At 39.7% G+C, this 105553-nt stretch overlaps 3 protein-coding genes across 9 annotated transcripts; 2 read left to right on the top strand and 1 right to left on the bottom strand.

The window, feature by feature from the left end:
• Positions 1-1884: 1884 nt before the first annotated feature.
• On the top strand, positions 1885-48698 carry LOC122847129 (myocyte-specific enhancer factor 2A-like). Of its 4 annotated transcripts, none has more exons than XM_044144525.1 (11): positions 1885-2013; positions 9875-9960; positions 24192-24381; positions 29066-29269; positions 40135-40269; positions 40562-40811; positions 41381-41434; positions 43170-43327; positions 45962-46094; positions 46536-46638; positions 47988-48698. In XM_044144525.1, exons 3-11 carry the CDS (start codon positions 24328-24330, stop codon positions 48340-48342), a joined length of 1446 nt encoding a protein of 481 aa, XP_044000460.1. In that variant the 5' UTR covers positions 1885-2013; positions 9875-9960; positions 24192-24327; the 3' UTR covers positions 48343-48698. The 4 variants fall into 4 exon arrangements, with proteins under 4 accessions (XP_044000460.1, XP_044000445.1, XP_044000452.1 ...); XM_044144510.1 differs by having other exon boundaries at positions 40135-40284; XM_044144517.1 differs by lacking the exon at positions 9875-9960 and having other exon boundaries at positions 1895-2013; positions 40135-40284.
• A 4309-nt stretch (positions 48699-53007) lies between these two features.
• Positions 53008-94850, top strand: LOC122846958 (multiple C2 and transmembrane domain-containing protein 2-like). Of its 4 annotated transcripts, none has more exons than XM_044144250.1 (22): positions 53008-53351; positions 63587-64131; positions 68045-68162; positions 71286-71428; positions 71689-71765; positions 72493-72607; positions 73055-73081; positions 75281-75448; positions 75663-75793; positions 76282-76468; positions 78978-79071; positions 79157-79259; positions 79349-79451; positions 79628-79729; positions 79836-79910; positions 82531-82650; positions 88059-88172; positions 90340-90381; positions 92164-92273; positions 92369-92478; positions 93259-93356; positions 94228-94850. In XM_044144250.1, the coding sequence occupies exons 2-22, from the start codon at positions 63628-63630 to the stop codon at positions 94273-94275; spliced, it is 2589 nt and encodes an 862-aa protein (XP_044000185.1). In that variant the 5' UTR covers positions 53008-53351; positions 63587-63627; the 3' UTR covers positions 94276-94850. The 4 variants fall into 4 exon arrangements, with proteins under 4 accessions (XP_044000185.1, XP_044000194.1, XP_044000212.1 ...); XM_044144259.1 differs by having other exon boundaries at positions 53008-53439; XM_044144277.1 differs by lacking the exon at positions 73055-73081 and having other exon boundaries at positions 53009-53351.
• Positions 94851-95134: 284 nt separating this feature from the next.
• LOC122820644 lies at positions 95135-105226 on the bottom strand. Its single transcript, XM_044098220.1, has 5 exons — positions 102659-105226; positions 102472-102600; positions 99237-99354; positions 97791-97847; positions 95135-95325 (listed from the first exon to the last, which is right to left on the bottom strand). The coding sequence occupies exons 1-5, from the start codon at positions 105203-105205 to the stop codon at positions 95135-95137; spliced, it is 3042 nt and encodes a 1013-aa protein (XP_043954155.1). The 5' UTR covers positions 105206-105226.
• Positions 105227-105553: the final 327 nt, after the last annotated feature.

Below are 105553 nucleotides of genomic sequence, written 5' to 3'. Positions count from 1 at the left end.
TCCCTTTGTTGCAATTGTTCTCATTCTGAAATGAGGGAGGAGAAAAGACAAAACTGGGAAAAGTTTTCCAGAACAATGCCGATGGTGCAGGCCTATCAATCAATGAGGTTTATTTGTATTTCAGCAGCAAGGCGGTTCAAAGTGCTTTACATCATAAAAACAGAAGAATACAAAGTCATAGAACGCACTCAACAAACGGGAAAACCAGTAAACATTGCGTTTTGGCAAGTGCCATTGTTACACATCACAATGTTTCCAAAGCCACTCTGAACAGCTGGGTCTTTAGTCCAGATTTAAAGGCACTCAGTGAAGAAGAAGAGTTGTGACGGCAACGGTTTAGTTCCACGCAGAGAAACGGAGCAGCAAATGCTCTGCTTGTTCAGTGAGTATTAATAGAAATACTCAGAATCAGTGTTTTGGAAACCCAGACAGAGTATGCTGCAGGTACCAAGAGAGGAACTGTGTCGCTGGATGAGGAATTAAGCTGTCCGGCGAAGGCCTCACAGGTTTCTTAGAGAACACTAGAGAACAAAACGCAAAAGAAGACCGAGGAACTGAGCAGGTAGAAGAAGCTGCGAAGGAGTTTCGATTCAAAATGAGCTTTGTAGCAAAAAGCTACCAAGACATGGCCTGGAGAGAAGCTGGGGAAAGCTTTCAGACTGTTGCAGAGGATCAACTTTCAGCAGGATGACCGGAAACGCAGAGGTGACGTCATCAAGATTCAAGCATGTTCATGTTTAGAAATGACCCAGTCAAAGTCCAGATATACATTCTGTTAGGAATATTAAGGCTTGACAATGACTCATCCTCCATGGTGGGCCTGACAGATCATTCTCACTCTTTTTTGTGAGAATTTATTGTTCAGACAATAAATTCTAAATTATGTTTTAAAGCCTATAAAACTCTCTGTACCGTCAGGATTGTTAGTTTTACTACTTTTCTCCACTTTTTGTTCAATAAGGGTGCATAAATAAATATCAATACATTTGAGGATAAGGCTTAAAGCAATCTCTGTGTGCATTACAGTGATACAATAATTTATTACAAATTATTAGTTTTTCAAGGACAGGATTTGTGTTTGTGGAACTATGAGTTTCCTAAAAATAAGTAATAAATAACTTGTATCGTCATTATTAATAGTACCACAAAAATATCGTGATAGAACTTGAAATACATAACCCAAACCTACTTTAGAGTAGCATTGAATAATGTTAGCCTATAGATGTGTGTGAAGGTAATAAGAGACATAACTGCAGCTATACATTAATGTAAACAAACAAAATGCCATCCTTTTCCTTCAACTTCACAATCTTTAAATCATTTCTGTTGCTCTGTCACTTAACCTGACTCATTATTATGACCATTTTTAGCGTAAGAACTTTGGTTTAGTCTGTTGATACATTCCAATTAATAATGAAACAGCATCCATTATTCGCACTCGAAAAAAAATCTGATTAAACGCAGGCGACTTGTTACGTGCTGCTGTTTAGTAATTCAAAATCACACTTTATGTAATGGTTACGTTTACTGAAAGTAATTTTGTACTGAATACCGAAAATACTTAAGTAACTATCGCCCGCCCCTAAAAATAACAATGCAGTACTTCTAAGTTTTTGGCTGAAGCAGCATAACAAACTGTGAAATTGAGTGTCAGGACGTTCGTAAGTGGAGGTGGATGGATGAAGAAAGGTGTCTTCAGATATTTTCATATATGTATATATATTTAAAAAATAGTTCAGTCTTTGTTTTGTCCCTTTTGTCTAATTTTCTCACGTGTAACTTTCAGACCCACTCTCACATCGAGGATAAACCAAACTCATGTTGGACGTCTGTGTGCGGACGTAGCTGCACGCTGGCTGCGGGTGGGCGGAGCTAAGCGCGTAGCAGCTCGGAGTTTGTCAGTTTCCTAAATATAAGCGGACGGACATTGTCTGTGTGTCTGTCTTTCTGCCCGGGACGCTTAGAGATAAAGACGGCATTTATACAAGCTGCTTTTGAGGGGTGGGCAAATCGGTAAGTGGAGCCATTTTTGTTCTTTTTTTCTTTTCTTTCTTCTGTTTTTAATAAGTGAAAGTCCGTTTACAGGGCTGCTTTCTGTGCTGTAGGGAGAGTACAGGGGAGGAGACCGCTACTCTTCATCCAGCGCTCCGATACAAGTCTCGGTTCAAATATGTCACTGTGTGTTTCTAGCACTTGGAAACTCACCTTAACACGCTTTAATGTGTGTATCGCAAGGTATTGGTTGGTGCTGCCGCGTGCCTGAGGATGTGTTTCTGTACATGCTGTGATCAGCCGACGCATCAACATGATCAAACACTGTAACTTATTACTGACACTGTACGCCTCGCGCTAAAGTAGCCAAACACTGTTTCACACCAAGGGAATCACTATGACGACCTGACGAAACGGGTTACAGCACCGAATAGTTCTTCAACTTGTTACTGAGAGAGAGAGAGAAAATAAATATTCCATCCATCCATCCATCCATCGATCGATCGGACCAATCAAATCTAATAATAGATTTAAATTTCCATACATTGCGACTTGAGAGTTAAGATAAAATGCAGCCTAATTGCCTAATTTAGTTTATAATATCAAAAAAAGCATTGCAATAATAGAAATTAAATAAATTATAAAGAAAAAAATAATCATACAATGAATAGAAATCCAATAAGGAATTGCTTTTCTCCCTTCTGGATAAGATCAAGCATGGAAATCCAATGAGGAGATAGTTTTTTTTACCCAATTGTAATATATTGAATCAGTTGTTTCTTAATAGATTTTATACTAGTATGCTAGCATAAAACTAGCATAGTAGTAGTACACTAATATGCCATCTGATAGTAGTATGCTACTACTAGGATACTATTCAAATGTGCTAGTTTCATACTGGTATATTCTGCTCTACAGGGTAAAGGGCAATTACGTGTCACTTTTAGGGTTAAAATTTTCTAGGCAGTGGAAGCAAAAATGTGTGACACTAATTGAAAACCATCCCTAAAGCTTATTTACTGAAATCCGTAATAATATTTATATTTTAGCTTTTATTATGTGACCATGTGTGCTCCTGATCTATAAGGCTGGGTGATGTGACAATGTTTCACCTTGAGGGATTGGAGCAGGATGATTAGTTTCCAGTTTAGAGAGATCGTGTTGACGTCTCCGCGACACGTTCCTGCTCTTCGGTCTGACACAAACCTATTTTTTTTCCTGCTTTTCTTTTTGTAAATACATTTTTACAATAAAGCAAGACCGCAAATAATGTTGTCAGAGTCAGTCTTCTTTTTCTTTTCCACGGCTATGCAAGGTTACGTTTCTTTTTTTGTTTGTTTGTTTGTTTGTTTTTTATTATTAAGGTTCGTCCTACCGGTTCTGTTTTGGGGACGATTCTGTTTTTAATATGTAAAGGAGAAAATGTGCCGACACTCTGGAGTTGTTTTAATGAGATGTAAGTGAATGCACCGTTAAAAGCTCAGCTGTTGAGACAATAGTATCAGTTGCATCTCATGTGCTGCGCAGCGTTTTGGGCTGGTTGACTGCTGCAGGCAGTTGGATTTGGACTTTATCTGATTAATTTTTTTTTTTCCAATGATGTTTACGTTCAGCTTGTTGTTCCAGAGTAGTACTTGAGCTAAGTTCAGAGTGAGCTACGTACCTCACTGCTGGTGAAAAATGTGAGCTCTGACATGACGCTCTGGTTTGGTTTACCTTTCTTTCTCCACTGGAGCTGCTTGAGAAATCCTGATGTTCCCAAATAGCAGAGTTTAGCGACGGCTTTAAATCCTCTCTGTTTTCTTCTGGCGTCACTTTTTAAATTTGCTCTTTTTAAAAGTTACATCGAGCACTTAGTCCCTCACGTAAACAATTTGCATATGTTGTGGTGTAAAACAATCTGTATTTGTTCCTGATTGGAATTAAAATAACATTTTATTAAACTCTGCTCAGAGATGTTCCTTCAACCTCTGTTGTATGTTTTTTTTTCACATTGGGAAATTGAAGTAAAGTACTGCTCATGATTATTCTAAAACAAATGAATATTTCTTTCATATCGCTAAAACCCATTTATAACCATCCAACTACACATAGCGTAGCATATGACAGTATATTCATTTAGCAGAACAAAAACAAGAAAGTCCTTTTGACCAAACACCTTCTGTAAATCATAAGCCATACACAATAATAACTTGTGCTGCATGATAAACCGTCCCAATAAATATTGTGATAAATGATGATATTGTTGTTTTGGGAACATTTTCAAACAAGTTTGCCCTCTCACATGAACTTTAATTCAGTAAAAAACTCTTTGGAACTGGACGATATTTAAAATCTCAACAACCAAAAACCAATAAATGATACGGGCACAAAAATCTTCTTGCAACCGAAAATATTAAATCTGTGCAAACAAAATTTACCTTCAAAAAAATAATAATCGTCAGAGTGGAAATTATTGAGCTCATTTTAATTTATCGTGCGATTAACTAGTTCATTGTTTGTTGCGACAGGCTCACGCCAAATCAATGTGCTTTTAGTTTGCACGAAGAAAATGTTCATTTGGTTTCAGTCGTGATAAAACCAGAAGCGGGTGCTTCTCATTGCACACAGCAGTGTTTTACTTGGAGTGCCGGTCGTTCTCCTCTCCTTACGCTCCGGTCCGTTGCTGCATCACTCACAGTGTTGCATCGGCTCTCCAGCACAGAGTTCCTCTCTCTGTTAAAGCTCATGTTCTTGAAGCAACAGTGGAAAGAGTTTAGGCTAAACTGTCCAGATGTTCCACAGAACATCTGCGCCGTTCATGTGTGAAAACTGCTTAGCCCTGTTTGCCGATCTGTGGTTGGAGCTGACAGACTAATAAAAACAGAGGGAAAACTTTACCATCAAAGGGGAAAATGAGTCAATTATCGTAGTTCAACAGTACACGCCGCTGCCGTTTAAGGGCTTTAATTTAGCCCTTTGTGATGGATTTTATGCACAGAATGGAGCCCATGAATCCCCCATCTGCTATATATTTTACGACCAATTAGAACGAGGCATAATGCTTACTAAGGGCTTTTTTCAAAAGTATAGTTACAATACACGTTTGAGAGATTTGTGTAACTTAAGTTGATCTGAATGTCCTGCCAGCTAACGGTACGTTTTTGGTATTTTAAGATGATCTACCGTTCCCCACCACACTCTTAATTTTATCCCCTTTCCACGACATTCACACACAAAAAAGAAAAAAAGATCATTACACGCTAGCATGACTCCATGTTTTTATGTTGTCGCTTGATGTGGGAATGAGAGCTATATTTTACCATTTTCTTAGAATGAATATCTATAACAACCGATTGTAGTAAATTTAATCAACTCTACGAAAACAATTGATGAAATTACCTTGCTCTGATTTTTTTTATTTATTTATTTATTTATTTTGAAGTTTCTGACAATGTATGAAATTAAAACAAATTATTTTTGAGCTTTGGTTCTAGAGGTGAAGCGGAATTTTGTGGCATAAAACGCCACAATATATTATCTTGGAAAGTTTTATCTTGTTCCTGTCCGAGTGACTTCGCTTGACTTTGACTCTTATCCTAACATTTCCTGAGTTGGAAAGCTAACATTTCGAGGGCGTCTACTTGGTCACATAAACACTGAAGAAGCTACCGTCACTTTTAAATCACAGGTGTGGCTGAGTTTTTATTGCCAGGCAAAGATACAAAGACAAAATACAAACAATTTGTTAAGCTCTGTGAAAAAATATTTCCATACATTTTGCCTTGGTAGCAACACTGAAGGTAGCATCTGAGGTTTCTTTCAGTGATAATCTAAAGGATTATTTCAATGTTTTTTTTGTTTTTTTTTAAAGGGTCCATATAATTTTTTGCAATTTTTTTCTTTTCAACCTGGCTCAGGATTATAGCTAATATTTAAATTCCCTTCCCGGACCTCAAATAAAGAAATACGTAACGAGTAACGATGAGCACAAAGCAGTCCTGAAAGGACGTTAGCAGTGTAACGTTAGCCGTCTGCAGTTACATTTGGATCGCAGAACATGGGCTGTATTGAAATCAGTGGTGCCTTTTCAGGTCATAGTATTGACATTCCTGAAGTCTAAGAAGTCCAGCTGTTTGATAATCCGGTGGGAAAAAGGGGTTTTCATCAGATTTTGTCTTCAGGTTTTGTGGAAATCCACCTATCTTATGTACGTTTGATGTATTTTTGTTTCTTGCATTGAGGTTTATGTCTCTAAAATATTACAGTGTCCCTTTAAATGAATCTGGACTGTTTTTGATCAACTCTTGTACAAAATGTTAAGTGACTGGTCAAACTTGGTTGGCTGGCCCAGACTTTAGAAAGGACTTATATGGGCCGGAGCCCAGGGCCCCATTTTTATTTTTAATTTTTCCGGGTGAGAAAAATAAAAAATAAAGAGGCGGGATTCACCCTGGATAGGTCGCCAGTCTGTCGCAGGACATCCATATAGAACTCAAAGAATTATATTATATCATTTTTGATGAGACATGAACATCCATGTAAAATAAAAATAAAAAAATCCCCATTCTACAACATGATGTGTCTTCCGGTCTATCCAAAAAAACTCTGCAAACTGTAGTAATGGTTAGCATTTATTGTACTCAAGTCAAATTGATTGTGAAAAATTTCTTCTCCTTATCAGAATTTTGAATTATCGTCATAAATTAACATTTTTGAGGGTAAATAAAAGAAAAAAACAAAACTGACAGTATGGTCGGAAGTGTTATTTTTACTATTTTCTCCACTTTTTGTTCCACAAGAGCATCAGTAAATATCAGTAAATTCAAAAATATGATGAAGTGCAGCGTTTTTAAGTGAGTGGTGTTGTAATTGGAAAAGTTTTTCAAGAACAATGTTTGTGTTTGTGGCACTACAAATGCTGTGCCATAGTCACAGCCATACAGGTACCTTCGGTAAAAAAAGAAAAAAAAGGAAATTAATGTGTTTTTTAATCATAATTTTCAATGTTATCACAATAGTACCGCAAAAATATCGCAATAAAATCCTAAGTCCATATTGTCCATCGCTAGTGGGAACACATTTTAAAAAAATGTGTAACTTCGAATGAGGGCTTCCATCTTTATCACTTCTCCTTCTTCTTGTTCTTGTTCTTCTTCTTCTTGTTCTTCTTCTTCACTGCTTTTAGTTTTGATATTTCATCAGCTGGGCTGGCAGCATGTTCCATCAGCTTCAATTATCCACCCTGTCAGCCGACCGCCGTCGCCTGTCTGCTGGCTTTAGTGATTACAGGCTTCAGGGGACAGGTAATCAGGTCATGGTTACGCTGTCACCGTGACGGTCCGCTGAGACAATAAGGAGCATGTGGGATGAAAGAGCGCTTCCGTCTTCAGCCACTAATGTCACGGCAACCGAATACATCTCTGCCACGAGTTGCGCTCCGGTGCAGATGTTAGAGGAGGCTTGTTTTCTGACAGTGTTTGGGCTCTGGCCGGGCTGCTATGTGGCACCGATGCACAACATTTCCTAATGCAAGGGCGGGTGGAAAGTTTCCAGCTTGGTCCGTTTGGCATTGTGTCTCTGCTTTTCGTAAATGATGCAATCCAGTTGGATTCATTCGATGGAAATTCGACGCAGGCAGACAGGCTCTTTGCAGAAGAGTGCGAAGCGGTCACACCTTGAACTTGGTCACCAAGGTTTGAGTCTTTCAAAGTTTTAAACCACTGAGGCTGTGCTGTCATTGTAGGTGGTAAAATGTACTGATGCCCAGTGAACATCACCACATTTTGTAGCATCGCAACAGTGTGATTCTCTGGGAATTTACGTGACAACCAACGAAAAACTCAGGCTCTGTCCACCAAACAAGAGCATGTACAAACAGCTCTCAGTCTTCAGATTTTTGTATATATATGGGAAAATACTTTAACAGGAAGTCTCTCATAAACAGAAAATGTAGGTGTTAATCTGTGACTCATGCCCTTTTGGATAACTGTGTTCTTCATTCAGTAAAGTTACACACGGTGGGTAGATTATCTGGAAAATTTACTCTAGTAACATTAGCAATGCTTCATAATAATAATACTCAAGTGAAAGTAACTATTATGGTGTAGTAAAACTAAGTATTTTTTCCCCTCAATAAAGTTACTCAATTAAATATAAGTGAGTCACTGTAACAGCCTCTGACTGAAGCGTCCTGTGTTGTTTTCTGTGTTCCTTTGCTAACAGGTCTACTGAGGTACTTGTGGTTTTCTTTCAGCAATAGGTTTCTTCTTACCACTCTACCAAGTTGAGTGCTTTTGCAAAAGACCATAGCAGGTTTTGGTGTTAGTTGTTGCTCACACTAACTATTTCTTTCACCATTTTAGATCCACATTTAGAACATGTAAATTAATAAATAAATGTGTTTTTTCTGCCCACATCTAAAATAGTTGGTTAAACCCAATTGATGGAATGGTTTGTCCGACTTCAGCCGCTGTCCGTTCTGTGTACACTCCATTTGTTAGTTTCGACAAGATGTATCTCAATTTTAATGTTTTGTTTTAGATGTGATCCTGTTAAATAGACTAACGGTGCATTCACACCGGGTCTAATCAGGTTTAATCAAACTCCAGTTCGTTTACCTATAAAGTCCGGCACGTTTGTGGAGGTGTGAAAGCGTAATCGGACTTTGATGCGGACCGAAAAATGCAAACACTAGTTCGCTTACAAACCTCGGTCTCGGTTTGGCTAAAGTGAATTCTGCCGCAGTTTAAATCCGTAAAATGCCACGCGGAATGGAGTTCGCTCCAAAAGCAGGAAGTGGACTATGGTGCAGGGCATTCTGGGTAAATACAACCAAAACAAACACATGAGTCTAACACTTACGAGAAAAATGGCTCATGGTCTTTTACCAAAGACAAAAGAGAAATGCTACAACAACTAAAATCCCACACCACTCCATTGTTCTTTCCGTTTTGTCACAAAACGGACTTCAGTCATGCTCTGTGTCGTCTTCTGAGGTTTTTGTGTCGTTTCCTTCAGTGGTTCTTGCTGAAGTGCCGCACCAAATGAAGAGGTGTGGACAGGTTTTTAAAGGGTCTGTTTCGTTCGACACAGTGCAGTGAGAAAGTGAACTGTTCCAGATGAAAATAAAACTAATGTTGCCATTTTGGTCCCCAGTCCAACAGTCTAGTGAACTATCAGGTATGAAAATATCCTGATTCTCCAATAGAAATACCATTTCTCTAACTTGCTGTCTAATATTCTACTTTACCATCATAGCCCATTTTATTGTCTAGAGTTAAAATGAAGTGATATTCTATGGCAACAATATTGTCATAAAACTAGAAGTTGTTTCTTCCCCCCCTCTTTTTCCTCTGATCATAGGCTATTTGGGGCCATGTGGTCAACAGTAAATGGCAACACTTTGGAAGGAAAGGCTTTACTGATTTTAACCAAAGTCAGAGAAAACAGAGGCTCCACTGTAGGTGTCTACTGGTCTTAAGTATTTTCATTGAGGGACTAAATTGACTCTTAAAAAACAGTTTTTCTAGTCAACTATATGGTCTCCTGCTGCAAATTCAAGCTCATTCGGGCTGATTACTGGTGTTGACGACTGAACTATTCCCCATCACTCCCAGCAGAAGTGATTCAAAGGTCTGGTCTGAATGTCTGGACCGGTGCTGAAGTTCGCAAAAGTCTTTGTACATTATTACAGTTGGTTCTCTCTCTCTCTCTTTCTCTCTCTCAAGTTCCTAGTCAAGAGCTGCTTATGAGATTTCTTCTTCACTCCAATTAAGAATTAAGTCTGTTCCTTTCTGGATTTAAACACGTTTGGGGGGCAAAAGCTTATAGTTTCATTTCTTGGCAATCACAAGTTCGAAAGACCTGGACCTAATCTCTTTCTGCCTCTCCTCTCTTTCAGAACCGTTTTGTTCTGAGGAAGTTTCTTTGCAGTTTCTCCACAGTCCTCTTTCTATCTTCACTCCAGTCCAGCTGCCTCTGACCAAGGTAAAAACAAAACGACCTTAATGCGAGTGTTTCACTTTAAACTGTTATCTTTTTCTCTACCACGATTGAAATGCATTTCTAGGTGCTCTGTCCCCCTCTCTGCTCCTAGGCTCATGGATGTTAAACTTCCTACAAATCTTGGAGATGTTTTCAAAACTTTCATGGTGGAACAATAGTAACCTTTTGGGGCCATCCAGTTTGGGGTCATTTGCAGTGAGATTTCAAAATGTCTCGCCAATTGTTCACCAGACAAACTCTTATTTCCCCCTTGAAACTACAGTAATGCACACAATCATAAGCTCAGGAAGGATTTTTTAAAAATATATCTTTGTTCATGGTCCACAGTGTTAACATTTTCCTTATTTGCAGAATAATTTGTAAAGCTTATATAAAATATTTGAAAAAACAAACAAACAAACAATACAGCTTATGAAGTTGAAACACCTAGCAGAATAATACTTCATGTTCTAGACTCAAGTACTGTTTTTTGGGGGGGTTTGTGAATAAATAGTCTCAGAAGGTTTGAGTCTTATCACTTTCTAAGAGGATTTTGATGGTGTCATTGCAAAGTATGATTGTTTTTGGCCAACGTCGATCATGACTGCTTGACTGTTACTGACAAGGGGGATCAGTGATTAGTTTCTCATGTTGGGAGGCAGAAAAAAATACCACAGTGCAGAAAATAAAGCAAAATAGAAATGCAACAAAGAGGTGGTGAAGAAAATCTCCAAGCTGGCAGGCTTTGTTAAACCACTTACTTGGGTTGGAACGGAACCAGCATCCCTCTCGCCTTACCCATATGTTAGTCTTGCTAACGTGTGTGCCGACACAACATGGTGCTGCGAGTAAATCGATGGCTAATAAAAACATCAGCGATGGGGATAGATTGACAGGCTGAGCAACAACATTCTTCTCCAGATCACACTTTAAACACACAAACGGTGTGTACATCCCAAGACTGTGGGTGCTTTACTCTCCATCTACTGGAGCTGCTGTGTTTTGCATGTTGCATGTTGCATTTACAGCTACGCTAAAAGTTAGCTGTGCCTTAAAATGGATTTCAGTGATTATAGAAGCCCACCACAGAATGCATGAAGGAGCATGAAAACTTCAAACATCACAGAAAAACAATGCTGACATCACACTTGCAACATCCTGCGGACAAGGGTACTATGTCAAGAATATCAATTTCATTGCGTTCTACTTTAGAGCAGGGGCTAATCTCTTGTTCTTTGCACTGTGCCCTGCTGGGTACTTCCTTCCTCTTCCTTGTGTTTAATGGAAATGTTCTGGTCTGTTGGAAATGAAGACTCTTCCTGTTCCAGTTGAGATGCTCCTTCCACACTCGGCAGACCGCTGACTGCGTCTGACCGCTGGGCCTCACACCCAGACCTGTGATGCTAAAAATGCAACAGAGCGGCTTAGAAATGACACTCAACAAATACAGAAATCAAACAAGACAATGTCCAAATATTAGCCTTGCCGTCCACCTTGAGGCAGTCGCATAAACCCGCCTTTGTCGATTGCCGTGAATAGGTTGTCGTTCGCTCTGCCAGTTGAAACAGCAGTGCCCGGTCTAGGACTAGATGACTTGGCTCAATAAACTTTCTGCTGATTTGAAAGGCTTATGTCCAGACCAGAGTGTGGTCACTGGCCGCTTTGGGCTTTTGCACTGGACTTCATGATTCAAACCTTCATTACTTCAGGTTCTGCTTCTAGAAACCCTTCTTTGGTACTCTGCTGACGACTGGTTTGTTGCAGCAACGCCCCCTTCTCAATCCAGTTTGAGTGCTTTTGACTTTTAGGAGTTTTCCTCTGATTCCTGCTTTGCCACATTGTGTGAACACAAGATTCTGCACCACTGCATGGCTGCTCCGAACCCCTGCGTCTGTTGTCTTGCTTTGTAGCAACACTCAGGTAGGGTAATCAACCTCAAAACTCACTGTTCTGATATTAAAACCTCTAAACTCTTTCTGCCCTGTGCGTGAACTTTAAGAATCCCTCCACTGTGTGACTCAGTAATCTAGGAGAAAGCAAAGCAAAGCTGTAAAAGATGTGAGGGTGTACGGGGGTGGAGCGGTTGAGACAGAGGGGAATAGCTTGAAGGTCCCTGATGATGACGCTTCAGAACTGCTTAGGATTCGCTTTGCAGCATTAAAAGGAGCTTTTTACTTTGCTGAAAGCACCGAATTTCAATGAGATCAAGAACAAACGTAAAACTTTTTTTATTTTTTATTTTTTAATTTATTTTAATATAATTTAGCAGATCAAAAGCTTGGGTTAGGGCCAAAGACACTTCACTCTCTTTGAGTGTGCAAATCTTACAATAGAAATGTACATGAAGACTTTAGGACACATATGTCAGAGTCAAGGCCCGCGGGCCACATCCGGCCCGCGAGAAGATTTTCTACGGCCCCTGGGATGATCTTGATTTATTATTAGAACCGGCCCGCAGCAAGCCGGCACCCCGTCTGAAAAAATGCGAGATGCGTTCGATCCTCACAACGCGCGCACCCCCCCCCTTCGATCCTCACAACGCAGTCCAAAGAAATTTACGAAGGCTTGGGCCGGTCCGCTGCACTAGACCAAATGCGTCATTTAAAAAAATCTCAATGAACATTCGATCAGTCCGGCCCTCGGCTTGTAGCTAAATTTTTTATTTGGCCCTCCGTCCATTTGACTTTGACACCCCTGCTTTAGGACCTTCTCTGTGTTGGGTGTCTAGAAACCTTCAGTCTTTATTTCTTTGTTGTAATACTTACTGGATAGTCGGACTGAAACTTTGTTTGGGCAGCATGCAGTAGCATGGAAGAGTTTTCCTATTTCTTTGTCACGTTACAGCCACAAGCTTCAATGTATTTTAATGGAATATTATCCTATAGACTGGGAGTTCACAGATAAATCGGCCCCGATTTCCTTAATTTTGGGTGATTGGCGGATACTTACACGAGAAACCGGTCTTTTAGAACCAACTTATCTATTTGCAAAGGTCTGAAAATCAGTCACTATTCCCTTTTTGTTTGGGAGAGAGGACTGAATAATGAATTAACTAATTAATGTTAACAATAGTCACCCCACTGTTGCCACCTTATTGACTTTACCGCTATATTTAGTGACTTTTCAGACAAAAATATTAGTATCAGATTCAGCAGGTCGGTCCTTTTAAAGATCGATGATCGGTCAGAAAACCGCAATTGGTGCTTCCTATGTAGACCAACACAAAGTACCACACAATTGTGACATGGATTTCAAAAAGTTTTGCAAGTGAAAATGTAAAAAGTGTGGGACACCCTACATGTTCAACCCCCTTTTATTCTCAGGCAACTGAATAAAATCCAAAGCCACCAATCGCCTTCAGAAGTCACCAGAAGAGAAACGTGTATTTAAAGTACCTCAAAGTTCGTTGACATGACAACTACTCAGACCTCATAGAAGAATAGCAAGAGGGAAGCCATTGATGAAAGAAAGCCATTAAAAAAAAACCCACATTTATTTACATTTTGTCATCAGGCATAAAGGAGCAGGTGGTGCAGAAAAAGTTTATGGGGTGTGAATACTTTTGCAAGATGCAATAGGAGACAAACAAACCTTAGTTTGAATTCTTTCCATATGATTTTAGTGAAATCATGTCTGTTTGGAAGCAAAACATAGCAATTGAATATAAAACCAAAGGCCTCATCTAGAAAAAGTAAAAAGTTATTCTTCTGAATACCTAGAAATATCATTGTTTCTTTACAACTAGAACAACTGGACTAAAAGCCATGTAATAATTTAAAGTAACTGGCTTTATCCTTTCTTTATGTGTGTTAATCTGAAATGTCTGAAATAGTTTACTCAATGGGCCAAACTCCAGTTCAACAAGTGGAAGCTGGATTTCTTGGTTTGCGTTTGATAAATTAAGAATAACGAAAGCCTCGCCGCATTTAAAACGGCAGCTTGAGTTTTAATCTTTGTTACAGGCATGACATCAGTGTCTCTGTGTTGAGACAGGAAAATCTTAGCACACTGCTGCTGCCATAAAAGCAACACAATAATGAAATGACATCACAGTGGGCCAGTAATTAAATGAGCAGACTGCTGTCTTGGAGGTTTTACTGGGTTGGAAGATTGTGAGTAACACTGTGGTGCACAGGAACACGGTGGAGCCCTGGAGCAACTGGCTGAAATTCGCAGCTGCATTTCCCTCTTTCAATTTTTCCCTAAATTTAAACAGGAAGATTTGTAAATATTTTTTTTGTATCCTTATGAATTAAAGCTAACATCTGAAAAGGGATCTGAAAAAGTGTCGTTTAAGAGTCTAAAGGAGTATCAATGTTAAGTCATGTTATACTTAGTAAATGCTCATAAACCAATCTATAATAATTACTCTGAACAAGGAATTATTTGCTTTTTCACAGAGAGGGATCTTTTATTACATATTGAAAAGAGAACCTGGGGTTTTCTGTCTTCGCCTCAGCTGAAGAATTTATTTTAAATCAAGACTCAAATACATGTGTAAGAAAACGAAGTCTCCAGAAACTTTGAGCAGCACTGATGCAATGTTGGCAAACAGAAATTTTAATGACGCTCTTAATGTTTCACATTAGAAACCTTTCTGATGACTGACTGTGACAGTTCTCTCTTTTCTGGAGTAAACCAATCTGTTGAGAAAGGTTAACCAATCAAATGAACCCTTGATTCTCCCAATGCTAACCCATGGTTGACCTTGCCTCCATTATCTGTTAGGTTCAGTCTAAAAGTCTCCACAAATGCTCATTCTGGCCATAAGTACATCATGACTGACCTGTAATCTCAACCATGTAATCACGTCTTTGTGAACACACGTATGTAAACACATCCTTCACACTATCAGGTTTATTCAATCAATACAATCCAGCTACAACAAATCATAGAATATTTCAAAGCTTTGTCAATTTCTACATGGGAGAAACATGACTATTTATTTAGGAAGAGCTTTAATATGTATTGAAACAAAAAAGACCTGGACCCAATCTAAGATATGGGCATCAGGTGCCGTGGCAGTCAGTGTGACCGGTCAAATACATTCCTGACATACGAACAGTTAAGAAATAGGGTTTTAAACATATTAGACATAAGTAAACATTGAACATAAGTCAAATACACATACATACACTACTGTAATCCATTGTGATGGCTGCATTAGTTATTTACAGTCAACCTACATTGCTAACACAGGAAACAGTGGTAGGAGGCGCCAAGCCACCAATTATCTTCCTGTGTGAAACATCCACTGAGAAGCAGAACATGTACAGTGTTTCTTCTACATACCAGTTAGATAGGTGAGGCAGTATTAAGATGAATGGAATACCACCTGTATGTTTGCTTTTTATACAGTTATCATTTTGTATCAGACTTACCCTGATTCTCAGTACACGTTTCAAGGAGGATGACCACTGATGATGTTGAACTCCCATCATCAGTGATTGATGGATGGCCCTCCAGCTCTCATTTACACATGCACCCTTTGCAACAAGATGGTTTCCATGAACTGCAATGACATTTTTGTGATTCAAGTCTGTTCAGTCCAAAAATACTTTATGTAATCCAAACGGGAAATCGAATGTTGTTGTAACTTATGTCATCCAAGTGTCTTCAAAGAGTCACTGTGGATGGTGATGCTGTGGGCGGCAATGATCTACAGTAACAGTCAGTTTGACAATGAATCTGAGATGAGTGTTTGCTGCATGACTGCCTCATGACAGCTTAACTTCCAGACAGGACAGACGATATTCCACAGCAACAGCTGACGTCATCAGTTCCTGCTAATCCACCTCATTTGCTTTTGCCTCCCCTCTTTTGATTTTTCGTATAGTTAGAAAGTCGGGCAGAGAGACATTGGGAGTCGGGGACATGATCCGTGGGCCAGGGTTGGACCACGGGTCATAGTTCAGGTATTATTTGAACTTTTGAGCTGCTAGTTAGCTGCTCCCAGTTGTTAAAAAAAAAAAAAAAACTTGCCACGGCGTACACTGAAACAACTGTACAGAAAAAAGTAAATGCGAAAAAATCCTTCCAGCTGCAAAGCATCCAAAATAATTGTCCAAACATGCAACAACTCAACCCAAAAAACGATGAATAAAAGTCTTCAAAAATCAGAACAAATCTGAGAGCCACTCCAACATAATGTCACAATGAGGGATGCAATTTAAGAATTCATGAGAGGGATTGGATCTGTTTGAGATCTTAGAAGTCCACTTTGGCTTGTCTTGTACTAGCCATTAGCTTTAGCTTCTAGGACCAACTAATCAGCTCTTATATTAAATGAAGACACCACGAGAGTCGTCTACTGGAATTAAGATTAACCTTTCTAGCTCTCAGAATACAGTGCAGCCGAATGTCTTCAGATCAGTTTTACTAAACGTTCTGCTCTGTCATTGGGTCGATTTATATGAAACCACATTCACCGCTTCAAACTGGTGACACGTGTGCTGCTGTGTTCCCTTTTAGCCTGGCTCATATTGAGAATCATTTGCATAAACAAATGCTAATTTCATTGTTGCGTCCTCTAAGTAGGTCTGTCGCCGTCATATTTAGCATAAATTGTCATTTTCCTTCCTTATATCAAAGGAAACTCAGATTAACAAGTGGGCATGTGGAGAGAGTAGCAACATAAACAGGGACGTGTTAAACACTTCAACCAGTCAACAAGCCGGCTCTCCCTCCTCCTCCCTCAGGGATCTGATCCACCACATAGACTTGCCTGTTTACTATCTAGAAGTTCCTCCAGGAACTTCCACAAGAAACTCCATTTATGGGAACTTCAAAGCTCGTCCAGGCTCAGTGAGTGTGTGTGTGTGTGTGTGGGGGGGGGGGGACTTTTATCAACCCACGTCTTTATGCCCTGAGCTAAAAGCTTTTTTTTTTTTGCCTGCCTCTCTTGGATACAATGCAAATAAGCCGCTGCAAGAAGGAAGTTCAAGCCTGAGCCCAAAGGGAAGTAGAAGAGAGAGCAAGACGATGAGCAAAAGCTGCAGGGAAGGTGAAGCTGCAAATAAAGAATGCAATTTCAGTCAGTATGTACTAGTTCAGCAGTAAAAAGTAAAGGGTAGATGTTTTTTGTATCTTACCAAGGCTTTTTCCACTCTGACAGTCGGGATCACCTCCATAATTTACAGAAACAAAACACTCTACTGTCCCTGACATATTGGAGACAGAGATGTCTTTATTCTGCTGCTAGCAGAGGATTTGAGGTTGGGAGGCGGTGTTTGTGTTAACTAGTGGTGTTTGCTGGATAGCACCCGTTTCAAGCTTCATTGATTCACTGTTGGAGAGACCCGGGCCACAGATCATGTTTGGGTCATCCCAATTAGAGGCGAACTCAAGGTCTTTAATGAGGAGAGGGGATGAAAGGGCTTGCCAATTACACTCTGGCACTTTGTTCTGAAAACAACCTGGTGCTGTCAAGATCCAACTTGATTAACCTTCAACGGCTCTAGCATTGTTTATTCTTTACGTGAAGAAAAACCTGAAAGCGGGTGAAGGGTGGTAATTAGCGCTCATGATGCGTCAACTGCCTTTTCAAATAATGCTATTTTTACGCTTTACTATTGTTACCCTTTTGATTGGGGTTTATTGGGATCAACAGTCCAGTGTCACACGTGTCTTGCTATGTAGGGCCTCTTTGACACTGACTGAATGCTAAATGAAAGCACATGGTGTCCTTGAGTGCAATGCAAGTGCTAACATTGGAGCCCCTCTTGCTTGGAATCCCTCACAACAACAAAAATATCCTAGTTGTAAAAGGTCTGGTCCCTTAGTGTGTGGCGTACAGCCACGTAGCAAAGACAACACATCACACACAGACAGATTTAGCTCACCAACATTCAGATGTCAAAACCTCTGAAAATCAAACATGAGCCAAATATGGCCGGCTTGGCAGAATGGAAGAATGATTATCAGAGAAAATGGAAAATGGCCTGTACTTTAATTTCATGTTATGAAATCCAGAGGACCTCAAAGGACTTCACTCTACATTCAGTGATTCACTCATTCACACACTGAGAGTGGCAAACCTCAGTGTACTGAATTGTAGCCATGGAGAAGTGAGGCTGCCATTAATCGGCACCACTGGGCCCTCTGACCACCACCAGGAGGCAACGCAGGTGAAGTGAGGACACAACAACAGAGGCGGACGGAGTGGGGATCAAACTGGCAGCCCTTGGATTGTGGAGCAAACTTTTATCATCCACGAAAAGATGATGATGGCAACAAATAGAAAATACAGAAAAATGTCTCAAGTGTCGAGCAACACGCTGAAATATCGGGCCAAGACAATCCAACATGTCGGATGTCTCCCGATGTCGTTCCAGGTGGACCAGATCGCTCTTCACTCCCCACAAACAGCAGGAACATCTCATAAGATTATCTTTAGAGCCGTCATGATAATCTTGGCATCTTCAAGATTGCAAAAAAAAAAAAATGGTATTATAATCTTGCCATGTGAACCAGGCAGAACTTCCTTTCTCGTTCAACGAAGTTGTTCAATCTGTGGTCTCTAGAGATGTGGTCCTCTAGACCACACAAGCTTTTTATTTTGTGCCCGGTCCGGCGGTGTTGCACCAGCCCCACATGCAACCACTCCACATCCCTGCTGTCCAACCGTGACATTTGATTTGGCTAAGATCGAGTTAAAAGAGTTAAAAAGCAACAATCGGGTGAAATACATTGATGTACCAGTCGCAAGTTGATTTCATGCCTTATGAATGCAGGATTATGAAGACTTCTACAATGTATTCGAATCTTGATGTGCTAACAGCTTGTAGGAAGCACTATCAGCCCACCAGCATCTCTGTTTTCATCATCCATATTTCTCAGGGAAGGTTTTCAGATAAAATCATCTGGTAACTTTGTGTAAAAAAAAAAAAAAGCAGCATATTTCACACATGCAGGTGCAGTCTGTGTGACCGCAGCAATGATAGAGGAGATACTGCCTGATGTAGAAACTGACTGACTGGATGTTTACTGCGGCCTTAAACAGAAGAATTGCATTAGCATGAAGCTAAAGCCAGCAGAGGGTTTGGCATAACTATGTTAATGAATTATTGCTGTTAATTATTGATGCCGCTGTGAATGTTCAGGATGTCATCTGCTGCTTCTGGCTGGTTTGATGTGCTGCCTCCACGCTCAGTGTCACAATGATGCACAGCTGAGCCAGAAAATGTTCTCTGCGTGGTTTGTGTGTGTGTGTGTGTGTGTGTGTGTGTGTGTGTGTGTGTGTGTGTGGAGAGGGACTGCGGTTGGACAGATGATATCAGTACTCCCCCTCTGAGAGTCATACAGTTCACAGCACAGGAAGTGATGTAGTAGACAGTGTTAACAGGAAGCTGGCTGTTTGGAGGAGTTTACATTGGGTTTGCTCCACGTCTCGTAGATTTGTCATTATTAAATCAACTCTTCCTTCCTTTCGATTATGGCACGGCGAGACTGTGAGTCAGTCATCGTTTGATTTGTTTCTCGTATGTCTTCGTTTCTTCTGCTGGAAACTTATTGAGGAAAGAAGAACACACTGAAGGTTAGAAAACTCATCCAACAGGTTGAATGTGACTGCACTTTGTAATTGGTACTCGTCACCTAACCTGACCTCATGACAAACGGTGTAATAACTAAATTAGCAACAGTGATACACATTGCATGTTGACATTTTTAAATGCCGTTGATTATGGGTGTAATGATACGCTCCGCTCCGAAGACGAGGCAGTGTATGGAAGTGAATTCATAAAAACAAGATATGATGGGGGATATAGCAACGTTTGTGGAGAAATTAAGAATCCCCAGTATTTATCGTTACAAACAGAGTAAACGTCTCACCGATTTTGAATTGTGTTTTGAAGCTTCTGCAGTCGGCGAAGAGTGTTTCAGTCAATGACAAACCTGCTAATTGTGCTAAAGGCGGAGAAGCAGTTCATCATTCCAGGAAAACCGTTTACACGCCGTCATCAGTGGCGATGCTAATTCATGGCAGCCTGCATTGTGGGAAACTAGCTGTTGCGTAGATGAGAGTGTGAGCAGCGCATACATGAGAGTAATTGACAGCAGTAAGACTCTCCTGGCTCTGATTGGTTGTTTCTGACGGAGCAGTGCGTTTCATTTACCGTTTGTGTAGAAGAGCATTGGGAGAATACAAAGAAGCCTTTTTTGTTTTTCACTGATTGTCTCATGTTTTACTGTCACGACATAATTACAGTTTTAACAAATGTGTAAAAAACATATTTTTATATAAAAGTTTTCTACAGCAGTTTTAAATTTAAATGTAAGTCAGATTCAGAAGATGGTGTTGGATGTATAAGGTTATTTCTAGAAACTTTTTACATGTTTAATTATAGGATCTGCAAATTAATTTCACTGGAAGCAATGGGGTTACGGTAATTACATAAACATAATACTGTCAAAATTACCAGCATAAAATAGTGTCTATGAGATTCTTCATTGTAAAAGATGCAACTTTTCTAATGGGTTTAGTTCCATCATAGGTCTTAGTAGAGCTCAGTTGAGCAGATGTTTATGTGAGTGTTGGTTGTCTTCCTTTGTTCTGGATCGATTTTGGCATCAGCTGGATAGAGTTTCTGCCATAGTAACAAATTGCATCCACATTGATCAGGACACGCTGTCTGGGAGGTGAACGTAAAAAGAGTTGTGGGTTCTGTTTGTGTTTAAAATGAGCTAAATATGTCTTTTTATGGACTTAATAATAATGGAGACATACATTAGTTAGACAGACAAGTCACAAAATGGGTGGCTCGTTAAAACATGATGGTGTCTTAAACAATGGAGACACTTTTGTCCCTACGGCTTCCTGTAGTGCATTGTCATAAGAACAGCGTGGTTTTACACAATGCATCACCGATAACATTTATTGGTATTTATTGTCATTGATAAACCGTTGCAGCCCTGCAATGTCTTTGGACTATATGAGTTTGTGCCAGCCCACAAAACGCACCGCATGAACTCCTTAGACAAGAACTGATTTACCTTCAGTGGAACATCATTTAAAAGTTCCACCTAGGGGCGTGCTGTGGTGGAGTAGGGGATAGAGCGACCCACGTTTGGAGGCCTTGAGTCCTCGACGCGGCCGTCCCGGGTTCGATTCCCGGACCCGGCGACATTTGCCGCATGTCTTTCCCCCTTTCCTGTCAGCCTACTGTCATATAAGGGACACTAGAGCCACAAAAACACCCCCTTGAGGGGAAAAAAAAAGTTCCACCTATCCACTGTGTATAGCAATTAATTATTTATTATTCCTGTACTGTGACAGGAAGCTGGAGTACCTGGAGAGAATCATGCAAACTCCATGCAAAACGTTTGCGGCGCACCGATCCCACATTAATATCTGTCGGTCCTGATATTGAAAAGACTTCTGTATCAGTGAGAGTTTCCCCGATCCATACAGGCAAATCTATTCAGTCTAACTCTATGCTTTTTGCTCTGAGTGACGTCAAGCTTTATTATTTATTTGACATTATATTTAGAATTCCTAACTTCACTTTCTGAGCCATTTCAAATAATGTTTGTTGTAGTTTGTTTTCTACATTTTTGTCAGTTTCAGTCTCTTTATTTATTCTACACTAGCTGTTATGCTGCTAATTGCACTGACTGAACAAATTAAAGTTGTTTTTACATGTTTGACCAAATTTGTGATGCTACTGGTGCAAGTAAGTGTGCTGTAATGGCACAGAGTTGTCAACTAAATTTGTAATTCAGTAAATGTATGTCTGTGTTTTAAAATGAGAAACGTTTTAAGTCAATTCAGCACTGATTTTCTGTATCAGATCGGTATCGGTCGATACTTAACCTGAGATATCGGTATTGTAAGTGAAAAAAGTGGATTGTGCGTCCCCTGACAAGATTCAAGGGATACAAATACTTTTGCAAGGCGCTGCGTCACACAATCCATTTACTTACCAAAGATGAACTCGAATATCTAATGTTTAGCAGAGTCCTGCTACAATATCAATACAGTAACTCAGTTGCCACAGCCCTTGAAAGGGCCTTTTGTGTTTCACGGACTATCATACTCGATCAAAGTGATACAAAGTGTTGTTTTTCACAACAGTGACTCTAAGATGTCAACCCATCGAGCAAGTTGAGGTAGAAACGTAGCAGCGTTTGAAGATAAAACAGATTTTTTTTTTTTTATCTTCTCCCTCAAAATATTTTGGTTTTTCTATCCAATCATCCAGATTGTATAAAGGATGAATCTAAATCCCTAATATGTCAGGAGCCTTTGTCTGTTAGGGGAAATAGCAGAGAAAATGGGAGATGCATTAGAAATATTCTCTTCATTTCTGTTTATTTTTCATTTTGTGGCATTAAATGACCGTCACTCTACTATATTGTCTTTCATGGAACATAAACTCCATGTAAATCAGCAAAAAGTGGTCAAACATGTTGATTTGATGAAGGCCCATCACATTAGTCCAATCTCTGGAGGGTCTGCAGACGTCCAGGGAGGGGAGGGTTCGGTTTAAGCCTGGCTTCGTCTCGCTCTCTCCCTCCTCCCAGATCAGATGAGATTAGGGAAAGTGCTTAGGAGCTCTGCAGGGGCAAGGCAGAGCGCAGAAACGCTGAAGCTGAGGAGAGGAAGCAGCGGCAGCAGAGCAGGTGCAGGGAGGGAAGAGAAATCAGCAGAGAGCGTGCTGGTGGAACCTGGATGGTTCCTGCAAACGGAGGAGCGTTTGGAGCCCGCTGTCTGAGGTTTGACACGGAGTGGACAAGCAAATGTTTGGTTATTTTTTTGTCTAGCTGTTTGTTGTGTTTAATGCAACATCCAGCGATTACAGATTCATGGGCAAACAAATGGAGACAGAGAAGTTTTGAATGCAGTATGCTCTGTTTCCTGCTGTTGAAGCAGGATACGCACGCACTCTTAAAAAGTCTTAAATTCACGCATCTAAAACTTAAGGGCTTGAAATGTCCTAAATTAATTGAAAAACAATGTTGGTCTTAAATGTTAATCAGAGGTTTTACTTTTTTTTTTTAGCAGGACTATTTAATCAGGTTGCACAGTGGCGCAGTTGGTAGAGCTGTTGCCTTGCAGCAAGAAGGTCCTGGGTTCAATTCCCGGCCCGGGGACTTTCTGCATGGAGTTTGCATGTTCTCCCTGTGCATGGTGGGTTCTCTCTGGGTTCTCCGGCTTCCTGATAGTCCAAAAACATGACTGTCAGGTTAATTGGTGTGTGTGAATGGTTGTTTGTCCTGTATGTCTTTGTGTTGCCCTGTGACAGACTGGCGACCTGAACCCGCCTCTCGCCCGGGACGTAGCTGGAGAGGAACCAGCAACCCTCCTGACCCCATTAGGGACGAAGGATGGATGGATGGACTATTTAATCATATGTATTTTCATGCAGTTTTCTTTTTTCTTGTGGGACTTTATTGTGACTTTGAGTAACACATGGACATCTTCATTGCGTTCTGTGACTCAAAGTGATTGTGGCAACTGAAATGAAATGAAAAGAAAGCCTTTATTGTCATTGAACTGAAGGAGTAGAAGAAAATTCAGGATTGAACTGAAGATAGTACAAATGATAAGAATCAAAATCAAAGCTAGTAAATAGCTGCTTATATACTCTTGCTAGTTAGCTATCTAGCATTTACCCATAATGGTAAGTGCTTTTTTATGTCAGAGCTAATTAAAGCTAATTAGTTTTACCTTTGCTTGCCGGATAACTAACAAGAGTAAAGCTAGCTAGCTTTATTACGTTACGTTTATTACGTTCATAGTGGGTAAATGCCAATTCATTGCCAACTGGCTGGACGATGTCTGTCCTCTATGCCTCACTTCTGTCGCCAACTCATACTATTTGTTTATTTGTGACTTTCTTTTGGGCATTTCTGTCATAATACAAGTACCAAATTTTATTCTTAATGGTCTTGAAAAGGTCTTAAAAGATTTTAAATGTGAGTTGCTGAAACTCACAGAAACCCTGAAAAGACTCTTTCTCTGTTGACAAGAAGCTGGTAACATTTCCATGAGGATGTAGTTGGGGGGGTAAAAATATCTGAATTTGTTTTGGTAATAATTAGTGTTGACTCAAAGTCGAGAAAATCACAATAATGATCCCATAAATCACAAAGGTAGATGCAGTTGATGATCTTCCAAACTCCCCTCCTTTCTGGTAAAAAAAAAGAAGAAAAAAAAAAGCATCTAAGTTGAAAACGGGTTGCGATGGAGTGAAAGCAGGACTTGTTTGACTCTGCGTGTGTCTCTCTTTCAGCAGGCCGATGGCGAGCTGATGCCGGCGTAACAGCAGCTGACGTCGGGACTATGTGTTAAGGATTGCCTTTTGAATTTTTTATCACCTTGAGCCCGCTGGTGTTCCTCTTCGGCTGTTAGTGGAGTTTGTGTCGGCCATGGGGAGGAAGAAGATTCAGATCAGTCGGATCCTGGATGAGAGGAACAGACAGGTCAGTCCCTCCTTCCCTGTCTGTCTTCTGACGTCGTTTCTTCTGATTACATGTTGTTTTCAGGAATACAGAAAGTAGCAGCGTCATCTGTGCTTCAGAATACCTGTGCAAAACTGTAATTTTACTGAGAAAACCAGGACAGTTTCAAAGATCATGCATCTTAGAAACTGTCTGATGCATGATGTAGTGGAAGGAAAGTTCTCCTGAAAACATACGATTTACATCTGCAGAAGAGCAACTGGAACAGGTGGAGCAGGTTGTTTTAGAAAGAGTCTCAACACTGGAGGAGCTGCAGTTTAGGCTCAATAATCTGTTGACAAGACGATCACAAATTCTGCCTTCTGCAAATCTGGCCGTCATAAAAGAGTAGCGAGAAAAAAAAAATATTGTTGAAAGAAAGTCAAAAGAAAATTTGATTATGGTTTGCCACGAGCCATGTGTAGAAAATGGTCATTTCTTGGTATGGTCAGATGAGACAGAGCTTAAACTCTTTGGTAGCGGGGCACTGATAAATCGACCCAGATTCCCTTAATTTTGGACGATCATGAAAAACTCATCTTATCCACCTCTGCAAAGATCTGAAAATCAGATACTCTACCCTTTTGCTCTGCCGTGAGACAGACTTGCCCTCCAGATCAACATCTTCATGACAGTAGTCACCCCACTGCTGCTATACTTATTCACTTTTAAACAAAATAATCGATATTTATTTAACAAAAATGTTCAGACATTTTAAAGACCGGTGATCAGGCAGAAAACTACAGTCTGATTGGCCCGGGTTTCTGATCTACAAGCCGAGCTAATAACTTTCTGCACATCATCAAGCTGTGCTGGTGCTTTTCTTCTGCTCAGAGACTATAGAGAAAAATAAATGGAGCTCAATGCAGGAGAACTTGGAAGAAAACCCCTGTGTTAGAAGGGCCTAGTCAAAGTCCAGACCTAAATTATTAGAAAATGAGCAGAGAGACTTGACATTTGCAAAACTGAGATATTTCTAAAAATACTCACTGGTGTATTTGCAACTAAAAACAGTTGTGTGAAGAATGGATGAGGAGGACTTGAAAGAAATGCACTCCGCACTTTTCAGCTTTTGCTGACAAAAAATCCCCATTGAAAACATGCTTTATTTTCCTTCTGTTTCACAAATATGATTTGCGTTTTTCCATCACATTAAATCCCAATAAAAGTTGATGAAATGGATGAAATGTGGGGGGAAAAAAGTTAGAGAATTGTGTGTCATTTAGCAAAACAACCGCAGATCGGATCTCCTGTTGCAAAAAGCAGCATTAGGCCTCCGTCCCGAGGAGCTCCTGGACCTTTCTCTGCACCGTTTCTCAGCTGCTGGGCGGTGAGGGCAGTAATTTCTGGTTAGCAGCGTTCGGACAGCACCCTGTCATTAGCAGGGCGGGTCAGCGCCGGGGACACACTGCGGCCCTCTCTCCTCACGTCTCCTTACGTCGCCACATGGCTGGCCGCTGGAATCCCTCGCTGTCTGACTCCTCTAAATATACTTATATATATATTTATATATATATAACCCCCCCTCAACAGCACAACAAATACCAGCCTGTTTGACAGGATTGCACAGGCTCTGGAAATATGGATGTGGCTGGAAAATAAATATCTGGGAAGATTGTTTACATTTGATGTTTGGTTGTCTCGGCCCGAGCGGTTTGAGAACGGACACTGCTGCAGTTGTGTGGCGCGCGAATCACCCCGAGTCTTATATTTAGATCATGGGCTCTATTTTAGGAAGTTGGCTTGCGGTTTTGTTTTATCTTTCAAGTACATCATCTGTTTTTAGCCATTTTTTCTGCTTTCTCATTTTATCTGTCTGGTACATATTTCACTTCATATATATATATATATATATATATATATATATATATATATATATATATATATATATATATATATATATATATATATATATATATATATATATATATAGGGGGTGTAGCAATACAATAATCTCACGATACGATATGTATCACGATATTTGGCGAAAGGTACAATGTGTTTGGATGCACTTTTATGATTTTCTGAAAGATTTTAGAAGGACATAGTGATTGTAGTGACATTTTGTGTTCCATAGACTTGGATTTAATTAAGTGAAAACTGATTAAAAGCACCAACTACTACACGATACCTGACTCTGATTGGTCAGAGTCTAACACGATATTTGCAAGAACGTTTCGTCTCATTTCAAGTTTGCTTTATTTGCATTAGAAGCTAGACCAAAATTACTTGGTAAGATTTTGTGTTTTTGCAGTGAAAAGCACCGTCACTTATCTACCAACAGCAATGAGATGGTTATTTATTTAGTTGTGCTTTCTCACCTGAACATATTGGAGCCTAAACAGAGTCCTTAAGCTCCCCCTCACCTCTGCAGTTGGTGATCATCCTCGGCGCTCCGAGCGCAGGATGTCTGGTCCCACTCAGCAGTCGGACTCTGCAGAGCGCCTCCTGCGCCGGTCGGGCCAGTATGCAAATACGCTCTGATCTGCACCGAGAACTGTCTGCTCAACTGACTGGCTTTCAGGCGGTGGAAAACAACAACACGTTAAGCAAATCCCGGTGCGGTGAGGGGGTGTCGGGTACCAGGGCTCAGTCAAATGCATTTGTTGGATCAGCCTGTCGTCAAAGTGGGAATAATGTGTAATTTCGTGCTGCTACTAACGATTAATCGGCACTTTTTATGATTAAGCAATTAGGCTACATCTCAAATTAAATGATTTTGATCTTTTTTATAGTAAACAAAAAATTTTTTGTATACAAATTACAATATAAACAAAGTATGAATTTTGAAAGCTTTTCCGTTGTGGTGGAGGTCAATTAAAAAATTGTAATCCAGTTATGAAATTAACCTTGAAATTTCGTAATCGCAATCAGTCGCATTTTAGTCAAAAATCAAATGTCGACAAAATCAGCAAAATATTCTATTCAAAACCCCTTTTTGCTGCTAAATAATTGAATAAATAGAGAGGTGAGCTCAGCATGAAAATGTATCTATTGTTTTTAATCTGTTAGGTTATTGAAGCCTCAGATTGGTGTTCTTATACCAATTTGGCTGTCAAGGGTCAAGGGTCGCTGATGATTCATGGGAGTTCTGTAGAAATAAATACTTCTTTAGAAATGTAGGCTGTGGGAAAAATGATGACGTCGAAATTTTTTTTGCATCGAGATGCTATTTTAGGCTCCTTTTAAACTCACTGTAGCACAATTTGAACACAACAGTCTGTTCCAGCGTCCAGTCAGATCAGTTTTGTTTTTTTAGTAAAAAACAAACCTCCGGTTGGCCAGGAGAAGCGACTATGTCATCTGTTGTTGTTGTTTGTCGATGTCGCTTGTGAGTCAGATTTATCGGCACACCACCACCAGAAACTCACAAATAGGAAGGTTGTGTTTATAACTTTCATAACCAGGTTGATTTTGAAACATCAGAATCGGGGACTTCATCAGATACACGTGAGGAACGAAAATAAATAAAAAAAAAGTCTAAATATAATGTATGATCAGACCTTCAGCGTCAGGATCCCAGAAGGTCTGATGATCACAGAAACATTTACCGCCAGAAAAACGCCGTCTGATTCACAGCAGGGAGTGAGACAGGGATGAAAGAGAACGATCACCTGGTGCTCACTGTCAGCATTACAAACAGACACTCCATACATGAAGGCGTTGAGAATATGAATCATCTTTCCATTTGATTCTATACAATTTATCAGCTGAAGGAGAAGTTTTTGCAATAAAGCTGGGATTGATTCAGTCAACACATTATCAAAGGTGACCTAATGAACAGGTTAGGACAGGTCGATGGGCTATTGAAAAATCATGCTCATTAAATGTTTTGGCACAAACTCATTCTTAGAAAATGAGATTCCAGTCTGCTCAGTCCTGCTGACTTTGGGTTCCTGCTTAAGGTCCGCTTGTCACCTTAAATCCAGATAAACTGCTGCTGGCCACGCCCTCCAACTCAACACTTATTCTCACACGTGAAAATGGCTACAAACAGATGCGCCAATATACAACCGCACATCTTTGAAAAGCAGCAGTGGCGCCTCCCTGACAACCAACAAGAATGCAGCAGGTGGTCTCTGGATAGTGAGTCAACAGTAAGTCTTTTCGGGGGTGCTGTGGTGATGCAGGGGTGAAGCACAATCCACATAAAGAGGCCTTATGATTCATCGGGGATCTGTAGAAAAAAATACTTCTTTAGAAATGTGGGCTGTTGCAGATTTGATTCCCGGTCTGGTGACCTTTGATCCCTATCTTTTCTCTTTCTCATTACTTTTCTGTCACAGCACTTTGAAATAAAGGCCACTACAGCCAAAAAAAAGTCTTTTCCAGTGGCCATTGTACAACAAATACAGTGGCAAAACCAGCTGACCAAATATGCTGGAGCTCCACAGTTGTTGCTAAGCTGCGCTCGGCTTGGGGGGTGAGACGAGTATTGATTGTGACACAACAATCGGGAGGTTTTAGAAGAAACAAATTTTTCAGACACCAACAAACCCAACGGACGGATGAAACCCTGCAAAAAGTGGGTTTTACAAAGTAGGTCCCCTTTAAATTCGTCAGAGGACATCACAGGGGCCGGTGGTATTCAGTCATAGATTAGGCCACCGACAGAGCTGCTGACACAAATCCATTTGGTTAGTTTGCGTTTGTTTTGCTCCTCCAGGTGACTTTCATGAAGAGGAAGTTCGGCCTGATGAAGAAGGCCTACGAGCTGAGCGTTCTCTGCGACTGTGAAATAGCCCTCATCATCTTCAACAGCTCCAACAAGCTGTTCCAGTACGCCAGCACGGACATGGACAAAGTCCTGCTGAAGTACACAGAGTACAACGAGCCCCACGAGAGCAGAACCAACACCGACATTTTAGAGGTAAGGAGTCGACGGCGGCGTCTTCAGAGGATTCGCTTTGCCTCCCGTTCGTCTTATTTACTCCGTGTGCATTCTGTTTATAGAGAGAGCATATTAGTTTTGATTAAAAGGCGCGACATGCAAAATACGCCTCACGTACAACACGGCTTGTTTTGCATCAGCCGCCATGAGGCGTGTGCATGTACAGTTAGTGAGAGGGGGAATCTGTCTGACCGACGCTTTCTTCGTCCATGTCAAGAAAAGGGAAGGAAATGACAAAAAAGATGTATTTTCAAAAGGGGAATTTTGTGCTCCAGTGTAGAGCTCAGAATTTCCTCTTGATGTCTCCTTACTTCACTGTTTTTCTTTGAAAATGTGAGGAAGTGAAATGTTCATAATTTAAAAAACAGAGCCTAAGTTTTTGTGTGACAACGAGACGAAAATATGAATAACAGATAGGCAGATCGGTTTCATTTCTCAAATTCTAACTATTTAATCGGATATTGTGATGTGCACTTTGAGGCCGTTAGAGTTGCTCTCAGTATTGTGTAAATACATGCCACCACTTATGCTGGTGAGAAGCAGGTTTAATGTGGCTCTAAATGTGAGGAAAGAAGCAAATTCTGTGAAAGCTCAAGTCCTGTTCGATATTAAAGTATGTATAGTTTTTATTCGCTTTCTGTTTTTTATTATGTGTATACTGGAATGAAAGGTGCTCTGCATGTGGTATATTACAATTTAGATTTTTAGCAATATATTAAAAGTTGCCATATGAAAGTTAAATGCCCATCATGCAGCCTGCTGCGTGAACGACTACGTTCTTGATGCTCAATTCCAATTTTTTTCAGAAAAATGTTTTGTTTTCACGTGGGCAACGTTGCCAAAAGATTTTATCTCGATATATATTTTTAAAATAACAACATCATAGATGATATTCCACATTTTCTGCTTTTCTTATTTTATTTTTTTTTCTTGGGCTAAACAAATATGTAACATCAAAACATAGTTATTGTTTTCTTTTACTTTTCTTTATGAACAGTCACTAGAAGGAAATAATATATTCTTATGTCAATATGTCAAAATCACAGAACATGTTTAGTGCGTCAAAGAAAATATAAAGTGGATAAATATAAATGCAAACTAATTCTGGTCACAAGTAACAAAACTTAAAAACTCAAATGAAACAAAAAGAACATTTGTTTTTCTAGTTGTTAAAAACTGTTTGTCTCTCGTGTTTTTTTTAAGAAGTGAAAAAAGTATGTGCACAAGTAAAAATCTGTTCAATATGAAAGGAAATCTGGTGGGGTTGTGAGTAATTGTGGAGCATTGTCACATCAACAACGTAAAACAACTACAGACTGGTCAAATACTCACCAGCTAAATTAATCAAAAAGTAGGTCGAGCTGCCATCAGTTGGAGCCGCTCCACACATTCGGTGTCAAATTCTCCTGCACAAGACGTGTGCAGACTTTTAGATGTCTTGAACGCGGCGTCTAGAAGTCGTGTTCAAATTACAGATGTTGCCATAAAACGAGCGGCAGTCTGACTCGGCTTAGGATGAAGTCTCAGCAGCATCAAAGTTTTTTCCCGCCGTTTTCGTTGCACACGCCAGCAAACACCCACTTTCCTGAAACACCGGTGTTTCAGTGAGATGCTTGTCCTGTTTCTTAGTCTCTACTCATTGGCTCTGCTGTTAGACACGAATGGCCAACATGACCCATGTTCTGTCTATTTAAACTTCCACTGTGTGTTTGCCTTTCTTGGAGCCTGACCCTCACACTTGCACTAAGTTTGTGATTTTACTCCTTCAGAGGAAATTAGATACATTTACTTCCTGAAAATGTACATTTAAGGCTCCACTTTGTGGCAGCCTTCAATGTGGAAAAGCCTTCAAGCTTCAAAAAAGTTCCTCCTTTGCCAACCTCACATGTCCGAAGCCAGTAACATAATCGGTAAAGCCTCTTCGAGATGATGAACAATTTCTAAATGTTAACCAGTTCCAGTAAAGATTATCAATATGCACAATTCAAATATTGATACTAAAGAGTGTTTGTGTAAACTCTCCAGCTGTGAAACCACAACTGGGCACCTGGGGAAGCTCCGAGAGCCATTAGCCGTGCAGAATTTGCCTTCTCTCCACCTCATTTTATTTATTCCCACAAATGTCATGCAGACAGACGAGCCGGCTAAGGCAGCACCTGACGAATTGGAAGGCTGCTTGTTTACATATTGGTCTGTCCATTTGCAACATTTAAGCATGAAATTTGACTATATTTAAAGGACGGGCCCCTCTCATTACAACAGGCGTCCCGTGTCGGAGAGGTCCCACAAGAAGCTCCTTGGGATCAAATTATTATGATCAGGCAGGAAAATTTAACACTCAAGTTTTTTCTTTTTTTTCCACACAGAACAAATGTACAAATATTTTTTAATGTATGTAAAAATGACCAAAAATGATCATTTCATTTTTATTTAAATGACATCAAACCAGTTGTCAACGACGAGTTTGGAAAGGTAACGTTTTGCCACCATTGTTGCATCATCTACTCCTCAAATGTGGGAGCTGAAGACACCAGTAACTGTTTAACTGGTGGCACTTTTTTTGCGACACTGAGCATCTAATGTACCTTTTGGATCGGCAATGGGAATGACGGGTACGGCCTGCCGTGAAAGAGTTTTTAAAATAATGCCACCACTTTTAAATTGTTCATTTTGGCGTCTTTTTCATGCGTCGGTGCAAAAACAAACTGGCTGACTGTTAAAGGAGGCACAAGTAATTATTAAGTCCGGTTGAAATTAAGATTGTTGACTGACGCTGGCAAATGATCCCAATTTATTTGCGGTTAGAACCACAATAGATTGAGAATAAGAAAAACCAGGCTATTTGAAGAAAAGACTAATATTAAACTTAGATGAGCCTATTGAAGATATTAACATTTATTAATTTGAGCAAATTTAACAAATGTTTCTGAAGCACTCTTACAATAGAATACCAAATAAGACGTGTGCAACAACCAAAAAGAAAGAAGAAAACCCATATTTGTACTTGTCTGTCATGGTTCGTCATTGTTTATGGTTTTCTATCGGCTCATCTTATCTCTGCGTTTTTAAAATAGTTTTGTTTAGAGCTTAATCACGATTAGAAATCACTGGTAACGGCAACTGTGGTGACAGAGCAGCTTTTAATCTTTAGTCATTTTTCTGAGAAGGGCCTGTTCAGTTTGGGGTCATATTTTTGGAAACGGCAACCTAATTGTGACATCTCATTTGCTCAACTAGCTGTGAACAGTGCTGTATTGTTGTAAGATAAATGAGAAATAACTAGTGCTGTTGTCACTGTTTGTTTAGTATGATCCCTCCAAAAGAGCCTCCAGACCTTTTATAAATTAGTGTGTCTTATTGTTGGACTCCAGCACTCAGCGTAGGATAAAACTTGCACTATGCCCAAAGGTCGCTGGTGTTGTATCGACTGGCTCTGTTTATTGGGGTGCTACATTAAGCCGACTCCCTTTTCAGTCTGGCATTCTGGTCAGGCTTCTAACAAATAATACACAGGAAGACATTGGGATGCAGCCTTAAGAAAGCTGGTGTGTGTGTGCAGGAGTTTGTTTGTAATACCAGATGGGGAGCATTTTACTGAAACATACTACGTTGTGGGGACTGAAGCCTGGACCCCACAAGGGGAAACACTGTTTTTAGGTCAGAGGTTAGATTTAGGACTAAGGTGTGAATTGAGTTTTGGGTAGGGTTGGTATGCAATGGTTAGGATTAGGATAAGGTTTAGGCTGTAGAAATGAAGGGAAGTCAATGGAAAGTCCCCACAAAGATAGCCACGCAAACATGCAATGTGTGTGTGTGTGTGTGCATGAACCTCAATGAAGGCTGATCCAACATAGGTTCCGAAGCGTAGGTCAAAGGTTATCTCTACCACACCATCAACAACTGAACGTTACTACAAGTTACTGCAATCACATGTGTCTCCGCAGCCTGTTGAGTCATTGAGTTTTTCACACAAAAACTTCTGCTTTTGGGTGCGTTTGGCTTCACGTTTGATCAAATCAGTGCTGATGGAGTTTAATGTGCCGAACCTTGCTTTTCTTCCTTTCTTTCCTCACTGTTTGACAATAAAAAAAGACTAAATTTCTCCTGCTTTAGGTCATCTAGGATTTTAAAAACATTTCTACTTATTAGACGCCAGAATGATTTAGCCTGGCAAATGAACAAGCTAATATCAGCTCGTTCTCTTTGTGTTCCTCTATTGCTGCCAACATAGCAACTTTGTTATATTTCGCACTTTTTCAGACAAAAAAAAAAAAAGATCTCAACCTTAATCAGAATTGCCTCGTCGGGGTTTTTAAAGATTGGTGATCAGCCAAGAGACTGTAATCGGTGCACTCCTAGTTAGCAGCATTATAATTGTTCTAAATGTTGTCCTAACAGCAGAATAATTGTTGCTTATTCTGTTACACAACAAAAACACAAGTTCTTACCAAGTGTTTTTAATCTATTTTCCAGTGCAAATATCGCAATACACTTTAAATAAGACACAACTAACTCATGAGTAACTTTTCTGCAAGATACAGGAGCTTGTTTTGATTCAATAATCCCTTAATATTGATGAAAAATTTCTAGTTCCACTGGCAGATTATTTAATTTATTGGAGGCATTTTTCCCATGTTATAAGTGAAATAATCTGCCAGTGGAACTAGAACTTTTTCATTGATATTAAGGAATTATTAACTTAAAATAATTGCGTTTTTCTTGCTGAAAGTCAATTGTGAGTTAGTTTAGTCTTATTTCAAGTGTGCTGCGATGTTTGCACTAAAAACTAGACTAAAAATACTGGGTAGGCTTTAGCGGTGTAAAACGTGCAGACATGCACACCACAAGGCCATGAAACTGTGGCGCGTTTTACCAAAGGTAACCGTTCCGTGACAAAGTCACGCAGGCCCATTCCCACTGCAGCGCTGTAAATGTTTCAAAGCTCGCTTTCTTATTGATCCCAACAGTAAAACCAGTCAAATGCTTCACAGATGAAGCTCCAAGCAGAAACAGAGAAGACTCCTGGCCATGTAAAACAGCCCGAAAGCCCTCGCTGGTCACTTCATTTTTCTGACAGTTTGCTTTTGTCACTATAATTGACCCAGGCTCGCGTCCAGCACAGTGAAGTTTCAACAACAACAGAGACTCTGTAGGTATGCAGTTCAGTCATGTCAGCCTGCGGAGGTGAATGAGAAGTTCAGCAGAAAGAGAAGAACTACGACAGAGTGGAAGCTGAAAGCTCGGCGTGCGGCTCAGCCGTTATTTGGTTCACCGCACATTTCCTATGGGACGCGTTCTCCTGGAGTCTGCTTTTTACTTTTTTTTTTTAATACTGCTAGCGATTTGTCGGATCAAATCTCAAGTATTGTGCCCTATTTTTAGCCCCGCGGGGCAGTAGTCACTCGCCTGAAAGAGGCTCACTGGGGGGGCAACGCGGGGCTTTATTTTATCTTTGATGCAGCCCCAACAGCTACAAGACATCACCCTCACCATGCTGTGATTCTTAACAGTGCAGCTCATGCCTCTTGGTGGCGACCAGCCAGATGCCTTTGGAGATCCGCTAAAGCCCGCTTTGACATTTGAGATGATAAGAAGGCACACACCCTCAGATCCTGTAACAGACACTTAGAGATAGTCCTCAGAGGCCAGACATGATGCAGTGCTTTAAACCCCCCTACACACCCACACACACACGCGCACACACACACATATCTATGGAGACTTATCTCACTGTGTGAGTCTCGGGACTAAATCCTGCTCGACCCACATGCCCTTGTTCTGCTCTGCTCCTCTCTCTCCTGGTGTCATCCAGTATTAGCCTCTTAGTGCATTTTTCAGGAAAAGACATGCATTATAAAGATGGACACAGATGCTATGGACTCGTGGCGTCCAATTTGGTCTCCATCAGGCTAGCAGGAGAGCTGTAAGAAGAGTAGAGTATTTAATACAAGAAGCTAAGAAAGCACCAATCTACTTTTTGTCACTCCCAATATCGATACTGATATCGATACTGATACTGATATCTGAGGTCCGGCATCAATCCCATACAGAAAAACGGTGCTGACTAAAAAAGTTTCCTTTTTTTTTTCAAACACAGACATAAATGTACTGAATTAAACATTTATTAGATAACTGCACTGGTGCAGCACACTAAATACATCAGTAACTTCAGAAGCTTGAAAACAAATAAAAACACCTTCAGTCAGGGCAATTAGGACTATAACAACCAGTGTAAAATAAATAATAAAGAAGCTGACAGAAACAATAGGTTGACTACATTGGTAAAACATAGAAAAGATAAACTACAACAAACTTTCTCTCAAATGGTTCAGAAGGTGTAATTAGGAATTTGAAATGTAAAGTAAAATAAACAATAAAACATAGTGTCACCAAGAGCACAGAGCATAGAATTAGCCTGAATAGATCTGCTTTTATGAATGGGGCACATTGCCACCAGATCTAGAATCTTTTTCAATTTTGGAACCGATACTGGTATTAATATCGGATCACTGCATTTAGGAAATAAAGTCGGTTAGTAGATTCAGTAAAGTTCAGTCTGCTTTGTTTTCCTACTATAGTTAATATTTACGTTCCCTTATTTTGTTCCCTGTTTTTAATTGTAGTGTTAACTTTCTGAGTGGACCCTTTGCCATGGCAACAGCCCTCATTATGTAACGGTAAGCGCTGAGCCGGAGCTTGAGCTGCTGTCCTCCCACCTCGGCCGCTGGGTGAGCCGACCCCCTCATCAGAGCGTGTCCAGCCTGCTGGAGGCATTCAGCTTGTGTTGTGAAATGATAAATAGGATATAGAATATGTGATCAGCTCATCTTCAAATCAACCAGTTTCAATAATTACAGTCCTTGACATTTATTATTAGATGTACCTTTGAAAACCGTCAATTACTGTAGCTCCACCAGCTAACGCTACGCCTTTATTCTAAAAGTAAAGCTTTTGAGAATATCATGAAATAGTTTATCATTATAAACTCTATGACTTTTGTTTTTAAGATTTTTACAGTTCTCTGTCCTGGTCTCTGCGGGAAGTGATGAAAACATTAGCTTAAGTAAGTAAACATTAGCTTGCAATGGCTCTAAATGTTATACACAAACTCTGGAGGAAGTTCAGGATTATTAGAGCTGCAGCTGCAACTTTTATGGAAAAAAAATCTGGAGTTTTTCTGTTTTTTTTTTTTTTTACATATCTGGTACTGTCATGGCAGTATGAGACAGATATTTTCATACTGTCTCATGATATTACAAATATGTAAAATAAAAACTAAGGTTAGGGTGTGTTTCAGCTGTCAGATCATGAATACTAATGTCACTATTCCATCCAGATGAGCTGCAATATTGAGTCAGTTTACTTTAAACCATTAAAAACAGCTAATTAACCCTTAGTTGTTCAACTTGTTGTCTCCTCTGCATACGTAGGATATAGACTGACTAAACAGTTTAGCTTAAATATGTTTAGGTTGTGTATCAACCTGCTGTTGGAGGGGAGAAGTAAAGTTTGCTGTTTTGTTTCTTTCCGTTGAAATACTAAACAGAATTGATGGACAGGCTGATTGATGGACATCCAGTTCCTTGCAACAGTAGTCACAGCTCTTCAAGTTTTCCACTTCGTTTTAAACTACAACCACAAACCTTTATGTATTTCTTGGAGGTTTTTCACAGCACATAACAGCACAAATTGTGAAGTGGAAGGAAAATGATGTATGTTTTTAATTTCATTTATTTATTCATATAGTATACATAAAAAAAACTGAAAAGGGGATTCTTACTCACAACAGGAAGAGTTACAACAAGTCTCCCGTTTTACCGTTCCTGTCCACACGTGCAGCTGGGGGAGAAAGACTCAGGTCCTGTGGCTCAGTCTTCACCGTCCAGCGCAGTCCATCATCGTCTAAAAACAGAAGAACCTGGGACAACTGCAAGCTTACCGAGATGATGGTTGTGGTAGAAGAACATAATTTAATTTAGTTGACTTGATTAGGACAGTGCACATTAATCAATATGGCCACAAATCATGGCGGTGTAAATATGCAGGAATTAGAACAGTGGCTAAATTTGTCCTCTGAGAAGAAACTAAACACTTTACCACACAATCCCCAGGACAGGACACATAGTTCTGTTAAGAAAGTACAAAATAATAACAGTAATAAAAACATCATCAACAGAAAACAATTACATAACAAATAACAACCAACAGACAGGGACAGCACAAGATCTGGACAGCTGCTGTATTTTATTGTGCACTCAAGAAATATTGGACGTGCTGATCCAAATTTTTTTCCCTCTTCCAATAAAATACCGGTACCTGAGGTTAAGTATCGACTGATACAAAAAACACCTGACTAAAAATGTTTCTTTTTCTTAAACACAGACATAAATGAACTGAATTACAAATTTATTTGCTAACTCAGCAGGAGTACTTCACATTTTTTATTTTTAAATACACCAATAGCGTCACAGGTTTGGTCAAACATGTAAAAACAACTTTAATTAGTTCAGTCAGTGCAATTAGGAGCGAAACAGCCAACGTGAAATAAATAATAAAGAAACTGAAACTGACAGAAACAGCAGGTTGATTGCTTTCGTCAAATGTAAAATAAACTTCAACAAATCTTCTTTCAAAAATGTTCTTAAGTGTAATTAGGAATTCTAGATGCGATGTAAAATAATAATAATAAAGCATGACGTCGCTCAGTGTACAAAGCAGAGAGTTACACCGAATAGATCTGACCTCATAGATTGTGCACATGGTCACTGATTCCTGTTCTAGGATTTTCTTCAACATCGGGACCGATACAGATATGTACATCATGTCGCTGCATCTCTACCAGCTGGCTGCGAGGGGGAAAAAAAGAAAACAGAAAGAAAACATTGTCGAAAGAAAACTATGGGAAGTCCCAGCTGCTATTTGCCACAACCCATATAGGGGTCGCGTCAATTATCTGGGAGAAAGTGCTCTGGGGAGCTGACAGCACAGCTTTCGAAGTGCGGAGCTCTTAAAAAGTTCTGCAGTTCCTCTCGGACTCGCGTCGCTGTCAGAGGATTCCTCTGACCGGATCAGAGAAGACGCAGCACATGTGCGCTCGTTTCACGAGTTTACGAGAGCGTTGAAGCGCTCTGCTGCTTTACGAGAGCTCGAGTGTGTGACCCCTCGAGAGGTCGCCCGGCTGAGAAAGTGGCGTTCAAGGTCTGTGGTGAAAAATAGACGTGTCAGAGTGTTTTTAAAGCTTTGGGGTAACTACCAGTGTCTGGGAATGCAGCGGCTGTGTGCCGGTCGGCCAGTCCGTCCCGTTCACGCTGTGACCTTATAATGAGAGGAGCAGAGAGGAGGGAGACCGCAGAGCTCCAGGCTCGTCTGCTAGTGCAGGTGCCGTTAAATCCACTCAAACACTCCGCCGTGCTGCTGTTATGCTGCTGTTGTTTTCATGGTCCGTCGTCTTTCCCAGTGTTTCGCTAACAGCGCTGTGGAAACAAAGGTTCAACACTGAGCCAGCTCTGTTTGAGGAAGGGGAATTATGTAAACTTTAAGATGCATATCTTGCTCCGGTAAGGTGGAGCCAAGGATGTTTTCTGTGTGAAATCATCTACAACTGATAAAGTCAAGCTGAGCTCTAAAAACAGCGATATGTGTTTTGTTTGTTTCTTTGTTTGTTTTGTAAATCTGAATGCTTTTTACCACAGACTTTTTAAATTAATGGTAGCTACTGGCTTTGATAGAATATTTTTATATATATGTTTACAAGCTGCGTTTCCATTACAGATATGTGTAGAACTTTGTTGATATTCCATTAATGTTGAAAAAAATTCTAATTTTGCAAACAAGATTTTTCCATTAAATCAGGAATTAGAACAAACTTAGAATACAGAGGAACTCTCTTTTACTTCCTTAGATTAACATTTTCAGAGCAAGAATCTGATATAAATTACAAACTACTTAGTCTTAAACATGGGGAACTAATATCTAGATTTTTAAAAACTTTTTTTTCTTTTTCTCTTTGGTTTGTTATTTTGTTTACATTTCCTTCTAATTCAAGTAAAGCACTTCGAATTGCCTTGTTGCTGAAGATATGCTATATAAATAGAGTTACATTAATTACCTTAAATAAGAAAGGCAATTAAAAATCACACGTGAACGCGTTTGATCACACAAAAAGTCATTAAAAACACACCGCATCATCGTTCTCCAATTACCGTACTTCCTGTGGTCGTCTTCGTGGTGGTTTGCGTCAGTAGCGATGTCGTTGATCATGTGACTCGTATGACTGGGGAACAAGTGCTTCCATTGCAGTTTTGCGAAATAAGTCGATTTGTGTCCTAATAAAACACACTTGTGGTTCTGCTGTGACGTTGCAGGTTCTGTTCATGAACTTGTTGCCACTCAAATGTGAAACAACTGAGAAGATCGCAGAATGTCTTACTGGGAATATACTGTGCAATAATTAAAATAACTGTGAAATATGGACAGAGTGAAGGAAGTTTTTTTTTGTAACATTTAGTGGTGAAATATTTAGTAAATATACATTTTATTCCTTTTTTAAATTGTTTGTTTTTACATGAAAAGTGTTTTTGATTGTATTGTATTATTTTTTTAAATTTTCCACCTAAAGGGAATACAACTAGTCATGTTGTTCTGTAACAATGATGCTATTCTATTCAGAGATCTCACCTCTGACATTTAAAAAACACCAAAAATAAGTTTCCTAAAACTTCTTTAGCATGTCTGATCCATCCCCTCCATCTACCGCCTCGCTTGCATTGTCAAAAAAAAAAAAAGTTGTTTTCCGCCGATCTTTAATTGACTTTGTTCTTTTGCGTGCTGCTTTTTACCCAAAGGCGCTGCATAAGAAGGAGCACAGAGGCTGCGACAGCCCAGACAACGAGTCGTCCTACGTCCTCACTCCCAGCACCGAGGAGAAATACAAAAAGATCAACGAAGAGTTCGACAACATGATGAAAAGTCATAAAATAGTAGGCAACGTTTTGGTAGGCTTTTTTATTATTATTGTCACATTGAAACAGAAGAATAAATTATGAAATGTTGGGTTTGATCGAGGAGATGCATTTTTCACATCTGAAAGACAAATGAGAAAATGTCAAAGACTCTGGTACATGTTCAACTTAATTATTACAGACGTTACGTTCATGCAGTGTTTGTTGCCTGTTTCATAATAGGTGACTGAATGGTGTAAAGCACTTTGAACAACCTTGTTGCTGAAACGTGCCATACAAATAAACTTATCTGGACTTTCGTTCCCACCAGTCCACAGGTCAGCCGCAGCAGCATTTCATGCATCCAGCATCAGGCAGCACCACCTATTGCCATGAAGGAGGAGGAGGAGGAAGAGGAGGAAGAGCAGGAGGAGCAGCAGCAGGAGGAGGAGGAGTGACTTCCCAGGCTCTAGCTGCAGCCACAGCAGTGCTGTCTGACAGCGGGATCCTCTGCTCGCCTCACACACACACCCACAGACACACAAACTCCTCACAAAGACCTCCCAGCACCGGAAACACAGGTTAGTGTCACGGCATTGTTAACACTTTTAAGGAAAGAGCCACAGAGTGACGCTAAAGTGATGGGAGGCCCAGGTGGCCAAATGTGCTCCAAATGGCTATATAATTAAATAAAGAAGATACCTGCAATGTCTGACAACAATACTTAGCATGCTTGGTGTGTTTGTACGTGTCTGTGAATATATTTTCATGAATAATCGTTTGTGAATGGCAGTTTGGTAATAGCCCAGTTTTATTGAAGGGAAACATATGACTGAACTTGAAATTTCTCTAAAGAAATTAAACATTTCAAGGAAGCACGAAGGTTTGTGAAAAAGATTATATGCACCTTGTGAACAAAAATCACCGAAAAGGTCTCTAAAGACGCATTTCTCTCTCTCTGTGTGTGTGTGTGTGTGTGTGTGTGTGTGTGTGTGTGTGTGTGTGTGTGTGTGTGTGTGTGTGTGTGTGCGTGCGTGCGTGCGTGCGTGCGTGCGTGCGTGCGTGCGTGCGTGCGTGCGTGCGTGCGGGTGCGGGTGCGGGTGCGGGTGCGTGCGCGTGCGCGTGCGCGTGCGTGTGTGCTCACCATTAGGTGGCCTGCAGGGCAGCTCAGATCTGGCTCTGCACAATGGCTCTGGAGCAGCTGGTATGTATCTTATAAACATGCTCTGACACACACACAGCGCTTTCACACACTTTGTTTTCCTGTGATCCGTTGAAGTCGAAGCGTGTAGGATTGAGGCCTGTTGTCTTTGGGTTGTGTCCTGTCGATGACGTCATGAGGCCTCCGGTTTATCACATCTCAGCTTCAGGGTGGGACCACTGAGTCAGTGTGTGTTGGCTTCCTAAATGCTTTCTGCTTCACTCTGTCGCTCTGATTCTGGCTGCACCGCGCTCTCCAGAAGAACTTAATAGCCTCCATTTTGTGAAATCAACAATAGCCTTTACTTGGTGCAACTCTGTGATCACATCAGGATTTAGCTATGAGGTACAAGATTAAGCTACCATGGGCTACTGCCTTAAATCTGGTGTCAGGCTGCAGAGCTGTACTAAATGTAAGGAGTACCAAACCCTTCAACAGTTTCAACCTTGTTGAGAAAAAGAAACATTTCCCTTTTTTCTCATTTTTATGGGATTATTAGCACCTTTAAAGAATACAAGAGAATGTATTGGGTTTTTTTTGGCCTATCGCAATAAGCAATGACTCAACACGTCACATGACAAATTAAAACAACTTCAATGATTTTCAGTTGCATGATTTATTTGCTTTTCTTTCTTCCTCTCTCTCTTTCTGCCAAAAGCTGTGTTATAAAAGTCTTCAGTGTGGTTCACTGGTCTCAACTAGAACATTCTTTGAAGGACAATTTTGATTCGTAATTTATTTTATTTCTTGTTTCTGTTGTTTTGTTTATTTATGTTGAATATTTAAAACGTCTCCCGGTGTTAAATGATCGTTAGTATTTAAAGTGTATTAATCTTTGAGAAGGTGTTCTTACATTACTGTTATACTACTTGAAAATGGTCTCAAAGCAACAATGTTATCGTTTATCGCAATAACTTCTGAGGAAAATTCTACGTAACAAACCCGGTCACGTGGTTATGGTTCAGATAGCACAACTAAACATGGATTACAAGGACATTTTCTATGAGCCTTTCTCATAAACAAGCCCTGATTCTCACTGCAGTAAGACTCTCTACAGAGCAACCGTGCAATTTGTGCAATTTGGAGGTGTGCGCTCTCCTCACTACTCATATATAGATTCCTGTGTGCCAGTGGCCTGAGAAGCCCGACTGATTTTTGGATGCTGCACTGCCAAAAGAATCGCATTGATATTTATCCAGAGTGCTGCTGGAGTGTGACAAGATGTTACGAGGTCCAGGGTGTTTATGATCTACTCTTCTTCACATGCATAAATATTGTTTGTTCAGACCTTACAACAATTTTCCCAGAGCTAAATCCTGGAAATGTTGCCATTACATAATGTTAGGAGAAACAGAGAGAGAACAAATGAATTATTAATTATTATCTCTTGTATAATGTATAGCCTGCGACAGACTGGCGACCTGTCCAGGGTGATCCCGCCTCTCGATCGGAACGTTAGCTGGAGATAAACACCAGAAACCCTCCTGACCCCACTAAGGACAAGGGTGAACAGAAAATGGATGGAAGGATGGATGGATAACGTATAGCTGTTCTTTCTCCATTCAGGGTTAGCTTTGTTGTGGACAGGATGACACCAATACATATGAATAAATCTGATAGTAAAATATTTTTTTCCCCGATTCCTGAACGAGTCGAGTCTAAGAACCTACAGACGGGATGTTTTAATGAGACCATACGGATTCGGCTTTCCGTCATTCATCAGTCGTCTCTTTCTCAGTGAACGGATTCATGGGCTCCAGCGGTGGAGGCATCCTGGGGAAGACCGGACCGGCCAAATCTCCACCTTCTCTTCCGCACCAGGCCAGCGGCCCGATCCCCGGCGGCCGCAAAGGCGACCTGCGGGTGGTCATCCCTCACTGCAAAGGAATGATGCTGGTATGGACCTCGTTCTCACCCACACGGTGTTCCGGGAAAGCTGTGAAAAACCAAGATAGAAAACCCCACGATTGTGTATATTATGAATAAAAAGAAAATACTGCACATTCACGAGGAAGATTCCAGACTTTAGAGCCGTCCATCAGACGCTCTCCACAGAGCAAACCACAAAAAGTCATAAGCTGGCTGTGTCCAGGCGTATTAATGGAAAGTTGAGTGGGAAGGGGGGGAGTAGTTGAAAAAGACCCAAAGCAACAGGGAAAACTGCAGGCTTGATGGGTTTGTGAAATAAAACCCATTCAAAAGTTTGGGGGGAAAATTCACAAGGCATGGAGGCATTACAGATCCGGGACATGAGTTACGACTGTAGCATTTCTTTTTTTATTTATATTCCTATTTAATCTGTCTCATTGAACATTCCAATTGTCTGCCATTTTTGGTTCCCTCAGTGGATATAATTAATTTCATGTGTCGTGAATCTATGTAGCATCTTGAGTTTTAAACTTTTGGGTTGGTAGCACAATATTTAGTAATATTCAGTTTTATTTGTTTGCCTTTCTCTATCGAAGATAACATAAGAATTGGAATAAACTGAGTTACATAACATTTTAAAAAAATGTTTGCAGTGTCTTACGTGCTTAAATGGCTCTGCTTCCTTGAGGAATGTAACATTTTCTGTTGTTAAACAATCCTAAAGTCTGTTGTTGTGACAGGAAATTGCATATAAGACCCACATTTAGCCTGAAGAGTTTCTCCAGTATTAGTCATTAATGTCAGTGTTTTGTTTTAAAATGAATCGACACCCAGTGACTCTACATTAGCAGCCGTCACTCACAGGGTTAGTTACACTGTTAGCAGGTTTTAAACACGGATCAGAAAATGGCTTCCCAATATTATTAAAAACTCTCCAGCGGCGTGTTGCATTTCATGGAAATAAAGCTATTTCATTGATTAGAAATTTAAGGGTCTGTAATTAATTAGTTACTTTTAATTGTCAATTTCTTCATTTAATTGAAAACTGTACATTAACAAGCAAAGCAACATTTTCATTTCAAAAACCCTTTTTGCTGTGAAATTACTGAGTAAATAGACATTACTGTTGCTTCCAGATGTTGCTTGTGCGTCAGATTTACTGGCGTACCAGAAACGTGCAAATACAATAGTTCTGGGCGGAACCTTTTTAATGTAAAAAAAAAATGCAATTAATTGTGCTAAACTGTTTAACCCATTAAAATCTATGCAATTCATTAATTGTACTTAACACATTAAAGTCCCATTCCTAGTTTGTACTTCATCTCATGGTACTGCAAGAAAAATATACCAGCCCCTGTCCACATAAAGTACTAAATATGTTTCCAATGTGATAGCTTCAGTTTTACAGCCTTCTCCGACAGATGCTTTTCCAAAGTCAGAAGTAACCATTGCAATGATTGGCCAGTATTGTAAATGCGAAAGTAAGACTGCAATAAGTTTGGATTATCTGGAAAACCTGCATCTTCAGACCAAATCCTGGTAACTCCTCCAACACGGCTCTCCTCGACACAGCCGTAATTCACGCAGCATTGTTGTGCAGGAGTGTTAACCACCGAGCTTTATTGGTTTTACTGTGGTGTGAAGCAGCAACTATAAACAAAATGGACCAGGCCAGTCTTTGCAGTTTTAAGAAGCAGCCCTCTTGATTAGATCATTTCCAAAGGCGCCTTTCACTTCCCCCCTTCATGCATGCTCGCTCTTCTGTTCTGCACGGACCAGTACCGGCTCGGATTCAGCAAAGCGATTCACAGGAGGAACTGAGCATGTCCGCCTGTGTCAGATTCATTACAGCAATAGCTAAACTGAAGATTCTCCGACAGTAGAGTCGGACGCACCGCTGAGAAAAGCAGGGAGATCCATTTTAGAATGGTGTAGCTTCCTATTTTTATTTTTGTTGTTTTCAACCCTCTACACACGCGTGTGTGTGTGTGTTTATTCAGCAGTGACATCGTTTGCAATGATGTCATCGCTCACTTTATCAGGCCAGAACGGCAACAACAGCTCCGGGAGGAACAGCACAAAACTTTTAGTGCTCTGTAACAGTTAGCTTTGCTATGCGTAGCAAAAGCTTTTCTTCATAAATTTCTGCTGTAAAGTAAATCATTACCTGGTTCTAAGAATAAAGTACAACAAAAATGTATATATTTTTTCCTTCCTAAATTTTTTTTTTCTTTTTTTACAAATCTCATCAGTCTGCATTTAGTAATTGCTCAGTAAGCATAATGAGGTCCTTGCGTTAAAAAGGGAAAACGTAGCTACAGCTGCAGCAAATGGTTCAGAAAGTTTCTCTGAACTTCATCAACTTATTTTCAACAAGCAGGAACTTTACAGGCTTTCCTGAACATCCGTCGCATCATGAAAAACATGAAGGCAAAACTAATTAAACTATAAATATATTTTCGGTTCAATAACAGATACACCAAAGTCCAAGCCTGTTTCTTTTTTAAATTAGGTTTATACTGACATCATGTGGTTGAAACAGGGCATTGCATCCTCTGTGACTATATCGCGAACGGTTACAGAAAAAGATCTGAAATCTCATCATAAACATATTCTTCTTCTATTTAATAATGTCACTATTATTGTTATTGTTATTTTCAGAGTAGCGAGCGGCTGGGCGGCGGTCAGTCCGCTCAGCCTCTCTCCACCCCAGTGGTCTCCATCGCCACACCCAGCCTGACTCACCAGAGTCTGGGTTACTCCAGCATCAGCTCAGCCTACAGCAGCGCTGCAGGTTTGTTTGGGGTTCTTTCTGGTTTAATATGCAAACCAGAATAGTTTGCAATATTAATAATTTCTATACAGTTTATAAGTTAGCTTATAAGTGTGAAGTGGAAGACAAATGATAATGTTCTCTAATAAACCTCTGAGGCTGAGAACAGTTGGATTTATATTAATAATAATAAATCTGAATGTTGCTGACCGCAGTGGGTTTTATTATAACAGTCTTACAGAAACGTCTTTGTTCAGATTTGTATTTGTAAAACATTTTGACAGCATCCCATCACCTTCCTTCCACTTAACATCTTTCACATAAATTACCAACACAAGACATTGAGGTTTGTGGTTGTAACGTGAGAAAAGTGAGGATTCCAGACAGTAGGAATGCTTCTGTTTTCACTCCGACTCTCATTGAGAGCTGTCGCTGAACGCGTCCCGTCTCTCTGTTGCCCAGATTACTCCCTGAACAGCGCCGACATGACGGGCTTCGGCTCGGCCGCGGACCACTCTCTGGGCTCCATGACGCCCTGGGAGCAGCACCAGCTCAGCTCCCTGGGGTGAGCGCCTGGAGGCTTCCGATACCGGAATGGGTCTTGGTTCTAACGGATCTGTGTTAATGGAGAAGCAAGGTTCACTTTTTGCGCTCAGCTAATCTGGAACAAAATCCCAGAAAAATGCAAGACTGCAGAAACACTGAATTCCATTAAACTAAGGCTAATCAGTTTAGAGCTGGCTTTGATTAGTAATAACATATCAATATATTTGATGTGTATTTGTTTGATGATTTTGATGACGGCACTTGACAAAATGTTTATTGCTTGTTCCAGAATTGGTGACTTTTTGATGTTTTTATGATGTAAAGCAGTGTTTTACGTCATGGGCCACCAGGGGGCGCTACGGAGACCTAAAAAAAACTTGCAGGAAGATGAGAAACGAATGCAAAAATAAAACAATAGAATATATTTTTCAGTACATTGAAAAATATTTTAAAAATTGTAAAATCGTATCTATTTTTCAGTAATAATTATAAAATATAAGTTAAAATAAATGAGTGCGTATTTTTGAAAGGTTTTAAGCAATGACGGCAAAAATACTGCAGATTTTGCAGAGAGCTGTAAAGATCTGCAGCCTCGTGATGCTCTAAATTGTTTGTAAAAAAAATTTTTTTAAATTTGTGACCCCATGTTCTTTCAACTTAACAATTTTGGCCCTTATGGCAAAAAGTTTAGAACATTTAAAAAAAATAACATTTTTAAAACAAGCTCTTTGTGCCTTTTTATTTCCTCTGCTCAGTTACAAATGTAAAAAAATGACAGTTTTATTGAAATTGACAAAATGGTCTTTTCTTTGTAGAAAACAAATCAATAAACTATTGTAGCATGTATCTAGTTTCTAAAGTTATTATTTGGGTTGTGATATTTTCCTCTCTGTAAAAGCAGGTTAATGTTTGTGGTTCTAGTTCCTCCAAAATTAACATGAACACAAAAACTTTGTTTATAAATTAGATTCTATTTGTTTCACTTAATGTTGTTTTGATTGCATTATTTTCCAGTAAAAAAAAAAAAAAAATCACCTCGAGTGAAGAAAAAGGTCCCTGATTCTAGAATTTAGGTCAGAAGGGCCGCAAAAAAATCCACCAAAGAGCTGCAGATCGCCCGTGCACTGCATGTTGGACAACCCCGGTTTAGAGGTTTTGAGAGTCGGATTAAAATTCCATTGATGAGCATTTTTATGCTCATCAATGGATGAGCATAGAAATGCATTCAGGGAATAAAGCAAACAGAAATCGAATGAGTCAGTTGTAGAAAGTTCTACTTTTTTCCCACCAGATGGCGCTTTCACTCAACTCTCCTGGTTGTCTCTGCTTTTTAAAAAAAATTATTATTATTTTAAATTTTTTTTGCAGGTCGGCCAACTCCAACCTCTCCATCAGCACCGGCCACAACATCAGCATCAAAGCGGAGCCCATCTCCCCGCCGCGTGACCACCTATCCCAGCTCGGGTACATGACCCATCACCCCGGCCCGCCTCGCCCCGCTCCTGCCCCTCCTCCTGGCTCACTGTCCTCCCGGGCGGACCTGGGCAGGTCCCCCGCCGGCAGCGTCGGCTCGTCCTGCAGCTCCCACGAGGATGGCAGCGACCGGGAGGAGCAGCAGCAGCATAAGCGACGGCAGGACCTCCGCCTGCTCCCCGCGGCCCGGTCGGACGGCGCCGAGAGCCCGACTGTGAAACAGATGAGAATGGACAGCTGGGTGACGTAGAAAGCCCGGCGTTTACCCGGGAAACGACGTTGGACATCAGGACAAAATGAAGCAGGGACTCTTGCTATGCAAATAAAGTCACGGATCTCATCCACGCTTTCTGTTGATTAACTTTTGTCTTCTCTGTTTGTTTCTCAAGCTTTTTTTTTTTTTTTTTTTTTTTTTTTTTTTTAACTTGGACAATTTGCGGAAAATTAGACCCATAAATCCCCAGCTGCGGTGCAATCACTCGGCTCTTGTCTGACGGCGTCGTGACAAAAGCACCGCCGTCTGAACTGAACAACGTCTGAACTTCTCAGGGCGAGGAGCATTCGAGGCAATACTCCCTCCACGTCCCACATCTTTAATCCTTCATTTAAAAAAAAAAGAAAAAAAAAATGACTTATTTATATCGCTGCCAAAGCACAGTACCATCCACACAGCAACACGTCTCATTCGCGTCATCGCCGTCCGGCTCCATCTGAACCACGTCTTTGTTGTTTTGTACATAACATCTCTATCATGTATCACGTGTATCGTAGCAACACAGTATTGTCTGTTTTGTCTCACACTCCCACCAGGTTTTACAAAAATATACCTTTAAAGGTGGCTCCTGTGTCCGTTTCATGATTGTCACGTAAAGAGTTGTAATGTTTAGTAAAGTTTACATCTTCCCTCTTAATCTGCTCAGTGAAGCACAGCGACAGCCATTTTTATTGGCAGGAAGTAGTCGGGGTGCACTGATAAATCGGCCCACGTGTTCCTCAGTTTTGGACGATAAGCCCAAAACTGGGAACCACTGAAACGTGCAACCGATCTTATCCAACCATCTTATCTACCTCCGCAAAAATTCAGCTACTGTCCCCATTAGCTCTGCTGGCAGAGAGGAGCGAAAAACAGACCCGCCCAAAAAGCTTCGTCTGCAGGTGTGTGGTTAGCAGGACTTATCCTAATGTTGCCGGCTTAGTGACCTTATTGGTTTATTTAATGACTTTTTAGCCAAAAAAAAAAAATCTGTGTTATTTTTAAAGATCGGTCATCGGCCAGAAAAATGCAATCGGTGCACCCCGAACAGAAACTGTGAAACTGAGCCAGACCAGAGGTGAAACAAGTTTAAATGCCGTGTTTGGATCACACATCTCCTGGGGTAGTTTATGTTCTCAGACGGGAACATTCTTGGACTCCCCTAGATGTATCGTACACTTAAGATCTCCCTTCCCCAGTTGGCGAACCTCTCTTCGAAAACTTTCATGCTATTTTATTTGATCTGTTTCTCTTGCTTGTTTGATTGCAGAAGCGTTTACAATACAATTATTGTTACTTCTGCAAACATGAAGCTGGAGTTTACAGAGAGAAAAGTCTTTGATAATTCCTCCAGAGTCTCAGGTCCCGTTTTATCCCCTTCTGTCCTAAATGGTTTTCCTATTTGATTCAGGCCTGAAGAGTTTGAGGATCATGAAAGCAAGTCGATTTTGTATCAGTTTAATCATTCCTGCATAGACATGACCATGTTTGTGCTCATAATCCTTTCAAAAACAAACAAACAAAATCTTTAATGATAAACGGCACCAAAGTGTTATACAACATACAGCCTAATTTTTCAAGCAGTTCATCGTGACATTCAGTCTAACAAGGTTCCACGGCGTCACAGATCGTCCCCTGTGGGTAACAATGAAGAGTTAAAGTCCCAGTAGAAGTTCTGTGCCACTCTTTGCTGCAGTGAGCTTTGGAGATGTTTTCAATTTAAATCTTTTTATCATCCTGCTCATTATATGTGGTGCCAAGATGAATATGGACCGTCCTGGTTGCCTACCTGCCAGCTGCTAAAAGAAATAAGCCTCTATGTCATGTCACTAATGACTAATTATTGACCCATAAAGACTCAGATCCACTTAAATATAATAATAATAAGAAAAAGTAATTCATACCTTTATGTCAGCAAATGTGTTGCCAGTGGTTTAGTTGAAAACAGTCACGTCTTACCATGGGATTTACTCTCTTTACGGAAAAAAATATTTTAAATTAAAATTTGATTTTTAGCGTTTTTGCAGAGTACGGTTATGCAGTTGCATAAATGGTACATTTATTTTAAGGCTTTTTAAAACTTATAATTAGCAATAACACCAACAAATGTGGCTCCACTGTGCATGAAGGTAAAGTCTAAATGAAGTAAAGCAGCTTTTATTTTCTCTGAGGCGTTTGGATTTGCAAAGAGACATTCTGTAGTGGACAGCAGCAGACAAAGCAAAAACACTGATCTGTAATCAGGTTTTATCTGGTAATGTGGTAGGAAGAAACTGAACATGTACTAAAGTGAACCATGAAAATAACTCTCCTAAAATAGACTAACAGTGAAAACAGAGCACAGCTTTTATTTGTAAAACCTGTCCTGGAATTATGCTTTAAAAGTGAGTCCTCCAGTCTACCGGCGGTTCACTTTAAGATTATTTTTATTTTATTTCATCCTGTCTTTTAAAAAGAAAGCCAAAACACAAGAGCATGAGCGGAACAGCGAGAAATTGGGGCAATGTGGGGTGGTGCGCGGTGGCAAATGTGGTAAATGGTGCAAAAGCTGCAAAGGAGTCGACCACAACAGTTCCTCTTGTGATTATACAGCAACTATTTCCCCAACGACAAGGTTTCGCTGTTTGGATGGGCCGAAAAATGTGAGCGCAAAAGCAGCTGAGGAAGCAAAGTATGATGCGCGAAAGAGAGAAGAAAGACAGAGTCGAGGGGGCTGGCTGACTACACACTTTTCAGATTTCCCTTTGTAGAACTGGTCCAAGATTAAATGTGCAAAGGAAATGATGAGAACAGTGTTAAATGCCACAAAACATTTCCACAGATGTAAATAATGTTCTACATTGAAAGTGAACTGCTGCGGTGGGGTTTATGGTCAAAGCTGCTTTTTAAACATCTGAGGAACTGAAAGTCCTCAAACATCTCCTGTGGTAGTTTATGTTCTCAGACAGGAACATTCTTGGACTCTTCTTAAGATCTTCCCTATATTTAGCTTTCAGGATTTTTTTTCTGCCCTCTGTCCACCGCCTCAGATAGACCAAAAGATTGCTCGCTTCACCACAGTTCGTATACCTTGATTTTGATATCATTGAAGTCGGGCCATGAACTTCCAGCAACTGAACTGGAAGTTAAAGTTATAAACACTTAGCTTACGACCAAACTTAGCAACAGCAAGGAGTTCTCATTTGGATTAGATCCACATTTTCCAGTCCAACAAAAATAAAACAAATTCAACCCAAAAAGTTAGAAAACATTTCTCCTTCCTCAGACCTTTTTCAAGACCTTCAGATAAGTTGTTTGTTTTTTACTTTATTTCATGAAAATATTGGATAACACTTTATTTGACAGGTTGTGAATACAAAATGTCTTTGTTATGACAACTTGACATAAACCAAGAAATCATGATCTGTCATAAATTGGTTATTAATATTATCTCTTACCTACATAATCTTTCAACCTTAATTGGTAATTCTTTTATAACACTCTAATGACACTTAATGACATTATCATACCTGGTGCTACTTGTTTCACTTGACTTGAAGCAAGAGTTAATATTAATGACTCTGTTAATATAGCATTTGACACTGTAATAACACTTAATGACATCGTCATACCTGGTGCTACTTGTTCCACTTTATTTCAGGTAGGGAGAAATAATTACTGTTTTGTTAACGTTTTTCACAGTGTAATAACCCTTAATGACATTATTATGACTACCATTATGGTATATGATGAGTATTGGTTAATGCCAAGTTGTCATAACAAAGACATTTTGAATAATGTCAACTTTGTATTAAAAGTGTCATGATTTACCAAATGACACTTCATGACAGCAGTCATAAATATTCATGAAGACTTACTCATGTTCATGACAGGGGTTATGTCATGTTTATGACGGTGTCTTATTCACAACCCGTCAAAAAAAGTGTTACCTGATATTTCATGATTAAATCACAGAAATGAAAGATTTACAAAGTAATTATTTAGTATTTTTAACTGGTGCTTTCAACTTGTCGGGAGGTGAACATTAATGAGGGAAGTAGCTAACTCTGGTAACTCTGGAGGAGCTGCAGAGATCCACAGCACAGGACAACTTCTAGTTTTATCAACTTGGCCATTATAGAAGAATGGCAATAAGAGGTTGCTGAAATAAAACTACATCGCCCTGAGTTCGAAGTATTTAGAGAAGATGAATTGGCTGACTTTTCAGTCTGTAGGTGTACAAAACTGAGTGAGACAGAAGTGACATACTACTTTAAAACTGTTTCACAAAGTATTGACAATCACTGACTAATACATACAATTTTTCACATTTTTTGTTTGTAAAATAAAACTAATAAAAACAATAATAAACTGAACATCATGTACCTCTTCCACCTCAAAATGATGCATCGCTTTTTCTTTGTCACATAAATCCCACCAAAATACATCAGAGGTATTAAAAGGTTAAATACGTGATGACGCTTTTCAAGGCACCATATTGATGTTAAAGTCAAACTGAAAATGCTTCTTATGACTGAGTTGAATTTCTCATGGCGCTGATAAGCTCATTGTGAGAATGAAATTCTTTATTATCACTATGAGCAAAAAAAAAAAAAAAAGGTTAATCGGAGTTTACCAGAAGTCATGGATTTTATTTTGAAATGACAAAAAGCCTGAGAAAGTTCGACCGTAGTCGGAATGTTGAGAGAATTATACATTGATTAAAACCTTTTAAAAATTAGATAAGTCGCTTAAGTCCACACAAATAATTCCTAAGTATTACTCTTGCCGTGAGTGCTCACCAGGAAGTGTTTTTACTTTTTCAGCAGCTCGCGCGCAGTGTTGCTGAGTCGCGTGCTTGACTCCTGCTGCTCCGGGGCAGAGAGGAGGAAGTCTCTGCGTCAGACACTCAGCCTGCCGTCGATGTTCTGACCTGCCGCTGTTCGTCCTGACAGAGAAGCGATGCTCGCCAGGCGCTATGTGAGCCAGGAACTGCTGTCGGAGGCTTCACGGAGCGGCGTCACGAGGTGAACTACTAAAACATTAGGACTTTTCTCCATACTTCCTCTTGAGTAGAAAGTTACCTGTAAGGCTCGTCGAGGTGAGGCTGGCCAGGTGAGCACTTTCCTTCCTTTCCTGAAGTACCTAGGCGGCTGACTCATAAAAGATTAAAGCATTCACCGTGAGAGTATTCATCGTTTTTTTTATACCAAAATAGCCGCGCCTTGTTACATAGTTTCCAGTAGACTGTATGTATTATTTTTCTCTTCTCAAATCACTTATATAGCCTACATTATATATTGCTTCGGTTTTATTTCTGTTGCCCTCCATTCCTTCTCTGAGACTTTACTGAGCTACAATTTTGCATTTTATATGACAAGGTCGATGCCTGTTAGTTAAAACCATTAAGCATAAATACTATAAGAAGTTAGACATGTCTAACTCTTCAATGGCAAACTAGAATATATAAATATTTTATATAAATAATACTCACACACACAAAGAGTGTGTTTGCATGTACGACGCCGTGGCTCTGTTGTTTGGGGTAATTATTTAGTTGCTCAGGCTTCGCTGTGAACATGTCTTGCCTCATGTCAGTCTGAAGGAACCACAGACTTTGAAACAGTTTCAGGAAATCGCTTCAGCTCTTGCTCTGACAACACCGAGCAGTAATGCAGTTTCTCAACCCCACCGGCTGAGAAACAAATAGATGCAAGGTTTTACCTTTTGCATGACAGCTTTGTCAACATCAGGTGGTCAAATCGCAGTTAAGAAATTCAGATCCACTGTCCCTAATTCAATATATGTAAGACTCAGAGGATGTAGTGAACAGAAGTGCTTTAGTGTTTAGCAAGGGATTAACCCAGTACCCATCCTGAAACGCTGCTGTGCATTCTTTTGTGGTCTGGGGCTTTTTTTTTTTTTTTCCTTTTTTTTTTTTATCCAATAACAGTGACCTGATTTGGGAATGAGAGCAGTACATGCTCAGGCGTTGTTGCAGATGCGTGTGTCTGCATGCTCTACAGTTAGTATTAACAAAATGCTCAGGCTTGCTTTGCCAGAGTAGGAAAGCACAACTTGAACATCATTAGGATTATTGTCATCGCATCGATCCCACTGCCAAAGCCGCCTCACGTGGAAATGTCCTGATGGAAGAAAAACACAACCGTAGCTGACGGCTCTTAGATCTGTGTATTCCAAATAAAGTTTCCCAAAGTTGACCAAACGAGGATATTAAAGTTTCATGTTGGGGCACACTGACAACTCAGCTCTCATTTCTTTAAAGGGACAGTGTTATGTCTTCTAGGCACTTTATAGTGCTTGGAAAACATAACATACTTTATAGCACAATCATCACCTTCAGTTGTTATAAAAATCCTCTGTATATCCAATTTGACTTTGCAATGTAACGCCTCTGTCTCTTTAAAAACTCCTGCTCTTTCTGAAACTTCGCCTTCAGGAAGTCATCACAACATGGCTCCTCTATAAACACTTCAGCAAATTTTTTTTTTTTTTTAAACCAGCATTTAACTTATTAGTAGCTCATATGATGAGCTCAGGCTAATGGCTGCTGGCTAGTCTGAAGGAGCTGAGTGAGGGGAATCTAGGGGAGTTTTGGAGAAGCTTTGTCCTTGACGGCTGGACTAGGTTCACCCAGGGGTTTTGCACAGCTGAATGGTTACCAGGGGAGATTAAAATATTTTCCTGGCATGCATGAAAGAATCAAGGCGACACTCCAGGTGTGTTTTTGATGAAGGAATAACATTATAACATTATGTAAAGCTCAAAACCATAAAATTTACATAACACTGCATGTTTAATTTTGGGAGGTCGGTAATCAGCCGATACTTACATGTGCAAACCATTTTTTCCACCTCTGCCAAGGTCTGAAAATCAGCTGCTAAGGTAAAATAGCGTATTTGTCTGGAGGAAATTTTACATATAGGGCACTTGTATCCTTCCACTTCATTATCGTGCTGTATTTAGTGTTGATCAATCAGATAAAATCCCAACAAAATAATCTGACATTTTCTTTTTAACTGTAAACGTTCACTTTCTTACTTTTGATGTGAATACTTTTGAAAGTTTCAACAGTTACATTTAGGACCAAACCTGTTCTGTGTCTGAACTTGTTTTTCCATCACTCTGTAATATTCTAACCTTTCACATCTGTATTTATCATGGTCATATTGACTCAACATTTGTTGTTACTGTTCTTCTTTTACGCAGACCCTCTCTGAATCCTCTGGGTTTTTTTGTAAGAGAATCTGATAAGAGCTGAGAGTTTCAGGGCCAGGCTGACCTCAGGAAGCTCCTTGACCTTTGCTGTCTACAGCCTTCACATGTGAACGAGAACATTTCTCTTTCAGTGCGTCTAACTCTGATTATTGCTGCTGCAGGTCTCAACGTGTGTTTGCTGCAAGTCACACCAATTCAAAACCCTGCAGAAATATCACAGACCTCATATGCTAAGTCAAGGGTATATTTATATAGCAGATTTCAGCAACAATGGTAGTTTAGTTGTTCTTCACTGTAAAGACATGAATAAATATAACAGTGGCAACATAAAGAGAAGTATTGAGTTGTAATCTGGATTAGATTTAATCTGTTTCTCAGTTGTTATTAATCAAAGGCAGCTCTAAAAAAGTGAGTTTTTAGTCTTGATTTAAACAAACTTGATGTTTCAGCAGTTTTACAGTTTTCTGGAAGTTTGTTCCAGGTTAGAAGAGCATAAAAACCGAATGCTGCTTCACCATGTTTGGTTCTGGCTCTGGGTTTGGGGAGCAGACTTTAACCAGAAGACCTGAGAGGTCTGGAAGGTTAATAAAACAACTGCAGATCTTTAATGTATTGAGTTTCTAAGCTGTTCAGTGAATCAGAGGTATTGAAAAGTCTCTGAGCTACAGGGCAAGGACCTGTGAAGACTCTGTTGCAGTAATCAATGCGAAGAAACATAAATGCCCCATTGAACATTTTGATAAGGCAAGTCATCAGTACTGTGGTGATCACAGAAAAGAAAAAAATGTAATCGTTTCAGCCTCTCTCTCTCTTTGTAACCTGCTAAGTCTCAAACACACTCAGTCATGGTTCAGCACAGTGGTTTGAAATCACCAGGAGGAAAAAAAAATGTTGTTTTGCCCAATCAGTAAAAATTAGAATATATGCAAGTCATAAGATTTCATCTGTTGTTGTGTTAGTCCCAAACAAAGATTCAAAAAACTATGTCTGTATTTAAAAAAATAATTTTTTAAATACAGACATCCTTTTCTATCCTTGACATCACCATGTGAGATCAAGGAGAAAAATATGCAACTACTGTAAAAACATTGCATGTTGTTTCATCCCTGATTAATGCATCTGTTGGTGTTTCAGCTGTAGTGGAACCGGTGCTGCTTTCACAGAACTCGTATCATTTGTTACATCTGGAGTATTTGAATATTCTTGCAGCCTTCGCCGCCACGAGAACAGCAGCAGGTTTATCTGTGTTTCATGGGTAAACAGGAGCAGTAACTTATCTGCACCGGACTGTTACTGGAGGTTTTCAGAGGAACACTTGATCGCCAAAACGCTTCAATCTGTACCTCATGGCTGTGGTGGTGGTTAGCGACCGAGCTGATAGCATCATCAGGATGGACAGAGTTAATCATTGACCTCTGTGGTCTCTGTTTAAAGAGAGCAGGTGACTGTTTGCGTGAAGTGGGAGGGACAGGCTAGAAATGATCGCAGGAACGATCAGCTACTAATCGGCGGCACTTAGATACCGTCAAATGTTTATACGTCGAGGATGTTTACCTTTGACTCCTACACCTGCTGATTGGTTGTGGCTTTAGACGGACATAAAAAAAAACCCTTATAAGGTTTATTTTGTAGGTAGTAAAACACAATGAAGTGAAAGGAATACATGCTGTCTGCCGTCCTCCATTGTATACATCCTTCACAGGGTAATTAAACGGGCGTCATCCAACCATGAATCTATTGCTTCTAGGTCAGCTAACCTCCTTTCTGTGGCTTATTGTTGGCCACCTGAAATGTGGACTTAAGTCAGATTAGGATCAAGACTGCTATGCAGTTATGTCACTCCATAAGGAACACGCTTTGATGCTTTGTTTGGTGATTACTCGATGTCTTTTTGCAGCTATTTTTGCTACTAAGGCTAACCTCAAATGCGTCCATCAGATGCCTTTTCCCACAAAGTAAGTCCGTCAAAATCCTTAAAAGAATGAAACGACTTGCCTCTCTTCTCTGTTCACAAATCAGAATGCATGTGAGATTCAAAAAATCAATCCAGCATCGCAGAGCAACAGGAGGCATGAAGTGGAGTTATAAGTGTTAGCTAAAGGTTAAATACGTCTGCAACACATTTTGGTTTTGTTCTATTTTTTAAGTGTAATCGACACTGAATGAACTTTTCTTGGCTCAAGCTCACATTGGCAGGTTGACGTGAGCAAAAGCATTGGTGGTAGAAATGTGTGTCAGCCGTCTCCTCCTGTGGCTTCATAGCAAATTAATACCACAGGAGTTTAAGTATGTTTTGTTCTACAATGTGGTTTCAGTCTGATTCAAACATTTCTAAACATCCAACACTTTTCAAGCAACTATATATATTTTATAATCTGTCTATCCACACTTTATTCTTTCAAAATTGTAACTAAATCTCCAGTCAGTTTTTTAAAGCATTATTCAAACATAATAAAAAATAAGTTTGTTTTAGAAACCAAACAGGAATCTATATGTACTACCAGCCAAATAATAATAATAGTAAAAAAATCTGGTTTGTTTTTTTACATCTCTAACTATTTCAGTTTTTATTCTTTTACATTTTATTTTTTACTCCCACATTCAAAATCAGAGTTGTATCTTTTTTTTTTAGTTTGTTTAGTTTAGTCATATATTTGTTCTACTTATCCTCCATTTTTAAGTGTTGAAGTTGGCTTTGTGAGGTTGAGTCCAAATGTTATGTAAAATTTGCTTCCTTTGGGAATCAATAAGGATAAAATAATAATAATAAAAAATGTTGAAAATCTGTAAATTAAAATAGAAGTGTTTCTTAAAATCGACAGCAGCACTTGTTGAGCACAAGAAGAGGTTTATGTCAGACGGTGGTGCAAAATGACTTTATTCACTCATATGGCTCAGATTGGTGCTGAATGTTTTTGCTTTGAACCTGAAAGGTTTAGTTAGTAACTGCATACATTAGTGCTGCAAACATAGTTTTAAATCAGTTTTCCATATGCACCAACCAAACTACAGAACCTACTTTACCTTCCAGGTATTTTGTAGATACCAGCAGGTCACAGACTGAAAGGTGTTTATTTCCATGCTGTCAGACTTAATGATTGCCGTCTTTCCAACATTGTTGCGCTTTCGATACCAAAGTGTTTGAAGCTAGTGTTAGAGTATCACCTTCTGTTGTTTAGTAAGCAGGATATAGCACTTTATTTTAGAGTATGAGGAAACTTATAACTTAAATATGCTTGGCGGAAAGATATTTCCTTAAATGTTCCCCCCTGCCCCAGGCCTTTTCTTTTCGTTTACTACTCTATGATTGTACTTAGCCAGAGATGCAACTAATGATTATCTTATTGATCAATCCGTTGATTTATTCTGATGATTAATCAAGTAAAAAAATTGCCACGTTTTGCAGATTTTTTATTTAAGCCTTTTTTTTTAAACACAATATTAGAAAGTACATTAATATAAACAAATGGTGCAGTTGTTTCAGTGCACACATGATTATTTATAGCATAAGAAGCATCTGCAGCTAAAAACAACAACTTCTGGCATCATCATGTAAGAAGCTCAGCCCTTTCTGCTCCACTTAGCATCAATACAGTGCATGTTTTGATTTTTTTTTTTGTTTATCTGATTGCTAATTGGATAGCAAAATGTGCCTAGTAGATTTTTATCTTTATATTTTGCAGAATTTGAACCAGGTGAAGCTAAAATTATACCACTTGTGGCGTTTTGGGTAGAACATATTTATAAATATATATATATTTTTTTATCTTTAATGCAAAATGTACGTATTTATTGTACAATTTTGGCTCAATTATCTCAAAAATAAGGGGCCCACATTTTTCCAGACAGTGGTCTCAACAGAGGCTAATATCTGCTGTGTGAGTTGTCAGGAGTGATGCTTGTCATGTTCCTCGACCCACCTTCACACCCAGCTGCAGACTGATGACTTTGCAGTTCATTGGCTGCCTCAGGAGATAATACATAGTGCTGATCGACGGTTGCGCTCTGTGACGCTTGATCACTCCAAGCCGACGGACACAGAGAGATCTCAGCTCTTAAAGCTGACTCCTCTAGGCAGGCGTTGCCTGTTTTGATCTGTTTGATTTCTTTTCAAAAAGCAGGAAGTTTGTTTTGAGAAGCCTTTGAGTTGCACGAGCTGTGACTGGCATGAAAGAATGAAGTTGAACATAAATCTCATTGTTTACTACGAGCTACTGAGACATTCAGAACCTGGGCAAAAGAATGCAAAGCACTTTATAAAATGCTTCCTTTTCAATTGTTTTAGTTTCACTTTTTTAGGTCTTGGAGTTCAGTTAGGCAGGTTTCCTCAGGCTTTTAGTCAGCAAGCAGTGAGATGCGCGACTCAGTGTCTGTGCACACACTGTAAAGGCAGGACGAAGACTCTGAGCCACAGTGAAACATAATAACAAACATCTGGACATCTTCACATCTGTTTGAGAAGACATCGGAGATCAGAATTGCAGGAAAGGTAGAAACACGTGTTCACTCTTATTATCTAATGCTAACGTTTAATACATGTCTTAGTTATGCAAAAACATGTAGGAATGAAAACTGTTGCAACATGCAGTTGTGTACTGTAGGACAAATTCATGGGAAGTAGGGCTGAAGCAATCAATTGTGACGAATCGATTATTGAAATATTCGTCAATTAATTTAGTAATCGATTGTTAACTGGAGTGTACGGACACAAAAAAGGCCATTTGCTGAAAAGCCCCCCGACATATCCAGAGTTGTAGCTAAGAGAAAACTGTACAAAGTGTGTGTACAATTTGCATTTAAGATAAAACATCTGTGTCTGTAAATATCTTCTACCCAGAACTCCACAACTGGCATTTTTAGCTGCACCTGGTTCAAATTTTGTAAAGAAAGAAAGGAAAAAAAAAAACAACTATCAAAAAAATTACAGTTATTGTTTTAGCTGCAGATTCATCCTTTGCTACAAATGATCAAGCATCAATACTGTTATTGTCTTATTTAATAAAATTATTTAAATTATTTTCTCCTTTGCATCTTTAATATATTTCTAATTTTGTGTTAAACAAAAAAAAAAACAGACGTAATCCTGCAGAATGTGCCATTTAAAAAAAAATCTGATTAAGCGTCAGGATAATCAATAATTAAAACAGTGGTTGCAGCTCTGCCTGACATGGTTGTATTTTTGTTATTTTTTTAGAAATTGTTGAAGTAGGAATATTTTTTTTGTTTTTGGTAATATTTGGTATTTTTCAAGCTGTTTACAAGATGCACATATATAAAAAGTGACAATTTCTTATAGATTTTAGAGTTTGCCTCTTAACTTTTGGGTAAGTAATCTCCAAGAGGAGAACTGTATTTATTTCATGCATCTTGAGTGGAATACAGACCTTAATTGATGCTGAAGATCTTCTTGTAGATTGCAGAGTTTTTCCTTTCCTTCCTGCCTCTGGGCTCCTTCGCATTGTTTAGTTTTCGACCTTCTTCCTTGTAAATAAAACCAGATTTTGCAGATCATAATCACACGTCACATTCCAGCTGCTTTCCTTACATCCTCACTCTGGAAATGGCAACTCTGACATTCAGCCTAATGATTGTGCTAAATATTAACCTTTTTATTAATGTTTTTATTTTTGACTCCAGTATGTTTTATGTGATGTGTTGGTGGGCTGCAGTGTAAACCAAAAAAAAAATCCCCTAAAAAACAAGAGACATGCCAAAGGACGGTAGAAGTCTTTTATTTGAACAAGTATTAAATTCCTCTTTCAGCAAATCACACAAGCAATTGTTTATAAATGAATAAGAAATAGTGTTTGTGCAGACGTGTGCACTGGAATGAGGACGCAAATATTTGCTTTAGACCACTAATAGTTTGTTGAATCTTTTTCTTTCCGTCCTTCTTCCTCCTTTTCCACACCTTTGTTTTTGTTTCCTGCCAGTCAACATTGTGAAAGTCGATGCAGAATGAAAGCTGTCAGCTATTGTCAGATAAGAGTTATCTTATCTGACAATAGCTTGGCCTTTTTGTAAAATCTCATTGTTGTCAGAAGTAAGAGTTGATCTTCTGGTTTAGATGGATGTCTGTCACTAACGTCTTAATTGAAAGAAAGCGATTTACAACACTGGGTAGGAGGTTTGATCGGCGCATACTTCAGTATAGATTTTCAAAACATCTGAAATGCAAATTAAAGGGATTCATGTTGTTCGTAAACTAAATGCTTTATGAGAAAATAATCAGCACCTGCTTGCTAATCCGCGGTGGGTTCAACACAAAAGATTTCATCTTAAAGAGACAAAGTTGAGAAAGCACACTGTTGATTTATGTTTTAACATGCATCATGTTGCACCTTCACTCTGATCAGACGATGGAGAAAGGCTTTCTCTGTGAAATGGCCCTTCATCCTGCAGGTGATGCTGCTCAGACTGTTGAATGCTGTCCAAGTGTGAGATTTATGATCCTGCATCTGGAGTGCTGGCTTATTTAGATGGCTGTCAGTATAATGCTGCTTAATAGGAGGGTCTATGATGCTGATTGAGAACTCACTCACCAAAGTGAGGAATGCATTCTTGGAGTATTGTCGGTACTCTAGTTCATTATTTCAGAGCTTAAGTTGGACTTCTGCTTTGAGCTGGAAAGATGCTAGATAGTGTTTTGGAACCATGAGAAAACTTAAACAATAGGGGTTTATTAAAATAAAACATCAGTTCCTATTTTGGTCTTGATGTCGTGATGGCTCATGAAAACACGGAGTGGTTAAAATAACACTATTGTGATTGTGAAATATAACTTTCATATTTATTTCCTCTGATTTCAGGAAAATAGTTCCCCGAATGATAATAAACTGATTGGTTTTATTTCCTGAGACTGATAAGGATACATTAATGAATAATTTGGTGAATAAATCAAATGTAATATTTTTATCAACTGCTAATAACATGAAGTCTCCGTCGTCTCTGTCATGTCAAACAGGTGAATATCCCATATTTAAGTAAGTATTTGAATGCTTCCAGTGTTATTCTGAAAATGACTGGTTTCAAATGTTGTGCATGTCTGTGTGGGGTTACTTTTTCAATTGATTTATGTTTATTTTACAAAATTAACAAATAACAGTAAATGAACAAAAAATAAAACTTGTTTCCAAATCTGTGTATTTTTAATGCAGATTGCCTGTTTTAAGCAATAGAATGAGTATTTTCTGTCACATTTAAAAACCATGCTGCAATGTCTTTATTTTTAAAGCTCCTATGATCGTATTGGTAATAAATGTTTATGCTCTCTTACATGCAGTGAGGAAATGGGTTTTTGAGAGTACAAATCTTTGTTACTACCTTCAAAAGAGATTAGGTTGATTCAAGAAGTCCCACCTCACAAGCAGAGACTTTTTCAGACAGATAAATTTCTTCTTTTGTTAGAGATGTGAATATTTCAGTGTTTTTTAGGGGCACAATTCAATTCAAAGGTGATTTTTGATTCAGAAACCAATTTTTTTTTCTATTCAAACGGTCCAGAGTTTCTGTGTAATTGTGTGATTGATAGAAGGGAAAAATAGATTTGTACATACAATTCTGTAAATGAAGTTACAGGGATTAGGTTTGGCCAGCTGCCTGGCTTTTTCTTTAATAAAAAATACCAAAGTATTATTCCAAACACATGCAGTAAGAGAGCCGGCCTCCTGCGATGGCAGAAGAAGCGTAATGCAAGATGAAGCATACTCGCAAATATTAGCGTAGAAGACAAACATTAACGCATTTTAAAATAGATTTTTGAGAGACTTGGACCTGTGCTTTTCTACAGAATCTGTTTTCCATCTTCCATATGGTTTTGTTTCCTTAAGTGGAATCACAAAAATGACCCAAGTTCCTGCAGTGGAAACTTACCTTCTGTTGCCTGTTTGTGTGGCAGCTGGGTTTGTTGCACCTCCCATCTCTGATTAAGTGTGAAACAGCTTGAGCATCACGTTGAAACTTAAGTCGTTTTGCCCGTTGGCTTCAACCTAATGCTCCTCTGTGTTTCTGTTTCTCACTCCAGCTGTTATTGATGCCCAGACGCTGGCCGCACCTCTGCCCACGATGGAATCCAAGAAGCGGAGCAAGCTGGACATTTTCCGGAAGAAGGTCCTGCCTCGTCTGCACAAGAGCAAGAAGAGTTCCACCAAGCATGTCCTCCAACCCAACCACATCATGGACAACCGGATGAGCACGTCCGTCCCGGACGTAAGAGACATGAGGCAGGAGTACGAGCGCGTCGCCGCCAGCACGCAGCCACACCTCCACAACTCTCAGAACCACGGCAGCGTCTCGTCACTGCTGGACAGGCAGACGGGTGGGAGTGGCCTGCAGGTGCCCAGCGCTGCTAATAAGAGCGTACACAGGCGGAGCATGCCTGCAGACTGCATAGACTGGGATTTCTCCCAGGAGGCAGTGAATGGTTTCCGTGGAGAAGAGATGAGCTCGATGGAGACGCAGCAGAGAGCCGTTTCAGGCATGGAGCCCGAGGAGCTGGTCCTGCCAGAGATAATGACTGTATACACACCAGACGGGCCTGCAGAGGACGTTTCACCGGACAGCACACAGGTATGCTAACTGCTTTTTAATTAAAATACACTGATATGAATCGGATCTTCAGAGAAAAGTGAGAGTTTGTGGTAATGGTTTAAACTTCTTTGTTTTCATAAAGGAGCAAATTAAAAACTGCTAGCTTGTTTATTTAAGAGTAAACTAGTAATAAATATATGAAAAGACTCATCATTACATATTCTATAGAGACCAGGCCTGTCATGGTAACAGGTTTTGTTGGACAACAAAGTGTCCCAGAAGTTATTGCAATAATATTGTTGTCTTGAGACCATTTTCTAGTAACGTATAATAATTCAAGAACACATTCTCAAAGACCAATAAACTTTATATTCTAATGAACATTTTAAATATCCAAAGTAAATAAACAAAACAACAGAAACAACAAAAAAAGTGAATGATGAAGTTTCAGTATTTTATAGAAACAGAAAAAACATAAATTACGCAAATGGAAATTATTAAATTTTTTGACGTTATTATGCGATTAATTGATGTTTTGCTTATTGCGACAGGCGTAAAATAAACTGCATTTAAATTACAAACAATGAGTTAAATATAAAACATATTTGAAGACAAGCTTTAAAAAACAAACGGTGAACATAAATGATCCAAATGAAGAACTTTATAGCTTACAGGATGAAGGTAATAAGATACTTTAATGAAATAAGACTTTGTTGTGTACATTGGTGTGGGGGAAGGTATCAGGTGTATTTGCATAAAAATGAGAAAGTTTAACTTGGAGGCTACTGGTGGTGCAGGATCTCCACCCAAAACCAACAGTCCACAGCAGCTCTGTGCAAACTGTGGCTGTGTGACTGATGGCATCGTTTTTAATTAGTTTTCCTTTAAACAGGGACAAGAAATATTGTGCAAGTTCACAAGTTCACCTCAGCATTAAAAGATTAAAGTTGAGGTATTTTATGTTCATAGTTCCATTTTTATGAAAAGAAGGCGACTTTACAGGAAGCTTAACTTTACATCCACCCTCTCAGAATGAAGTAGTTCACTTTTATTTATTCATTTTCCTCAAAACATTCCCTCGTTCACTCCGGACCAGCTTTCCCTAAACTTTCCCTAATAGTGAACCATGAATGCTGAATTATTTCTAGAGCCACACACACTGAGCGGATGTGCTGACATGTTTTGGGCTGAGCGTTTGGTTTTTTACAACAGAGCAAGGATAGCAACCGGGGATACATGGATATTTTTTTGTGTTTTTGGTGTGAAGTTTCTGCAGCCGATACAATGAAACATATTCGCGTTTACAGTTATTGACTCATTTCCAATTGTGGTCTTTAAGGTTGTGGTCAGAAAGTTCAAATTTGACTCCTCAACTTGTCTTTATGTTATGTTTCACATTTTATCAAACCAACTAAGGCGCTGTAGGTCACACGGATGTGTGTTTAACAACGAGACCATGTGGTGTGCACACAGCAGGTAACTAGATCCTGTCCTAATTATCGGCAACTCCTTTCTGCACGAAGCAGCCAACGTGGGTCCTGAACTTCTCTCCCAGTTTACAGCAGCCACTTTACACCTGAATATACAGTTGCCTAAATGTTTAGTGCAAAGTTCACAGGAAATGACAATGCACTTGTGGGCATGCTGTAGACATTTTCCCTCACAACGATAGTGAACTAATAGTTTTTAGGGTTAAGTCTGTTTGTTCCCTGGGACTCGGGAATTTTTAATAACTTGCTCAGGGGATTTGTGTCCATGGCAGAAATGCCAAACAGGAATCCATCCCTGATCCAGTAGTTGTTAAAATACCTCAGTCCTTTATTACCTGTAGCTACATGCATTTTAAAAAACACTTTCCTTCAGTGTCAAATGACTTTTACAAGATGTCTCATCTTTAGCTGTACAATATAAAACTCCTGATGTCTGCAGCCTCTTGCTAAAAGACAAGGCCACGTGGAATGTAAGCGCAGCTGTGCTGTTGAGCAATTTAAGCTTTTGATGTTTGTCTAATAGATGCAATACGTATTGTGAAATGTTTTTCTTGAATGATTGTGAAAAAAGTACACTTTTCCTTTTTAAATGGTTTCATTTTTGGTTTTAATACGAAGTATGGAGGTCTTTGCACACTGAGGAAGAGCAGATGATGATTTTAAGTTAGATGGTTGTAGATCTTAGTTGACATACACATTATTTAGAAAGTGATATTTGGTTTATATTTTGTCTGCTATAGTTTTAGATTAAAGATTGTAATTCGGCTTGTATCCAGCTTTTGACTTGTTGAAGTCGTGTTTTCGTTGTTCTGTTTGTTCATTGAACCGGTTTATTGAAGACAACTGAATTCTTGGTGACAACGCAAAGATTAGTTTTTTATTTCATAGAGAAAAGTTCTGGAAAACGGCTTAAAGCAACGATCGGAGTGAGTATAAGGAACATCAAATAGCCATAAAAGTGCAAAAACAAAGCAAGTGGTGAGACTCCTGACTAGCAGGTTCTGTTTTGTGATGCAAATCTGTGTGTAAAATAGAAAGTTTTAAGGAGGGCTCCCTGGTCTCTTTGAGAAATGAGGCCAGTGCAATTCTTTAAAATGATTCCATCTTTTTAACGAAGTCAATACTCAGTTAAAAAGGACTAAAATGCAAGACAAAGTGGACAGAGAGCGAAGAAGACTGAAAGTACGACTGGGTAACATAATCGCAAATAAAGGTAATAAAGAAATCAAGAGCACAAGACAAGACGAGACAGGAGCATAGTGCAGAATGGCACAAACTGTGACTGTGAGTAAAAGGAAAAGCTGAAACCTCGACTAACTGGAAGCAGCAAAGGAGACGAGTTTACAGAGTCTGACAGGAAGCAAAGAGGAGGAGGGGGTCATTTCAGAAGAACCAGAGGGGATTTTCAGGTCGTGACCATTGATGTAAGTTTCACAAAAAAAAAACAAAATAAAACAGCAACACAGTTTTCCTGTCCATGGTGTCAGTCATGACTTAGTTAATCCTGAGTCATTTTTTAAAATTTATAGTCAGAAATCGCTCTAAAAATGTGTTATTGTCTTCAAAACCTAAAACCTATTTTCTCTTTAACTACTAAATTATTAGTTACCTTTGAGATTGGAGATCAGGCTTGTGCTTCAATTATTTTCAAGATTCTAGTCACTGACTTGGTAACTAAGTAGAAAAAAAGACTCATTTGAGAACAAACCTAAACTGTCTGATTCAACACAAATCAGGCCTTTTATTTTATGGTTGATGTTAATGACAGGCTGTAACTCCTTTCTTTTTAAAAGTAGATTGTTGCTTGTTAATCTGTCTAATGCACTCTGCAGAGTGTAACTACAAATCATGTGGATTTGTTCTTCAGATTTGAGAACAAACCTAAAGACAAATGAGCTGCTAAAAGCTCATTTGAAAACATTCATGTGTTAATTAGATAAAAGGCCAGTTTTCCTGCACTGATTACTTAAACAAACCAGCAGTTCATCAAGTTCTTTCTCTCTTTTATGTTTCCCTGCTAAACGTATTTTGTTTGTTATTTTTTAGTTTTTTCTTGACTTTCTCAGTCTGACTTGGCATATCTTGGTCTCTGTGACCTTTGTTGCCTTTCCTGTTTAATGATTAATTTATCAGTCTATTGATAAGCTAACACAAATATTGTTATTCCATTCACATTTCAGTGGTTTAATGTCGCAGTTATTCAGTGCCTGTGCACGTTTTATCTGTTTATGTCTGTAAATATTAACCCAGACGCCATCAAAAACGAGAGCTGAAAGGCTTCAGACGACTTACTAGGCCAGGTTTTGTCACTGGTTTTATCAAGTACTGCTTTTTTTATTTTTCAATTTTAGAATCTTATTCAAACGTGTATTTTATTCATGCAGCTGTTCACTTTGAATGCTGTTTTTATAGCTAAATCTACCTTCCTGTCTTTTAAGTAATGCTTTGCTTTCTCTGTCCAGGCCGAGATGACGATCGAACCCGAAAGTCCGTCGGACAACTTCCAAGATCTTCCGCGCTCCTATCTGCTCTCCATCAACCTAAAGGAAGGACACAACCTGGTTGTCAGAGACCGCTGTGGTAATGACCTCGTCCTGGCTCTGCTGCTAATAAACAAACTGAAATGGACGGCGCCGTGACCCACTCAGCCGTTCTCCTGTTTTAAACTTTGTCCTTCTGCAGAATAACAACACGCATTTCCCAAGACATTAGGATGAAGGTTTTAGTGCTCAGTTTGGTATTTGCATACATTTTGGAAGTGAAAATATTTTGAAAAAGCAGAAAAAAAAACCCTAGATAATCTTTTAAACAGCCGTCTGAGCCAGAATGTGACCTTTATCTTTTCAACAAGGAAACTGGGTTGAAAAGGAAGCAAATGAAGGTAAATGGAGAAGTTTGATGGTGGAAATACGAAGTGTTTAGTTCCTCATGATCGTACATAGAATGGGATCTACTCATTCTCATATATGCTTATATGGGAGGTACCTCCTGTATATCAGTGACTTCCAGTTGAGCGTTTTTGATACCCGTCTGGTTTTTAACCTGCGTTGACAATTGCATGTCTGGACCGGTGAGTAGGAGCAAATATTGATTATTTATTCTTCCATCCCGTTTGCTTCTCGCGAGCCGATCGTCTGAATCCACTGTACGGGACATTTGAACCGCTCTGAAAATACCGGCCTCCTCGCGGTTGGTGCGCCTTTTCTGGTTCCACCGCCACCGCGTAGTTTGCTCAGCCTCAGTTCCTTTGCAGGGGCCAGGAATGCTCATTTGAATACAGGTGCCATTGAGTCGAGGAACAACAAAGACTCCTGGGTATTAGGCTGGGTGGATGGTTTCTGTTGCACCTTGGCAGATCTGCATGCAGCTCAAACATACAAGTACCTGTCTGAGCCACACCCAGCTCCGAATACCTCAGACTCTTTCACTCCTGGCACACATTTGAATTCATTTTCCCTCGGTCGCCGGTGTGTTTGTTTACACGTGAACAGACCGGCTGAAGGTTGCGTAGGAAATGGAAGATCGGGTTTGTTTCTATGCAGTGTTGTTAATAAAGAAAAAGAGTTTTCCTTTTTTTAAAGCGATTTTTTTTTTTTCTATCTTGATCAGATTACAGACACAAACATTTGAGTCGTTTTCTGCTGATTTAAAGATGCACGTTAAGCAGCGCCAGACCGGCCTCCTCGCGGTTGGTGCGCCTTTTCTTCTTCCGCCGCCACGTGATCAAGAGTAAAAAGCAAATAAGCCGTCGAGTTAAATGAGTCAAACAAATCCTGGGTGCTGCTTTTTCAAGACAAACACCCCGGTACAATAGATAATGTCTGGCGAAACTGTTCATACTCAAACTGTTTCTCATGGTGTCACATTACCATCTTAATGTGACATATTCCCTATTTCAATTCCCATGTCGTCCAACACTAAGCTGTGCATACTTGTGAAGTAGAGAAATTTTAATTTTTTTTGCAAATATCTGAAACGTACATACACAGCAGGAAAATCCGACCCAAACACTGTAAATCCAAACATAAACAATAGCTGCAAATTATGATTATGAACTTCTGAAAGACGTCTGTGTCACTGAAGCTCATCACATCACAATGCCAACACTCTGACTTCCCTGCAGAAGTTGCTGTCAATGCTCTACAAAAGGCCGTTGCTATGAGTTGTGCTTTCTTTTTTATTAGTTGGCTTTCTTTGTCTTATGATCTTGTGACGATACTGTCAGCCCCTAATGCTGAATAAACTTTAAAATCGATCCATAAACAGCTCCATCCATTATTACTTCCATAAACAGTGCATTGCTGTGTGACGTCTACGTTCTTCTTCTGCACATGCGGGTCGCTTTGTGAACCGTTCACACAAACGTCTGATTGCGGTTTGGTTCAATTAGTAGTTTAGAGCAACCAAAAAAAATTCAAAAATCATAACTGATAAAATACCAATAAAATCTGCTCACTTTTGTGTAAATACATTGAAAAACATAACAATAAAACCAATAAATAAAAGTTGTTGCTAATGATGGAAATTGTTCATCAGGGTGTTTGACAACAGATGACATCTGGGAACTGATGCATCTGCTCTCAGAGGATTGACTAAGCAACAAGTTGCATAACACGAACATCAGCTGTTGATGAACTCTGAGTCCATCATTGTGTTTGCACTGAGCAACAGGAGGCAGCATGGCAGGTTTTAGGCCAAACGCTTTTTTGGTACAAACCAACTTTTCTATTGGCAATTGCCGATCTGTGAAATGTTCTCCAACCACGATTGGTTGGCGGCAGCCCCGCTTTTTCTCACACAGCTGACAGACGCATCACCATTAGCTTGGAGGAACTTCTGAAGTGAAACTATTATGAAACACTCCTTATGAGGAAATACTACATCCATGCAAATGTTGGCATGAACTCTAAGGTCGGCCTCCTGCATGTGAAACAGAGTTCAAAACGGGCGATCGCACATGATGAGCATTTTGAATTGCCATCAGGTATCATGAAGTTTAGTTGGCTTTTAAAGCAGGAAGTTGTGGTCCTGCTGCCTGGGGAAGAAAGAAAAAAAAACCCCCACATCCTCCACACACAGGCCAGGCCTCCCCTTTACTGGAAATCAGTACATTTTCTTGTAAGTATACTATATAGACAACAGAGCTGTGAATAATTTTATGTAAAAATAACAAATCAAATGCAGATCTTTTGGTGAGGTTTCTTTTTCTTAACTTATCGAGTCATAATGAAAAGTAGATTTATGAAGCCAAAGCAGCTGGATTAAAGCACTGAGTCTGAGTGCAATTGTTAATTTCAGATTCTCAAATATTACAGGCAGCAGAAATCAGATATTCTTACTTTTTTGGAATTTTGGTCTACTTTATAGTCAACTATCTTAGTTTTGCCTCATTTCAAATGTACTAGTTTCACACAACTTTTCATCAAGATAAAGCAGCTTGTCAATAAGTCAATAATTCCTTGATGTTGATGAAAAAGTGCTCGTTCCACTGCTTGATTATTTCATTTATAACCGAATATTTGCTATAAGAAAATAGACCAAAAATGCCTTGTAAGATTTTGTGTTGTTGCAGCCTTAATTTACAATTTCAGAAATGTCTCCTGTCAGCCTCTGTCTTGACACAGTTTTTATTTTCTTTTTACAATTTGCCAAACCCTCGTCACTGATAATATATTTTTCCGTGTGTCCCAAAATGCTCTTTAGGTACCAGCGACCCTTACGTGAAGTTCAAGTATGACGGAAAGAGCATCTTTAAGAGCAAAGTGATCCAAAAAAACCTGAACCCTGTATGGAACGAGTTCTTCGTCGTGCCAGTAAAGGATCTGCATCAGAAGATTTACGTCAAGGTAAGTCAGACTCAGGGGTCAGTTGGAGCTCGTTTGTAAAGGTCAACAGGCTGCTTGGCCTCAGTTGAGTTATCTTTTAGCTGTGTGGGAATTAAATGTTTCAATAAGCAAACATAATAAGGCATGTCATGCAAAATCAACGCTTGGTTAGCACATTAGCTCTGCAGACTAACAATTGTTTCCACAGTTAGTGTTGTGGGTGAAGCTCGGTGACTGTGACTTCCCCTGTTGTTAACACTTTGTTTTCTGATATGACACAGGTGTATGACAGCGATCTGACTACAGATGATTTTATGGGCTCAGCCTCTGTTTGCCTGAGTGATTTAGAACTTGACAAGTAAGTGTCATAAATTATGAGTGCAGTGAACGTCTGAGGGGAGTAGTCTTGGTGTGAACTTGGTGGAAACTGATCTTTCATTCATAACAGCATTTGCCAGTAAAAACGGGGAAAGACCTTTGACAGTTTCAGGGTAATTGCCTGTGTAGTTAGAATCCAGATAAATGGTGCCCCCTGGTGGGCATTTCAGAAAACGTTCCATCTTGTGTTACATGTTACCATTTATTAACACTTCGTAGATATGGTGAGTTTTTCTTCTTTAAGGGAACTACAATTCCTATTCTGTTATATTTTAAACTATAAAATGAGTAAATGTAAAATCAAACATACATTTAAACGTGGTCTTTTATGATGGAGTAGATCAAATCAAGTTTTTTTCCCTCTAAATTCCTTCTAAATTTTGACACAGGGTACAGAGCAAAACCTTAAAGCATTTTTATTTAGCTTTTATGTGATAGATGAACACAAAGAGTCTACATTTTTAAAATGGAAAGAAAAGGATGCAAAGATTTCAAAATGTTACAAAATAAATCTAAAAAGTGTGGCACGCATATGTATTTAGCTACTTTTCCCTAAATAAGATGCAGTGCAACCAAATTAGCAAAGACTGTTCCATATTGTATGAATATTGTAAATAGCAAACCTACATTTTCCAGCAGGACAACAAATGGCTTTGCACTCTTCTCCTAAATTGAACTGTTTAACCTTTTATTGACCTTTTCCTTAGGCCCAATGAACTGTCGCTCACGCTGAAGGACCCGAACACTCTGGAGGAAGATATGGGCTACCTGCTGGTCACCATGACAATCTCTCACAGAAACGGAGGCAGCAAGAAAGGCTTTGTATGGCAAGCCCTTCGTGTATTAACTGCATGTGTCGTAGAAGTAGAAATGTCTGTTTACGTTCGATTTATCAGGCATGGTGGGAAAAAAGCACAACTATTCTGTTGTTTTCTTTCTTAATGTTTTAAAAAAAACAATCCTTAATAAAGGTTTAGTCTGTCTTTAAAATTTTTATCAATAGACTTTGAAGCAATGTTTGTTGGACAGAGTGAAAATATTACAATATGTACAACGATACAGTGTTAAAAACCAAACCTCTAATAAGAACTAATTAATTCTGTAAACTGTCCTGATAGATAAAACCTTAGATTTGGGAGAAATAGTGCTTTTTTTTAAATTGTGTCTGTTTGAATGTTTTTTTAAATTTTATTTTAAATGTTTCCTGTATGGCCTACTAACCTCAGTGCCATTTTGTTTTGCACTTACCATGCATGCTCCTGTCAGCAGAAGTGGTCCCGAAAGCGAAGTAGTAGGGTAAGGCATGGTGGAGGGAACACACTGGACAGACAATAAGCAACAATCAACTCGGTCAGCTTTATGACGGGTATCTGCCAAAAAAATCAAAAATAAAACACAGAATCTGCAGTAAAAAGCTCAAGAGAACAATCATGTTTGGATTTGCCTCATTCTGATCAGACATGCTCAAAATTAAAGAAACAGTGTCAGCCACTGTCTGTATTTTGGCAGATATCTTTTAATGCAAAATGTGTCTTTCTGTCACAAGAGGGCAGTAAATTACCATAATTTAGGGGAAAAAGGCATCTGTATCTTTAGCTAAGATGTGACAGATGTATGCAATCACACCTTTTTGTACCAATTTTAATTCGGTTTTCTCTTTTAATCTGTGTGTGTTTGACATACAAGTCTGCAAATTGGTCAATAATCTTTCTTCCATATTAACCTTTAGCCAATAGATTTTCTTGTACATTAAAGGGTGAACACGCCACTTTTAAGAACAAAACATTGTCACACATTACATGCTCTGTAGTTTATTAGCGCAAGAGACAATTACAAACCTCCTCCTGACCATAATGGAGAAGAAGTCTGACCGTTGTGTTCTGGATTCACCGTGACGAAGGGGTGTTAAACTCTCAGCAGTTTCTAAATGCATGTCTTGTGGCTTCTCTTGCTGCTGGCTTAGCGTAGTGCATGAATCTGTTGTTGCAGCATGAGACGGTCTTCTTGAGACTATGTGCATGCACATTAACTGCACTCTTGTTTATATAACTTGTATAACTGAACAGGTGTACATGATGCAGTGTGGCAGGTTTCTACTTTAGCCGGAAACGGTAACATCAGCCGTTCATCACATGGCAGACAGAGAGGGCGAGGCGGGATCCTCTGTGTTTGATGACTTTTACTTTTAAAAAAAAAACAACACTTTCACAGTGTCATGATGTCAAAATAAAGGTATGATGTTATCTGATTCAGGGATGTCCAAAGTGGAGCCCATTAGCCATTTGTGGACACTTTGTTTTTTCTTTTGTGATGTTTCCACGCCTGGTAGTCTGATAGACTTGGATTGATTTCACACTCCTCTGTGTCAGACGATCCAAACTAGTTGAAAAACCTGTTCCCCTCCTCACCTGTGGTGGCACTGCTCCAAGAACTACTGTAGGAAACAACAGAAATACCTCTGTTTTTCTGTTGAGTGCAACTTTGTCCTTCACTAAATGTAAACAAAACAGGAGTGGCGTCAGATTTTAGTGATTGTGGGATTTCTGTTTTGTCTCAGGTAAAACACCAAGAGTCATTTTTCCCAGGTAGTGCTACACACACGCTTTTGGTTTGTTTGTTTTTACCCAGAATGCCCTGCACTATAGTCCACTTCCTGCTTTTGGAGCGGGCTCTTGTCTGCTTGCATCCACAAATGCACCAGAACTGCACCAGAGTTCACTTTAATAGCAGGTTTTAGGCGGACCAGAGTTTGATTTCACATCGATATCTTTTCAAACAAACCAGACTTTCTAGAGCAACTAATTAAGAGTTTGATTAAAATGGACTAAGCAGGGCTGCTGTGACTACTTCCTTAGGATGTTATATTCACACTCTGAAACATTCTTGAGATAAAAAAAAAGTATTAAGTGCAACACAAGTGAATTTAATGAGTAAATTTTAGTCGGTCTATGTTATCAGATAACCAGGTAATGTGGCACACTGCTTATAGCTCACTGCCTGTCATTTTAAAACATTGTTAAGATCATAAACAGTGATGGCTGATGCTTCTTTGGTTCCCACACTGTGACTATTTGGGTTTCACGACTGATTGAAGAAATCTAGAAGAGAATAGAGATAAACTTTTGTTCTGGTAATCAGCTCTGGTTCGGCTTGTGACTATTTCTGTTGGGTTTTAGGGATTATAAAATTCATTAAGTTTATCTTAATGATGGATTCTTTAAAACCCAAAATGTGAATCGATGTCCACAATAATTTGACAGTTTTTATATTTTTTTTTGCGAGGTGTTCTCGATAAGAATATCCTTTTCAGTAAGCTGGTTTTTCATTTGTTTCTGTCTTTTCTGATCCTATCTCTGCTCTTTACGTGCCTTTCTTTGATATTTAATTTAGCTTGATTTTCTGTTATTTATCTCTTTTGTTCTCTCTCCTGATTTCCACCCTTCTTGAAACACTTTCCCACATTTCTCTCATTCGGATGCTGACCTTCTCTTACAGGGAGGGCCTTCCCAGAACTCTCAGTTGTGTGATTCGTTGATGAAGAGTCAGATCTGGACGTCGCTGGTCTCCGTGACGCTGGTTGAAGGTCGGGGGTTGAATTTGGACAATCAGACAGGTGATCTGTTTGTTCGTTTCAAACTGGGAGAGCAGCAGTTTAAAAGCAAGGTACAATAAAACCCCTTCTCTTCCATAAACGTCTTTCTCCTGGTTTGTTTGGATTCTCCTTTCTGTTAGACTTTGTTTCCGTTTTGTACCTTTTTCCTTTCTAGCAAAAAAGTAAACATGCAAACCCCTACACTATCGCTACGTTTTTTTTCCAATGCAATTTGTTGGAGATTAAAGTGTTTTTCTTTATGTTTTATGTTCTTTTTTTATTCAGAATCACTGCAAAGTGACCAATCCTCAGTGGAGAGAGAGATTCACTATGAGACAGTTCCTGAACGTTGCACAAACCCTGGAGGTGGAGCTCTGGTCCAAAGAATCCCGAAGGAACGAGGAGCGTTTGGGAATGTAAGGCTCTACTCCTCATGTTTCTCCATGTGCTCAATTTTTGTAGATATTATTATTAAAAAAAATTTCAAAAACTATTAATTCAGCTGCCTTTCCTCTGCTGCTCTGAAATGAAATGAAGCGTAAACTGTTGCCTTTAGGATTCAGGAAGTCATTGAAGTTGAAGACGGTTTAGGTTAAAAAGCAGAATCCTACTTTTTTTACTTTTATTGTTTTTTTTTTATTTTGACATTTATGTATGTATAATACAAATATAACACTAATTAATTTAAAATAAATGCAAAATAATTATTTATGCCTCTATTTTGTGGAGTATTTAGCTCACACTGCTGAACCTTTGCTTCTTTAATCCCTCTAACTTTTCACTTCTGTAATCAAACTGCTCCGTGTCTGCGTGTGTATGCGTGTGTGTGTGTGTGTGTGTGTGTGTGTGTGTGTGTGTGTGTGCGTGTGCGTGTGTATGCGTGTGTGTGTGTCCGTCCGTCCAGGTGTGAAGTGGACCTGTCCCAGATCCCTTTGAACACGCGGGCTTTGTTTATGGAGCCCCTGACTTCCACCAAAGGAACCTTGGTCTTCCTGATTACAATAAACACATGCAGCGGCGTCTCCATCTCCGACCTGAGCGCCGCGCCGCTCGATGAGCCGCAGGAACGGCAGAACCAGCTGGAGAACTACGTCAGTATCCAGAGTGTGCACTTCACCACCCACCTACTCCTCTGCTGTTCACACACTAAACACTTAATTTAAAACACCTCTGGAATGTCGTACGGCGCCTCAGTTTGTTGCCTGAACACTCTTGTTCTTTTGGCCTGAAAACATGATTGGTTGAATCATTCATTCAATCAGTCAATCAATCAATCAATCAATCAATCAAATTTTATTTGTTTAGCACATTTCAGCAACAAGGCATTTCAAAGGGCTTTACATCATAAAAACACAACATCAGGCAACATAAAACATTACATTTAGTCAATGTTTCAGCTGTAGATGCACGGGGCTGATGGATGCAGCTTTAGGAAAAGGTGATGAACATCAAAGGTTGCAGTTTTTTGGTATTCAGTTGCTGCTTTTCCAGATCTAATCAAAGTTTTGGGGAATTTCAGTTTTTTTTTTGTAAATACATTTAACTGAATCCTGTTTCTTGGAGAATTATAATCAACAATATTACAAACATATTTCCTCCTGTATGGTTTTATTACTGTTTAAACAAGTAGCAGAGTCAAACCTGTTTACACTCTTTGATATATTAGCAGTTAGCCACTAGCGGTAAGTAGCAGCCTCTGGTTTTTTTCCTGAGAGAAGGTGAATCACTACCTTTAAATTGAAATGGATCTATTTATTTGTATAGAGGAGAACATTAAATATTAACAAATATCAAACACTTTAACATTTATAGCCAGAGTTCATTTGCAATGTGTGTCCCTAGCTGAACGTTCGGTCACATAAAACGATAAACACATGATGCAAAATGTGAAATGCAAATAAAGGATATAAAAACTTGGACATTTATTAGAGCAGTAATAGAAAAACACTATCAAGGAATTTAAATTTGTCGGTCATTTCTGTCTACAGATCCTTTTTGTTCAGTTCAGTTTTAGTTTTAGTGCAGGAAGGAAAGCCCACATGTTTGAAATGTTTGACCAGTTGAACCAGTAGTGTCAGGAGGAACCGAAAGGTCGCTGAACAACCTTGAAGACTTCCCAATTATTTTTATATTTTGAAGAACAACATGGTGATGAGATCTCACAGGCTTCTCATCCAAACCAAGAAACCAGGGACACTAAATGGATTTCCTAAAATGGGTTTAAAAAAGATTCAGTAAATGAATGATGGAGGTAAAAACTTGCAGGAATTGTTCTGCAGATGGCAGTACATGTTCAGAAAAGGTCTGAAAGAATCATCTGTTTCATCTTAAAGGAAAAAGGTTGGAAAAATGGTTTTACACCCAGTTTTAAATCATAAAGTGAAGTATGATCACTCAGAATAATAACATTTAATAAAGTCCAACCTGGAGACAGAATGATGTCCCTCTGTAGAAATCAGGAGTACACAACAGGCAGAGAGTCCAGGTTTGTCATGTGGGTAAACTATACTTGCTCGTGTTTAAAGACAAGAAGGGGGTAACTACTGTTTTGGAGAAAGCGCCCTATTGCAATCTGCTTAAACGTTGTTGGAAGAAGCTTTCACGCCGTCTATTATAGGCGCTTGTGAGTGTCAGATTTGCAAGGCTAGTTACACTTAATGCCTAAAAGTATGAATTTAATTGCAGGGACTTGAATGTTGCTTGTAATCTGTCACAGGGAGTGTTTATTTGGGCTGACTGTCAGCTCCATGTATGGAAATGTTGTGAAAACTTTGTCCTGATTGAAGGTTTGGTGGGAGAAGTGAGACACAGAAGAAGAGAGAATTCGCTAATGTTGCATTACTAAGATGTCTTTGGTTATAGAAACAGAAAGTTTTTTTTTTTTCTTATCATTGTATGTAATAATACATCAAAACCATTCACTGCAATAAAACACAAAATCTGACCAAGTATTGTTGGTGCGGTTTTTAGTGCAAATACTTGAAAGAAGACAGAACTAACTTACAAGTAACTTTTCATCAAGAGAAGTAAAATAATCCTTTAATATTGATGAAAACGTCCCTCTTCCACTGCCAGGTTACTTCACTGATAAGATATTTTTTCCATTTTTGGAAGTAGCATTTTTCATCAATATTAAGGATTTATGTTTTTAACACCAGCTCTTATATATTTGCTGGAAATTTACTTGTACGTTAGTTTAGTCTTTTTTGCAGTATTTGCACTATAAACTAGACAAAACAATACTTGGTAAGACTTTTTGTTTTTGTAGTGTTAGTAAAACTTTTTTAATAACACATTAGGATTTAAAGTTTGTTGAGGTTTTTTCTTTTAATCATTATTAGGGATGCATGGATCCACTGTTTTCACTTCTGATGCCGATGCAGGTATCAGAGGTTTAGTATCGGACGAGTTTGATGCCATGCAGAAAATTACTCCTGAATTTACTTAGAACCTTTCTGTTTTGTGAACACAGACATAAATAAGCATCCAAATTAATTTGATAACTGCACAATACCCGATACAGATGTTAATATCGGATCGGTGCATGTCTCTAATCATTGTGCTTCTACAGCTCACCCTGTCTGCTTTTCGCCTCTGTAGAGTTTGCAAAGATCTCTGACGAACCTGCGGGATATCGGCCTGCTACAAGTCAAAGTCATCAACGCCTCAGACCTGATCGCTGCTGATCTAAATGGTGTTTATTACGTATTTAGACTTAACTTTATCATTCGCAGTTAGTTTTGTTGCTGTTCCTCTTCAGTGTTTGCTCTCGTCCTCAGGAAAGAGCGACCCTTTCTGCGTGTTGGAACTGGGAAACGACCGGCTGCGGACCCACACGGTCTACAAGAACCTCAATCCGAAGTGGAACCAAGTCTTCACTCTGTTAGTTTGAATCTCGGACTTAAATAATGACAAACATGATTCCGTTTCCTGCTCCGTCTGTACCTGACCTCCTTGTTTCGCTTCCCCAGGCCTGTCAGGGACATTCATGAGGTCCTCATGGTGTCCGTGTTTGATGACGACGGCGACAAGGCGCCAGACTTTCTAGGAAAAGTCGCCATTCCGCTGCTCTCGGTACACGTTCGACTCTGACGCAGACAATAGGCCAATCTATTTACACTTTGGGCTTAAATTAAAGTGAAGCGGGTGATAACACCTCAGCAGACGGGAGACTCTGAGATTTAATCCAGCGTGACTGCTGGTCGGGTTCATGGCTGAGTTCAGCACCTCGTGGCCTTTCTGTCCTGCAGATCCAGAGGAGACGACGGGTTGTCTACATGCTGAAAAAGGAGGACTTGGGCAGACTGTGGAAGGGGAGCATCACGCTAGAGCTGGAGGTTATTTTTAACCCTGTAAGTGAAAGTTCACCCTCTACTTGTGACACAATGAAACGTGAAGGAAGCCTTTGAAACACAAGCTTGATGCCGTCCGATCCTCTGCTGTTTTCTTTCTCGGCAGGTCAAAGCAAGTATAAGAACTTTCCAGCCCAAGGAGAGGGCTTTCATGGAGGATAATCTGAAGTTTTCCAAAAAGGTTTGTCCCAGCTCTGACCAAATATTAAAATGAGAATTTCCCTTGCTAGTGGTTTTTAAAAACAAAGGTTTAAAATAAAAATCTTATATGTATGTCTTGTCGTTGTGGTATTCAGTCCTCCCAACGTTAACTTTGTGTGGAACACTGGACACACTGGACCTGCAATATATTTTAAAATCCAAAATAAAACACAACAACCGAAACCATAAATAAAATGTTTCATGGTGTCTCTGTAAACAACATTGCTCTTCAAAAAAATAATTAGCATCAAAATGGATTTTATCAAGATATTTTTAATTTATCATCCAGTTGATTGATTAATTGCTTATTGCGACATGTTTCAGAATGTCTTCTTTAATCTGAACACACAACACAACCAGCGTTTCCTGTTGTGTTCATTCCAACAGAAAGGGAGCTGCAAGTGGTTTTGCACTAGGCTTTTATTGTGAAGGTTTGCCGTATTCACGGAGACAAGGACCCTGCCGAGTGTAATCACACCCTGTCACAAAACAGTTGGTTACTCCAATAAAAATCTGAGCTGGTAATTAGTTAAACAGACCAACCAGAACATTGTGAAGAGCAGAAGAATCCAGCTAAATGTTTGCTTACCCGCTCTGCAGCTAATAGCAGCAGCAGCAGGAGGAGACGGCTCTGGTTTCTCTGTCCTGCCTGTCAAAACCGGTCTTCATTCAGAAGATTGAGAAAGCATGACTTCGCAATATTGTCAAATATAATATTGATTATAATTAACCCACATCTTTCTTTTCCATCATCCCCAAAACTCTCACTAAGATTTGCTGTTTTTATGAAAGGACGGTGAAAGTCCGTCTAAGCAGGGCCAATATTAACTGGGAAGCAAATTATATACAAGAACTGTTCATCTTTTCATACATTGGAGTTTAATGTATCTCTTAAACATGTGTTTGTGTTTTTATGTGTCCATTTTATCTTATATTTACTCTATTTCTGAAAACTTTTGCTGTTCTCAATGTATCTATTCCATTCTATTCTATATGATCATTTATACGGAATATAGATATATTTTATTATGTTCTTAAACAAACCTCAAGCCTTCACAGAACAGCTTGTTTAAATTACACACAATCTGGTATTTATTTTCTAAAGCAACTTTTTGCATTTAATTTTATTTCAGGGTAACACTAAAGGAAATATTTATGATTTTATTTTAAGTTATTTGTTTCTAAGTTTTCATTGCACAATTCCACTCTGCTTTGTGTCAAATCACATAAAATCTCAACAAAACGCAAAATGACTTTAGCTCTTTTTGAATCTGTGTGCAGATTCATCAGGAAGGCATCAATCACGAACAAACCTCGATATAAACACACTTCACTCTTTTGTTCCTCGATTAACGTTGAATAACTGCAGACATTTGTCTAAATTAGCTGCTCTGCGTTTTAATTGCTCCAACAAGGAGAGGATTCTTGCTTGCTGTTCTGCTACATTAGCTTGATAGACAGTGTGTGAGACAGTGTGTGAGACAGGGTGCCTGACTGTCTGCACTTCCCACGACGACTCATCGTTGTCAGACCACACGTTGCTCACTGGCACCACAGAAGTGGCTTCTGAACTGACTGAACAGACTGGACTCGCACCGTGCAGGTCTGCTGTCGGTTTTAATGTTCAAAGTCTCGTTTGCCAAAATCAGGTCAGATTACTGACATTTCTTTACTGGCGCTGCAAAAATACAAAAACTTACCAAATACTTTTTTTCTCTACTTCCTAGTGCAAATATCAGGTTGCTGCCTGAAAAAGACCTCGATATCCATGAATACAACAAGTGATATTGCTGAAGAGGTTTCAGAAGAACTGGCTAGTATGCACAGTTCATACTAGCCAGAATTTATGTTTTCACAATGAAATTTCAAATATTTAGTTTGTGAAATTATAGATTTTTGTTTTAGCCACGTTGATTTTCTGATTATCATGAAGGTATTTTACTCCAATGTGGACAAACATCATAAAACACACGTTTTAGATTATTTAAATTCATGCTGAATTTTTATGTTTAACGTTAGTGACAATGTACTTTTAGATAATTTACGTTTTTGTTTTCATTTGGAACCATTTAAAACTTTGAAATGGCTTTCCATAAAATTATGTTGAATTCTGTATTTGAAGTAAAATAAATGATTTTAGTCAAACTGTCTTAAATTAGTCAAGCTACATGTATATATTTATATGCTTGCTATAAGTAAATAATTCTTGAATATAGATTTTAATAAGTAGCAGTTCTACTGACAGATTTTTTTCACTTAACATTTTTTTTTATTACAAGTGAAAAAATCTGCAGGTGGAATTATTTACTTGAAGCAAGCTTATATATATATATCATATGTAACATAAAAGACTTGCTTTTAAGTTACTTATGTTAATTTTGCCTTATGTCAAAAGTAATGAGATATTTACTATTTAAAGAAAACCAGTTTGATGTTTCTCTGATGTTTTCTTGCTGATTGTAAGTCAGATGTATCTCACAAAGTCCCGCGTTAATCAAAGAAAACCAGACCGTGGATGTTTTTTGTTTTTTTTTGTTTGTTTTTGACTCCAACTTAATGTGTTTGTCTTCTGTGTGTGTTTTATTATCCGTGTCTTTCAGGCTCTGGCCAGGAATGTGGCGCGCGTGAAGGTGATTTTCACGGCTATCAGGTCCACTCTGCAGTACATCAAAAGCTGCTTCCAGTGGGAGAGTGTTCAGAGGAGCCTGCTGGCCTTCCTGGTGAGGAGCTTCAGCTGCTGATCAACAACACTATCTGCATTTCTTTCTCTCTCTCTTGTTTTCCCTGCGAGGCTGCGGAAGACGACCGCAGCCTCTTACTTGAACTCTCCCCGAGAGATTCTTAATCAATGCAGCGCGAGTAAAAAAAAAAAAAAACCTGCTAGCTAGCTCTTTGTCGGAGCGGTCGGCTTTCGGTTTCCTCCTGGATGCAGAGTTAAGCCTCAGCTGTGAGAGAGCCGGGTCCCAGCGGAGTCAGGATGGCCTATTTTTTTCCTGACTACTCATTAACCCCTCTGTCCGTTCTGCGCTCCGTTTTGATTTGGACCCCACGTCGTTCAGCCGGAGTCTCGATTAGAACGCTCTTCAGAGATATGTCCACCTCTCCTTTCTGTGTGATATAAATGTGAAGACAGAAACACAGAGAGCGACCTTCTCTTTCTTTTCTTGTCGGCCGTACACTTTCAACTTTGAAATTTGAGCGTGGGCAGATGTTTTGTCTTTGCCTTCCGTCCCACATCGCAGTCGATGGAAATAGCATAGAGCGAGTTTTTCATTAACAATTCAAGCAATCAGGGTCATTGAAAGGTCTTTTTGTTTTTACTTTTCCCATCCCAGAGATGGCGCTAAAGTTTTGCTCTCAATGGGAGTTTGGAGGGCGGGAGGTGGTGGGGGAAGCCTTCTGCAGGGCTAATGAGGAGACGTTTTGCTTGCCAGTAGCACAGTTTGCTCAGTTTACTGTGAAAAACAGGAGCTGTAGTGGAGCTGTAATCTGATTTGAGTCATGCATTTAGTCTTTTACGGCCATAAATGCATCAAACAGGGAGGGATCAGAGGTCGGCGCGGGCTGTAATCAGCTGCCTCTTGCTAGTGAAACATCTAAGCCGTATTAAAACGCGAGATTTAATGGGAAAACATTGCACTTTAGCTGCGAAGAAAAGCGTTCCCTCTTCCACACTTCCGACTTTCCGCCGACCATTCCTGTTTTAACTGACAGCTATTCGGGCAAAACATCGAGGCGATGTACAGCAACACGCACGTCCTCCGTTTGAAAGACAGCACCATCTGTAGTCATGTTTTCACACTGATGCCCACTGCCTTGTCAAGCCTCAGTGAGAAGAAATAAATGGCTGCCCAGTAATGCCACCACATAAGCATAATGAATCAAAGCTTCGCTCTGCGTGACAGCATGCGCTGACGAACCACCTGCACCATCTGCCGGCTGTCACACAGGGAGCTGAAACGCGGCGTAAATCGGCGAGACGCCTTAACCCCAGCAGCCGCCGTCCTCCTCCTCCGAACCGCTGAGCTAAAAAAAAATTTATAATAATTAAAAAAAACTATTTGCCTTTTTCTGTTTTTCATAATTTACTGAGAATCGGAAACGAAACGGGCCGTCTGTTTCCAAACGGTAACCCCCCTGACACTTCCTCGGTTTCCCCAGCCTCCTGTCTGGGCTGGTGTTCACTGTGAATCTGTCACTTTTTAAATGTGTTCCTCATTATGCAAACACTGTTGTCAGTGTTTAATTCCTGCATTTGGTTTCCCAACTATTTTTCCACCTTTTGCTTACCGGGTAGGATCTCTATGGTTCTTGGAGGATCTGAGAATAATTAGCAGGGTGTGCGACAGAGCTGAGGCGGAAAATACATGAACTCTAATGCTCATCTCGCCTTGCCATACTTTTATTCCTTATGCGCTGCATAGTGAGCCAGAAAAACATGCATTTCCTGTGAAAACGCACTGTGAATACTGTAAGCTGAATGTTTTGGTGAAAATTACAGGAGCATTTTATGTCCTTAAAATGACTTAAGCAGTGAAAAAAAGCGATAACCTATAAAACATGTATAGACAAACTGTGGAAGTGCAGTGAAAACTTTCAGGCAATGAAAAATACACATCTATGAAGTTTTAGAAATTGTTGCAAGACACTGCTTACAATGCTATACTATATATTATTTCACTCATAACATGGGAACATTTTTTGTTATAAATGAAATGATGTTAGAGTGAAACTAGAACTTTTCCCATCAATATTAAGGGATTATTGACATAAACAAGCTCCTGCATCTTAAACTTGCTTGTAAGTTAGTTTAGTCTTATTTCAAGTCTATTAATATACTTGGACTAGAAACTAGACAAAAATACTTGGTAAGATTTTGTGTTTTTGCAGTGTAAACTGTAAGGTCATAGCAGCTTAAAAGCTAGATGAGCTAAAGAGCTAAAACTGAAAAACTAATGAAAATGTTTTTTCTGTCCTATGCTTTCATGGACTGCCATGAAATCTACATGGAATATATATCATTAGAGAGCCTTTCTTACATATTTTTTCTTTGTTATGACAACTAACTACTGTGCATTTATGTAGCATTTTACCTGATAACATCACAAAATGCAGCACAATTGTGAAATGAAGGGAAATCGTACGACTCACGGTTTTTACAAAGAAAAATCTGTCGCTTATAGGTCCGGGCTTTAGCGCTGCGTTTCCATTACAAATTGCGCCAATATTTTATAGAACCACCTGTCACAACAATTACAGCTGCTTTTATTGTGTGTTTCTACCAGCTCTGCACATCTAGACTCAACTTTTTGTCCTCAAACCCAGTCCGACTGGATGTATGCCTTCTGTAAACATCAATTATCTGGTCTTACCTCAGATTCTCTACTGGGTTTACATCTGCGCTTTGATTAGACCGTTCTTATTATCTCAGCCGTCGTAGCTCTAGTGGTGGGTTTAGTGTAATTGTGCTGCTGGAAGATGGACCTCCAAATCCCTCTCAGGTGTTTTGCAGCTTTTTTCAGGTATTTCTCCAATTTTCTTGTAGTTATGCCATAAACGTGGTTGAACAGTGCACAGCAACATGTTATCACAGTTGAAACCAGGTGTTTACATCGACTGAATAAAAAAAAAAAAATTTTCCTCACTGTCTAAAGTTAAATCAGTCTCTTGTTTAAAGTTAGTTAAAATGACCAAAGTTATTTCTATTTGCTGAATGCCAGAAAACATAACATGGTTTAGAGATTTTTTCAGAGGTTCAGATGCATTTGGTCAGCATCAGGGAGAATTGGTATTTAAACTGCATGATTTGAGTCAAAACGTTTGGGTTTCCTTCCACGAGCTTCTCACAGCAAAATGGTTTGCTGGAGTTCTGGCTCGTTCCTTCTGACCAAATGATGGAACTGAGTCACAAGCTGCGTTTCCTTTGACTGTATAATTGTGCGATTTCACATTTCGAAAATAAATTTTCTTAATGGAAACACAGCAATTTCCAAAACATATTTTGTTTTTAGAAATTGGTTTATTAGTTTAATGGCTTTTTTTTTTTTTGGCATCAGACCAGTCACATGTTGCCGCTGGCGAAAACCACAAAGAAGACGACGGGAAGTAGTTGAAGACTCATGGTGGTTTTTATTGACTTATCATGTGAACAAACTTATTCACATGCGATTTTAATTGCATTTCTTATTTAATGCAGACGCCGCAATTTGTAATGGAAACGCAGCGCTAAAGCCCGGACCTGCAGCACGTTGTGCAGAACTTCCTTCCTGACTGGTATAATGTGTTCTTTGGTCTTCATGTTGGAGACATAAGACCAATTAAGAAAGAATACTCTAAAATTACTGTATAAAGGACACTTTAAAAACATATACCTATATGTTAGATTTCTTCATTTTTAAATTGTCTTTCACAGCTTTTTTGAGGCTGTTTTTGAAGTTATGCTGTAGGAATTTCGTATTTCACTGCTGAATGACATGAATGTTTTTCGTGTAGGAAAATGAGGCTGTGAACTGTAATATTGACTGCATAATATAAAATGTTCTGACACATGCAAACTCTTTCCACGAACATTCATCTGGAACTCTTTCCACCAGTCTGCACCAACCTTTTCCTTTTTCACTCCGAGAGTTTTTCCTGTGATGTGCATAATATTCCCACATCCTTTTATTTATTTATTTTATTTGTTTTACAGCTGAAGTCTGTAATGCCTCTCAAGTTGAAATGAGCTACAATTATCCCAATCTTTATGGTCTGAGTATACATTTCCACTAAAGCGTGACTTGGTTTTTTTTCCCCCCTCAAACCCTCAGTCATTACAAAGTCCTTCCTAATAAAACATAACCCTGTCAGCGTGAAACCACATCCACCTCGTCTCCCAGGCTCTGCTTTGGCTCGTGATAACACGGAGGAGCGTGCGCTTGGCACTCGGCACGTTGAAGCTGGTGCTGATCTGATAAGCTTTATGTCCAGGAGAGCGATGTCTTTAGCAGATGTTCACCTCTTTTGTTTTTATTAGCTTTATAAAAAAAAAAGAAAAAAAAGAATTGAAAGCCTCACTCAAACATTTGAACTCACTGCTGCTTTTTGGCCGAGGTTCCTTCTCTGGCAGGATTATTCCAGTTTCATTCAGATCTTCGACTGAAACAGTAACATCCAGATTACGTTGTCATTTTATCTGCTTCACACAGCGCCTGGCAACAAACTTGGCCACTGCAAACTTCAGTGGAGTTTGTGGGAGATTTTATGTGATGAATCACAACGTGTTGCTCATCTGTGGGGAGGAAGAGAAATCAAACAAGTTTGTTGAAGCTTTTGCAAAAAGAAAAACATAAGTACTCTTTTATTCCAGAGTCAATAATATGTAAAATTGGCCCTTTTTTCTATTTTTGCGGTGTGTAAACATTTTCAAGTCTTGCCCCGAATTTTCAATTAAATTTAATTTGAATTTATAGATATTTTTTTTTAATTACTCTGGACTTTGACTAGGACACTTGTACCACACGCCTGTTCTCTGATCTGAACTAAAGCTGTATGTTGAGGTGTTCTTGCCACTCTTCCAAATAGATCACAATTTGCCCTGTAAACAGATTCTCTTGTGTTTGCTGTGGGTATAAAACATCTTGCTATTTGCTTACCAATCAGGTGGTTTCTGCAGGTAATCGATGTACCATTGGTTTGAATCTATCACTGTAGAAGAGGCTCAATACATTCTCTTAGGTTCTTATTCGTAAATAATTGTGAAAGCCACGCTGTATTTCCCTCCCAGTTTACAATCTGGCTCTACTTTGTGTTGGTGTATTTCATAAATTGCCTGCATCTGTGCTCTAGATGACATATCGGATGGCAATGACATTTCCACACAGCTTCCCCACGGCTGCTCTGAAGTGATTTCCTTCAATGTGCTCAGGATGAGTAACAGCAATTAGGCTTATGTAGCTACGGTCAACTCATAAGCAGGGGGTTGAGTTGGTCCAAATGAGCACCACGTGAACATCGGGGCTGAGGTAATACCAGATCGCTCTTCGTCAGCGGGACCGGACCGGGTCAGATCAACCGTTAGCTTCTGAGTGTCACGTCGAGATTCCTCCCCCCTCTCTGTGCCTCTGCTAACTTTCGGTTCCTCCTGCAGATTTTTCTCGTCACGGTGTGGTTCGGGGATATTTACTTGCTGCCCTGCTTCCTGGTTCTGCTCATCACCTGGAACTACTTCCAGGTTCGCTCCGGGCAACTCAATCAAGACGTGGTGAGTCAGTAAATATATATAGAGAGAGAAAGAGGGAGAGCCTGATGACTACTTTTCTCTGCTCTCTTTTTTTTTCCCTTCATTATTTGCAAAAAAGATTAGAAATGGCCACCCAAAATGTGTTTTGTGCTCGTAATTAGAAGCTCATGCGTTGCCATAGCAACAGCTTGAATATGTCTTTCCAAGTCTTAATAAAAAAATAATAGTACAAAAGCTTAGAAAGCCGACTAAATAGGCTAATATAACAGCGCATTATAGTCAAAGCTAATTTACAGAACTCGCCCTTTACTAACACGGATTTCCCCGTCCACAGTTTTTGTCCTTCCTCTGGTTCGCTGTAATTGCACTGCAGCTCAGCTTTTGTTTTGGCGAGTCAACTTGGCAAACAAACAAAAAATGTGCTTAGTGCTCTCTTCAGAAAAGGTTGTGTGTTTTTTATTTTGTTGGGGTTTTTTCTGGATCAGTTTCACTGGTGCGAGTCCAGAAACAGCAGGAAAAACTATTAAGTCTCAAGTTAATGAAAGATTTTCTCACTATGATTAGTTGTGACTTGTGTATATCTTTACGATTTTGCAACTAAATAGGGTTTGTAAATATTACGTGTAAGAAAATAGTCAATGAATAACTTAGATAGCATATTTAATTTAGTTTTCTGACAAAGAAATACAGGAATTATTACAAATTAAGTATGTACTTTGTCAGCTAATGTGTTTTGTTTGTATTTACCACAATATACTTCATTTTTCTATACATATCAAAGCAAAACAGTTGCAATAATCCATCTGTCATTAAGTAATTCATCTTTTCTGATCAAAAATAGGAAAATAACAGAATGTCTAAAAGAATGTCGAGCTAAATGTGACTCAGCCAGGAGAAGAGTTGAACTATCGAAACTATGGTGGAAACGTATCGTTTTTAAAAATTATTTGGCTTCACTGAGGCGTATCATTTTAATTGGCTTTAAAAGAACGAAGGCATCTGCCGATAAGGTCACAGAAAACCAACTGGATAGGTGCTGCTGTTCCTCTTCCCACCAGATGTGGCAGATGTGAGCTCACCTAACGCAGCCAGACTCCATGTTTCACAAAACAGGAAGTATGCTGTCACCATTCACAACTTCTGTGAATGTTGCTCTGAATTTCTACCTCGACATTAATTAACTGCAACCTGTAATGAATTTAAAAGTTTCTCAACAAAAAGTACTCAATCACTGCTATTGGCAGATGTTCAATTGACTTTTCTTTATTGTTTTTATTTCTTTATTATTATTAAGCTGGGGTGGAGTTATATACAATTATGGAAAGTTTCTGCTGTTGTCACCAGACTGTTAAATCAGAATGAGGTATCTTTGGTCACCATCACAACAAAAGCATTACGAAACATTCATTGAGAAAAGCAGAAGTGTTTCAAAACCTTAAGTAAGTCACCTATTTATCTGCTTTAGGGGTAAACACTCACATCCTTTATAATGACACGTCATTTATTCTCACATGCTCCCTTTATCCTTCTGGAAGCTGTTTTATTTTGACCATTTATATTTTCTTATATTCTCAGAACCATTTTTAGAAGCTTTTGGCTGAGAACCACTTTTCTCCACTTCCTCATTCACTGTCAGGTCTCCGTTTTAGTTTTAGCCTAAAATCCGATGATTTAGTTCAGTTAACGAATTGAATAATCCCCCTGTTAAATATAGTAGTTTTTATATCTATAGTTATAGCAAAATCAGCTAAAAAACATATTTTTATCACTTCATTTATAGTTTAACAAGAAGAAGCTTCTTTATATTTTGTTTTCACGGTTTTGCCAGCTCAAGTACAGATTTAAAGTGACAGTAACATATATATGTATTTTTTTTAGCATTACCGCTTTTTAAACAGCTCCTTTTCCGTGAGTGAGTTTTTATGAGCAGCGCTGATGTTGAAACCATGATTATAGGCCGTTAATATATTCTGGTATGCGAGGCTGAGCCTGAGAAAGAGCCGCCGCGTCCCGTCGGTCGGCGACCCCGCAGGGCCGAGCGTTTCAGGGGGCTAATCTCAGGGTCAGCGCTCAGCTGCAGGAGTTAGTCCAAGCTTCCAGTGTTACACCAACACATGATAGTTGTTTTTTTTTTTTAATCCTGAATCCTTTGAATCTCACCTTTCAGTGTTTTGTTTTTTTCTTCCAGGACAGCATGGATTTGGCGGATGAGGACGAGGATGATGAAAAGGTATCGTACCTTTTGAGTTGGGTGTATTTTTAGCAGCTCAGCATCGACTTGTGTATGAATAGAAAAGAATTATGATTTTCTCCCCCCACCCCCATGTTGACAGAGGTATCTCCCTCTCTGATCTATGGCTGTGTGTTGCTAAGCCTTTTATTCGGCACTAAATCTTCCGCGGCGTTTTGATTCCTGCCAACCACCAGTTGTACTCCTTTTGAAACCAAAAGACGTTTAGGCCTAATGAAGATCTCACCAACCTGTTTCCACTTGTCACAACACATTCATATGGAAATGGAGGGGCGGGGGAAAAGGTCTGCTGCATTTGGGAAAGTCCCTGAGCTTAACAAACTACATAATACCATCAATATAGAACTAATGACAGCACTTAGACATGCTTCTATAGAGCTCTTTCTGAAAGTTAGTGTTGACTGTGCTGAAATGCTTTTAGGCGGTGGAATATGTCTTCAGAGTGACAGCGGTTTATTGTTGACGTTGTGAATGGCCTGTGTGGCTCTGATTCATGGCGGTTCTCATCGGGATTCCGCTGGGAACCCGACCCTGAAGCGGCCCAGGCGTTTCAGTGCGCTGACGGATATTTTGCTGAGGCAAAGCGCCGTTTGTCTTAACTCGTGGTTTTTGGAGAACATCCTTCCCGCGTCGGCCCATGTCCTTTCTTCAGATGTTTAACCATCTGTTAGTCTCGCTGCTTTTGATGTGGACATGTTTGGGTCCGAAGTGCTTCTCTCCGAACAAAGATCTTCCAAGAGCCTCGTCTCTTCTGTTTACTTTGAAGCCGTTCTTCGGAGTGTGGAGTGGCTTCTCGACAATACCTCACCTCGTTTCGTAATTCAGTGTCCTCCTCCACGGATCAAATATCCCCCTGAAAGCTAAAACTTAAATAAATCGTCTTCATTTACAACAAATATTACTTTAATTGTGTTAAGTTATAGCATTATTTTAGACTTTGGAAGCAGTTCAGTTTGCATCAACATTTCAATTGAAGCATGAAAAATACATTTACATCAGTTTCGTTCTTGGTTCAGATTTAAACGCATTGTTTGGCTCTGAATGTATTCAGCTTTAATTTCTATTACTTTTGATACTAAAATGTATTGAAGAGGCTACAGAAGATTAGACAGAAGCAGTACAATTAATCATTTTGATATTCCTGAAGGTGTTGTTCATTACTGGTTATTTGGAAAACAAAAACGGTTTAACTCCAGTATTAAAGAAATTATTAAATGTGGCGTTCCACAAGGCTCAGAGTTGGGACCTAAACTTTTTAATCAAAAATACTTCAATTTCTTCAGTTTTACAGATGAAAATAATACATTTCCTTTATGATTGACTTAAAATATTGTTAAAAATGTTGTTTGTGATGACTGTTATAGATAATTAACCTGTTATGATTTAATGGATGAATATTTTTGATAGAAAATATATTTTAGGCTATCTTACATTAGATTGTTTTTGTACTTCATGTGAGAATGGAAATCTGTTTTTATTTTATCAAACTGTAATATGAGAGAAGCAGCTTATATGATGTCTTCCTGCTCATTTTGTACTCAAAATTTTGTAAATTCTGCTTTGAATGTTAGCTCTTTAGTCGGTGAGTTAATTTTAACACATGTATTGTGAAATTAATTAAAAGAAAGCAAATCAAAGCCTTTTGTAAAGTTAATTAGTCGTCAGTAACATCATAATAACAAGTCTTGGAGCCTTTGTTCAGCTTTTATTACAGTTTTATTTCTTGACCTTTTTTAAGCATGGTGTCATTTTCCACCACAGGAGTCGGAGAGGAAGGGGCTACTGGATAAAATCCACATGGTCCAAGACATCATCGTCACGGTCCAGAACCTGCTGGATGAGGTCGCCTGCCTGGGAGAGAGGATTAAAAAGTAAGAAGTTCTCAGATCCGTCGTAAATGGCAACGCTGCTGTGAATTTTCTGTAGGACTTTTAACGTTAAAAATCATTTTAACTTCAACTTCCAGCACATTTAACTGGTCAGTGCCGTTCCTGTCTGGCCTGGCGCTCGTGGTCTTCATCACTGCTGCAGTCATCACGTACTTCATCCCCATTCGCTATATAGTCCTGTTGTGGGGTAAGTTTCAGACGTGTTGATGCATTTTTCTCATGGCTTTTTCTCTCATTTTACAGAACGTCTATCCAGAGCTTTACAGACGTATTCATATCCCTTAAACTTTTTCCCATTTTGTCATTTTCCACCCACAAACTTCAGTGTATGTAATTATGATTAACATTAACATACAACCAAAGCCAGGACTGAAGCATATGCAGGGTTTAGAATGGCCCAGTCAAAGTCCAGGCCTAAGAATCTTTAGCTGTAGTTGCAGTGAATGCTGGTTATGCAGAGTATAAAACAAATGAAAGCAACATTTTCCAGATTTTTGCTTTTGATTTGCTTCCTGTTATACATACGTTATGCAGTATTCTGTTGTTTAACCCAAAGAAAATACTTTGGGTTTGTGATTACAACCTGAAAACTGTAAAAACTCTAAAAGTTGTTGGTATTTTCAGTGAGCATTCTCTCTTTAAACCAGAGATTTCATTCTCTTGTCACTTTTATTTCCATTTACGTTCCATTTGAGTCTTTCTCTGCATGCTTTGTAACACTCAAATACTACGACTCAAAGGAATAAATACTTTATTTTTTCAAATTGTCTGGAACTTTGGAAATCTTGCCATCCTAAAGCGAGCGCGTCTCCAGTAAAAAAAAAAAAAAAAAAAGTGTTCATGCGGCGCTGAGAGCAGCAGCTCTTGGACAGCCTCTCCTCCGAGCGTTTTCTGTTTGTGTGGAAACAAAGCGCGCAGCCACCAGAGACTAGTCCTAATGATATGCTGGTGTGACTTTTTGTTTTAGGTATCAATAAATTCACCAAGAAGCTGCGGAACCCGTACTGCATCGACAACAATGAGCTGCTTGATTTCCTGTCGAGGGTACCTTCAGATGTGCAGAAGGTAAGCTCGGCGGGATCAGCCAGCCAGGAAGCCTGAAATCCCAGAGGCTGCAGGCTCTGCCTCCAAGCACGACGGCTCCCAGGCTTTTCCTTTCCCCCTCTTGTCTGTATAATTTGCTCTGTTTCTGTGTAATTATGCGGCCCTGTGTAATTTCACCCGTGTTTTGGTCGTGATACATCCCTGGTGGCGGTCTTCTGCTGTAAACCTCGCTCGCGCTCTTAGCCTCTCAAGTTAGCTGTGAGCGACTCAAGGTCTCGGTTAGCCGTGCGAAAGCGATATCATCACTTTTTAGTCATTTACTGCTTACAAGAAACATACAGGCTTCTATTTTTTGGGGGTTTCTGGACTTTTATCCTCTCTGCTTTCTACTTTTCTCTCTCTCCTTCCCTCTAAGCTTTTAAACTCCATTTGTCTCCTTCTTTGCCGCCCTTGGGTCACATAGTTGAGTGAAAGAGACTCTCGGAAGCAAAGAGATGCTCCAGTGTCATTGTGTGTGCATACAACCATGATGGGCATCCCTCTCATTAGCAATGCCGTTCCTCACTGAGTGAGCTCGCTTACTTTTTTTGAAATAACATCAGCTTTTATATCGCCCTGCTATGCTGAGTAAGAAATGTATATATTGTGCTACTCAGTTTTAAGAAGAAAGAAGCTTCGTGTTTTTAATTAGCATTCATGGAAATGATGAATACTTTCACTGCTTTGGTAATATTTCCCCTTAGGTTACGGCTGAACTCAGGAGGACCGCTTTGAATTCATTACAGCTTTGAATCTATTTACTCACGTCTCTGGCGCTTTTTTTTTTTTTTTTTTGCTTGTTTTCTTCATTTAACACGTAACTGAAGATAATTTCTGTTCCGACTTCCTGCAGGTTCAGTACAACGAGCTGAAAACTAGTCGGAAGAAGAAGATCCTGTAGAAGAAAGAGGTCATTTTCCGTGGCGGTCCTGATGCTGCCGTTGCCGGGCGTCGTCGTGCAGAAAGCCATCATACGGAGGGTTGTGTCTCCGTCTGAGAAAATAAAAAAAGGGTTGGGGGGGCTCACCTTTTGTCTTGGTCACAAGTTCCATAATTTCCCCATCTCAAATCGACCGGCGCTTCTCAGCCAAAGAAAGTTGAATTAATGAATGCTTATGGTCACATTTGTCATGAATGTAGGTGTTTTACTGTGTGTACAGTTTTACTTTTAAATATTGATCAGTTAGTGACTGCTCTATGTTTGATTGTTGGTGCATTATGACACTTGTAAGTTTTTTTTTATTTTTTATTTTGCTCCATCTGGGAAGAAAAACACAAAACTATGCAACTTTTGGTACAGATGTGAATGTCTTTGTGTTTTAGAAAAGAATAAGTTATTTCCTAAATCATAGTTTTTATATAGAACCTAGCAGTTATGTATTAGATCTTTACTTTTAATGCAAAAATGTAATCACTAAGTTTATTTAATTGTGTCAATATGAATGTTTTGCATGCAAAGAAAAGTGCCTGCGTTCAGTTTACGGTTTCTGTCACTCTTTGTTTTATCCTTCATCCTGAGCTGCAGCATCTTATTTATTATCAGTAATACTCATAAACACGTTCTGTCCTTCTGGTTCCAGTAGCAATAAATGCATGCATCAGAGCTGTACGTTTCTCTGAAAGGGCTTTCTGCTTGCCATTTCTCGTTTCTCCTGTGTTGCAGAATTGTGGGCGTCTAGCGGCTCACTTTCAGAAGCCCACCTCCTCTCCCTCCTCCCAGCCTCCCCCCGAATGCTCCCCTTCCTCCCTCCAGCTCTTCATTAGGCTTTCATGAAGCGAAGCGCGGCTCTGCGCGAGACCTCGCCGGCACCCCGGGATCCCCGCTGAGCCGACGGCCCTTGGGCGTCGCCACAAGCGGGAGGACCCCGGCGACCCCTTCTCAGCAGCCGTGACGAGACGCCTGCAGCCTGCGTCCCATCAAGCGCGGCAGACGAGGCGGACCTCCGGGTTCCTGGAGGAGGACCCTCGCACTCAGAGAAAGTGGCTCTGGTGTTTCAAGGTTTTGCTTGGTAACAACTTCTTTTTTTCTTTTTTTTTTAAGAAAAAGAAAAACAAGTAAAATCACCAACAATTTAAATAAATCACAGTATATTCATAAATCAATTCCCCCCAAAAAATAGCTGTAAATTTGTCCAACTCCCTGGAAGGCGCCGTGTGTCACACGGTGACCCGCGTGTCGCTTCGTCTAGTTATAATGTTGACTTAGGTGTTCAATATTAATAACCTGCTGTCACGGACACCGGAAGGACATCTCAATCTGCCACTTATAGGCTCGGCATGAATATGTAGAGGCAGCGAGACGCCTCCGAATCGCCAAGTGAAATCATGGTTCACACACGGGGACTAATGTGATGTGGCACAGTCGTTACAAAGAGCCGCACAACCAGCGGCTGATTGGTCTCCGTAGACTTTCTGTGATGTTCTATAAGGTGGGAGAAGATTCAGCTGAGAGCAGCGCTGCAGAGGAAACTATACGGAGACTGGTTACACAGCAGCTATTACCTGGATACTTAAATCATATGGAGTAAAAAAACACCACAATGTTCCCACAAAGATTCAATACTAAGAGGTATAACAGAATCTAACCGTTTCACCTCCAACTGAATGCAATACAAAGTTTTCAGATGCAGTAGTACTTACATGTCCCTAAGTGTATGTGCAACACTCTATTACATACACAAATACAACACTTATTTGGTGGTTATGTCTGAAAAGGGATATGAAAATTCACATTCACTTTTATTAACCCCAAAGGGAAATTGAATTTGTTTTAATTTAAAAAAATTTTTTCTTGTTACTTATTCCCTGTTTGAAATAAATAAAATTGATAATGATTTGACTGTTTTATCCCCAAACTTAATAAAACAAACATTCACATTATGGTGCAGCCATGTGGGTGTAAAATGGTAAAGTGACACAGACGGGGCCGGATTTACAAGGTTGTGGGGCCCTTATTTGGTGTCATGTAACTACAGAACAATTATTTCACTAATACAAATTACTACATTAATAGGTTGTCCTGTGAATGAGCAGGTATGAATTGATGCATAGTAATTTTAATTTAATATTCTGATCAGTAGCTACAGGTTGTGTCCAAAGTAGATCTACTTTAACTTCACAATTTTCAATTACTTTAATATTGCATGGTACGTATTTACAGAATAAAGTTTTATATAAAATAAAATGCTTGAAAAACACGCATTGTTTTGTAAAAAATCTTTGGTATCCCCCAAATAGTTGGAGCCCGGGATTACTACCCTCAGCAAAAGAAACATGCAGTAGCCTTCTTTCATCCAGTTGACCGGCAGTGCTCAGCAAAACCTGGGAGAGGGACATGCTGCGTCACTTTATATTCTATGCAGACAAAGTAAACTTGTGAAATGCTGGAAAAAGTATAAGTGACCAAACATCATTTTAAATGTTCAAGTTTCAGTTTTATTCTTACGTTAGAGGGAAAGTGGTTTGCAGCAAGCGTCAAAAATACAGAAATAAAAAGGCCAAACATTCACAAAAGACATCACATTCTGTCACTCCTTTAGAAGAAATGACTCCTGCTCTAGTGCATTAAATGCATGGTGCTGTCAGGATAATAAACTGTATGTATGACTGAACAGTGCAGCCTTTTTCACATTTTAAACACTTGGTATATCCTGATCCTGGTGACTGATCCGTGCCTACTCAGTACAAACCAAGTGAAATTAGTAAAAACTACAGAACGTGACTGAGCAAACAGCAGTTGGTGGTTTTCACGTTGCTGGTTGATAAGCTTGGTGCTCAGTTTCTCTCAACCCTTTCAGTCTTGCTCTTGGTCACTTTTATGAACGCTAGCAAGGTCATGCAGCATGTGTATCAAAAAACTACAATGCACATTCAAATTCACATAATTCCAACTCAAATGCATGTAAGAATTTTGCGACGCAGTCCAGCCGAGCGGATCGCAGCTGTCCAATCATGTATTCCTCTTCCGTAATACCGCCACTCATCACAACAGATGCGTAATTATAGCATAATTGTGTGGATAATAAGAGCTATTACCATCATCATTATTGCTGCTGACCTCTTGCAAGCGACTGCCAAACCATTCATGTGTTTATTTTTATGTTACGCTTAAAACTTGATTAAAATGAGGTGTTGACATAAACCTGCCCAGCTTTAATGCAAGCCGGCTCCCAAAAAGAAGATAAAGTTGGAAAATTCTGGGTGTGTTACTTTTGTTAGATATCTGATAGAAGTTTTGACAACACCAAAGCGCTTCATCGACAGAAAAAAAAACGTGACCCTTTGACCCCCGTTCCTATCAGCTAACACACCAGGAGTTGAGAGGAAGAAATGGTTTCTGTTTGGCAGCCGTTATTAAACTCAGTGTCGCAGCTATAAGAGGAAGCCATGTGATGGAGAACGATAGCTGCACATCACCTTTGACAGACCATCCACATCTGTGAACGATGGTGGGGAAGGCGTCGCTCTGTTTCCCTTCAAAAGGGACAGAAAAACAGGTCAGTTGATGGACGGTTCACCTTACAGAGAACAGAGACCGTGATCCACACAGAGATGTCAATTTTGTGCTTTGAGGAAAAAACTGAGTAATTGGGATCCTTAACAACTTCAATATAAAATTCATCAGACCACCAGCGTTCTCAAACACAAATAAAAACCTGAGACTGGATTATCAGAGCACAGACAGCAGGTGTGATCTGGTTTGAATTAGATCTACGCTTTGCTTTGCTTTGCCATGTTATCCAGTCAGGTGGTAGGTAGAAGACTAAAATACTTCAAAATGAATATTTCAGTCATGGAAAATATAGAGACCACAGAGCAAAATACCTGAACCAAATGATAAACTACTGATACAGTTTGGTTTAAGGGAACTGCTTGCTACTCTGCAAGCTGCCAATGTCAATGAATATGGAGAAATGTTGACTGAGTTCCTAAACCAAAGTCAACTCCAGACTTTTGTGTTGCGTTTTGATATTTTTTATTTTTTATTTTTGGCCTACTTTATGTTGTCAGACAGATGTCATGTAAAAGATTTCATGATTGTAACTCCTGGATCAAGCTGGTGAAATAATGCCAAAACACTTCTACTAATTGCAATAATTGTTGATTTAAAAGTGGGAGAAATCACATTTCAGCTTGTATAACTTTCTCCCTCTAAAAACTGAAATCATTTGAAAACTGCACTTTGAATTTATTCAGGTTATCTTTTGATGATATTCAGAGATATCTGATGATGTGAGACATAAATGTGAAGAAACAGAATATCTGAAGGGGGAGAAATAATTTTTAACAGTAGCATTGATAAACATGTTAAAATTTAATGTGGGGTTCTTTGATTTCTGAGTTGGTGCCCATCGCACACTGAATAAGTATTTAGAGTCTATTTGATGAGTGCAGCTTCTTCAAAGTTAAATATTTCTTTAGCTTGCCTGTACCTTCTATTTGTTTTGTTATTTTTACTCTCCAAACAATTTTTTAGACTCTTTGCAACATAAACTTCTGCAAATTACCGACTTCCAAGCATGGAAGACACTGAGCAACAACGGAGGAACTCGCGCATACCACATGTTTTCTGGAAATTGTAAATTCAAATCTGCAAAACCAAATTGGTTCAATCAGTTGCTAAGAAGAGATCATTGCTGCCAATCAGTCATTCAACTTGGATATTTTGCCAGAATAGCTCTTGACTTTTAGCCGAACCTCTCTTTCTTTCTATCACCTTTTATCCTCTCATCAGTCATTAGTTGCTTGTAGTAATGAGCTTGGTTTTGATCGTGTGGATCCTCTTCGTTCCTCCCCCCAACGCCGTCTCAAATCCACAGTGTCAGAAATTCCACGAGGAGTCTCTGGGTCCAGGCAAATTACAGCCGCAGTGTGTGCTGCTGCCCAGAGCCTGTGGGATGACTGTGTTGTCCTGCAGCAGGCCAACATCAAAGTCCTCCATCCAGAAGAGCCTGAGGCAGTGAGCCGCCAGCAGCTCTGACTGACAGGGGGGATACAAAACAATCTCCGGCTTCTTACAAAGCCCTCGTGGCTGTCTCTGCTTTTGTTTTGAATTAGCCTCCCCAACAATGTTGCAGAGTCTCTCAGATATTTTTTTTTTTTTGCAAGACCCAGTTGTGAATGTAATAATAAAAAAAGTGTTTATAAGAAAGGAGAAAAAGAAAAGGAAAAGGATGTGGATTAACAATAACAGACGCTGTTGTCCTGGACACGTTACTGTGAAGTGTCGTCTCTGCAGCCCCAGATGTTGAACTGTAAGTTTGTAAAAATTCGGCTAAAAGCTGAATTCACAATACACTCAAGGGGGAAATCTGTCACAGGAATCAGGTAAAATATACCACACCTTTAATCTGATAAAAAATAAATACTCAACCACTCAAACACTGAATTTGTCGATCTTCTGCAACAATGATTTATTCAAAAAAGAATTATTATACTACGAAATAATAATAGTTATCATGATAAAGAGATCAATAACCAAAATCCCTCAACAATAATTATGGTTACTCAGTTCGAATCAGCAAACAAAAAAAACCCTCAATAATTAAGAGTCCGAAATTTTCTGTTCCTTTTCCCAAAGAGATTATTGTCCACACCAGAGTTCCTTATCCTGAAAAATAAACAAAGTCCTGGAAATATTCCCCCCGTTTTATTCCAAAGTCCCGATCCAAAAGGGAAAAATCCAAACGTCAAAAACCCCTCCAAAAAATGGAAAAACAAAAAGAGTGGTACCACCAAAAATCCCCAAAAAGAAAAGTAAAGTCCAGATCTCACCGGGAACGTCTTTCTTTCCCCTCGGTGGCGTCCTCTCGCACTGGCGGCGTCTTCTTGCCCCGGGCGGCGTTTCTTGGGTGCAAACTCCGATCCAGTTCCTGAAATATGATCTGCGGCGCTGGGCGAACTTTTGATCGTTATTTAATGTCTTTCCTTTGATTTTTACAAGTTCTAAACGTTCATACGAGTCAAAACTCCCGCTGCACAGATCTAACGGCGAGCGTCTTTCTCTCCGGTTGCGCCTCCCGCGCCGTCGCCCACGCCCCTTTTTAAATCACTAATTACACACACACACACCTGAAAACTTCATGATCCACCCAAATCAGTTACAAACAGTGGAAATTCGAAATATTTTTTAACAATTAAAGCACCGAAACTGTTCTACAGAACAGTTTAATACGTTTACTTTTTAGCGTAGCCTATTTATTCATGAAAAACAAACATAGTGGTTATGTTACAATCCCCCCCCCCCAGCCGGAGGCAAGGGAGGTTGAACTCCAAAATAAGGCTTTAAGTTAACCACATTAACTGTGTCTGTTCCTTTGTGCTGGTCTTTCCACTGAAGCTGATAATTTACTGGGCCTAACTGTTTCCTCACTATAGCTGGACCTGACCACTTTGGCGCTAGCTTTGAGGAAAAACTGTCTATTGCTTTGGAAAGTGGGTGAGACCTAACCCAGACCAAATCTCCCGGCCGGAACTGTGCACCTCTCCTCCGGGCATTGTAATATTTGGCTTGTCGGGTTTGGCTTATCCCAACTTTCCTTTTGACTTCTTCTTTCATCTCACTATGACGCTCCAACCATTTGTATATGGGTTGCTGAGGCGATGGTGGTTTAGCTATCACCCTCTCCAAAGGCCCTTGAAGTTGGCGTCCCAACATTAACTCTGCAGGGGCTCTCCCTGTGGTTTCATGTTGAGCACTATTAATGGCAAAACGGAACTCCCATATATGTTGGTCCCACTGATTGTGATGCTGTCCAACAAATGAGGCTATCATTGTTTTGATAGTTCTGTTCGCCTGCTCAGTCAAGTTAGATTGGGGATGATAGCTGGTGGTAAAATGATGCTTTAGCCCCACATAGAGCAAAACCTGGACATCTCTTGACTGGTAAACTGGGGCCCACGATCTGACACAAGACTTTGTGGAACTCCAAAACGAGTAAATATCTCCTCCTGGAGGATAGTGATGAGCTTCTGTGTCTTGCTGTCTCTTAAAGGAAACATCTCCACCCACTTTGTGAAGTAGTCGATCACCACAAAAAGGAAAACATTTCCTTTTTTGCTGCGTGGAAAAGGTCCCATCAGGTCCACCCCAAGTTTAGGGTTCAGTCAGAGGTGTCGGCTGCAGAAAACCAGCTGGAACTTGATTATCTGATTTGTACTTCTGACAAACTGCACAGTTCTTCACATATTGCCACACATCCTTACGGACGGATGGCCACCATGCTACTTCCAACAGCCGGAGGAGTGTCTTTAGCCGGCCCAGATGTCCACTCAATGGCCGATCATGGAAATACTGTAGAAATTTAGGAATTAAAGATTTGGGAACCACCAGCTGATATTTCATGCCATCTTTTAGTGGGGTCTTCCTATACCAGAGATCGTGAACTTTGTAGTAAGAGATTTTGTCAGGTCTCTGGTATCTTTGATCCTGAACCATCTCCATCAGGTCCGAGTCATTTTCTTGAGCTTCCTTGATATCTGTTAATGATAGGGGTAAACCTAACAAGGTTTTAGCAGAATTCAGGGCTACATGTGCTGTTCCAGCTGGATCAGAGAACATTGCTCGGGACAGCGCATCAGGCACTACATTGTGCATTCCTTTTCTATATCGTACTTCAAAATCGAAATCTTGCAACCTCAGCACCCAGCGTGTTAACCTGGAACTGGTTCTGGGGCAATTAAATGCCCAGGTTAGGGCAGCATGGTCAGTATAAATGGTAAACTTTGTACCCTCTACAAAGTGTCTCCACTTTTCTACTGCCCAAACAACTGCCAAGCATTCCTTTTCAGAGGTGGAATAGTTCCGCTCTGCTCCCTTCAATGATCTTGAAGCAAAAGCAATAACCTTTTCTCCATCAGGAGTTGGCTGGACCAGGACGGCACCCAGACCAACGTTACTGGCATCGGTATGTATTTCAAAAGGTAATTCGAAATCTGGCTGCCCAAGTATGGGTGATTCCCCCAAAGCCTTCTTCAGTGTCATGAAAGCATTATGGCATTCCTCTGTCCACCCCCACTTAGCATCTTTTTTGAGCAGTTGATAAAGAGGTGTAGCGATTTCTGCAAAATGGGAGATGAACTTGTGGTACCAACCAACCATCCCAAGGAATCTCTGAAGCGTTTTCGGGTCAGTTGGAGTAGGATAAACCGTAATGGCGTCGGTTTTTTCGGGATCCACTTGAACACCTTTCGCTGATACAATGTGTCCCAGAAACTTGAGTTCTTGCTGGAAAAAGTTGCATTTTTAAGATTGAGGGACAGATTGGCGTCATGGAGCCTTGCACGGTATCCAGGTCCTTCAGGTGTTGCTCAGCCGAAGCTGAGAAAACAATCACATCATCGATGTACACACAGCAGATCTTTCCCCGTAGCTCTCCTAAAACTTTCTCCATTAAACGTTGAAAGGATGCTCCTGCATTTTTTAATCCAAATGGCATGCACTTAAATTGATAAAGTCCAAATGGGGTAATAACCGCAGTTTTCGCTTTGCTGTCTTCTGCCACCACCATCTGCCAATATCCAGACTTCAAATCCAGGGTGCTGAAAATTTTTGCTCCAGTCATTGACTCCAACAGCTCGTGGATGATGGGCATGGGATAGGCATCCTGAAGAGTTTTGGTGTTCAAAGCTCTGTAGTCCACACAAAACCGAAAAGATTGGTCTGGCTTAGGAACAAGGACAACGGGGGATCCCCATGAAGATTGTGATGGCTCTATAATACCATCCTTTAGCATAGCATCAATCTGTTCTTTTATTATTTGCCGCTTAAAAGGAGACACCCGGTAAGCTCTGCAGCGGATGGGGATTTCATCTGTGGTCATTATTCTGTGTTCTTCCACAGATGTTCTACCCAATGTATCCGAGCATACAGATGGCCAGGCCTCCAAAAGCTTCTGGACTTCTGGAGGATGTTTTATCTTCATGGGATATGATGCTGTGTTTGGTACTTTGTCTATTTCTAGGGGCAGAGCCAGGATCAGATTAAGCAGAGAATGACTATCATGCCCAGGTGTTCTGGCAACAACCGAAGATGAAAAAGGATAAAAGGTATAACCTTTTGGCCCTTTTACCCCATAGGTGTGGTCACCCAGGTTGATTATGGCAGAGGTTTTGGACAAAAAGTCGAGTCCTAGGATGATGGGAAAGGTGAGGTTATCATCCTCCACCACAAAAGTCTCCAACGACCACATCATCCCATGCCAACCATAGATGATTGTCGCTTTCCCTAAAGCACTGTAGGTTTTGCCATTGGCAAGTTCAAACTTCTGGTTGTCAGCTGGCTTCAAAACCTCCCCTTCTTTAGCAATTATTTTCCACTGACTATTTCTCATCAGGGAATAGGTGCATGCTGTATCCAGAACAGCGTTGTACATCCTGTCACGCACCTCAATGGGAACGTGAAGGAGGGAGGATGCAGGTCCTCGCTGAACAACAAATACAGAGTCGGTTGGCTTTCTGGTATTTCCCTTAGATCTTGCTGGGCATTTTCCTTTGGCTTTGTGCTGATCTACTTTCCCCCAGTAAACTTTAACCCCAGCGCAGTCTTTTTCAACCTGGGATCCCACCTTTATTAATTGATCCATAGAGGTGACTGTGCCACGAAGACAGCCTGCTAGCTTTGGATTACAGTTGTTTAAAATCCTCCTCACAAGCTCTGTCTCACCGATGTCTGGCTTCCATCTTAGACATAGTGCTTGATACTCAAAGGCAAAATCTCTGAGACATTGCTCTGGCAACTGGACCATGTCTCTTAACTTCTCTTCCACTTCTGAAAGATAGTCTGCAGGAAGAAAGGCAGCACAAAAGGCATTTTTAAATTCAAGCCAGTTATGTATCTTGTTTTTAGCCACACTCCACCAACAACGAGCAGAGCCTTTTAAGACAGCTGTTAAAGCTCCCAATAATTCAGTATCAGCCAGAGGCCTTACTGTTAGAAATGTCTCACACTGATCGATAAAATTTAAGACATCAGAAACTTCTCCTGCACCCTCAAATGTCGGGAACTCCATGTGCACAGGGGGCTTGGAGTAAACTACAGATGTTCTGCTTGATGAAGGAACTGTCAGGTGAGAGGTTGATGTCGGGAGGTCTACTATCCCACTGTGTGTTGATGACCTGACTGGAAACATTCCTGGAGGGACGTAGGCAGTAGTTTGATCCATTCTTTGAGGGTGTGACGATCCAAGACTTCCTTGTGGTCCTCCTTGTACACGTAGGGCCAAAGGTGGAGATGATGTTTCAGGGAAAGTATGCCTCATGGTAGAAAAAAGACGCTCAGATGGCACAGGTAGACTTGGTCTGACACTACCCAGGGAATGACTAACTGTAGAGAGTCTAGCGCGCTTCAGCCTCTCTATTTCAGCCTTCCACTTCTCATCTCGTCGCAACAAACAATCTACTACCTTAGCTTCCAATTCCTTAAAGGCTGCGGTCATGCATTGCTCCAGGGCCTCAACATTCCTATCTATATATGTCCTGATGTTTTGCTCCCTATTCAAAGCACTGTCTACAGATGCCCGAAAATTTTCTTCCAATGAGGTAATCTTAACCCCCATTTCAGTTAAATCATTCCTAATATCATTAATGTCTGACATAGGGAGATACTCTTCTTCATCATCCTCTTTTTCTTCAACTTCATTATCTGATACATAAAGGGAGCTAATCAAAGAAGTTATTTCACCTACAGGATTCCTCCTTGTAACCCAGGCATCTCCCTCTATGTTGCACATTGTCTCTTCCTGATCCACAAGAAGACCTGCTCCACTTTCTTCCTCATTCTCATCAGTATCTCTTTCCTCAGCATGTTGTGATTGAGAAGTTATATTATCCATCTAGCAAAGAAAAAGCACTCACAACAGGGTCCTCTTTAATTATGTGATCTAATGTAGCACAAAACCTGAAAGTATATCATCCTGCACCCTATACGGGCCACCAAATTGTAAAAATTCGGCTAAAAGCTGAATTCACAATACACTCAAGGGGGAAATCTGTCACAGGAATCAGGTAAAATATACCACACCTTTAATCTGATAAAAAATAAATACTCAACCACTCAAACACTGAATTTGTCGATCTTCTGCAACAATGATTTATTCAAAAAAGAATTATTATACTACGAAATAATAATAGTTATCATGATAAAGAGATCAATAACCAAAATCCCTCAACAATAATTATGG

Source organism: Gambusia affinis, linkage group LG02 (assembly GCF_019740435.1).
Source record: "Gambusia affinis linkage group LG02, SWU_Gaff_1.0, whole genome shotgun sequence".
Classification (NCBI taxonomy): domain Eukaryota; kingdom Metazoa; phylum Chordata; class Actinopteri; order Cyprinodontiformes; family Poeciliidae; genus Gambusia; species Gambusia affinis.
This window is presented reverse-complemented; position numbering and strand designations above follow the sequence as displayed.

What these genes read in the sequence shown, in the direction of transcription:
- LOC122820644 (XM_044098220.1), bottom strand. Translation starts at nt 105,205, where the DNA reads ATGGATAATATAACTTCTCAATCACAACATGCTGAGGAAAGAGATACT. An exon ending in ACCTGAAGGACCTGGATACC is followed by an intron (nt 102,601 to 102,658) that starts GTGCAAGGCTCC and finishes AACTTTTTCCAG; the next exon opens with CAAGAACTCAAGTTTCTGGG. An exon ending in CAGCAGCACACACTGCGGCT is followed by an intron (nt 97,848 to 99,236) that starts GTAATTTGCCTG and finishes TCCCTTTTGAAG; the next exon opens with GGAAACAGAGCGACGCCTTC.
- LOC122846958 (XM_044144250.1), top strand. Translation starts at nt 63,628, where the DNA reads ATGGAATCCAAGAAGCGGAGCAAGCTGGACATTTTCCGGAAGAAGGTC. An exon ending in GGTTGTCAGAGACCGCTGTG is followed by an intron (nt 68,163 to 71,285) that starts GTAATGACCTCG and finishes AATGCTCTTTAG; the next exon opens with GTACCAGCGACCCTTACGTG. An exon ending in ATCTGAAGTTTTCCAAAAAG is followed by an intron (nt 79,911 to 82,530) that starts GTTTGTCCCAGC and finishes CGTGTCTTTCAG; the next exon opens with GCTCTGGCCAGGAATGTGGC.
- LOC122847129 (XM_044144510.1), top strand. Translation starts at nt 24,328, where the DNA reads ATGGGGAGGAAGAAGATTCAGATCAGTCGGATCCTGGATGAGAGGAAC. An exon ending in CCAACACCGACATTTTAGAG is followed by an intron (nt 29,270 to 40,134) that starts GTAAGGAGTCGA and finishes TTTTACCCAAAG; the next exon opens with GCGCTGCATAAGAAGGAGCA. An exon ending in ACTGCAAAGGAATGATGCTG is followed by an intron (nt 43,328 to 45,961) that starts GTATGGACCTCG and finishes TGTTATTTTCAG; the next exon opens with AGTAGCGAGCGGCTGGGCGG.